The 144,179-nt window shown below is 46.3% G+C and overlaps 2 protein-coding genes across 3 annotated transcripts in view; one reads left to right on the forward strand and one right to left on the reverse strand.

Annotated features, from left to right (window-relative positions):
• Positions 1-50,774: 50,774 nt before the first annotated feature.
• On the reverse strand, positions 50,775-112,283 carry naglu (N-acetylglucosaminidase, alpha). The gene is made up of 6 exons (XM_063037086.1): positions 111,835-112,283; positions 94,307-94,454; positions 87,959-88,105; positions 73,760-73,845; positions 69,488-69,744; positions 50,775-54,229 (listed from the first exon to the last, which is right to left on the reverse strand). Exons 1-6 carry the CDS (start codon positions 112,248-112,250, stop codon positions 53,025-53,027), a joined length of 2,259 nt encoding a protein of 752 aa, XP_062893156.1. The 5' UTR covers positions 112,251-112,283; the 3' UTR covers positions 50,775-53,024.
• A 17,875-nt stretch (positions 112,284-130,158) lies between these two features.
• Positions 130,159-144,179, forward strand: part of coasy (CoA synthase) — an 88,212-nt gene continuing 74,191 nt past the window's right edge. The window contains exons 1-2 of one of the 2 annotated variants that reach the window (XM_063037374.1): positions 130,159-130,185; positions 141,159-141,838. In XM_063037374.1, the coding sequence (XP_062893444.1) occupies positions 141,175-141,838 (664 nt within the window). In that variant the 5' untranslated portion in view covers positions 130,159-130,185; positions 141,159-141,174. Of the gene's footprint in view, positions 130,307-141,158; positions 141,839-144,179 lie in introns of both variants that reach the window. The other variant, XM_063037375.1, reaches the window with a different exon arrangement.

Below are 144,179 nucleotides of genomic sequence, written 5' to 3' on the forward strand. Positions count from 1 at the left end.
ACCAATTTGCATCAGTGAAATCCAGGAAGGTGCAGTTATAATTTTCATGTAGTGTCATAATTTGTTAATTAAAAGATTAACGAGTTTGACTTGTATTCTGAGCTGATGTTATGGTCAAGTTATCTAAAAGAAGGGTGTCAGATGTTTGGACAGGGGCGCAATTTCAGTGCTTGCCATAGGCGCAAATTTCCGTAGATACGCCCCTGCCAACACCTGACAGAGTTCAAGGTTCAGCTGCAATACGTCTGTTCTGTGCAGGTCCCAAGGTGTTCCCTCGCGCGCATCTGTCACCTGTCACCTATCGCGAAGAGTAGGAACAAAGAGAGCCTGTTTCTGGTTGTCTGCCACAGACCGCTGGTGTTCCACGGGGGTCCGTGTCGGGACCGCCTCTTTTTATTCAATGTTAGGGAGCTGATTAGGGATACTGGTTTTGTGCATGGTAGTTCATGTCTAACCAACTGTATAGAGTTTCCACAAGGCGATGCGGGCTCCAGATGGGGTTGGTTGTAATGGAACAACATTACAACCAGTCAATGATTTTGATTACTGAATTTTGAGGGGACTGGAATATAAAAGCAAGGAGAACTAACCAGACGAGTTCTCTAGTCTGTTCTGTGCATGGCCGTGACATTTTGCCTGACTAGTAACATGACCACACTCCCATTAACCCCTCTCGTGATGTCACGTCTAAGACAACGGAATCTTGGCATGTTGCGCTGCCAGTCCTGCCCTTTCTGCAAAGAAACTTGCCATCCTCTGAAAACTAACTAATAAGGTCCAAGACCTTGGCCTCAATGCCTCGTTGAGCAAATCGATCCTGGATTTCCTCACTTGCAGACCCCAGTCAGAGTCAAATTAGTAACAACATCTCCTCCAGGTTCTCCATCAGCACAGGTGCCCACTATGCTGTGAGCTTTGTCCCCTGCTATACTCACTTTACACTTCTGACTGTGTGGCGGCTAAGCACAGCTCAAATGCCATATTCAAGTTTGCTGATATCACCATTGTCCTAGCTGAATCAACAATGGTGAGGAGTGAGATTGAAAATCTGGCTGATTTTAGTGTCAGCAAGACCAAGGAGCTGATTGTAGACTTCAGGAGAAGGTCCATGAGCCATTCCTCATTGGAGGAAGAGGTGGAGAGGGTTAGCAACGTTAAATTCCTAGGTGTTATCACTACAGATGTTAAATTCCTAGGTGTTATCACTACCGAGAACTTGCCCTGGGCACAACATGTAAGAACAGTTACGAAAAATCGCAGCAGCGCATCTACTTCCTTAGGAGATTCTGAAGATTCGGCACAACATCTAAAACTTCGACAAACTTCTATAGATGCGCTGTGCAGAGTATATTGACTGGCTGCATCACAGCTTGGAAATACCAATGTCCTTGAATGAACAATCCTGCAAAAAGTAGTGGATACAGCCCAGTCCATCACGGTCAATCATTGAGCACAGCTACATGAAACACTGTTGCAGGACATCAGCATCCATCAGCAGGGATCCCCACCACCAGGTCTATACTCTCCTCTTGTTGCTGCATCATGAAAAAGGCACAAGAGCCTCACGACTCACACCACCAGGTCCAGGAAGAGCTACTACCCCTGAACTATCAACATCTTGAACTAAAGGGGATAACTTCGCTCAACTTCACTTGCTCCATCTTTGAAATGCTCTCACAACCAATGGACTCACTTTCAAGGACTCTTCATCTTATGTTCTAGATATTTATTGTTTATTTATTATTATTGTTTCTTCTTTTTGTATTTGCACAGTTTGCTGTCTTCTGCACTCTGGTTGATCGCACGGGTTGGGCAGTCTTTCATTGATTCTGTTTTGGCTATTATTCGAAAGATTTATGGAGTATGTCCACAAGTGAATGTATCTGTAAGTAGTATACGGTGAGACATAAGTACTTAGATAATAAATTTGCTTTGAACTTTGAAGTCTGTCTAAGGGTTGCAACACATTTAACATTGAAATGTGCGCACCTCAGAACATTATGGATGTTTTAAACTAATTTGGCAGTGCTGGAGAGCTGGAGAGACAGTGCTGAGGATGAGGTAGTTGGTAGAGCTCGAGATCTGAAATTATATAACGTCGCTGATGGGAGTTATGTACAGATCCCCAAACAGTGGTAAAGATGTAATTTACAAATTACAACGGGAGGCAGGAAATACATGCCAAATTGGCAATATTACGATACACATGGGGGATTTGAATATACAGGTAGATTTGGAAAATCAAGTTGGTGTTGGATCCCAAGAGGGGGAATTTCTATAGTTCCTGTGATGTGGCTTTTAAGAGCAGCTGGTGATTGAGCCCACGAGGGGATCGGCTACGCTGGATTGGATGTTGTGCAACGAATGTGAATTGATCAGAGAATTTAAGGTGAAGGAATTGTTTGGGGAACGTCATCATAACATGATAGATAGATACTTTATTGATCCCAAAGTAAATTAGTGTCACAGTAGCATTACAAGTATACAGATATACAAATATTAGAGCGGAAGTAAGAAAGAATGAAAAGTAAGCTACCTTGAAATATAAAAAGTCCAGGATTTACAAGTCTAAGATTACAAGATTTACAAGATATTCAATTTCACACTGATAAGCTGCTCGTGGCAGATTTACCATAATATTATGCAGCAACGAGCGTACGTTCACACCATCCAGATAAGAAGTGATTGTCAGATTGCACAGTATTGCACAGAGTGTCAGCCATAGCAGGGTGTGGAAAACAGAGCTCGGACGAAGCTCAGTAAACAGAGGTTAACAACAGTCTAACAGGAGGGGACACTCTCTTGGAGTATTGTGAGCAATTTTGGGCCCATTTTCATAGAAGGATTTCCTGACATTTGGAGAGGTGTCCAAGAAGGTTCACGAACATGATTCCGGTATTGAGAGACTTGCCACATGAGGAGCGTTTGGTGGCTCCGGGCCTGTACTCGCCTGAACTCCGAAGAATGAAGGGTGACCTCACTGAAACCTGTCAACGGTTGAAACGCCTCGGTAGAGTGAATGTGGTGCGGATGTTTTCTACAAAGGGGGAGTTTTCAGTCCAGAGGCCCCAAACCTAAGAATAGAGGGGTATCCTTTTAGAACAGAGATGAGGAAGAATTTTTTTAGCCGGAGAGTGGTGAATCTGTGGAATTGTTGCCACAGGCGGCATTGGAGTCCAGGTTACCGGGTATACCGGGCCTTCATTAATCGTGGAATTGAATTTAGGAGCCGAGAGGTAAAGTTGCAGCTATATAGGACCCTGGTCAGACCCCACTTGGAGTACTGGCCATTCCACTCAACAACAAGTATACCGCATTGGATACTGTTGGGGGGGATGACTTACCTGGGACTAGCTGCAGTAACCAGATCTCTGGCACTAAGTCTGGCTCTGCAGTGCAGAAGGGAGGGGGGAAAAAGAGGAGAGCAGTAGTGATAGGGGACTCGATAGTTAGAGGTGCAGATAGGAGGTTCTGTGGTCGTGACAGAGAATCCAGGATGGTTTGTTGCCTCCCAGGTGCCAGGGTCAAGGATGTCTCTGATCAATTGCATGACATTCTGAAGTGGGAGGGTGACCAGCCAGATGTCGTGGTGCACATCGGCACCAATGACATAGCAAGGAAGAGTGAAGAGGTCCTGGACAGTGAGTATAGAGAGCTTGGTAGGAAGTTGAAAAGCAGGACCTCGAGGGTGGTAATCTCAGGATTGCTACCTGTGCTAGGTGCCAGTGAGGGTAGGAATAGGATGCTCTGGAGGAGGAACAAGTGGCTGAGGAACTGGTGTAGGGGGCAGGGTTTCAGATTTCAGGATCATTGGGACGTCTTCTGGGGCAGGTGGGACCTGCACAAGAGAGACGGGTTACACTTGAACCACAGGGGGACCAATATCCTTTCAGGAAGGTTTGTTAGTGCTATTGGGGAGGCTTTAAACTAGATTTGCAGGGGGATGGGAACCAGAGTGCCAGAGCTGACAGTGTGGCTGGGGTGAAAATAAATGATGTTGAAAGTTTAAGCAAATCCACTCATAAAAAGGTTGTGAGTGGTGGTAAAAATCTTCTGAGGTGTATATATTTCAATGCTAGGAGTATTGCGGGGAAGGCGGATGAGTTGAGGGCGTGGATTGACACGTGGAATTATGATGTTGTAGCAATTAGTGAAACTTGGCTACAGGAGGGGCATGACTGGCAGCTTAATATTCCAGGGTTCCGATGTTTCATAGCAACATAGAAACATAGAAAATAGGTGCAGGAGTAGGCCATTTGGCCCTTTGGGCCTGCACCGCCATTTATAATGATCATGGCTGATCATCCAACTCAGAACCCTGCACCAGCCTTCCCTCCATAACCCCTGATCCCCGTAGCCACAAGGGCCATATCTAACTCTCTCTTAAATATAGCCAATGAACCGGCCTCAACTGTTTCCTGTGGCAGAGAATTCCACAGATTCACCACTCTCTGTGTGAAGAAGTTTTTCCTAATCTCAGTCCTAAAAGGCTTCCCCTTTATCCTCAAACTGTGACCCCTCGTTCTGGACTTCCCCAACATCGGGAACAATCTTCCTGCATCTTGCCTGTCCAATCCCTTTGGGATTTGATACATTTCAATCAGATCCCCCCTCAATCTTCTAAATTCCAACAAGTACAAGCCCAGTTCATCCAGTCTTTCTTCATATGAAAGTCCTGCCATCCCAGGAATCAATCTGGTGAACCTTCTTTGTACTCCCTCTAAGGCAAGGATGTCGTTCCTCAGATTAGGGGACCAAAACTGCACACAATACTCCAGGTGTGGTCTCACCAAGGCCTTGTACAACTGCAGTAGTATCTCCCTGCTCCTGCACTTGAATCCTCTCGCTATAAATGCCAGCATACCATTCGCCTTTTTCACCGCCTGCTGTACCTGCATGCCCACTTTCAATGACTGGTGTATAATGACACCCAGGTCTCGTTGCACCTCCCCTTTTCCTAATCGGCCACCATTCAGATAAAAATCTGTTTTCCTATTTTTGCCACCAAAGTGGATAACTTCACATTTATCCACATTGAATTGCATCTGCCATGAATTTGCCCACTCACCCAACCTATCCAAGTCACCCTGCATCCTCTTAGCATCCTCCTCACAGCTAACACTGCCGCCCAGCTTCATGTCATCCGCAAACTGAGAGATGCTGCATTTAATTCCTTCATCCAAGTCATTAATATATATTGTAAACAACTGGGGTCCCAGCACTGAGCCTTGCGGTACCCCACTAGTCACCGCCTGCCATTCTGAAAAGGTCCCGTTTATTCCCACTCTTTGCTTCCTGTCTGCCAACCAATTCTCTATCCACATCAATACCTTACCCCCAATACCGTGTGCTTTAAATTTGCACACTAATCTCCTGTGTGGGACCTTGTCAAAAGCTTTTTGAAAATCCAAATATACCACATCCACTGGTTCTCCCCTATCCACTCTACTAGTTACATCCTCAAAAAATTCTATGAGATTCGTCAGACATGATTTTCCTTTCACAAATCTATGCTGACTTTGTCCGATGATTTCACCGCTTTCCAAATGTGCTGTTATCACATCTTTGATAACTGACTCCAGCAGTTTCCCCACCACCGACGTTAGGCTAACCAGTCTATAGTTCCCCGGTTTCTCTCTCCTTCCTTTTTTAAAAAGTGGGGTTACATTAGCCACCCTCCAATCCTCAGGAACTAGTCCAGAATCTAATGAGTTTTGAAAAATTATCACTAATGCATCCACTATTTCTTGGGCTACTTCCTTAAGCACTCTAGGATGCAGACCATCTGGCCCTGGGGATTTATCTGCCTTTAATCCCTTCAATTTACCCAACACCGCTTCCCTACTAACATGTATTTCGCTCAGTTCCTCCACCTCACTGGACCCTCTGTCCCCTACTATTTCTGGAAGATTATTTATGTCCTCCTTAGTGAAGACAGAACCAAAGTAATTATTCAATTGGTCTGCCATTTCCTTGCTCCCCATAATCAATTCACCTGTTTCTGTCTGTAGGGGACCTACATTTGTCTTTACCAGTCTTTTCCTTTTTACATATCTATAAAAGCTTTTACAGTCAGTTTTTATGTTCCCTGCCAGATTTCTCTCATAATCTTTTTTCCCCTTCCTAATTAAGCCCTTTGCCCTCCTCTGCTGAACTCTGAATTTCTTCCAGTCCTCAGGTGAGCCACTTTTTCTAGCTAATTTGTGTGCTTCTTCTTTGGAATTGATACTACCCCTAATTTCTCTTGTCAGCCACGGGTGCACTACCTTCCTTGATTTATTCTTTTGCCAAACTGGGATGAACAATTGTTGTAGTTCATCCATGCAATCCTTAAATGCTTGCCATTGCATATCCACCGTCAATCCTTTAAGTATCATTTGCCAGTCTATCTTAGCTAATTCACGTCTCATACCTTCAAAGTTACCCCTCTTTACGTGCAGAACCTTTGTTTCTGAATTAACTATGTCACTCTCCATCTTAATGAAGAATTCCACCATATTATGGTCACTCTTACCCAAGGGGCCTCTCACGACAAGATTGCTAATTAACCCTTCCTCATTGCTCAAAACCCAGTCTAGAATAGCCTGCTCTGTCGTTGGTTCCTCGACATGTTGGTTCAAAAGACCATCCCGCATACATTCCAAGAAATCCTCTTCCTCAGCACCTTTACCAATTTGGTTCACCCAATCTACATGTAGATTGAAGTCACCCATTATAACTGCTGTTCCTTTATTGCACACATTTCTAATTTCCTGTTTAATACCATCTCCGACCTCACTACTACTGCCAGGTGGCCTGTACACAACTTCCACCAGCGTTTTCTGCCCCTTAGTGTTACGCAGCTCTACCCATATCGATTCCACATCTTCCTGGCTTATGTCCTTCCTTTCTATTGCGTTAATCTCTTCTTTAACCAGCAACGCCACCCCACCTCCTTTTCTTTCATGTCTATCCCTCCTGAATATTGAATATCCCTGAACATTGAGCTCCCATCCTTGGTCACCCTGGAGCCATGTCTCTGTGATCCCAACTATATCATAATCATTAATAACAATCTGCACTTTCAATTCATCCACCTTGTTACAAATGCTCCTTGCATTGACACACAAAGCCTTCAGGCGCTCTTTTACAACTCTCTTAGCCCTTATACATTTATGTTGAAAAGTGGCCCTTTTTGATGCTTGCCCTGGATTTGTCGGCCTGCCACTTTTACTTTTCTCCTTAGTACTTTTTCCTTCTACCCTCACTTTACACCCCTCTGTCTCTCTGCACTGGTTCCCATCCCCCTGTTGTGAACTAACCTCCTCTCGCCTAGCCTCTTTAATTTGATTCCCACCCCCCAACCATTCTAGTTTAAAGTCACCTCAGTTGCCCTCGCTAATCTCCCTGCCAGGATATTGGTCCCCCTAGGATTCAAGTGTAACCCGTCCTTTTTGTACAGGTCACGCCTGCGCCAAAAGAGGTCCCAATGATCCAAAAACTTGAATCCCTGCCTCCTGCTCCAATCCCTCAGCCACGCATTTATCCTCCACCTCATCGCATTCCTACTCTCACTGTCGCGTGGCACAGGCAGTAATCCCGAGAGTACTACCTTTGCGGTCCTTTTTCTCAACTCCCTTCCTAGCTCCCTATATTCTCCTTTCAGGACCTCTTCCCTTTTCCTACCTATGTCATTGGTACCTATATGTACCACGACCTCTGGCTCCTCACCCTCCCACTTCAGGATATCTTGAACACGATCAGAAATATCCCGGACCCTGGCACCAGGGAGGCAAACTACCATCTGGGTCTCTGGACTGCGTCCATAGAATCGCCTATCTGACCCCCTTACTATCGAGTCCCCTATCACAACTGCCCTCCTCTTCCTTTCCCTACCCTTCTGAGCTACAGGGCCGGACTCTGTGCCGGAGGCACGGCCACTGTCGCTTCCCCCGGGTAAGCTGTCCCCCCCCAACAGTACTCAAACAGGAGTACCTATTGTTTCAGATGTGATCGAGGCAGAGGAATGAAAGGTGGGGGAGTAGCATTGCTGGTTAGGGAAAATATTACAGCAGTGCTCAGGCAGGACAGATTAGAGGGCTTGTCTACTGAGTCCTTATGGGTGGAGCTGAGAAACAGGAAAGGTATGGCCACATTAGTGGGATTGTATTACAGACCACCCAATAGTCAACGAGACTTGGAAGAGTAAATCTGCAGAGAGATAGCAGGCAACTGCAGGAAACATAAAGTTGTGGTGGTAGGGGATTTTAATTTTCCATACATTGATTGGGACTCCCATACTGTTAGGGGTCTAGATGGTTTAGAGTTTGTAAAATGTGTTCAGGAAAGTTTTCTAAATCAATATATAGAGGGACCAACTAGAGGGGATGCAATATTGGATCTACTGTTAGGAAATGAATTAGGCAAGTGACAGAAGTCTGTGTAGGGAAGCACTTTGGTTCCAGTGATCATAACACCATTAGTTTCAATTTGATCATGGACAAGGATAGATCTGGTCCTAGGGTTGAGGTTCTGAACTGGAAGAAGGCCAAATTTGAAGAAATGAGAAAGGATCTAAAAAGCGTGGATTGGGACAGGTTGTTCTCTGGCAAAGATGTGATTGGTAGGTGGGAAGCCTTCAAAGGAGAAATTTTGAGAGTGCAGAGTTTGTATGTTCCTGTCAGGATTAAAGGCAAATTGAATAGGAATAAGGAACCTTGGTTCTCAAGGGATTTTGCAACTCTGATAAAGAAGAAGAGGGAGTTGTATGAAATGTATAGGAAACAGGGGGTAAATCAGGTGCTTGAGGAGTATAAGAAGTACAAGAAAATACTTAAGAAAGAAATCAGGAGGGCAAAAAGAAGACATGAGGTTGCCTTGGCAGACAAAGTGAAGGATAATCCAAAGAGCTTTTACAAGTATATTAAGAGCAAAAGGATTGTAAGGGATAAAATTGGTCCTCTTGAAGATCAGAGTGGTCGGCTTTGTGCGGAACCAAAGGAAATGGGGGAGATCTTAAATAGGTTTTTTGCGTCTGTATTTACTAAGGAAGCTGGCATGAAATCTATGGAATTGAGGGACAAGTAGTGAGACCATGGAAACTGTACAGATTGAAAAGGAGGAGGTGCTTGCTGTCTTGAGGAAAATTAAAGTGGATAAATCCCCGGGACCTGACAGGGTGTTCCCTCGGACCTTGAAGGAGACTAGTGTTGAAATTACGGGGGCCCTGGCAGAAATATTTTAAATGTCGCTGTCTACGGGTGAAGTGCCGGAGGATTGGAGAGTGGCTCATGTTGTTCCGTTGTTTAAAAAAGGATCGCAAAGTAATCCGGGAAATTATAGGCCGGTAAGTTTAACGTCAGTAGTAGGTAAGTTGTTTGAGGGAGTACTAAGAGACAGAATCTACAAGCATTTGGATAGACAGGGGCTTATTAGGGAGAGTCAACATGGCTTTGTGCGTGGTAGGTCATGTTTGACCAATCTGTTGGAGTTTTTCGAGGAGGTTACCAGGAAAGTGGATGAGGGGAAGGCAGTGGATATTGTCTACATGGACTTCAGTAAGGCCTTTGACAAGGTCCCGCATGGGAGGTTAATTAGGAAAATTCGGTCGCTAGGTATACATGGAGAGGTGATAAATTGGATTAGACATTGGCTCGATGGAAGAAGCCAGAGAGTGGTGGTAGAGAATTGCTTCTCTGAGTGGAGGCCTGTGACTAGTGGTGTGCCACAGGGATCAGTGCTGGGTCCATTGTTATTTGTCATCTATATCAATGATCTGGATGATAATGTGGTAAATTGGATCAGCAAGTTTGCTGATGATACAAAGATTGGAGGTGTAGTAGACAGTGAGGAAGGTTTTCAGAGCCTGCAGCGGGACTTGGACCTGCTGGAAAAATGGGCTGAAAAATGGCAGATGGAGTTTAATACTGACAAGTGTGAGGTATTGCACGTTGGAAGGACAAACCAACGTAGAACATACAGGGTTAATGGTAAGGCACTGCAGAGTGCAGTGGAACAGAGGGATCTGGGAATACAGATACAAAATTCCCTAAAAGTGTCGTCACAGGTAGATAGGGTCGTAAAGAGAGCTTTTGGTACATTGGCCTTTATTAATCGAAGTATTGAATATAAGAGCTGGAATGTTATGATGAGGTTGTATAAGGCATTGGTGAGGCCCAATATGGAGTATTGTGTTCAGTTTTGGTCACCAAATTACAGGAAGGATATAAATAAGGTTGAAAGAGTGCAGAGAAGGTTTACAAGGATGTTGCCGGGACTTGAGAAACTCAGTTACGCAGAAAGTCCTAACCTATTCAACTCAGAAAAGGTTGAATAGCTTAGGACTTTATCCCCTGGAGCGTAGAAGAATGAGGGGAGATTTGATAGAGGTATATAAAATTATGATGGGTATAGATAGAGTGAATGCAAGCAGGCTTTTTCCACTGAGGCAAGCGGAGAAAAAAACCAGAGGACATGGGTTAAGGGTGAGGGGGGAAAAGTTTAAAGGGAACATTGGGGGGGCTTCTTCACACAGAGAGTGGTGGAAGTATGGAATGAGCTGCCAGACGAGGTGGTAAATTCAGGTTCTTTTTTAACATTTAAGAATAAATTGGACAGATACATGGATAGGAGGTGTATGGAGGGATATGGTCAGTGTGCAGGTCAGTGGGACTAGGCAGAAAATGGTTCGGCACAGCCAAGGGCCAAAGGTCCTGTTTCTGTGCTGTAGTTTCTATGGTTCAATCTAGGATTTTTATTATTCCAAATATATGAATGTATTCTATGTCAAAAAAACGTTTTAGGAACAAAGGAAGCAACTGCCTGAAATATATATAAAAATTTCGGTAGAACTATCATTTTAATAGCATTAATTCGACCTATTAACGATAATGTCATAGGTGACCATTTAGAAAGCATTTGTCGGGTGTAATCAATTAATGGGAGAAAATTATATTTATACAGGCCTTAAAATTTTTAGTAATTTTAATACCAAGATAAATAAAGTAATTTTAGCAATACTAAAAGGTATTTGATTATATTGATCTGAGTAATTATTAATGGGAAATAACTCATGAGGTTGATAGCTATAATTTATAAGTGGTTATTAAATTTACGAAAATTAAACGTGCTCAGGAACTAGACTTTCAAGAGTCATTTTCAGATAATCAATGGAGTAAAATTTTTCATTTGGTTAACAAATCATCTATTTGTGCCCGCCATTCCTTGATACAGTTCAAGGTAGTGCATCGGGCCCATATGTCAAAGGATAAACTGGCACCTATTTTTCCAACATCAATCCTATTTGTGACAGATGTAATACTGAGCTGGCCACTTTAACGCATATGTTTCAGTCTTGCATAAAGCTAGATAATTTTTGGAGAGATGTTTTTAAAACGCTATCAAAAGTCTTGGATCTGGACCTACAACCTAATTTACTTCCGGCAGTCTTTGGGAATATCCCATCGGAAGCAGAAAATATTCCTGTTTCCGCTCAACACATGATAGCCTTTTTCAACTTTATTGGCTAGGAGAGTCATTTTATTGAAGTGAAGGATTCTAATCCACCTACTGCCTTTTATTGGCTTTCCTCCATTATGTGCTGGAATTCTCTGCCACAGGAAACAGTTGAGGCCAGTTCATTGGCAATATTTAAGAGGGAGTTAGATATGGCCCTTGTGGCTAAAGAGTTCAGGGGGAATGGAGGGAAGGCTGGTACAGGGTTCTGAGTTGGATGATCAGCCATGATCATACTGAATGGTGGTGCAGGCTCGAAGGGCCGAATGGCCTACTCCTGCACCTATTTTCTATGTTTAAGTTTAGAGAAAATAAGAAGTCGGACATTTGATACATCCTTTAAATTTGAGCAAATCTGGCGATCTTTTATTCCATATTTTCATTTGATTTGATTTATTACTCTTCCAATTATTTATTTCTGAAGTTCTAGATTTGATCAGAAAGTCTTTTTTTTTCTTTTTGGTCGTATCCTCAGAATGGACTGCCCAGTCCCCATTTTTCCCTGTCATTTCCTTTTTTTTCCTTTCTTCATAGAGTGTAGTGGGGTTTTTTTTCTTTTTTAAAATTTGAAGTTTTTTTTTCTCTTTATGAACTTATAGAGGATAATTAGCTGTCTTCTTTTTTATTATATACTACATATTAGGCGGGAGGAGGCGCGCGCAGCTCTCCGGTGAAAAATGATGTCGTATCTGTTAAATAGGGGCAGTGGACAATTCTGATTGATGGAGAGGGACGTGAAATCACAGAAGAACATCTGGAGAAATTTCTGAAACGCCCGTCCGCTGCTGTCGTTACTGTGTGGTCGGGAATCTTTCGGAGGGTAGGCCTCAAAATCCCCAGCCTTGCCTGCTTTTGGCGACCAAGAAAGAGGTCGAATCGTTCGGACAGAGATGGCGTCCAGTACTCGGTGTCGAGGAGCTGATCAGAGCTCGAAGTTTTCGGATGACTCAGAGACGGATTGTGGTCGGCATGACAGGGAGCGTTTTTCTTCCTTCTCCCGTCTGCGTGAGATGTGGGGCATTTGAGAAACTTTGAACTTTGTACTGTGCTCATGGACTGTTCTTCATCAAGTTATGGTATTGTTGCACTGTTGTAACTATATGTTATAATGATGTGGTTTTGTCAGTTTTTTCAGTCTTGGTCTGTCCTGTGTTTTGTGATATCACACCGGAGAAAATATTGTATTATTTCTTAATGCATGCATTACTAAATGACAATAAAAGAGGACTGCGTGTCTTCATAAACATAATAATAATAATAATTAGCTTAATACTATGTATGATTTTGATAATGTTTATTTCACTTTCTGTTTGTATTGTTACAGATATATATATATATATTCGCGATAATTCTCCTCTTGTTTGTTTGTTTGTATATGTGCTCTTTTTAAAAACAATAAAGAGATTTATAAAGAATGAGTAGTGAGAGACAGAGTAGGAAGGCTTTGGTTCAATGGGGCTTCAGTGGTAACAGATCGAGGCGAGGTAGATTATCTGTTTAGAATACAGACAGAAAGTATGTGTGTGAGGCCGGTTTTCTGTGCTCTGTGTGGGAGGTCCTGGAGACTCCCGGCCTACCGGACGATCACATCTGCACCAGGTACGTCGAGCTGCAGCTCCTTACAGACCGCATTAGAGAACTGGAGCTGCAGCTCTATGACCTTCGTCTGGTCAGGGAGAGTGAGGAGGTGATAGATAGGAGCTATAGGCAGATAGTCACCCCAGGACCACAGCAGACAGAGAAGTGGGTAATCTGCTGTCCCTTTTGACAATAAGTATTCCTGCTGGAGTATTACTGGGGGGGAGGACGGCCTACCTGGGGGAGGCAACAGTAGTCGCGCCTCTGGCAACAGAGTCTGGCCGTGTGGCTCAGAAGGGTAGGGAAAGGAAGAGCATGGCAGCAGTGATAGGGGACTCTATAGTTAGGGGGTCAGGCAGGCGATTCTGTGGACGTAGGAAAGAAACGCGGATGGTAGTTTGCTTCCCAGGTGCCAGGATCCGTGATGTTGCTGATGGCGTCCACGATATCTTGAAGTGGGAAGGAGAACAGTCAGAGGTCGTGGTACCAACGACATAGGTAGGAAAAGGGAGGAGGTCCTGAAAACAGACTATAGGGTGTTAGGAAAGAAGTTGAAAAGCAGGACCCCAAAGGTAGTAATCTCGGGAGGAATAGAATGAGGTGGAGGATAAATGCGTGGCTGAAGGATTAGAGCAGGGGGCGGAATGCGGATTTCTGGATCATTGGGACCTCTTCTGCGGCAGGTGTGACCTCTACAAAAAGGACGAATTGCACTTGAATCCGAGCGGGACCAATATCCTGGCGGGAAGGTTTGCTGAGGCTATTGGGAAGAGTTTAAACAAGAATTGTTGGGGGGGTGGGAACCAAACTGAAGTGAAGGAGGAAAGGGAGGTTGGCTCACAAATAGAGAAAGCTTGGAGACAGTGCAAAACGGAGGATAGGCAGGTGATAGAGAAGGGACGCGCTCAGTCCGATGGTATGAGATGTGTCTATTTTAATGCGAGAAGGATCATGAATAAGTGGGTCAGCACTTGGAGCTATGATATTGTGGACATTACAGAGACTTGGATGGTGCAGGAGCGGAATGGCTACTTCAAGTGCCAGGCTTTAGATGTTTCAGAAAGGACAGGGAGGGAGGCAAAAGAGGTGGGGGTGTGGTACTGTTGTTCAGAGATAGTGTCACGGCTACAGAGAAGGAGGAAGTCATGGAGGGATTGTCTATGGAGTCTCTGTGGGTGGAAGTTAGGAACAGGAAGGGGTGAATAACTCTACTGGGTGTTTTTATAGACCACCCAATACTAACAGGGACATCGAGGAGCAGATAGGAAGACATATTCTGGAAAGTAGTAATAATAACAAGGTTGTTGTGGTCGGAGATTTCAATTTCCCATATATTGATTGACATCTCCCTAGAGTGAGGGGTTTAGATGGGGTAAAGTTAGCTAAATGTGATCAGGAAGGGTTCTTGACACAATATGTAGATAAGCCTACAAAAGGAGAGGCTGTACTTGATCGGGTACTGGGAAATGAACTTAGTCAGGTGTCAGGTTTATCAGTGGGAGAGCATTTTAGAGATAGTTATCACAATTCTATCTCATTTACCATAGCATTGGAGAGGGATAGGAACAGACAAGTAAGGGAAAAGTTTCATTGGTGTAAGGGGAAATATGAGGCTATCAGGTAGGAACTTGGAAGCATAAATTGGAAACAGATGTTCTCAGGGAAACGTACGGACGAAATGTGGCAAATGTTCAGGGGATATTTGCGTGGGGTTCTGAGTAGGTACGTTCCAATGAGAAATGGAAAGGTTGGTAGCGTACATCATCGTGGTGTACAAAGGCTGTTGTAAATCTAGTCAAGAAGAAAAGAAGAGCTTACAAAGGTTCAGAAAACTAAGTAATGATATAGATCTAGAAGATTATAAGGCTAGCAGGAAGGAGCTTAAGAATGAAATTAGGAGAGCCAGAAGGGGCCATGAGATGGCATTGGCGGACAGGATTAAGGAAAACCCCAAGGCATTCTCCAAGTATGTGAAGAGCAAGAGGATAAGATGTGAGAGAATAGGACCAATCAAGTGTGACAGTGGAAAAGTGTGTATGGAACCGGTGGAGATAGCTGAGGTACTTAATGAGTACTTAGTTTCAGTATTCACTGCGGAAAAGGATCTTGGTAATTGTAGGGATGACTTACAGCGGACTGAAAAACTTGAGAATGTAGATATTAAGGAAGAGGATGTGCTGGAGCTTTTGGAAAGCATCAAGTTGGATAAGTCACCGAGACCATACGGGATGTACCCCAGACTACTGTGGGAGGCGAGGGGGGAGATTGCTGAAACTCTGTCAATGATCTTTGCATCATCAATGAGGACGGGAGAGGTTCCAGAGGATTGGAGCGTGGTGGATATTGTTCCCTTGTTCAAGAAAGGGAGTAGGGATAGCCCAGGAAATTATAGACCAGTGAGTGTTACCTCAGTGGTTGGTACGTTGATGGGAAGATCCTGACAGGCAGGATTTATGAACATTTGGAGAGGCATAATATGAATAGAAATAGTCAGCATGGCTTTGTCAAAGGTAGGTCCTGCCTTACGAGCCTGATTGAATTTCTTGAGGAATGGACTAAGCACATTGATGAAGGCAGAGCCGTAGATGTAGTGTATATGGCATTTGATAAGGTACCCCATGCCAGGCTTATTGAGAAAGTAAGGAGGCATGGGATCCAAGGGGAAATTGCTTTGTGGATCCAGAACTGGCTTGCACACAGAAGGCAAAGAGTGTTTGTAGAAGGGTCATATTCTGCATGGAGGTCAGTGACCAGTGATGTGCCTCAGTGATCTGTTCTGGGACCCTTACTCTTTGTGATTTTTATAAATGACCTGGATGAGGAACTAGAGGGATGTGTTAGTAAATTTGCTGATGACACAAAGATTGGGGGTGTTGTGGAGAGTGTGGAGGGCTGTCAAAGGTTACAGCAGGACATTGATAGGATGCAAAACTGGGCTGAGAAGTGGCAGATTGAGTTCAACCAAGTGTAAGGTGGTTCATTTCGGTAGGTCAAATATGATGGCAGAGTATAGTATTAATGGTAAGACTCTTGGCAGTGTGGCGGATCAGAGAGATCTTGGGGTCCGAGTCCATAGGACTCTCAAAGCTGCTACGCAGGTTGATTCTGTGGTTTAGAAGGCATACGGTGCATTGGCCTTCATCAATTGTGCGATTGAGTTTAAGAGCTGAGAGCTAATATTGCAGCTTGGAGTACTGTGCTCAATTCTGGTCGCCTCGCTATAGGAAGGACGTGGAAACCATAGCAAGGGTGTAGCGGAGGTTTACAAGGATGTTGCCTGGATTGGGGAGCATGCCTTATGAGAATAGGTTGAGTGAAGTCGGCCTTTTCTCCTTGGAGCGACGGAGGATGAGAGGTGACCTGATAGAGGTGTATAAGATGATGAGAGGCATTGATCGTTTGGATAGTCAGAGGCTTTTCCCCAGGGCTGAAATGGCTAGCACAAGAGGGCACAGTTTTAAGGTGCTTGGAAGTAGGTACAGAGGAAATACCAGGGGTATGTTTTTTAACACATAGACTGGTGCGTGCGTGGAATGGGCTGCCGGCGGTGGTGGCGGAGGTGGAAATGTTAGGGTCTTTTAAGAGACTCTTGGATGGATACATGGAGCTTAGAGAAATAGAAGACTCTGGGTAAAGCCTAGGTAGTTCTAAGGTAGGGACACATTCGGCACAGCTTTGTGGGCTGAAGGGCCTGTGTTGTGCTGTATGTTTTCTATGTTTCTACGACCTTGCAAGAATCATTGGACTCTGGCATGGATCTGGAGGACTAGAAAATTGCAAATGTCACTACATTCTTCAAGAAAGAGTGGGAGGCAAGGAAATTATAGACCAATTAGCCTGACCACAGTTCTTGGGAAGATGTTGGAGTCAATTGTTAAGGATGAGGTTATGAAGTACATGGTGACAAGGTAGGACAAAGTCCGTGTGGTTTTCGTAAGGGAAAATCTTGCCTGACAAACCTGTTGGAATTCTTTGATGAGATTACAAATAGGATAGATAAGGAGGATGCAGTGACTGTTGTATATTTGGACTTTCAGAAGACCTTTGACAAGGTGCCACACATAAGTCTGCTTACCAGTTTAAGAGCCCATGGGAAAGCTCCTAACATGGTTAAAGCATTGGATGAGTGGCAAATGGTAGCGAGCCGGAAAAAAAGGATACTTGTCAGTTGGTTGCTAATAAGTAGTGGAATTCCACAGGGGTCAGTGTTTGGACCGCTTCTTTTTATGCTGTATATCAATGAATTAGAAAATGGAATAGATGGGTTTGTTGCCAAGTTTACAGATAATAAGAGGATTGGTGGAGGGGCAGGTAGTGTTGAGGAAACAGAAGGACTTAGACAGAGTAGGAGAATGGACAAAAAAGTAGAAAATGAAATACAGTGTTGGAAAATGCATAGTTATGCCCTTTGCTAGAAGAAATAACTGTGCAAACTACAGTATTTTCTAAACAGGGAGGCAATCCAAAAATCTGAGATGCAAAGGAACTTGAGAGTCCTTGTGCAGAACACGCTAAAGTTTAACCTGCAGGTTGACTTGGTGATGGGGATAGCTAATGCAATGTTCGCACTCATTTCAAGAGGTCTTGAATACAAGAGCAGAAATGTCATACTGAGGTTTTATAAGGCACTGCTGAGGCCTCACCTTGAGTAATAGTGTTGGGCTCTTCATCGAAGAAAAGATGTGCTGGCACTAGTGATTACCCAAAGGCTGATTCCGGGAATGAAAGGATATCATAAAATAACGTTTAATGGCCCTGGAAAAAAGTTTGAGAGAGCCATGGTTTTCAAGGGATATTGGAAACTTGGTTCGGAAAAAGAGAGGGATCTTCAATAAATATAGGCAGCTTGGAGTTAATGAGGTGCTCGAGGAATATAAACAATGTAAAAAGAATCTTAGGAAAGAAATTAGAAAAGCTAAAAGAAGATACGAGGCTGCTTTGGCAAGTAAGGTGAAAATAAATCCAAAGGGTTTCTACAGTTATATTAATAGCAAAAGGATAGTGAGGGATAAAATTGGTCCCTCAGAGAACTTGGACAATGTCTCCCATCCACTACATAATGTACTGGGTGGGCACAGGAGTACATTCAGCCAGAGACTCATTCCTCCGAGATGCAGCACAGAGCGTCATAGGAAGTCATTCCTGCCTGTGGCCATCAAACGTTACAACTCCTCCCTTGGAGGGTCAGACACCCTGAGCCCATAGGTGGGTCCTGGACTTATTTCCTGGCATAATTTACATATTATATTTAACTATTTATGGGTTTATTACTATTTATTATTTATGGTGCAACTGTAACGAAAACCAATTTCCCCTGGGATGAATAAAGTATGACTATGACTATGACTATGAATCAGAGTGGACGGCTATGCGCGGAGCCAAAAGAGATGGGGGAGATTTTGAACAATTTCTTTTCTTCGGTATTCACTAAGGAGAAGGATATTGAATTGTGTAAGGTAAAGGAAACAAGAAGGGTTGTTATGGAAAGTATGACGATTAAAGAAGAGGAAATACTGGCGCTTTTAAGGAATATGAAAGTGGATAAGTCTCCTGGTCCAGACAAGATATTCCCTAGCACCTTGAGGAAAGTTAATGTGGAAATAACAGGAACTCTGACAGAAATATTTCAAATGTCATTAGAAACAGGGATGGTGCCGGAGGATTGGCATATTGCTCATCTGGTTCCATTGTTTAAAAAGAGTTCTAAGAGTAAACCTAGCAATTATCGGCCTGTGAGTTTGACGTCAGTGGTGGGTAAATTGATGGAAAGTATTCTTAGAGGTGGTATATATAATTATCTGGATAGACAGGGTCTGATTAGGATCAGTCAACATGGATTTGTACGTGGAAGGTCATGTTTGACAAATCTTATTGAATTTTTTGTAGAGGTTACTAAGAAAGTTGACGAGGGTAAAATGGTGGATGTTGTCTATATGGACTTCAATAAGGCCTTTGACAAGGTTCCACACGGAAGGTTAGTTAGGAAGGGTCAATCGTTAGGCATTAATATGGAAGTAGTAAAATGGATTCAGCAGTGGCTAGATGGGAGACGCCAGAGAGTAGTGGTGGATAACTGTGTGTCAGATTGGAGGACGGTGTCTAGCAGTGTGCCTCAGGGTTCTGTACTGGGTCCAATGTTGTTTGTCATATATATTAATGATCTGGATGATGGGGCGGTAAATTGGATTAGTAAGTATGCAGATGATACTAAGATAGGTGGCGTTGTGGATAATGAAGTAGGTTTTCAAAGCTTGCAGAGAGATTTAGGCCAGTTAAAAGAGTGGGCTGAAAGATGGCAGATAGAGTTTAATGCTGAAAAATGTGAGGTGTAAATTTTGGTAGGACTAATCAAAATAGGACTTACATGGTAAATGGTAGGGCATTGAAGAATGCAGTAGAACAGAGGGATCTAGGAATAATGGTGCATAGTTCCCTGAAGGTGGAATCTCATGTGGATAGGGTGGTGAAAAAAGCTTTTGGTATGCTGGTCTTTATTAATCAGTGCATTGAGTATAGGAGTTGAGATGTTATGTTGAAATTGTACAAGGCATTGGTAAGGCCAAATTTGGAGTATTGTGTACAGTTCTGGTCACCGAATTATAGGAAAGATGTCAACAAAATAGAGAGAGTACAGAAGGGATTTACGAGACTGTTACCTGGGTTTCATCTCCTAAGTTACAGAGAAAGGTTGAACACGTTGGGTCTTTATTCTTTGGAGCGTAGAAGATTGAGGGGGGACTTGATAGAGGTGTTTAAAATTATGAGGGGGATAGATAGAGTTGACGTGGACAGGCTTTTTTCCATTGAGAGTAGGGGAGATTCAAACATCAAGAGGACATGAGTTGAGAGTTAAATGGCAAAAGTTTAGGGGTAACATGAGGGGGAACTTCTTTACTCAGAGAGTGGTAGCTGTGTGGAACGAGCTTCCAGCAGAAGTGGTTGAGGCGGGTTCGATGTTGTCATTTAAAGTTAAATTGGATAGATATATGGACAGGAAAGGAATGGAGGGTTATTGGCTGAGTGCAGGTCAGTGGGACTAGGTGAGTGCAAGATCTTGGCACGGACCAGAAGGGCCGAGATGGCCTGTTTCCGTGCTGTAATTGTTATATGGTTATATGTTATATGGTTTATGCGCTGGAGATTGGAAGGCTGAGACAGGGTCTTATTGAAACCTTTCAAATGTTGAAAACCCTAGACAGAGTAGATGTGGAAAGGACATTTCACATGGTGGGGGAGTCTAAGACAAGAGGGCACAGCCACAGGATGGAGGGGCGTCCATTTTAAGCAGAAATGCAGCAAAATTTCTTTAGCCAGAAGGTGGTGAATTTGTGGAATTTATTACCACAGGCAGGTATGGAGGCCAGCTCATTGGCTGTATTTAAGGCAGAGCTTGATAGGTTCTTGATTAGACACGGCATCAAAGGTTTCGGGGAGAAGGCTCGTCAGAGTGGCTGAGGAGGAAAGAAAACGATCAGCCATTATTGAATGACGAAGTAAACTCGATGGGTGAAATGGCCTGATTCAGTTTCTATATCTTATCGTCCACAAAACCAAAAGACATAGGAGCAGAATTAGGATATTCAGCCCATTGTCTGTTCTTCCATTCCAACATGGCTGATCCTGGATCCCACTCAACCCAGCACACCTGCTTTCTCGCCATAACCTGTGATACCCTCACCAATCAGGAAACGATCAACTTCCCCCTTAAATATACTCTACACGCGGACTTGGCCTTCACCTCTTCGCCTCTGTGGCAGCACGTTCCATAGATTTACAACTCTGCCTAGAAAAACAAAACTCCTCTTTACCTCTGCTCTAAAATGTCACCCCTCAAATTTGAAGCTGTGTACTCTAGTTCTGGATACCCCCACCATAGGAAACATCCTCTCCATATCCACCCTATATGGTCCTTTCAACATTCAGTAGGTTTAAGTGAGATCCTCCCGCACCCCACCCCAGCATTCTTCTAAATTCCAGTGAGTACACAGGGAAAGTAGAATTTGTTTTGTATTTTCTCGTGTTTGTTCTGCAACTCTGTTCATCACATTGTTTCCATTTACCCACAAGTGGGCGGACTCAATACAGAGGGTCAAGGCCGCCGAATTGTAACACGTCACGGTGTTTAATGAGTTTCAAAATCGGATTCAGTGGGTATTTCACCACATTCTTTAGTTCCTCTCGGAATTTGCTCTGAGTCAGGGCGTAAATACACGTGTTGGTGCAGGAACTGAGAACCTGCAGCATTTCCGATGTGTTTTTGTGTGATGAAACGGGGTTCGGTGACAGAATCAATAAAACTCTTTGAAATCCGTTGGTAAATATAAAATACCAGCTGTGTTAGCCACAACAGCATGAAACTGCCGCTTACGCTGAAGAGCAGAATGATGGATTTGCGTCGGTTCTCCATCTCCCGGTCCTTGTCATTCTCTCCACTCTTTTGTCCCCGGAGCCCCCTGCGGGCTCGACTGGCCGCTGGAATCCGCCTGACAGTCAGAATATTGAACAGCAACATCAGAATGAATGGGACACAAGGGGTTAAAATGCGGTGAAACAAAGTAAATGCCTCCCATGAAGGAGAGCTTCTGTAGCTCGGTGTGTAATCACAATACCAGGGAACACCATTAATTATTACCATAGACCCGTATATAAAGCCCCAGGGGACAGTCTCCAAACAGGCCAGCACACTCACCGCCCTGATAACCACAGCCGCCATTCTCTCGGTGCAATATTTTGTTTTCAGCTTCTCACAGCAAATAGCCACGAACCGATCGACGGTGAAAGCGACAGTCAGCCAGACAGAGGCCGCAGTGCTCGCGAAAATCAACCACATATTGAGTCTGCACACAGGAGTAATGGACAGGAATGATCGGGGAAAATAAAACCAAGCAGTCCACCCCAGCGACGGATCCGAGATCACGACCAGGAGATCGGCCGCTGCCATTCCCACCAAGTAGCGAGTGACACATTTGGAGAGACCGCACTTTCCCCGGGACAGGATCACGATCGCCACCAAGTTCACCGAAAGAGAGTCAGGGAACAGCAAGTTGAGAAAATACTCGGCAGAAGCCAATGTAACAATTTCCACTTTATTGTTGCACATGGCGGTGATAGGTTCGAGAGAGCTGGCGGAGGTAGAGGAGAGATTTACACAGTAAAATAAAGACAGTATGATTTGAATGCCGATTACTTACTGTTGACCGAAAAGAGGAGTGGGAGCGGAAAGCTAAAACTGGGTAACTACCTCCTCAGAGTCAATACCACACGGAACAATTTCTGCGGGCGCTTTCCGCGTCTCGTCTGGATAAGATGATTAAATCCGGACGCTGATGGCGAGGTTCTTCCATCAGACAAAACTAATTTCCCCCGGGATTAATAAAGTGTGACTATGACTAACTTCCATGGCATTCCCTGTCAGCGACAGAACAGCCCAAGGGCGGAACACAAACAAGAAAAGCTGGAAACACTCCTCCAAACAAAACAAAATATGTGGGAAAACAGTTAAAGTGTCTCATCTCTGAACTGTTCTCCGGGAGGCGCCTGACACGAGTGTTAACTGGTTTCCCTTTCCATACAAGCTGCTTGGGGCTCAGTTTTCCATCATTCCCTGTGTTAGTTTTCTATTCCAGCATTCGCCACCTCACTGACTTTACAACAGAACATCAACCGATTTCAACAGGTACAGCACAGTCCGACCTCCCACTGAATCCATCAAGGAACCAGGGGAGAGGAATTGAAAGTTTTGCAGCAAGCTCGGTGTCGTAGTCAGATGTCTGTAAGGGTATCGGATGTAGATATAACTGAACACATTTCACAGTGTCCATAACCATGAAGCAACATGTTCTGTTAATTGGCTCAGCAGCGACTTGATTGTCTTGTCCATCAACTGCTTCACATTCAATCAAAGCGCACACATTTATTAAAAATCCACCTGTTTCATGCTACAACATGGAACTCCTCACATCTGCTAAAGTGTTGCTACCAGTCGATGGTTTGATTGTTAGCCCTAACTCAAGCAACGCTCACATACCAATGCAGACAATTAATTGGTATAATCTCCGCGGGCTGTATAAACACAATATTTGTAAACGCAGTGCAGCTGCTACAAGACCAATGAAAATGAAGTACAATGTTGGAAAGTGTATGGTTATGCACTTTGGCAGAAAAAAATAAACGGGCAGACTATTATTTAAATGGGGAAAGAATTCAAAGTTCTGAGATGCAACGGGACTTGGGAGTCCTCGTACAGGATTCCCTTAAAGTTAACCTCCAGGTTGAGTCAGTAGTGAAGAAGGCGAATGTAATGTTCGCATTCATTTCTAGAGGAATAGAGTATAGGAGCAGGGATGTGATGTTGAGGCTCTATAAGGCGCTGGTGAGACCTCACTTGGAGTACTGTGTGCAGTTTTGGTCTCCTTATTTAAAAAAGGATGTGCTGACGTTGGAGAGGGTACAGAGAAGATTCACTAGAATGATTCCGGGAATGAGAGCGTTAACATATGAGGAACGTTTGTCCGCTCTTGGACTGTATTCCTTGGAGTTTAGAAGAGTGAGGGGAGACCTCATAGAAACATTTCGAATGTTAAAAGGCATGGACAGAGTGGATGTGGCAAAGTTGTTTCCCATGATGGGGGAGTCTAGTACGAGAGGGCATGAATTCAGGATTGAAGGGCGCCCTTTCAGAACAGAAATGCGAAGAAATTTTTTTAGTCAGAGGGTGGTGAATCTGTGGAATTTGTTGCCACGGGCAGCAGTGGAGGCCAAGTCATTGGGTGTATTTAAGGGAGAGATTGATAGGTATCTGAGTAGCCAGGGCATCAAAGGTTATGGTGAGAAGGCGGGGCAGTGGGACTAAATAGGATAAAATGGATCAGCTCATGATAAAATGGCGGAGCAGACTGGATGGGCCGAATGGCCTATTTCTGCTCCTTTGTCTTATGGTCTAAGACCAAAAGCACCGAAACCCGAATATCACAATACTGAACTCAAACCGCTGGAACAACGCTGCCGGGCTCGTTCAATCCCGCAGATGTCAGCGGAATCGCTGAATTCCTGCAGCGGGTTGTTTTCTATCCAGATCACAGAATCCACAGTCCTTGTGTTTCCATACCATTCCAGAAAAGCGGAATACTTGCACTGGGCATGTGACAGTGGAAACCAGCGACAGCAACTATCACAACATTGGAATTAAACCTCAATTCCCAGCAACGGCAGGTGATCATTCTGCGTTGACCGGGAATTCCAAAGGCTGAAATAAAAAGACAGTTAACGACTCCTATCCGGAAGATGACTGGATAATCCATTTCAGTGAGAATCTGTGATTTCTGTTGCTCCTGAATTCACAGCTCCGGCAGACACTCTGAGCTGATGAATTCAAAGCGAAACTGATTTATACAGAGGATCAGTCTCCAGAGATACGGTTATATCCCTGACTAACTTTATTAGTTAGTTACTTAAACAAACACTTTAATTCATGGGCCGTTTGAAGACAAATAGATCCAAATTCTTGGGTGTTACCTCAGCAGTGACTCACCTGGTGGTAATAATGCCGGAGCTCTGATTACAAAGACTGAGCTTTGTCACTGAGCAGTCCCATTTACAGATTTCACGTTTTTATTGACGAAATAGTCATCTGTGAAAGGAGTTCGCCAACACCGACCGACCCCTAACTTCTGTCCATGTGGTTTCCCATTTTGAACTGTCCCGTGGACCTTTAACTCCCTCCTGGCCCCACAGACATACACACACACACACACACACACACTCCGACACACACACACACACACACACACACACACACGCACACTCACACGCGCACACACGCACACACAGATACATAGACATACACACACACACACACACACACACACACTCCTACACACACACACATACACACACTCCTACACACACACACACACACACTCCTACACACACAGACACACACACACACACTCCTACACACACACACACACACACTCACACACTCCTACACACACACACACAGACACACACATACACACCCACGCACACGCACACGCACGCGCGCACACACACGCGCGCGCGCACACAGACACACACGCACGTACACACAACGCGCGATTCCTCGCCACTGTCGCCAACTGAAGCGTCACAAGGGAGATCCAAACATTGAGACAGCGAGTGCAGCTGTGTTAGGTTTCCGTATTCCCCCCACCCGCCCCCCCAACCCCGAAATCTCTCTCTCTCTCCCCCACCCCTCTCTCCCCCCCCCTCTCTCTCTACCCTCCCTCTCTCTCTGTCTGTATGTCAGAGCCAGAGTCTGCTGGCTCCCGAGTCTGGTGCGCTCCAATGGCCGTCGCTTCTAGAGGAAAGCGGCATCGAAACAGTAGTTTGTTCGTCCCCTCTCTCCCTGGAAAGGGTGACATCTCTCTCTCTTGTTAGTGAGGGAGAGAGGGAGAGAGACGGGGGGAGGGGAGGGAGAGAGAGAAACTGAGGCATGAAGAATTCTCGGGTGAACAATAGTTTTGTTGCTCTGTCGATCAAATTCTCTCTTTGGGGTTTTGTTATTGCTTACTTGTCGGGTGGTCGGACCTGATGCTTCCTGCTGGAAAAAGTGAGAGGGGATGCGAAGCGGGTACGGTTGATAGTTTCTGCGTTGGTGGCGTTGGCTGTCTGATTCTAAACTGTTTTTGTTATTAATTCTTTGAGGTTAATCTTCTGTTACGTGGATGTCTGTGAAGAGTAAGAATTTCAGGATGTATATTAAATATTGTACACTGATATTAAATGGAACATTTGAACCTATCAAACGCTAAAAGGCAAACTAGAGAAAATCTGCAGATGCTGGAAATCCAATCAACACATGCAAAATGCTGGAGGAGCTCCGCATGGCCAGACAGCATCTATAGAAAACAGTACATTCGAGATTTCGGGCAGACCCTTCAGCAGGTCTGCCTAGAGTTTATCCGGAGAGGACTTTCCCATGACCAGAGGACACAGCCATTTACAATGGGGAAGAAGGGGAATGTATGCATCCAGAGACGTGAATCTGTGGGATGTGGTGGCACAGGCTGCTGAGAATATGTAAAATGAGAATATTTAAAGCACGGGTTTATAGATTGATAAATACTCAGGTATGAAGGGTTATGGGGTGAAGGCACGAATTTGAGGCTAAGAGTGTAATGGATCATCCATGAGCAAATGGCAAAGTAGACTCGCTGGGCCAGATGACCTCATTCTATTCCTATATCTTATGGTGGTGTGGTCGAGTGACATTCAGCAACACTGAGATGCCAGTCCTGTTCATCCCTCTACCTCGTTATGCCTGTAATATCCCTGTGCCTAACTGCAATCCACCCACTTGGTCCATTCGGCTAATGTACGTCGCAATCTGTCTGTCTATCCATCAGTCCATCTATCTGACTGTCTGTCTATCTTTCTATCTATCTTTATGTATGTCTGTCTATCTATCTGTCTGTCTAGCTATCTATCTGTCTGTCTGTCTATCTATCTATCTATCTTTATGTCTGTCTGTCTATCTATCTGTCTGTCTAGCTATCTATCTGACTGTCTGCTATCTTTCTATCTATCTATCTATCTTTATGTCTGTCTAGCTATCTATCTATATATCTGCCTGTCTGTCTGTTTGTCTATCTATCTATCTTTATGTCTGTCTAGCTATCGATCTATCAATCTGCCCGTCTGTCTATCTATTTATCTATCCATCTATCTATCTATGTATCTAAGTATCGATCTATCCAGAGCCTCACAGCCCGATGAGCTGTCTAAACGAGGGTAATGTGGCAATGGAGAAACAGATTGGTGACTGTACAAAACAATGTGGCAACCTTTCGATTTGCCTTTACAAACAGGTTCACACACAAGGTTTAAAATGGCAGAACTTCGCGGCGGTTTGTCTGAGTTGGACTGCAGCCAGTCGCTGAGCGGGTTTCCTTAGAAAAGGCCAATGAAACTAACGCAAACGCAAGCGGATCGGACATTGCCGTGAGTGGGCCGGTGTTTGGAGTGGCTTTATCAGATTTCGACGAAATCAGGTTTCGGCGAGCCAATTATCTGGTAAGTGTCTGTTTTTGTTTTTAACTCCTCACACCCCGTCTGTCAGAGCACAGTGGTGCAGTGAGAATGTCCCCGGCAGCAGTGTTTCATTCCGTGTGGGAGAAATGGGAATCGTGGGATACCATGAGTGTGTCAACGAACCAATGAGCCAGAGGCTCTGCAATCTCTTCCCTCGCCTCGTGGAGCAGCCTGGGGAATATTCCATCAGGACCCGGAGACTTATCCGTCCTAATGTATTTTAACAACTCCAACACCTCCTCTCCCTTAATATCAACATGCTCCAGAACATCAACCTCACTCAGATTGTGCTCACATCATCAAGTTCCCTCTCATTGGTGAATACCGAAGAGAAGTATTCATTGAGGACCTCACTCACCTCCACAGCCTCCAGGCACATCATCCCACCTTTATCTCTAATCGGTCCTACCTTCACTCCTGTCATCCTTTTTTTCTTCACATAATTGAAGAATGTCTTGGGGTTTTCAATTACCCTACTCACCAAGGCCTTCTCATGCCCCCTTCTTGCTCTTCTCAGCCCCTTCTTAAGCTCCTTTCTTGCTTCCCTATATTCCTCAATAGACCCACCTGATCCTTGCTTCCTAAACCTCATGAATGCTGCCTTCTTCCACCTGACTAGATTTTCCACCTCACTTGTCACCCATGGTTCCTTCACCCTACCATTCTTTATCTTCCTCACCGGGTCAAATTTCTCTCTAACATCCCGCAAGAGATCTCTAAACATTGACCACATGTCCATAGTACATTTCCCTGCAAAAACATCATCCCAATTCACACCCGCAAGTTCTAGCCTTATAGCCTCATAATTTGCCCTTCCCCAATTAAAAATTTCCCTGTCCTCTCTGATTCTATCCTTTTCCATGATAATGCTAAAGTCCAGGGAGCGGTGGTCACTGTCCCCCAGATGCTCACCCACTGAGAGATCTGTGATCTGACCCGGTTCATTACCTAGTACTAGATCTAGTATGGCATTCCCCCTAGTCGGTCTGTCCACATACTGTGACAGGAATCCGTCCTGGGCACACTTAACAAACTCTGACCCATCTAAACCCTTGGAACTAATCAGGTGCCAATCAATATTAGGGAAGTTAAAGTCACCCATGATAACAACCCTGTTATTTTTGCACCTTTCCAAAATCTGCCTCCCAATCTGCTCCTCTGTATCTCTGCTGCTACCAGGGGGCCTATAGAATACTCGCAATAGAGTAACTGCTCCCTTCCTGTTCCTGACTTCCACCCATATTGACTCAAAAGAGGATCCTGCTACATTACCCACCCTTTCTGTAGCTGTAATAGTATCCCTGACCAGTAATGCCACCCCTCCTCCCCTTTTTCCGCCCTCTCTATCCCTTTTAAAGCACTGATATCCAGGAATATTGAGAATCCATTCCTGCTCTAGTGCCAGCCAAGTCTCTGTAATGGCCACTACATCATAATTCCATGTATGTATCCAAGCTCTCAGTTCATCACCTTTGTTCCTGATGCTTCTTGCATTGAGGTACACACATTGAGGTACACACAAACCGGTGTCTTTACACCGTTCATTCTGCTTCTCTTTCCTCAAAGCCTCTTTATATGTTAGATCTGGCTTTATTCCATGCACTTCTTTCACTGCTCTAACGCTTTGGGTCCCATCCCCCTTGCAAATTAGTTTAAACCCTCCCGAACCATGCTAGCAAACCTACCTGCAAGGATATTGCTCCCCCTCGATTTCAGGTGCAACTCATCCAATCTGTACAGGTCCCACCTTCTCCAGAAGAGATCCTAGTGATCCAAAAATCTAAAACCCTGCTCCCTGCACCAACTCCTCAGGCACACATTCAACTGCCATCTCCTCCAATTCTTACCATCACTGTCACGTAGCACTGACAGCAATCCTGAGAACGCCACCCTTGAGGTCCTGTTCTTCAGTCTTCTGCCTATTTCCCGAAACTCACACTTCAGGACCTCATCCCTCTTCCTGCCTATGTCGTTGGTCCCAACATGTATCACGACTTCTGGTTGCTTTCCCTCTCGTACCAGGATGTCGTGCACCCGGTCAGAGACATCCCGGACCCTGGCACCCGGGGGGAGGGGGTGACGAGCTACAGGGAAGTGGGTGCTCTTAGGCTGCAGGACGCAGGAAACTGGGCGACTGTCAGTAGTAGGAAAGGAAAGGGGCAGCCAACGCAGAATGCCCCTCTGGCCCGTTCCCCTGAATAATAATCCTGTTGAGGACCCAAAGCTTGGTGAAACTGTGGCATTCCTTGCCACAGCCAGCTGTGGAGGTCAGTTAATTGGGTATATTTAATGCAAAAGTTGGTAGATGCTTGATTAGTCCGGGCATGAAGGGATACAGACGGGGGGGCGGGGTGGGGAGAGACGGAAAATAGGGGCTGAGATGGAAAAATAATTAGCCGTGGTGAAAAGGCGGAGCAGACTCGATCGGCCAGTTGGCTTAGTTCTGTTCCAATGTCATATGGACTTATCCCCCGCATCTTTTGACCCCCACCCCCACGCCAGCTTGTGATGTGGGTGCGGGTGGGAACTATCCAGAGGGTGTATTTAAAGTAGAGACGGCTGATTATTTAAATGATCGGAGAATTGAGGCCGATGGTGTCCCGGCATAGACTTGGAACTCAGATCAGCTTTGATTATCCATCGTCACAGGGAATGTCAGGGCTATTTTGAGGGTTGGCGTGGCATCCTCTCCTCTGAACTACTGTAAGCTCTGGGAGAACCGGCAGGGACGGGACGTTCGTGTCTGCGGTTCACAGGCTCAGGCTTTGTTCCACGTCCCTCACTATGATAACGTGCGGGATGGACAGGGAATCTCCTAAAACCGCTACAAATCCCTGAATATTCAATAATTAGCCCGCCGAACTTTCATCACTACCTCAGTGTAAAAAAAACAACTGCCGATATCTCAGCCAACTACATCACGGGCACTACTCTCCACAGTATCGAAGGTATCTGCAAAAGGCGATGATCAGAAATGCGGCATCTTCCATCCTGGTCATGCCCTCTTCTCATTGCTACCGCCAAGGAGGGGTTAACGGAGCCTGAAAACGCATATTCAACGTTTCAGGAACAGTTAATTCCACCCGCCCCCATTATCAAATTTCTGACTGGGCAATGAACCCACATGCACTGCCTCACTCTTTATCCTCCTTTTAAGAGCTACATATTCAATTTAAAATACTTATTTTAAGTACGCATTTAACTATGTGTTTTACTGAACTGCTGCTTTAAAACAACAAATTCTCCAATATGTGTCTGTGATATCGAACCTGGTTCGAATGCTGATCTTTCCCACCGTCAACCACACGCCGCTCATTCCCTGGACCCTCGCCGATCTGTGTCTGCGAATGCCTACCCCCATCCCCCCAGTCACCTCCATAGTCACCAGCATCGCTCACCCCTCACCTCTCAGACCTGGTACTGATCACGTCTCCGTGCACTTCACCCTTACTTGACCCTTGCTCTCCCTGAACACTCATATATCTCCGCCCCCTCCTTCACCCTCAGTCCACCCCTCCTTGATCCCTCACTGAATTCCCCCTTTTCCCCACAGTGACCTTTAAAGTCCCTGAGTTTCAAACATCGCCTCGCCAGACTTCCAGTCCTGGTATCACTGTCTCCCTGCGTGATACACTTGCGGGTTCGGTGCCTCGTCCCGTGGTGATTGACATGTCTGCGGCTGGGCCGGGGGGGGGGGGGAGGGGAAGGTTAGGATCAAAGAGATCTTAGAGGATCAGAGGGATCTTAGGGTCCGAGTCCATAGGACATTCAAAGCTGCTGACTCTGTGGTTAAGAAAGCATACGGTGCATTGGCCTTCATCAATCGTGGGACTGAGCTTCGGAGCCGAGAGGTAATGTTGCAGCTGTATAGGACTCTGATCAGACCCCAATTGGAGTACTGTGCTCAGTTCTGGTCGCCTCACTGCAGGAAAGATGCGGAAACCACAGAAAGGGTGCAGAGGAGATTTACAAGGATGTTGCCTGGACTGGGGGGCATGCCTTATGAGAATAGGTTGAGTGAACTCGGCCTTTTCTCCTGGGAGCGACGGAGGATGAGAGTTGACCTGATAGAGGTGTATAAGATAATGAGAGGTATTTGGAATCGTGAGGAATCTCGAATTTACTTCATTTATAGATACTTTCATAATAGCTGGACTTAAACTGAAATTTGTTCTGGATATTTCTCTAAGATGGAGGCAGAGATTTCGTGAAATGTTTGAAATGACACATTCTCCGAGATAATGAAATATTCATTGGGGGTTTGAGTAGGTTTGGGGGGTGTACGTGGATTTACGATGCGCAAGCATTTAGCGATGGGCGCTGATTTAGGGGCGCGTCGTCAAACATGTGGCCGCGCACGAATTTGCAGAGTGTCGGTGCATTTGGAGGCGAGACAAACAGTGACAAGGAATGGAAGGTGACTAAACATGAGGCTTGTTTTTCCTCAGGACGCTGAAGAAAGCTGGTCTACCTGAACAGAATCTGGTGACCTTTTACCTCTGCACCATAGAGAGCATCTTTACATCCTACATCTCTGTGTGGTATCTCAGTTGTACAGCAGCTGATAGGAAAGGCACTTCAGCGGGTCGTCTCTAGCGCACAGAAGCTCATCGGGACACAGCTCCCAGCCCTGGAGGACACCTACAGCTCTCTCTGCCCAAGGAAAGCTACAAGCATCTGTAAGGACAATACACACCCATACAATCATCTGTTTGAACTTCTTCCATCTGGCGGACGTTGTAAGATTTTCTATGCCCGCCCTTCCGGACTGAAAAATAGCTTTTTCCCCAGAGCTATAATTGCTCTGATCCAATCGATCAAGCATCATCCATAAATTTATTATATTGCTACTTTAATTCTGGTTTTATGGCTGTCATGCATCTGAGTTGCGCTTTTGTACTTCTGGACATTGTTTGTACCGACTGGTTACTTGCAATGGTCCAGTCCGTGAAGTCCGCATTCCGGTTCACGGTCCAGTCCGTGGACTCAAGGACTCTGGGTCTTCCAGCCGTCCCTTGTTTGAGTTAATCATAGGCACCTGATTCCCATCTTTGGGCTTGCAATATAATTAGCCTTGGGATTGAGTGTGGGCTGCTGGTTTGTCTTGTCAGTCCCCCCTTGGAGCAACCTGCTGATGGAAGGCTAGTGAAACCATTTGTGATCTCTAGGCCTGGTTGGAGGACCACTGCTTCATGGAGCCTTGTTGCCACTCGTTGGAGTAGTCTTTCAGGTATGGGTTTGACTGTTTCCCGGGCCAGCTGAGTGGCTCCCAGCCACTCCGAGCTAGGTAGGGATCTGGCTGTTTCTGTAGCCAGCTGAGGTTGCAGGCTGAACTGAGACTTGGAGCTACCCCGGAGCAGAGATAGAACTGTCTGTTGTTCTTTGGTGTTTGTCTCTTCTTGTCCTTGCCTCCGTGGGGTAAGTCAGGCCGTTTTGCCGTTGCCCTGCGGGGGAATCTGTCTTGTCCTCGTCTCCGTGGGGTAAGTCAGGCCGTTCTGCCGTTGCCCCGCGGGGGTGGGCGGGGGAGACATGTCTTGTCTTTGCCTCTGTTGGGTTAGTCTGGCCGTCCTGCCGTTACGCAACAGGTGGACCTGTCCCACCTTGGTGTGGAGATGAAGTTGAGTCCCGGCTTGTCGTAGGATAAGTCCCGGCTCTCTGTCTATGTTCTGTCCTGTCTCATGTTAGTGTTGTGTTAAAAATGAGTCCTGGCTTGTCGAAAGGTAAGTCCCGGTTCTGTGTTGATGTTCAGTTCCCAGACTGTCTCTCAGCTCCAGTCCCCGAGTCATCAGCCTCCGCATTTCAAGACGAAGATCCAAAGCCTCGAGGATCCCAAGCCGCTCCAAGAACCCAAGACCCCAGCCTGCAGCCAAGCTCAAGACCCAAGACCCCAAGCCTCAAGAATCCCAAGCCAAGCTCAAAACCCAAGACCCTAAGCCTCGAGGATCCCAAGCCAAGCTCAAGACCCAAGACCCCAAGCCTCGAGGATCCCAAGCCAAGCTCAAGACCCAAGACCCCAGCCTCAAGCCATGTTATGTCCTTGCCTGGCTCTGGGGTTCGAACCCGAGGCAAGACCCAGGTTCTGGGTCCCTGTCCAGTATCGGGCTCGGAGTCCAAGACTAGTCTCCTAGTCCATGGTTCCTAGTCCTGGTCCCACTTTCCCTCGCCCAACTCTGCGTTCTTGTCCCTGCTCCTTGCCTGTATCCTGTCACGCACCTACTCTCGTCAAGTCCTGTTCCTTGTACTTCAGTGTCTGTGTCTTGCATTTGGGTCCGTTCCCAGCACCCCCTTATAGCATTGGGTATGAGAGTTGAAAACTCATTTTCGCTGTATTGGTGTATGACAAATTGTACTACGCAATGACAATAAGGATATTTCATTCATTTCATTCATTCATTCTGATACGGAGAAATTTCTTTAGCCAAAGAGTGGTGAATTTGTTTCCACATGCAGCTGTGGAGGCCAGGTTGGTGGATGTATTTAAGGCAGAGATTGGTAGGTTCTTGTTTGGACATGACCTCAAAGGTTACGGGGAGAAGGCCGGGAACTGTGGTTGAGGAAGACAAGAATAAGGATCAGCCATGATTGAATGGTGGAGCAGACCCGATGGGCCAGATAGCCTAATTCTGCTCCCATGTCTTATGATCTTCTGGTTTTCTGCGCCTGTCAGAGTAAAAGGTAATGTTGACAGGTGTAGGGATCCTGCGTTTTCAATAGATGTTGAGGCCCTGGTTCAGAAACAATGGAGGTTCGTGGCAGTTATGGGCAGGTAGGAAAGCTGAGGAGCTTACGGAGCATACGACATGCAAGAGAACACTTGGGAATGAGCGGGAGGATAAAAGGAGGCCTGTGTTTGCCCTAACAGGAAAGATGAAGGCGACTCCTAAGGGGTTCTACAGATACGTTAAGAGCAAAAGGATTGCAAAGGACAAAAAAGTTCCTCTGGAAGATCAGAATGATAATCTATGCGAGGAGCCAAAGGGATGGGGGAGATCTTAAGTTAATTTTTTTCCATCTATATTTACTCGGGACACAGACACAGATACTCTAGATGTGAGGCAAAGTCACTTCGACTTCCTGGACCTTATACAGGAGGTGTTTGCTGTCGTGTGGTAAATCCCCTGGCTGTAACAAGGTACTGCATCACACCCAGTGGGAGGCCGGTTGCCGGGATCCAGGAAGAGATATTTCAAACATCAAGAGGACATGAGTTGAGAGTTAGAGCAAAAATTTAGGGGTAACATGAGGGGGAACTTCTTTACTCAGAGTGGTAGCTGTGTGGAACGAGCTTCCAGCAGAAGTGGTAGAGACAGGTTCAATATTGTCATTTAAAGTTAAATTGGAGAGCTATATGGACAGGAAAGGAATGGAGGGTTATGGGCTGAGTGCAGGTCGGTGGGATTAGGTGAGAGTAAGAGTTCGGCACAGAATAGAAGGGCCGAGATGGCCTGTTTCAGTATTGTAATTGTTATATGGTTATATGGTTAGCGACAGCTGTGGTGCCAGAAGATTTGATTATATCCAATGTTGTTCCGCTGTTTAAAAAAGACTTTAAAAGAAAGCAGGAAGCTGTAGGTCGGTGAGTCTGATATCAGTAGTGGTGAAGGTATTCGAAGGGACCAGATATATAAGTATTTTGATAGACATAGACTGATTAAAGATCGTCGGCATGGCTTCGTGCGTGGTAGGTCATGTCCAACAAATGTTGTAGAGTTTTATAAGGAATACAGGTCCATAATTCATTAAAAGCGGCGTCACGGGTAGATACGGCCGTATAGAAAGCTTTTGGCACATTGGCCTTCATGATTCAAAGTCTAGATTACAAGAGATAGGATGCTATGTTGACGTTCTATAAGACATCGGTGAGGCCTAATTCGAAGTATGTATGCAGTTTCTGTCACCTACCTACAGGAAAGATGTAAATAAGGTTGAAGATGTTGCCTTTGACTTTGATGTTGTCTGACTTTGTACCTTGGAACACTGAAGATCGATAGCATATTTGCTAGGGGTATACAATATTATGAGGGGTATTGGTAGGGTCAATGCAAACAGGCTTTTTCCACTAAAGTTGGGTGGGACTACAACCTCTTTTGCCCTTTGAAGAAGCAAATTACCCCACTCCTACCTCCGTTTCCCGATCAGAATCAAAATCAAGTTTTACACCACTGACTTGCATGATTGTAACGGCCTGGTAAAGGTTTTACTGCTATTGTTGGGTATTTCATGTCATGGTCTTTCTGTAGACGCAGTGTTTGCGTTCTTTTTGGAGGTAAGGGATGTTTGAGAATGTGGGTCATCGAATCAGGAGAGTGGAACGGGCAGAAGTTTCTAGAGAAGGCTGGGGGAGCGGTTTTCTGATTGACACCAGGTGGTGGGTCTTTGCCTTGGTTCGGCAGGAGATCAAGAGCGAAGGAGCTGGAGTATTGTATACAGACGCCAGCAGAACGGGCTGAAGAGGCGTTCTGTATCAGGATCAGGGCACACGGTTGAGACCCGTCGCTTTTGCCAGCCGGAGTCTGTCATCTAACAAGCGAAACTATCCCACGCACAAATTGGAGTTCCTGGCGTTGAAATGGGCTGTGTTGGATAAGCCAAGTGACTATCAAGTTCAAGGTGAGGACTGAAAACAATCTACCTATTGACTCCTATCCTGACCTCGCCGAAACTGGATACCGCAGGCCATCGTTCGTTGGCGGCGTTGTCTGCCAATGATTTCAGCCTGAAGTACCGGCCGGGTATTTGAAGCATAGAAAACTTGCAGCACAGACCAGAAAGCTGTGCCGAACATGTCCTTACCTTAGAAATTACCTAGGGCTACCCACAGCCCTTTATTTGTCTAGGCTCCGTGTACCTATCCAGGCGTCTCTTAAAAGACCCTATCGTATCCGCCTCCACCACCGTCGCTGACAGCCCATTCCACGCACTCACCACTCTCTGCGTAAAAAAGACTTACCCCTGACATCTCCTCTGCGCCTAAAGTAAGTCTCATTCGATGTACTCGAACGAAGGCGCTATCTAAGAGGGCCGCTTCTTTATCCCAATTGCTGATTTTCTCCCCGTAGATTCCAGCAACATGGCGAAGGTCTTGGTTATTACTGTCCACTACGCTGGATACGCTCAAGCCCTCTGCAAAGTATCAGAGCGCGTCGACCAAGCCAAACTGTTCTGGAGAAAGTATTGCGTTCATTATGGCCTCCCCCGATGGACACATGGCGATCTGGAAAGGGATTTTGAGAATAGGCTTGGGCATCTGGTCTATTGCTACAACTGTACATGAAGTGAAGCTACCGGGTACTCGCCGTATTACTGATCTTTGGGCACGAAGCGAGGTCACCTGTTGACCTCTGTTTTGGGACTGGTGAGGAAGGTCTACAACAGAAAACGTATCTGAAGTTTGTGTCTGATGTGAGGAGGGAACCGCAAAGGGCTTCTCAACCAGCCGAGGTCTCTGCTACCAAGCAGAATCAAGGCAATAAGAGTTATGATCAAAAAGTTAGATTCTCCCAAATGATGCCTGGAGACAGAGGTCTCAAAAGGAATTTGGGGCTACCAGGGAAATATAATCCGGCTGGCCGTTGGGCGGCTACGCCTTACCTGGTGGAGAGTCAGGTCTCAAAAGTACCGGTTTTCCGGGTGAAAGCAGAGGGTGGGAATGGACCTGTCGAGAGTCACCTTCGACATCTGGGTCAACAGGTACGTGTTGATCCAGCGCCTGGCGTGGCTCTGGCGTCGTCTCACTCTGCGGCGACGTGGGAGAACAGAAGGACAAGCAGTGGAAAGTCGGTACCGCATTCGGAGGATGAGTAAATGGGGCTATGGGGTATGTTACCCTCTGTAAGATCCCCATTATTAACGAAAGAGATTTCTAAACCTTCCTACGTTGATGAGGATTAAAATCATAAGACAATAAGACAAAAGAGCAGAAATCGACCGTTCGGCCCATCGAGTCTGCTCCGCCATTTTATCATGAGCTGATTCATTCTCCCATTTAGTCCCACTCCCCCACCTTCTCACCATAAACTTTGATGCCCTGGCTACTCAGATACTTATCAATCTCTGCCGTAAATGCACCCAATGACTTGGTCTCCACTGCTCCGCGTGGCAACAAATTCCACAGATTCACCACCCTCTGACTAAAAAAATTTCTTCGCATTTCTGTTCTGAATGGGCGCCCTTCGATCCTTAAGTCATGCCCTCTCGTACTAGACTCCCCCATCATGGGAAACAACTTTGCCACATCCACTCTGTCCATGCCTTTTAACATTTGAAATGTTTCTGTGAGGTCTCCCCTCGTTCTTCTAAACTCCAAGGAATACAGTCCAAGAGCGGACAAACGTTCCTCATATGTTAACGCTCTCATTCCCGGAATCATTCTAGTGAATCTTCTCTGTACCCTCTCCAACGTCAGCACATCCTTTCTTAAATAAGGAGACCAAAACTGCCCACAGTACTCCAAGTGAGGTCTCACCAGCGCCTTATAGAGCCTCAACATCACATCACTGTTCCTATACTCTATTCCTCTAGAAATAAATGCCAACATTGCATTCGCCTTCTTCACCACCGACTCAACCTGCAGGTTAACCTTAAGGGTATCCTGTACTAGGACTCCCAAGTCCCGTTGCATCTCAGAACTTAGAATTCTTTCCCCATTTTAATGATGGTCTGCCCGTTTATTTCTTCTGCCAAAGTGCATAACCATACACTTTCCAACATTGTATTTCATTTGCCACTTTGCCCATTCTTCCAATCTATCCAATTCTCTCTGCAGACTCTCCGTTTCCTCAGCACTACCGGCCCCTCCACCTATCTTCGTATCGTCAGCAAACTTGGCCACAAAGCCATCTATTCCATAATTCAAATCGTTGATGTACAACGTAAAAAGAAGCGGCCCCAACACGGACCCCTGTGGAACACCACTGGTAACCGGCAGCTAGCCAGAGTAAGATCCCTTTATTCCCACTCTGTTTCCTGCCAATCAGCCAACGCTCTATCCACGTATGTAACTTTCCTGTAATTCCATGGGCTCTTATCTTGTTAAGTAGCCTCATGTGTGGCACCTTGTCAAAGGCCTTCTGAAAATCCAAATATACAACATCCACTGCATCTCCCTTGTCCTGCCTACTGGTAATTTCCTCAAAAAATTGTAATGGGGGGTAGTGGGGTGTCTAGCAGTGGGCAGGCGGGTTTGCAGCTGGATAATGAAGGTAGACTGGACACTAAAGTAACTGGGAATGAGTTCAGGTAAGTGAAGGGGGTGGGGGGTGCTGAGTTGCCGGAAGGCACAAGTAATGTCTAGGGGGAGGCCTCCCCACGTATACAGGAAAGGTCCCCAGGGATGCCTGGCACTGAAGAAGTGGCTGATGGGATCAGCAGGTCTCAAAGAACCAGGAAACCGCCAGACAGGCTGGCTTATGTCGCACAGAGTGTTGCGCCTGTTCCCTTAGTGAGATATGTCACTGCCATGGATTGGAGGTCCTGACATCCGAAATTCCTTTGAAAACTGTTATTAACGAGGGGATGATAATTCATCTCACAGTCATGAAGACATGACTATTTCTGGTGGGAGGGGGGGAGTGTAACCCCCGGTAAGTGTTTTACTGCTAACATTGTAGGGAATTTCATGTAATGGTCTCTCTGCAGAATGGTTTATTGTTAGAGATAAGGGGTGCTTAGGAATGTGGGACATCCGATCAGGAGAAAAGGCTGGGGCGGCGATTTCTCGTTTTGTGCCTAGCGCCGGTGTGAGTTTCTGTCTTTGTTTGGTGGGAGGTGGAAAGAGAAAACGTTGGAGAACCGGTCAAGCAACACATCAAAGTTGCTGGTGAACGCAGCAGGCCAGGCAGCATCTCTAGGAAGAGGTACAGTCGACATTTCAGGCCGAGACCCTTCGTCAGGACTAACTGAAGGAAGAGTGAGTAAGGGATTTGAAAGTTGGAGGGGGAGGGGGAGATCCAAAATGATAGGATAACTTTTCGTGATTTTTATTAATGGCCTGGATGTCGGGGTAGAAGGGTGGGTTGGTAAGTTTGCAGATGACACAAAGGTTGGTGGTGTTGTAGATAGTGTAGAGGATTGTCGAAGATTGCAGAGAGATATTGATAGGATGCAGAAGTGGGCTGAGAAATGGCACATGGAGTTCAGCCCGGAGAAGTGTAAGGTGGTACACTTTGGAAGGACAAACTCCAAGGCAGAGTACAAAGTAAATGGCAGGATACTTGGTAGTGTGGAGGAGCAGAGGGATCTGGGGGTACACGTCCACACATCCCTGAAAGTTGCCTCACAGGTGGATAGGGTAGTTAAGAAAGCTTATGGGGTGTTAGCTTTCATAAGTCGGGGGATAGAGTTTAAGAGTAGCGAGGTAATGATGCAGCTCTATAAAACCCTGGTTAGCCCACACTTGGAGTATTGTGTCCCGTTCTGGTCACCTCACTATAGGAAGAATGTGGAAGCATTGGAAAGGGTACAGAGGAGATTTACCAGGATGCTGCTCAGTTTAGAGGGTATGCATTATGATCTGAGATTAAGGGAGCTAAGGCTTCTCTCTTCGGAGAGAAGGAGGATGAGAGGAGTCATGATAGAGGTGTACAAGATAATAAGAGGAATAGATAGAGTGGATAGCCAGCGCCTCTTCCCCAGGGCACCACTGCTCAATACAAGTGGACATGGCTTTAAGGTAAGGGGTGGGAAGTTCAGGGGGGATATTAGAGGAAGGTTTTTTACTTAGTGGTTGGTGCGTGGAATGCACTGCCTGAGTCAGTGGTGGAGGCAGATACACTAGTGAAATTTAAGAGACTACTAGACAGGTATATGGAGGAATTTAAGGTGCGGAGTTATATGGGAGGCAGGGTTTGAGGGTCGGCACAACATTGTGGGCCGAAGGGCCTGTACTGTGCTGTACTATTCTATGTTCTATCGGTGTACTGATTGTGTCCAAGCATTCCCATTCACGCTCACTATCCTCACAGTCCGACCTTCGCACAGACCAGTGGGGGCGGGGGGCTAGTCTGATGCTGGTTGGCTAATCCAATGTCAATCGCACTAGACCCCGCCTTCCGCTAGAATGATTGGCCAGCGCTGTTTTGGCTAAATAGTGGTCGACCCTCCAACTTAAAGGCGCATTCCCGCCACCAACTGATCTGGAGTAAAGAACTGGAAAATTGGAAACCCTTACTACTACTTTGCTCAAATGAAAGCTAAATTATCCGAAAAAGCTCTATAGATTATTGGCAATGAAACAGGATATTGTGCACTAAATTAAAGTCACTTCCTTATAATGGCCTTCATGGTTTTTCTCTCTCTAGCCCTGTTTTACACAATCATCTTTTCCTGCCTTCTACGCGGGATTCAACATTTCACGATTGATATAGAAAGTGTATTAGGCGTTCTGAAGATCTTTTCATAGGTAATCGTTTTGCAAATTTTCAACAACTGTCTGTAAAGTTTTAACCTACCTAATATTCATTTCTTTAGATGTCTTCAAATTAGACATTTCATTAACCCTTTAGTATCAGACTTTCCTGAGATGCCTGAGAAAAACGTTGTGGACCTGTTTCTTTGTATCAATCCATTGGGTAAAGGTTTAATATCTGCTATTCGGGATAAGTTAGTGATTTTGAGGCGTGCCCCCTTTGATAAAATTAGAACTGTCTGGGAGCATGATTTCAATATTTCCTTATCTGATGTGGTTTGCGATTCAATTCTTAAGTCAGTTAACTCAACCTCTCTATGTGCTCGCCGCTGCCTTTTGCAGTTTAAGGTTGTACATGGGACTCGTATGTCTAAAACCAAATTACATATCGCGGTTTTACCCTGACATCAGTCCCGTTTGTGGTAAGTATAAAGGGGGCGAGGCTTCTCTTATCCATTATTGACGACTAATAAATCAAGGCAACTAAGAGGGGGTCGCGGGAGGCTGGGGACAGGTGGCAGATTGCCTTGAGTCAATAGACCTGGCCGTCTTCAAGAACTCGTCTAAGGACCCGAATAACGACAACAGCGTCGTTACAGACTTTACTCTTTTCTTTTCGTCGCAGTTGGATCACTCGTCTAGAAAAGTACAGCACGGAAGCTGTGTTCGATGATGGGGAGGTTTGTGTCTGTGATGGAGTCCACGTTCCTCTGCATTGTCTTGATCCTCTGTACCAGGCTGTAATACAACCAGGCTTTTCGGCCCAACAACTCCTTGCTGAACCATCTAAACTGCCGACTCCCAGCGTCCTGCGCCGGGACCACAGCCTTCCATGCCCCTAAAGTCCATGTTCTCATCCAGACTTTTCTTAAACGTTCAAATCGAGCTCGTATGCACCACTTGTGCTGGGAGCTCATTTCACAATCTGATGTGCCCCTGAGTGAAGAGGTTTTCGCTTATGATCCCTTAAACTTTTTACCTTTCACCTTTAACCCATGACCTCTAATGGAAAACCTCAGTGGAAAAACTCTGCTTGCATTTACCGAGGCCACATCCCTCAGCTACCTCCACCAGATCTCCTCTCAATCTCCTACGTTGCAAGGAGCAAAGTCCATAAGACAAAGGACCAGAAGTCGGCCATTCGGCCCATCGAGTCTGCTCCGCCATTTTATCATGAGCTGATCCATTCTCCCATTTAGTCCCACTCCCCCGCCTTCTCACCATAACCTTTGATGCCCTGGCTACTCAGATACCTATCAATCTCTGCCTTAAATACGCCCAATGACTTGGCCTCCACTGCTGCCCGTGGCAACAAATTCCATAGGTTAACCACCTTCTGGCTATTTTTTTTTATTAAATCCTAACCTATTCAATCTTTCCTAATAACTCCTGCGCTCCAGGCCCGGCAAAGTCCGGGTAAATTTTCTGTGCTCCGTCAACCTGGTTTACATCTTTCCTGCAGGTAGGTGACTAAAACATCGATTTCTCCTTCAGGTAAATTTCTTCTATTCCCCACTCTGGGCTCTTACCTCTTCTCCTCACCTCCCTATCACCTACTCTTGGTACCCATCCCTCCTTTTCTCCCATGGTCCACTCTCCACTCCTATCAGATTCCTTCCTCTCCAGCCTTTCCCGCCCACCTGGCTTCACCGATCACCTTCCAGCTATCCCCTTCCACTCCCTTTTTTATTCTGTATTCTTCTCCCTTCCTTTCCAGTCTTGAACAAGGGTCTCAGAGCGAAACGTCGACTGTTTCTTCATTTTCATAGATGCTGCCTGACCTGCTGAGGTCCACCAGCGGATTGAGTGTGTGTGAGGTTCCCACTGGGTGGTGTCCTGCCGCAAGGAGGTGTCGCCTGTGGACAACACTCCCACCTGGTGGTGTCCTGCGGCAATGACAGGTCTGCTGGGGACAGCCGTCCACAGTTAACAGACAACAATCAACGTTTTGCGCCAAGGCCCTGCATCGGGACTGGAAAGGAAGGGGACAGAAAATAAGCAGAAGGAGTTTGCGAGAGTGGTAGGAATACAAGCTGGCAGGTAGTAGGGGAGGGGTAAGGTTGGCGGTAGGGAAGAAGCTGGGAGGTGAGAGGTGGAAGAGGTAAAGTCCGGCAGAAGAACGAATCTGATAGGAAAAGAGACTGGAACATGGAAGAAAGGAAGGATAACTCAAGTCAGAGGGAGGTGATAGACAGGTGAGAAGGCAAGGGGTGAGAGGGTAACAAGAATGGGAAATAGATATAGAGAGGAAGAAGGGATGAGAGATTAATGGAAGTTGGAGAAATCAATGTTCATTCCACCAGGTTGCCCAAACACAATACCAAATGTTACTCCTCCAACCTGAGTTTGGCCATCTGAAATATTTGTGTTCCTACTATCACTGGGTACAGCGGAAACACTTTTATTTCATACTGTCTGCACAGGGCATTTCAGCACCTTGAGGTATAACGAGGGAAGAGGGTTCGTTTCCAGGTTGTGGTGGTGGTGAGGAAGGCAAATGCAACATCAGCATAAATTTCAAGAGGACTAGAATATAAAAGCAAGGATTTAAGTCTGTGGCTTTATAAAGAACTGCTGATGCCTCACTCGGGGTATTGTGAGCAGGTTTGGGCCCCTTATCTCAGAAAGGATGCGCTGAAACTGGAGAGGGTTCAAAAGAGGTTCATGGAAATGATTTCGGGATTGAAAGGCTTGTCATGTGAGGAGCGTTTGATGGCTCTGGGCCTGTAATCTCTGGAATTCAGAAGAATGAGGGGTGACCTCATTGAAACCAATTGAGCGTTGGAAGGCCTCAACGGAGTGGGTGTGGAGAGGATGGTGGGGGGATCTAAGACCGGGAGATACAGCCACCGAATAGAGGGGCGTCCGTTTAAAACGGAAATAAGGAGGAATTTCTTTCGCCAGAGGGTGGTGACTCTGTGCAATTCTTTGCCACAGACGGCTGTGACGGGCAAGTCATTGAGTATACTTAAGGCGGAGGTTGATAATTCTTGATTGGTCAGGGCATGAAGGGATACGGGGAGAAGGCAGGAGATTGGGACTGAGAGGTAAAATGGATCAGCATGGTAAAATGGCGGGGCAGACTTGATGGGCCAAATGGCCAAATTCTGTTCCTACATATTATGGTCTCATGGTCTAAGACAATAACAGAATGCGGAATATGGTGTTGTATTCACAGAGAAAATGCAGTGCGGGTATACAATAAGGTGCAAGGACCTGGGCGAGGTGGAACGTGAGGAGAGTCCATCTGGTTGTTCCAGAGAATCATTCAATAATCTTATATTGTAATAGGTGGGAAGCCTGGTGACACGTGCTTTGAGGTTCCTGTTTCTCTGCTTTCCTTCTCCCCACAATCTCTCGCCCATTTCTCCCCACCCCCTTTCTTGTCCCTCATTTCTGTCCCTCCCATTTCACCCCTCTCTTCCTGTTCCCCTGTGCCTCCTCTCCCACCCTGTTAATTCCCCTTTCTACCTCTCCCTCTTTCCCCATCCACCCTGTTGCCCCCATTTCTCTTCACCCCATTTTTGTCCCTCTTTCTCACCCCAATCTCTAACTTACTCACCCCACTTTCTTCCCATCTTCTCCCGTGTTTCTGCCCCAAACGTTTCCTCTCACCCTGTGTCCACCTCCCTCTTTCACCCCTACAAGTTCTCCTCTTTTTCTCCCCATGTGTTATTCACCCCTGTTCCTCCCCTCTTTCTCCTCCCTCATTTTCCTCCTAATGCTTCGCCTTTCCCCAGCCCCTTGTTTCGCCCATCTCTCCCCATCTTTCTCCCTCCCTGTTTAACCCCCTTTTCCACCCCACTCATTATCCCCCCGTTTCTTCTACCCCTTTCTCCAGTCGCTTTTCTCCTATCCCTACTCCTCTCTCACAGCTCCTCACCTCCTTCTCCCTGTTTCTCGCCACCTCTTTCTTTCCTCCATTTCTCACCCGTTAATCTCGCTGTTTCACACCCACCTTTTCCCCCCAGTGAGTCTCCGTCCCCTTCCTTCCTCCAACCCCCTTGTTTTTCTGCCTTCTTTCTCCACGTCCCTGCTTCTCTCCCCTCTTTCTCTCTGTTTAGAGTCCTAGAATCACAGAAAACTACAACACAGACCCCACTCCCCTCCACTCAGTGCCGAACCGTTTATAGAACATAGAATAGTACAGCACATTACAGGCCCTTCGACCCACAATGTTGTGCCGACCCTCAAACCCTGCCTCCCATATAACCCCCCACCATAAATTCCTCCATATACCTGTCTAGTAGTCTCTTAAACTGCCCGCTCCCACCAGCCTCCAGCGGGGCCACAGCCCTCCATACCCGTCCCATCCAGGTGTCTATCCAAACTTCTCTTAAACATCAAAGTCAATCTCACACGCGCCACTTGCACCGGCAGCTCGTTCCACACCCTCACAGCCCTCAGAGTGAAGAAGTTTCCCCTCATGTTCCCCTTAAACTTCTCACGTTTCACCCTTAGCCTATTATATCTGGTTGTAGTCCCAACCAACCTCAGTGGAAAAATCCTGCTTGTGTTTGCCCTGTCTATATCCCTCATAATGTTGTATACCTCTATCAAATCTCCCCTCAGTCTTTTACATTCTAGGGAATAAAATGCTAACCTATTCAACCTTCCTCGATAACTTAGATACTACAGTCTTGGGAACTTCCTTGTAAATTTTCTCGGCACTCGTTCAGCCTTACTTGCATCTTCCCGTAGGTACGTGACGAAAACTACTCACAATAATCCGACTGGGCCTCACCAACAACTTATACAACTTTAAAATAACATCCCATCTCCTGTACTCAGTAGTTTGATTTATGAAGGCGAATGTGCCAAAAACTTTCCCTACAACGTTATCTACCAGTGACACCTTCAATGAATTATGGACCTGTATTCCCAGACCCCTCTGTTCTACCGCACTCCTCAGTGCCCTACAGCTCATTGTGTAACACCTACCCTGGTTGGTCCTACCGACGTTCAGCTCCTCACACCTGTCTGCATTAAATTCCAACTGGCTGTTTTTCCCGCTGGTACAATCTTCGATGGTCCTCCGCACTGACCTCTACACGCATAATCTTGGTGTCTTCTGCAAATTTGCTGATCCAGTTGACCACATTATCATCCAGATCGATGACAAACAACAACAGACCCAGCGCTGATCTTTGCGGCACTCCACTAGTCACAGGTCTCCAGACAGAGGGGCAGCCCTCTCCACCACTCTCAGTTTCTCCTGCAAAGCCAATATCTTCATTCTGACTGTAAACCATCAGAACCTTATTGACCAATCTCCCATTGTCACATGCCTTACTAAATCCATGTAGAACACATCCATTGCCTTGGCTTCATCAACTTCCCCATCAACATCCTCAAAAAAATCTATCGGATTGTTTAGACAAGATCTACCATGCACGAAGCTATGCTGACTGTCCAAAATCAGTCTATGTCCATTCCAATACTCATCTATCTGGTCCCTCAAAATACCTTCCAATGCTCAATTATTCTGAGAGACTTCTTTAAACAGCGGAACCACATTAGCTATTCTCCAATCCTCCGGTACCTCACCTGTCACTATGCTGTGGTTTAAATATCTCTGCTAGGGACACTGCAATTTCTGCATTTGCCTCCCGCAGGGTCCAAGGGAACACCTTGTCAGGCCCTGGGGATTTATCCACCCTGATTTGCCTCAGGGTAACAAACACCTCCTTCTCTGTAATCTGTACAAGGTCCGTGAAATCGCTGCTTTTTTTCCCTCAGATCTATAGACTCTGTGTCGTTCTCCAGAGTAAATACAGATGTGATAAACCTGTTTTAAGTTCTCCCCTGTCTCTTTTGGCTCCACACATAGATTACCATTCTGACCTTCCAGAGGGCCAATCTTGCCTCTTGCAATCCTTCTGCTCTTCGCATCTGTAGCATCCCTGAAGATTTTCCTTCACTTTATCTGTTAGGGTAACCTTCTGCTTCTTTTAGCCCTTCCCATTCTTCCTTCAGTGTTCCCTTGCATTTCTTATGCTCCATAAGCACCTTGCTTGGTCCCACCTGCCTGCACCTACAATGCAGCTTCTTTATTCTCTTAACCAGGGCCTCAGTATCTGTGGAAAGCCAAGGCCCCCTAAATCTATTATCCTGCATCTATTCTGACAGGCACGTACAAGCTTTGTACACTCAAAATTTCACTTACTAGGTACACCTTTGCCAAGGAACAGCCACACTTGGCAGATCCTTTCTGATGCCATCAAACTTGGCCTTCCTCCAGTTTGCCATCCCAACCCACAGACCACACCTAGTTATTTACATAATCACATTGAAACTGATGGCATTCTGATCACCGGATGCAAAGTATTCCCCTGCACAAACTTCTGTCACCTGCCCTGTCTCATTCCCTGAGAACAGATCAGGTATTGCACACTCTCTCTCGTAGGGACTTCTATCTACGGATTAGTGAAAATTTCCTGAACACATTTGGAGTTGGGGGGGGGGAGGGCGTAGAGAATAAGGGCAGGGGAAGCGGGGGAGAAATAATAGGGTGATGGTGGGGCTAAAGAAGAGGGGGGAGAAAGAGGAGAGAGGAACAATACCGGTATTTATTGTTACCTAACCCGTGATTTCCGTCTGTTTTCTACCTTTATTTTTAATTTGACCTCCTCTTGCCTTTTCCAAAGAGACACGAACTGTGCTTTTTGTTTTAACTTGAACATCGCTCTCCTCTTGCGAAAACAAAATGTCTCGCTCCGCTTCAACAGGTGCGTCGTCACCTCAGCTTTGATTTAGATTATGAGAACACTCAGTCCTCTTTTATTGTCATTTAGAAATGCATACATGCATTAAGAAATGATACAATGTTTCTCCGGAGTGATATCACAGAAAACAAGACAGACCAAAGACTAACACTGACAGACCACATAATTATAACATACAGTTACAGCAATATCATCATTTGATAAAGAACGGACCATGGGCACAGTAAAAAAAAAGTCTCAAAATCCCAAGTCAATCGACTCCCGAGTCCCTGATAGCAGGCGGCAAAAGGGAGAAACTCCCTGCCATAAACCTCCAGGCACCGTCAACTTGCCGATATCTTGGAAGCAGCCAACCCCAGCCGACACTTCTCACCACAGTTGTGCTTAGTAACACCAAAACATAAAACTGGTTGAAAGAACAGAAATGGAGCCAGGAATAACTGGTATACAGTCAGTTTTTATTTTAGTGAAGTATGATTCATGCCAGACAAGGTTCACAGGGGTGTGAAGGAAGAGAGGTGGGTGCAGGTATTGCGAGGGAGAAGGTGCTCAAAAAGCTGAAAGGCTTCAGGGTGCGTAAGTCACCCGGGCCCAGATGAACTGCACCCTAGGGTTCTGAAAGAGATAGCAGTAAAGATTGTGGAGGCATTAGTAATGAACTTTCAAAAATCATTGGACTCTGACACAGTGCCAGACGACTTGAAAATTGCAAATGTCACTCCACTCTTTAAAAAAACAAGGAAGGCAACAGAAGGGAAATTATAGACCAGTTAGCCTGACCTCAGTGGTTGGGAAGATGTTGGAGTCAATTATTAAGGATGAGGTTATGAAGTATTTGGTGACACAGGACAAGATAGGACAAAGTCAGCATGGTTCTCCTTAAGGGAAAATCCTGCCTGATGAACCTGTTGGAATTCTTTGAGGATATTACAAGTAGAATAGATAAAGGGGATGTAGTGGATGTTGTATATTTCAGAAGGCCTTTGACAAGGTGCCATGAAGAAGGCTGCTTACCAAGTTAAGAGCCCTTGGTATTACAGGAAAGTTACTGGTGTAAGGGGGTTTCGTCTTTTATGTTATACTTGGGAACGCTTCTTTGTTATGTTAAACGCTGAGAAAGTTTTGCGTTAGCAGCTTCTTGTGGGTTGGGGGTGATAAGAGGATGTTACGAACCAATTGGGATAGTTGTTATGACTTTGGTGTATCTGGAAGATTCGTATGCACGGGGTTTTGAGGCAGAAGGTGGGAGAGAGAGAGACACAGAGGATGGAGCAGGTGCTGTGAGTCCGCTAATGGGGTCGGACCCCGAGCGGGACGTTCGGCGAGGAGAGGAGTCGGAGATGGACTTGTGTGGAACGTCTGGTCGACCACCGTTGTTGGTCCCAGGTGGCCGGTCGAGGTGGTCCGAGGGGTCGCAGGGTGAAGAAGGGTCCTGAGCTCCAAATGTTCGTGCACGAAGAGATTGAACTTTGATAAATGTGGCGCCTTTTATTTTCCTTTTATATTTTATCTCTTAATTATATAGTTCCAGTAACGACTATAAACTGTAATTCATTTAATCGTGTCTGGTGTATTGTCTGTTATTTGGGCGGGGTGGGGTACATCTCACAGCATCCACAGAAACTAATTACCCAGTTTGCCAGGGCCAAGGGCTGTTTCCCTAGACGACAGCGAGCCGAGCGACCCTGAGGTTGGCCGGGGGGCTACACTGGTGTGGTTAGAGCATTGGCTGATTGGTAGGAGGCAGCGAGTGGGAATAAAAGGGATCCTTTTTTGGTTGGCTGCCAGTGATTACCAGTGTTCCACAGGGGTCGGTGTTGGGACCGATTCCTTTTCTGCTGTATATCAATGACAGAATAGATGGCTTTGTTGCCAAGTTTGCAGATGATACGAAGATTGGTGGAGGGGCAGGTAGTGTTGACGAAAGAAGTAGAAGGACTTAGATTAGGAGATGGACAAGAAAGTGGCAAATGTAATACAATATTGGAAAATGCATAGTTACGCACTTTGGTAATAGAAATAAATGTGTGGACTATTTTCCAAAGAGGAAATAATCCAGAAACCTGAGATGAAAAGGGACTAGTGCAGAACACTCTAAAGGTTAACTTGCAGGTAGAGTTGGTGGTGAGGAAGACAAATGCAATGTTAACATTCATTTCAAGAGGTCTAGAATACAAGAGCAAGGATGTGATGCTGAGGATTTATGAGGTTGCATGCCCACAGCAAATTGAATCTCAGGGTTGTACTTATGTACTTTGATAATAAAGTTACTTTTGTAATACCCTGATTTAGACTATGCTTTATTGTATTAATACAGTTATGCTGTTTGGGTATTTTATTTTCTGCAATTTTCTCAAAATGCAACGTGTTCCTTTAATTACATTGTACTATTGAGTCTTTCATTTTTTGGCTGTTTAAAATAATAATTCAGTTAATTTAGTTAGGCTTCTTATAATAGCCAATAGGATTTGCCTTGTTAACATTTTGTCCAATAAGATGTGCTGGAACATTCTAGAGGGGGTGGGGTGGGGTGGGGTGGGGGTGGGGAGGGGTAGCCATTTTTTTGAGAGAAAATGCAGGGGTTCTGGGAGGAGGAGAAAGGAGGAAAATGTAAAGCAAACATGAAATCATTTCGAAGGACAGATACTGCTGTCGGAAAATCCTCATCCAGACAATAGTCTCACAGAGAATGTAGATAACTTGTAATAAGCTAGTTAGCACACGACCTTAGAGAAAGTTCAGGATGCCTTGATCTTGGATATCTATTTATATTTCGCTTGGACTGGTTTTCAAGCAGAAATGTTCAGTACGGTGAGAAAACGACGTGAAGCAAACCAGATAATGATGGTTACACAATGAGCTCCAGTGATTACATGTCCACTATGGGCTAACAATTACACAATAATGAGCTCCAGTGATTACATGTCCACTATGGGCTAACTAATAGATGTGTAATTGTCACTGATTTATTTTTGTTTACTATAGTTTAAAATATTTTGTTAATGCAACTTTAATCTAAGCTTATACATGTGTGAGATATATTATTGCTTTCTGGTGAACAGTAAATTTGCATCGTTAGTCAGTGTTCATACAAATAACATTCCTACCTCCCCTTAAGGGAACATTCAAACCTTTATCTTTTGCATTTCCCCTGGACATGGTTATTTATTGAAAATGGCCTTCCCATCATTATTCCCTATCTACTGTATTGTCCAGTGATGGTGCTGGTAACTTGCACTCCTCGAAACAATTAACAATTATGAGACTACAGTGAGAGGCTGACAATTATTATTTCTTTCTTTTTTGTATTTGTACAGGTTGCTGTCTTGTGCACCCCGGTTGAACGTGCCAGATGGTGTGGTGTGTCATTGATTCTGTTATGGTTTTTATTCAATGGATTGAGTATGCCCACAAGAAAATTAAACTCAAGGTTGGAGATTGTGACATGTATGTACTTTGAAAATAAATTTACTTTGAACATGGCATAATTCTGGGAAAGAGACCAGCACCATAGAAAACAACAGATTTAAAAGATTCCTGGTATTTTATTGGCTGCAGTTCAGCATATCCTAAAAGGACATTATTCAAATACATCTGCATTCATTTCAAAATAAATCATCACCTTTTTTTAAAACAATGCTTCGCTGGTATGCACAAGGCTTCGATATGATCAGTTAAGGCAGCAAGATCAAAGAGGATCTCTGAAGGGCAGTCTGGAGAAAGTGCTGTTAGTAGCAGTCACTCAACTCGATATCCTCCTTGGGTTGTCTATTGAGATAGGGTGGACTTGAACAGTTTGAGTGACACACTTCAAAGGAATTCTAAATAAGGATTGCCTTTCTGATTGAGGTAGACATGTTTACTGTGAATGTTCTGTAGGAAGATACAACACATCCTAGGGCCAATTTGTCCACAATGACCGAGATGTTCCTGTAGGCTCATCCCGTTTGGAAAGTTCCTTGGGTTAAACTGCTCACACAGACTGAGATACTTATCTAAATTAGTCCCAGTTGGCCACTTTTGGCCCATATCCTGCCAGACTGTTCCTGGCCATACAACTGTCCCTATGTCTTTTTAAAAATTGTTATTGTACCTGCTTCAACCATTTTGTCTGGCAAGTTTCTTTCAAACATGGACTGCCCTCTGCATGAAGAAGTTGCCCCTCGAGTCCCTTCTAAATCTTTCCCTTCGCACCTTAAACCCCTGCCCTCACTGTTCACTCCTCTTCCCTGGGGAAATCTCTGTCCAAGCCCCTCCTGATTCTACACACCTTCACAGGGAACCTCTTCCTGAGGGAAATCTCATAGGAGAGAACAGTGGACACAGGAAGGATGGAGAAAGGAGAAGAGGAGCCAGAGAGAGCTTCTTGTACTTATCTGGATTGCACACCATTTACGATTCCTCAGTCCACTTCCCCATCTGGTCGAGATTGCCCTGTAATTCTGATAAATTTCCTTCACTGTCTTATGACACCATCAATTTCAGCTTTATCTGCAAACTTACCAACCACACCTTGTACATTCTCAACCAATGCCCAAATTCAAAGGCAAGCTAGAAAAGACACAAGGTCAGGGGATTATATTGTGTTTGTAAACCAGTTTATCTTCGGCACCCCCAATACCATTTCTATTCGATACAGAAGTAAACACTAACAAAAAGCCACACCAAAAAGGAAAGGTCCTTTCTCCCTTGACATTCGGTACAGGAGTAAACACTGAATGGAACAGTTCACCTTTCAGAAAGCTACACCTAAAAGGAAAGGTGCTTTCCCCCTCGTCATTCGGGTAATCAATGACTTGCATACAGTAGTTTGGAGAGAGTTCAATATCGTTCTCCAGCGTTAACGAGTTAAGACTCCATCGACCAGACCCAAACTGGAGATGATTGACCCGAGTCTCTAAGCAAACAGCAGGTTTTCGATCCAAACACCGAGTTTGTCCCAGATGGTTAAAACAAGTTCATCAAGAAGCTGAATTTCAGGAGAATTCGATTGAATTCTTAGTTCTGATGGCTGTTGTCTGCGGTACTTTGTAATTTTACCTCCAGTGGAATTTCTATACATAATACTTACAGATGAACTGTGGCTGTTGCTCCCCGAGACTGATCACTGCTCTGCAGTACAGTGAACAAGGCCCATTCCATGTATTTTAGATACACGAAGAGTAATCAATGGATTAAATGACCGTGAAGCAAATGGACTCTGCGTGCGGGTTCTGTCTCCCAGGCTGTCAACGTCTGCTGATCTAACACCTCGGAGAGTTAGCATGAAGGACTATACCTTGATGAAAATCAGTTTTGACGGGGCCTATTTCATCTTAGCTTTCTACGCTGTGTACTTGGATGGTATGAAATGGTTCCAACATTCTGAGCGTGTCTCTTCTGCTAAGGCATTATTTATTCACTTATTCCAGGGTTTGAGGGAGACAGCAATGATCCAAGAAGCGCGACAAGAAACCTTTGTTGGAGAAAGCCTCTCCGACAATGACAGTACTTAGAAGGGAGCAATAGATTCTATAAAGAGCAAGGGACATGGAGCCATTTCATGGAAATAGAACTGAAGTGCTAACCATTTGAAGAAAGAAGATTACAAAATTTATTTATTATACACTGGGTTTATGGACATTTCCATCTGACATCCATTTTAGCCGCAAGTTGCTCTGTATGTCCTGTCAATCAGATTACAGCCAAGCAAAGAAATCACTTTCAGGTTAATCCTTACTGAACATTACTGCGGTCAAAAATCAAATTTGTTGTTAATTATTCCTCTTCATTGCTTGGGGATAATATTGCAGGAAGATTTTCTTTGCGATCTCGACGGTATTTCCTACGGGTTTATCGGGGTATTTCACTCTATTTACGATAAAGTTTTGTTCTACTTCAAAGACCTCTTGGTTAAAATGGGCTTGACTGAATGGAATTTTCATTTCAAGACACCTGATCAGTGTTGACACAAAGAGTTCCCAGCGGGCTGCGTAGTAGTCCTTAACCAAACCTCCCCACTGCTTGTTAGCATAATCCAAAAGATTCCCATCTGGCCCCCAAAGAGTAACCTGACTGCGGGCATTAAATTCGTACAGGTTCGCTTCCTTTTCAGTTGCTGCCTGGGACCGAGCTGTTCCTAACCAATGGCCCAGTAAAAAGTGGCCATCACTGGACAAGAGGCTGTCAAGGTCACGGAGCAGGTTATGAACTAAAGCGTCGCCCGAAGTCCACAGCCCCACAATCGAATGTTGCAAGAAAGCCGTCTTGATATCTTCGTAAAACTCTGACGCTAGAAGTTGCACTGACTGCCTCGTTAGATCAACGAGGTCATATCTGAAGGTATCACTAGAGTTCAGCTCAGAAACAGCCTTTTGCATTCGATTCCACGCTTCGTAAACATCAGTCTTGTTGTACCACAACGCCGTACCCAATTTCAGAGAGGGCCTGTGAACTAATGGGCTCCTGTTGTGGTTTTGCATGTAGGAAGTGTTATTGTAAACACTTCGGAATAAAAGCAGCCAGGCGGCTGCCGCAGCATCATTCCTCTTTCCGTACCGTCTCCGAGCGTAGGACATGGCCCACTCGGTGAGGTTTAACGGCTTTTGGCACCAGCTGATTTCATTCATCAGCTCGTACACCACATCGTTCTGTTCGATTCCCTCCGGAGTTATTCCGGTCCCCACCATGGTGGAATTCGGAAAAGCCCTGGCTTTGAAAGGGCCTCTGTTGATGCTTTCCACCGTTCCGTACATCCCCGTGTTGCCGCCAAAGTTGTGCAGCATGCACCAGATGAACGGCTGCCCGTAGAACGACTCGGTGAGTGAATAGGCTGGCCTGCTCTCGGCAAACAAATCCAGAATAATCATCCGCCCCAAGGGCACTCCGTGCAACAAAGCCTTCACCTGGGTCGGCCTCCAAAACGACGGCTTGTTCAGAAAAAGCCATCCTTGCATAAGCCATATTGCCAAAGGGTCCACTGTGAAAAAAGAAACACGTTATAACTGTGAAGATCCCTGCAAAATACTTATTTACACAGTGTTAAACTAATTGTTTATATAAAGGGGATTTTTTTTAATTAATGACACCACAGTCAGGTTGATATAAATAAGACTGTACGACCATTAGACATGAGGCCATTCAACCCATCAAATCCGCTCACCATTACTTCATGGCTGACTTACTATCCCTCTCAACCCCATTCTCCTCCTCCTTCCTGTAACCTCTGACACCCTGACAAATCAAGTACCAATCGACCTTCGCTTTAAATACACCCAATGTCTTGGCCTCCACAGATTCACCTCCCTCTGGCTAAAGAAATTCGTCATTTCTCTTCTAAATGGACATCCCTCAATTGAGGCTCTGCCCTCTTGTCCTAGACTCCCCCACTAGTGGAAACATCCACTCTAACTAATCCCTTCAATATCCAATAGGTTTCAACGAGATCCCCCCACATTCTTCTAAACTCTAGTGAGTACAGGTCCAGAGCCATCAAACGCTCCGCATATATATTAATGACTTAGACGAGGGAATTAAATGCAGCATCTCCAAGTTTGTGGATGACACGAAGCTGGGTGGCAGTGTTAGCAGTCAGGAGGATGCTAAGAGGATGCAGGGTGACTTGGATAGGTTGGGTGAGTGGGCAAACTCATGGCAGATGCAATTTAATGTGGATAAATGTGAAGTTATCCACTTTGGTGGCAAAAATAGGAAAACAGATTATTATCTGAATGGTGGCCGATTAGGAAAAGGGGAGGTGCAACGAGACCTGGGTGTCGTTATACACCAGTCATTGAAGGTGGGCATGCAGGTACAGCAGGCGGTGAAAAAGGCGAATGGTATGCTGGCATTTATAGTGAGAGGATTCGAGTACAGGAGCAGGGAGGTACTACTGCAGTTGTACAAGGCCTTGGTGAGACCACACCTGGAATATTGTGTGCAGTTTTGGTCCCCTAATCTGAGGAAAGACATCCTTGCCATAGAGGGAGTACAAAGAAGGTTCACCAGATTGATTCCTGGGATGGCAGGACTTTCATATGAAGAAAGACTGGATGAACTGGGCTTGTACTCGTTGGAATTTAGGAGATTGAGGGGGGATCTGATTGAAACGTATAAGATCCTAAAGGGATTGGACAGGCTAGATGCAGGAAGATTGTTCCCGATGTTGGGGAAGTCCAGAACGAGGGGCCACAGTTTGAGGATAGAGGGAAAGCCTTTTAGGACCGAGATTAGGAAAAACTTCTTCACACAGAGTGGTGAATCTGTGGAATTCTCTGCCACAGGAAACTGTTGAGGCCAGTTCATTGGCTATATTTAAGAGGGAGTTAGATATGGCCCTTGTGGCTACGGGGGTCAGGGGGTATGGAGGGAAGGCTGGGGCGGGGTTCTGAGTTGGAGGATCGGCCATGATCATAATAAATGGCGGTGCAGGCTCGAGGGGCCGAATGGCCTACTCCTGCACCTATTTTCTATGTTTCTATATGTTAACCCTTTCATTCCTGAGATTATTCTCAGGAACCTTCTCTGAACCATCTCCAGTGCCAGCACATTATTTCTTAGATAAGGGGCCCAAAACTGTTCACAATACTGCAAGTGCAGTCTGACCAATGTCTTATAAAGTCTCAGCATTACATCCTTGCTTTTGTATTCTAGTGCTCTTGAAATGAATACTAATGCCTTCCTCACCACTGACTCAACCTGCAAGTTAACCTATTGGGAATACTGCACGTGGACTCCAAGATCCTCTGCAACCATTTGTTGAATTTTTTCCCATTTACAGAACAATTCACGTCTTTATTCTTTCTATTCCTTCTATCAAACTGCATGACCATACACTTCATGACACTGTACTTCTTCGCCCGTTCCCCAATCCAAGTCCTTCTACAGACAACCTGCTTCCTCAACACTACCTGCCCTTCATAATCCTCTACATTCCCACTAACTTTATTGCTCTCTTTATGTTGTCTGACTTCCCTTGTCAGCCACGGTTGTCTCATCCTCCCTTTGGCATACTCTCAGGCCTCTGTAATTCCCTTTACTCCACGATAATATTAATGCATCTGACTGCATCTTCTCCCTCTCAAACTGCAGGGTAAATTCTATCAAATTATCATCACTGCCTTCTTAGGGTTCCTTTACTTTAAGCACAAACATTCAACTCCCAAATCAAAACTGGTTTATTGCACAAAACCCAATCCAGAATAGTCTTTCCCCCAGTGGACTCAACCACAAGCTGCACTAAAAAGCCATCTCATAGACATTCTACAAATTCCCTCTCTCGGGATCCAACTCCGACCGGATTTTCCCAATCTACCAGCATATTGAAATCCCCCTTTGGCGACTGCAAGATTGCCTTTTTTACATGCTTTTCCCATCTCCCATTGTAATTTGTAGCCCACATCCCGGCTACTGTCCAGAGGTCTGTATACAACTCCCATTAGGAAACTACTACCCTTGTAGTTACTTAACTCTACCACGAGGATTCTATAGCTTCTGATCCTACATTACCTAATTTTTTTTGTAATTTATTTTTATTATTGAAGTTTATCATCAAACATTTCCATAAGATGTATTTCAGATACTGAACATATATATTATATGTAGAGCTACTAGGATTTGATGTTTCAATCCCTATGGTAAGTCAGCACTCTCGATGTTGGCAGTGGGCTTGGAGTGGTGACAAGGAGGGGAGGTTGGTACGTCATCGGGGTCATCAGGTGGGCACCCTCCTTCTTTGACATTTCGTTGATAAACCCACGATGTCTCCACAGGGCTCAACGGTGCTACCTGGCGTCCCAGATAACACCCACCTCAGTTCCATACCCTCCTTATATTTGTCACAAATCTCCACATAATATTTATCCGAGGTATATAAAGGCATCCGTTAGTCTTGCGAAACCATGGATCTGCGCCTGGAAAGTCTTCACTCTCCAGGGCGCAGGCCTGGGCAAGGTTGCATGGACCAGCAGTTGCCCATGCTGCAAGTCCCTCCTCTCCACGACACCGATGTTGTCCAAGGGAAGGGCATTAGGACCCATACTGCTTGGCACCAGTGTCGTCGCAGAGCAATGTGTGATTAAGTGCCTTGCTCAAGGACACAACACGTTGCCTGGGCTGGGGCTCGAACTCACGACCTTCAGGTCGCTAGTCCAATGCCTTAACCACTTGGCCACGTGCCCACTATCTGAGGTATACACTTACAGAAAGGAGAGGAAAGAAAGAAGAAAACTATGTTTAAGGATTTAATTTCATTCTTTACCAATACAGCCACCCCACCCCCTCTGCCTACCTGCCTCTCTTTTTGATAAATGTGTACCCTCTGATGTTAAGGATCATTTCCAGCTCCTTATCACGGTCTTTAAGGAGCTGCAGCTTGAAACACGTCGTGCAGATGCAGTTATCAGACAGGCTGGAGGTCTCCCAAATTTCCCACATCTCACCCAAGGAACATATCACTACTTCTGGATCTTTACTCAGCGGACTCGCGATGTACAAACAGGGGAAATAAAAAAACTTTGCAGAAACTGTCTTACTTCGGACTTCTGCCTGTGCTTGCCCAAGCCTATTCGCGGGTAGCGATTTCTGGATTGCTGCCTGTGCCACGTGCCAGTGAGGGTACAAACAGGATGATTTGGCAGATTAATGCGCGGCTGAGAAACCAGTGCAGGGGCCATGTTCTTGGATCACTGGGATCTCTTCTGGGGGAGGTATGGCCTGTTCAAAAGTGACGGGTTGCACTTGAACCCGAGGGGGATCAATATTCTCACGGGCTGGTTTGTTAGAGCTGTTCCGGGGGGGTTTAAACTTATTTGGCGGGGGGGGTGGGAACTGGTGTGAAGGGACTCAACGAGATGGGTAGCGAAAAAGATAGCGTGCAGTCAGACTGTCAAGAAAGGCAGGCAGATGATAGGACATAATTGTAGCCAGCAGGGTGAATATCAGAGTATTACAGATGCAGAATCAAAAAGGGTAGCAAATGCAGTACTCAAAGTGTTATATCTCAATGCACAGAGTATAAGATACAAGGGGGATGACCTTGTTGTAACTAGTAGAGTGGATAGGGGAGAACCAGTGGATGTGGTATATTTGGATTTTCAAAAGGCTTTTGACAAGGTCCCACGAGAGACTTCCGGTAGCGCTCATGGAGTGAAGTCGCGTTCTTGACTCGCTCCATTACCTCTGAGTTTTTTCTCTCTATGGTCAGCTATACTTTAATTAACTATTAAGGCATCAATTTTTACAATACTTTGAATTAAACTGAATTCTCTGACAATTGGATGATACTGAGATCGGCTATGTCTAAGAACGGGAAAGACGGCAAGGATGGTAAACCTCCGGTTAAACCGAAAGCTACGGATCTCCCTCCGACTGAATCACCGGTGACTTTGAAAGCGATATCGGAGTTAATTCAGAGGGAAATTTCAACCTCTGTTAGGGAGATGATTCGTACAGAAATTGTGGGCTTTGTTAAAGACCTGATTCATACGGAAATCTCAACTAAGTTCCAGAAAATTGCCGATTTAATTGATAAGATGCAAACATGTATTGCGGAACATCAGTCGGCTATATCTGATCTTCAAAAATTCGCGCAACAAAGTGAGCTTAAGATGGGGAAAATCGAAGAAACAATTGATGTAATGAAGAAGAAACTTGACTTTTTGACTTTTAAAAACTCTGACTTGGAATCTAGAATGCGACGGCAGAATTTACGAATGATTGGCGTCAGGGAAGCCGTGGAAGCTAACAACCCCATGAAATATTTCTCCCAACTTTTAAAAGATGCATTCCCTACTGTATTTCCTGACCAACCACCGCTACTGGATCGTGTTCACAGAATCCCATCATACTCGTCTAGGTCAGATAGACCTAGGCATGTTATCTTACGTTTTCATTACTTTCAAGACAAGGAGAGACTGTTTCGATTCGCTCGATCTAAAGGTTTCATTGATTTTTCGGATCTTAAGTTCCGATTCGTGGAAGATTTCAGTAAACCAATCTGGGACCAACGGGTCCGTTACAGATCCGTGATGTCGGAATTCTATAAGATGGATTTAAGACCAGCGCTGCTGTACCCTGCACGTCTAAGGATTCGCATGTTAGATGGAGCCCTTCGTTTTTTTGATTCTCCATCGGATGCCCAGAGTTATCTGGATCAACTTTCATCTTCAACATCTTAATTGCCTTTTTTTAATTTTCTCCGTTGATCGGAGGCTGTGAATTGGTTGGTTTTAACTTTTCTGTGCCCTATTTGGGCAGAAAAGTTTACTTTCGATTTCTTAATATGGCTGCTAAACTTTCTTTTTAACTGCGTCATTTCTTTCTTTTCCCAGGGGATTCTGGGTGGTTACTTCCCTTTTGTCATCTTACGTATTTCCTGTGCAGCCTTAAATTTTGTAGTTTTTTTTTTTAATTTTATTCTGTTTTGCTTTTTATAATCATTTTATGTTAATAATCCTATTTTTTTTGTTGCTGTGTCTATTCATGAGTTTGAGGTTTATTGTGGTTTTTTTTTAATATATACTTTCCGGCTTTTGTTCTGTTCTGTGTGTATTTTAATTGAGCTAACTTTTTTTTACTTATTTTTTTACTGTTTTACAATTAGCTGATCCTTTTCATATTTATACCTTTTTTTTAGGGAGCGTATACCGGAAGTCATGGGGGTAGTTTTAGCGCTTGCTTCTTTCTGGCGGGTCTGCTTTAGATTTTGCCTTGGGGTCTTGGGGTGGGGGGTGGTGGGAGGGGCTTCACGTTTTAGTTTGTTTCTCTTTGAGCTATATACATTATTGAAGTATTGGTTGCGTCCTTTTCCCCGGTATCTTTTGTATGTTCTGTTAATTCAGAAACAAAGGTTCTGAACTTAAAGAGGGGTAACTTTGAAGGTATGAGACATGAATTAGCTAAGATAGACTGGCAAATGACACTTCAAGGATTGACGGTGGATATGCAATGGCAGGCATTTAAAGGTTGCATGGATGAACTACAACAATTGTTCATCCCAGTTTGGCAAAAGAATAAATCAAGGAAGGTAGTGCACCCGTGGCTGACAAGAGAAATTAGGGATAGTATCAATTCCAAAGAAGTAGCATACAAATTAGCCAGAGAAAGTGGCTCACCTGAGGACTGGGAGAAATTCAGAGTTCAGCAGAGGAGGACAAAGGGCTTAATTAGGAAGGGGAAAAAAGATTATGAGAGAAAACTGGCAGAGAACATAAAAACGGACTGTAAAAGCTTTTATAGATATGTAAAAAGGAAAAGACTGATAAAGACAAATGTAGGTCCCCTGCAAACAGAAACAGGTGAATTGATTATGGGGAGCAAGGACATGGCAGACCAATTGAATAATTACTTTGGTTCTGTCTTCACTAAGGAGGACATAAATAATCTTCCAGAAATAGTAAGGGACAGAGGGTCCAGTGAGATGGAGGAACTGAGCGAAATACATGTTAGTAGGGAAGTGGTGTTAGGTAAATTGAAGGGATTGAAGGCAGATAAATCCCCAGGGCCAGATGGTCTGCATCCCAGAGTGCTTAAGGAAGTGGCCCAAGAAATAGTGGATGCATTAGTGATAATTTTTCAAAACTCGTTAGATTCTGGACTAGTTCCTGAGGATTGGAGGGTGGCTAATGTAACCCCACTTTTTAAAAAAGGAGAGAGAGAGAAACCGGGGAATTATAGGCCGGTTAGCCTAACGTCGGTGGTGGGGAAACTGCTGGAGTCAGTTATCAAGGATGTGATAACAGCACATTTGGAAAGCGGTGAAATGATCGGACAAAGTCAGCATGGATTTGTGAAAGGAAAATCATGTCTGACGAATCTCATAGAATTTTTTGAGGATGTAACTAGTAGAGTGGATAGGGGAGAACCAGTGGATGTGGTATATTTGGATTTTCAAAAGGCTTTTGACAAGGTCCCACATAGGAGATTAGTGTGCAAACTTAAAGCACACGGTATTGGGGGTAAGGTATTGGTGTGGGTGGAGAATTGGTTAGCAGACAGGAAGCAAAGAGTGGGAATAAACGGGACCTTTTCAGAATGGCAGGCGGTGACTAGTGGGGTACCGCAAGGCTCAGTGCTGGGACCCCAGTTGTTTACAATATATATTAATGACTTGGATGAGGGAATTAAATGCAGCATCTCCAAGTTTGCGGATGACACGAAGCTGGGTGGCAGTGTTAGCAGTGAGGAGGATGCTAAGAGGATGCAGGGTGACTTGGATAGGTTGGGTGAGTGGGCAAACTCATGGCAGATGCAATTTAATGTGGATAAATGTGAAGTTATCCACTTTGGTGGCAAAAATAGGAAAACAGATTATTATCTGAATGGTGGCCGATTAGGAAAAGGGGAGGTGCAACGAGACCTGGGTGTCATTATACACCAGTCATTGAAAGTGGGCATGCAGGTACAGCAGGCGGTGAAAAAGGCGAACGGTATGCTGGCATTTATAGCGAGAGGATTCGAGTACAGGAGCAGGGAGGTACTACTGCAGTTGTACAAGGCCTTGGTGAGACCACACCTGGAGTATTGTGTGCAGTTTTGGTCCCCTAATCTGAGGAAAGACATCTTTGCCATAGAGGGAGTACAAAGAAGGTTCACCAGATTGATTCCTGGGATGGCAGGTCTTTCATATGAAGAAAGACTGGATGAACTGGGCTTGTACTCGTTGGAATTTAGAAGATTGAGGGGGGATCTGATTGAAACGTATAAGATCCTAAAGGGATTGGACAGGCTAGATGCAGGAAGATTGTTCCCGATGTTGGGGAGGTCTAGAACGAGGGGTCACAGTTTGAGGATAGAGGGGAAGCCTTTTAGGACCGAGGTTAGGAAAAACTTCTTCACACAGAGAGTGGTGAATCTGTGGAATTCTCTGCCACAGCAAACTGTTGAGGCCAGTTCATTAGCTATGTTTAAAAGGAAGTTAGATATGGCCCTTGTGGCTACAGGGGTCAGGGGGTATGGAGGGAAGGCTGGGTTCTGAGTTGGATGATCAGCCATGATCATAATAAATGGCGGTGCAGGCTCGAAGGGCCGAATGGCCTACTCCTGCACCTATTTTCTATGTTTCTATGTTTCTATGTTTCCTCTCCGGGTTTGTGGGTCGCGCCTATTGTCAATCCTCCTTGTTGTGGGTTGACTTTAGGATTTATGGAGTCTATTATTAATTTTGTCTCCTGGAATACTAATGGTCTTAATCATCCTATTAAAAGGAAAAAAGTTTTTAAAGTGTTCCGGAGACTTAAAGCACAAATTTTATTTTTACAAGAGACCCATGTACGGAGGGGGGACAGACTACGTTTTTTCAAATTCTGGAAGGGACAACAATTTCATTCGAACTCCAATGCTAAGATTCGAGGCGTCTCTATTTTTATAGACTCCTCAGTTACTTTTATACAACAGGATATTATCTCTGATCCGAATGGTAGATTTTTATTGGTTAGTGGTTTACTATTTAATAAAAAAGTAGTTTTGGTTAATGTTTATGCTCCTAATATGGATTGTCCGGAATTTTATAAATCATTGTTTGATCAGTTTCCGAATTTGAACGAGTTTTCATTGATTTGGGGCGGAGATCTTAATACCTGTTTATCTCCAGCTTTGGATCGTTCGGCTCCTTTACGGACTTTACCTAATAAATCTGCAAATTTGATTAATTTTTTCCTTTCTGATTCTGGGTCGACGGACATTTGGCGTTTTCTGCATCCTCAGGAAAAAGATTTTTCCTTTTTTTCACATGTTCATCATTCCTATTCAAGAATTGATTATTTTTTCATTGATTCTCGTCTCATTCCTTCAGTGATTAAATGTGATTATGATTCTATAACCATTTCGGATCATGCTCCACTTAAGCTTTCTATTAAAATTATGGCCAATATACCAAACAATAGACAATGGCGTTTTAATTCGCTGTTGCTTCAGGACTCGGACTTTGTTAATTTTATGAATGAACAGATTGAGCTTTTTTTTACAATTAACCATACAGAAGATATTTCGGTTAACACTCTTTGGGACACTTTTAAAGCCTATATTCGGGGTCAGATTATTTCGTATTCCGTTGCTTTGAGGAAGAAACAGAAGCAGGAGGAGATGGCAATTGTGGACAAGATTAAAGAAATTGATAAGAAATATGTTATGGCTCCTTCTGAGGAGCTATACAAACAAAGAACTGAACTTCAAATGGAACACAGTTTACTACTCTCGTCCTCGATTGTAAACCAATTAAAGAAAACAAGAAGTGATTTTTATGTTCACAGTGATAAAATTGGCAAGCTGCTGGCTAATCAATTGAAATCTAATTATGTTAAATCTCAAATCAATCAGATTTATAACCAAAATGATCGATTGATATTGGATCATGTGGGGATTAATCAAACCTTTTGTGATTTTTATTCTTCTTTATATCAATCAGAGTCTCCTCGAGATTCTAAATATATGAATGATTTTTTAGATAAGTTAGACTTCCCTCAGATTTCACAGGATATGTCTTCTTTATTAGATACTTCCATTACAATGGATGAGATTAAGAATGTTATTTTTTCTATGAATCTGGGGAAAGCTCCTGGCCCTGATGGGTTTACCGTTGAATTTTATAAATGTTTTGCTTCTTTATTGATTCCTTGGCTCTATAAGGTTTTTGAGGCTTCTTTGAAACTTGGTAAACTTCCGGAATCTTTTAATAGAGCATCAATTTCTTTAATACTAAAGAAGGATAAAGACCCTGCTCAATGTGCATCTTATAGACCAATATCTTTATTAAATGTTGATTCTAAAGTTTTTTCTAAGTTATTAGCAAATAGACTAGAAAAAGTACTTCCTTCTATTATTTCGGAAGACCAAACGGGTTTTATTAAAGGTCGTTACTCTTTTTATAATATTCGTACATTGTTAAATATCGTTTATACTCCCTCACAAAATGTTCCTGAGTGTGTTATTTCTTTAGATGCCGAGAAAGCTTTTGATAGAGTAGAATGGCCTTATTTATTTAAGGTGCTTGAAATGTTTAATTTTAGCTTGAAATTTATATCCTGGATTAAACTGTTATATCACTCCCCTGTAGCCTCGGTTCGTACTAACTCCTTAAACTCACCTTTTTTTCCTCTCTTTCGTGGTACTCGACAAGGCTGTCCTCTTAGTCCCCTATTATTTGATATTGCATTAGAACCTCTTGCAATTGCTATTCGAGAATCTTCAAATATTACTGGGATAACTCGGGGATTAAAGTCCCATAAATTATCACTCTATGCTGATGATTTACTTTTATATATTTCTAATCCTGAGAGATCCATTCCTGCTGTTTTAGAGTTATTAGCACAATTTGGTCTTTTCTCAGGTTATAAATTAAATCTTAGTAAGAGTGAACTTTTTCCGATTAATAAACATCTTCCCTTATATTATAAATTTCCATTTAAATTGATTAATAATTACTTTTCATATCTTGGGATTAAAATTACTTGTAAACATAAAGATTTATTTAAGACTAACTTTTTACCATTAATAGACCATATTACTCAACTTTCATCTAAATGGTTTCCCTTATATTTAACTTTGATTGGTCGTATTAATGCAGTTAAGATGTTTTTTTTGCCAAAATTTTTATATGTGTTTCAGGCATTACCAATTTTCGTTCCTAAATCTTTTTTTGATAAAGTTGACTCTAAAATTTCTTCATTTATTTGGCAGAATAAGAATCCGAGACTGGGTAAAATACATTTACAGAAAGCTAAGAGAGATGGAGGTTTAGCATTACCTAACTTTAGATTTTATTATTGGGCTATTAATATTCGACATATGAAATTTTGGTTACTTGACCGGGACATACTATCTATTCCTAAATGGGTAGCATTGGAATTACAATCTGTTCAGGGTTATACACTTGGTTCTATTTTAGGTTCCTCTCTTCCTTTTGATTCGAAACGCCTTAAGCAGGTCTCTAACCCGATAGTTAAATATGCTTTGCGCATTTGGTTTCAATTCAGAAAATTTTTTGATCTTAATCAATTCGGGTTAGCGATTCCTATTTTAGGTAACATATTTTTTCCTCCCTCTTTTACGGATCGCGCTTTTCAAACTTGGAAGACTAAGGGTATTTTACGGTTTTTTGGATTTATTTTTAGATGGTTCCCTTATGTCTTTTGAACAATTATCTAATAAATATAACTTGACAAGGTCCCACACAGGAGATTAGTGTGCAAACTTAAAGCACACAGTATTGGGGGTAAGGCATTGGTGTGGGTGGAGAATTGGTTAGCAGACAGGAAGCAAAGAGTGGGAATAAACGGGACCTTTTCAGAATGGCAGGCGGTGACTAGTGGGGTACCGCAAGGCTCAGTGCTGGGACCCCAGTTGTTTACAATATATATTAATGACTTGGATGAGGGAATTCAATGCAGCATCTCCAAGTTTGCGGATGACATGAAGCTGGGTGGCAGTGTTAGCTGTGAGGAGGATGCTAAGAGGATGCAGGGTGACTTGGATAGGTTGGGTGAGTGGGCAGATGCAATTTAATATGGATAAATGTGAAGTTATCCACTTTGGTGGCAAAAACAGGAAAACAGATTATTATCTGAATGGTGGCCGATTAGGAAAAGGGGAGGTGCAACGAGACCTGGGTGTCATTATACACCAGTCATTGAAAGTGGGCATGCAGGTACAGCAGGCGGTGAAAAAGGCGAATGGTATGCTGGCATTTATAGCGAGAGGATTCGAGTACAGGAGCAGGGAGGTACTACTGCAGTTGTACAAGGCCTTGGTGAGACCACACCTGGAGTATTGTGTGCAGTTTTGGTCCCCTAATCTGAGGAAAGACATCCTTGCCATAGAGGGAGTACAAAGAAGGTTCACCAGATTGATTCCTGGGATGGCAGGACTTTCATATGAAGAAAGACTGGATGAACTGGGCTTGTACTCGTTGGAATTTAGAAGATTGAGGGGGGATCTGATTGAAACGTATAAAATCCTAAAGGGATTGGACAGGCTAGATGCAGGAAGATTGTTCCCGAAGTTGGGGAAGTCCAGAACGAGGGGTCACAGTTTGAGGATAAAGGGGAAGCCTTTTAGGACCGAGATTAGGAAAAACTTCTTCACACAGAGAGTGGTGAATCTGTGGAATTCTCTGCCACAGGAAACAGTTGAGGCCAGTTCATTGGCTATATTTAAGAGGGAGTTAGATATGGAGGGAAGGCTGGGGCGGGGTTCTGAGTTGGATGATCAGCCATGATCATAATAAATGGCGGTGCAGGCTCGAAGGGCCGAATGGCCTACTCCTGCACCTATTTTCTATGTTTCTATGTTTTATAGATTGTCAGTTATGATGTTGTGGCTATCACTGAATCATGGCTAAAGGACGATTGCAGTCCAAGGTTCCGAGGTTGTATCGGATAGGAAGGTAGGCAGAGGGGGTGGTGTAGCTCTTCTGGGAAAGAACAGCATCAAATCAGTAGAATCAGAAGACATAGGATCAGAAGATGTTGAATCCCTGTGGGTTGAGTTAAGAAACTGTAAGGGTAAAAGGACCCTGATGGCAGTTATATAAAGGCCTCCTAACAGTAGCTGGGATGTGAACCACAGATTACAACGGGAAATAGAGAAGGCATGTCAGAAAGGCAATGTTATGATAGTCATGGGAAATTTAACATACAGGTCGATTGGGAAAATCAGGTTGGTAATGGATCCCAAGACAGTGAGTTTGTTAAATGCCTGAAATGGCTTTTTAGAGCAGTTTGTCATTGAGCCCACTAGGGGATCAGCTATACTGGATTGGGTGTTACGTAATTAACCGGAGGCGATTAGGGAGCTTAAGGTAGAAGAACCCTTAGGAACCAGTGATCACAATATGATTGTGTTCAATATGAAATTTGAAAGAGAGAAAGTAAATCTGATGTAGCAGTATTTCAGTGGAGTAAAGGAAATTAGTGATATGAAAGAGGAGTTGGCCAAGGTAAATTGGAACCAGATGCTGGCAGGGATAACAGCAGAGCAGCAATGGCGTGAGTTTCTGGGAAAAATGAGGAAGGTGCAGGACATGTGTACTGTATTCCAAAAGTGAAGAAATACTCAAAGGGTAAAATAGTACAACTGTGGCTGACAAGGGAAATCAAAGCTAATGTAAACACAAAAGAGAGAGCATACAACAAAGCAAAAATTAGTGGGAAGACAGAGGATTGGGAAGCTTTTAAAACCCTACAGACAGCAACTAAAAGAATCATTAGGAGGGAAAGATGAAAAATGAAAGCAAGCTAGCAAACAATATCAAAGTGGATAGTAACAGCTTTTTTGATGCATGTAAAAAATAAATGAGATGAGAGTGGGTATAGGACCACTAGAAAACAAGGCCGGAGAAATAATAACAGGGGACAAGGAGGTGGCAGATGAACTAAATGAGAATTTTGCATCAGTCTTCACTGTGGAAGACACTAGCAATGTGCCAGATGTTGAAGGGTTTGAGGGAAGAGAAGTGAGTGCAGTCACTATTACAAGAGAGAAGCTGAAAGATCTAAGGGTACATAAGTCACACAGACCAGATGAACCACATCCCAAGGTTCTGAAAAATACAACGGTAGGGATTATGAAGGCATGTGTAATGATCTTTCAAAATTCACTGGTCTCTGGCATAGTGCCAAAGGACTGGAAAATTGCAAATGTTACTCCACCCTTTAAGAAAGGAAATCAAATAGAATAGTTAGCCTGACTTCAGTGGTTGGGAAGATGTTGGAGTCAATTTTTAAGGATGAGGTTATGGAAGTCTTGGTGAAACAGGAGAAGATAGGACAAAGTCAGCATGGTTTCCTTAGAGGAAAATTTTGCCTGATGTACCTGTTAGAATTCTTTGAGGCGATTACAAGTAGGATAAATAAAGGGGATGTAGTAGATGTTGTATATTTGGACTTTCAGAAGGCCTTTAACAAGATGCCACACATGAGGCTGCTTACCATGTTAAGAGCCCATGGTATTACAGGAAAGTTAGTGGCATAGTTAGAGCATTGGCTGATTGGAGGAGGCAGCAAGTGGGAATAAGAGTATCCTTTTCTGGTTGACTGCCAGTGATTAGTGGTGTTCTGCCAGGATGGGTGTTGGGACTACTTTTTTATGCTGCATGTCTATGATTTAGACGTTGCCAAGCTTGCAGATGATGCAGAGGGGCAGGTAGTGCAGAGGAAACAAGTAGGCTGCAGAAGGACTTAGCTTAGGAGAATGGACAAGACAGTGGCAAGTGAAATACGTTAGAAAATGCATGATCATGAACTTTAGTACTTAAAATAAACGTGCAGACTGTTTTCTAAACGGGGAGAAAATCCAAAAATCTGAGATGAAAAGGGACTTGGGAGTCCTTGTGCAGAACAACCTAAAGGTTAACTTGCCAGTGGAGTTGGTGAGGAAGGCAAATGTAATGTTAGCATTTATTTCAAGAGGTCTAGAATACAAGAGCAGGGATGTGATGCTGAGGCTTTATAAGGCACTGGTGAGGCCTCACCTTGAGTATTGTGAATAGTTTTGGGCTCAGCTAAGAAAAGTTGTGCTGGCATTGGAGAGGGTCCAGAGGAAGTTCACAATGATGATTCCGGGAATAAAAGGGTTATCATACAAGGAACGTTTGGCTGGGGGTCTGTACTCACTGGAATTTAGATGGATGAGAAAGGATCTCATTGAAACCTTTCAAATGTTGAAAGGCCAAGATGGAGTAGATATGGAATGGATATTTCCCATGGAGGCAGTGTCTAGGACAAGAGGGCACAGCTTCAGGATAGAGGGGCATCCATTTAGAACAGAGATGCAGAGAAATTTCTTTAGCCAGAGGGTCATGAATTTGTGGAATTTATTACCACAGGCTGCCGTGGAGGTCAGGTCTTTGGGTGCATTTAAGGCAGAGATTGAAAGGAGTTTGATTGGACACGGCATGAAAGGTTACGGGGAGAAGGCCGGCGAACGGGGATGAGGAGGGGAAAAAAGGATCAGCCATGATTGAACGGCAGAGCAGTCTCGACAGGCCAAATGGCATAATTCTGCTCCAGTGTGTGCTGGTCTTGTCCAAGCCTGTTGAGCCAAAGGCGGACCACTCTAACAATGTCCCACTCCAACAGTGGCTGCTCCACTTACACATCCTTTCTTTTTATTGGCCCCGCAGTGATGGCAGCCTGCCGAAAAGCATCTGAGCTCCTCTTAAACCTCGCGCTGCGTCACCAATGAACGACCTCTCTGAGCTGATTGCTGCCCGCCGAGAAAAGTGGTATTTTAGTATAGATCTTACCTTGTGTCATTGACTTGAAGATTGCATTGCTGATGGAAGATAAATATTGAGGATCTGATGATCGTGGAGTCATTTCATTGAACGCATCCGCGCTGTAAATATGGTCGGTATCAAACTCCTTAATCAGCTCCAACAGAAACATCTTGCCGACTTGCTGGAAAACTGCTGACTCTGGGTCCAGCAGATAGGAGCAGGAGTACGTACAGCTCAAGTGCCCCCAGCTCCCGAGCCTTGTGAAGTTTTCCTTTGGAAACAATCTGGAAGTACAGATGGGAAAGAAAAGGTTTCAGCACACGAAACCAGCACGGCACCACCTTTAATTCCTTCCGGCGTGACTTCTAAACGACAAACTTCTGTAGTTGCGTCGCTAAGAGTGTGCTGACTGGCTGCATCACAGCCCGGTATGGAAACACCAATCCCCTTGAAAGGAAAATCTTGCAAAATGTAACGGGATTGGCCCATTCCAGCACAGGTAAAACCCTCCTCACCACTGCGCACGGAACGCTGTCATAGGAAAGCAGCCCACCACCCAGGCCATGCTCTCTTCTCATTGTCGCCATCAGGAAGGTGGTACAGGAGCCGCAGGACTCTCACCACCAGGTTCAAGAACAGTTATTACCCCTTACTCACCCCGTCACTGAAATATTCCTACAACCAACAAGCTCACTTTCAGGACTCTATCTCGTTAGCTCATGTTCTCATTATTTATTGGTATTTAGTTATATTTGCACAGTTTGTTGTTTTCTGCACTCTGGTTGATCTTTCCTTGATCCTGCTATAGTCACTGTTCGAGAGATTTGCTGAGTGTGGCCACAAAAGAATGACTCTCAGGGTTGTATATGGTAACATATATGCAATCTGATAACAAAATTTACTTTGAACTTTCGATTCCATTCTGAAACTCTGCTGAAACTTGGAACCCTATCCCTAACCCTGCTCAACAAATTCATTATTGGTAGAAGCCAACTTGGCAATGACCTAGAAGCGATGGAGAGGACGAAAAGCTTTATAAAGGCAATACCAGAATGACACTGTGACCACTAAGTCATCTTCTACTCTTTTATAATCACTAATATAATGAAAAGAAGTCCAAAAAAAAATGGTAAAAATTCAAATAGAACAATCTTTAGATTCAAACTCCTACCTTCTGTATCCTTCTGACCCCAGTCGTTTTCAAATTTATTTGACAATTACAAGGCTACTCAAAGAGCTCAGAAACTGGCCCTCAGCTGAACTGGCCCACGACGACCAAAAAAAAAGCCCACCTCAGCTACTCACGTTTCCCCATATTTGGCCCATATTCCTGTAAGCCACAAGTTCCCAACCGTTTTTTTTTTTAAAAATGGCATGGACCCCTTCCATTAATGGAGGGTCTCTGGACCCCGGGTTGGGAAGTCCTGGTATAAATCTGTCCTCCACATGCACCTGTCCAAAAGGTTGTTATACCTGCTTCAACCACTTGCAGGTATCTTCCAACACAAAGACTAAGGGTGACAGCAAGATGAGGGATACTTAGATGAAAAGAGACCTCAAAGAGCAGCGGTCCCCAACCACCGGGCCACAAAGCATGTGCTACTGGGCCACGAGGAAACGATACGAGTCAGCTGCACCTTTCCTCATTCCCTGTCACGCCCTCTGTTGAACTTGAACATAGGGTTGCCAACTGTCCAGGACATTCCGTATATTGGGCTAAATTGGTTTGTACCATACGGGACCGCCCTTGTCCCATATTTCCCCTGCTAAGGTACAGTGTTCCTATAAAGCCTTTCGTACTGAAATGGTGTAAAGCGAAGAAGCAATTATCATTAATTTATATGGAAAAATTTTTTGAGCGTTCCCAGGCCCAAAAAATAACATAACAAATCATACCAAATAACACATAAAACCAAAAATAACACTAACGTATAGTAAAAGCAGGAATGATATGATAAATACACAGCCTATATAAAGTAGAAATAATGTATGTACAGTGTAGTCGAGAAGATGAAGCCAAAACCGATTTGTGGGGGAAAAAATCGGCACGTACGCGCGTGCGCACACAGGTGCCCCCGCAAGGCTTCACGGTCATGGTAGTGTTTCCTGGGGTAAAGTCTCCCAGGATTTGACTGCTACTTTTGTCCCTTATTTGGGCGAGAGAAAGTTGGCAACCCTAACTGTAAAAGATACGTTCAGGTGAGTATAACCCTAGTTGAACACCCCCCCACCCCCCACCCAGTCGGCCGGTCCGCAAGAATATTGTCAATACTAAACTGGTCCGCGGTGCAGAAAAGGTTGGGGACCCCTGTCCAAGAGGACCACAACCTCGTTGTAGGGTTCGGAGGCATGCGTGCCTCAGTGACTCGGAGAGCTGTGCCGGCTGGAGTCAGGGCTTTGGCTCTTGGGAGGGTCACCTATGCCAAACAGGTCAAAGGATAGAGGCCAGACTGAGAGTGGTCCACCGGTCCTCCTGGTTTGGGGGTTCAGCTCAGGGCCAACAACCCTGACTGGTCAAACAAAATTGTTACAGAAACAGCAGTGAAGAATCCTTCTACACCTGAGTGTGACAGTGTTCCTGAGTCTCCAGCCGGGAATTGTTCAACTGACAGCAGTGAAGAAGCTACTGACACGATGAAGGAAGCCCTGAACACCGCTGGAGATAGAGGCCCTTCATCGCCACCCTAAACACCAGCGGCGTAACAGGCAGCAAGTAAGGAATGGGTTTTTTACCGTCACACGTACTGAGGTAGCAGTGAAATGCTCGTCTTGTATACTGTGCATACAGATCAGATCGTTAGATAGAACAAACTAAAATAACAGAATGCAGAAAACAACAGACGAACATGCAGTGCAGGTAGACATCAGGGTCATAAGAGGTAGAAAGAGTCACAGAGCAGGGACACGAGCAGTTCAGTCCAAATTGTCGGTGCTGACTGCGTTTCCCAGCAAGCTAGTCCCCCTCCCCCCGCCCACCACCACCTCTGCCTTCTGACCCATAGCCCTCTAAACCATAAGACCACAAGACAAAAGAGCAGAAGTCCGCCATTCAGCCCATCGAGTCTGCTCCGCCATTTTATCATGAGCTGATCCAGTCTCTCATTTAGTCCCACTCCCCCGGCTTCTCACCATAACCTTTGATGCCCTGGCTACTCAGATACCTATCAATCTCTGCCTTAAATACACCCAATGACTCGGTCTCCACTGCTGCCCGTGGCAACAAATTCCATAGATTCACCACCCTCTGACTAAAAAAATTTCTTCGCATCTCTGTTCTGAAAGGGCGCCCTTCAATCCTTAAGTCATGCCCTCTCGTACTAGACTCCCCCATCATGGGAAACAACTTTGCCACATCCACTCTGTCCATGCCTTTTAACATTAAACCTCCTCTATCCATAAAGAGACTATTTTTAAACGTTACTAATCTGAAAAACGATGTTTCGTACATGGCTGTGACTGCGGATTTCAGCTGTAGGTGTCCTAAACAGGAATTATATGATGAATCCCCCCGCCTCGGAGCTGTATGCAGGGTCACCACTGTTCATCGCCCTCTCGATCTTCACCGCTCAGCCATCAGTTCAGGCAGCTTATTCGAAATAAACACCAGCACCATTTGAATGAAGAGGCTGCCCCGATGTTCCTTTCAAGTCTCTCGCCGCTGGTCTTAAATCTATACCCTTCCTGTTTTTAAGCAGTCTCCCCCACCGACCAGGAAGAAGGCGACGTGCTTTCACCCGGTCTGTGCACATCACCTTGAATACATTCATCAGGCCCTCTCTCGATCGCCTACATACCAGAGAATAAGCTCCTAATCTGCACAACCTCGCCTTGTGACTCCGATCCCCAAGTCCAGGCAATGTCCTGTTGATTATTTTCTGCACACATTAGAGTTTAACAACATCTTTTCTAGTACAGGGTGTCCAAAACTGTACACAGTACTTCAAATGTGGCCTCAACAATTTCCTGCAACAACTCCACTACTCAATCCTGTATCCTTCCCTGGCCTGGGGGCCTCCATCTGTTCACTCTCAGGGAATATACAGCATCTATAACACAACTTTCAGGAAAAACATCTTCCTGTACCTTCCCATCATCCCCCCCTGTACTAACCATGGCCCCTGTTTCTGAACTATCCACAACTATTTAAAACAGTGCTTTCACAAATTTTTAAAGTATTTATATGAATGAATCCCAATGCTCTCAGCTATTTACCGATTCCTTCTGTAGAAACGTTGTAATGTAGGGCTTCCAAAATCAATATTACGAATGACATTTTCAAAAGAACAAATTGCTACCTACCTGGTGAAGGAAGCAGGAACGAACCCAGCAAAGGCAGGAAGTACTGGCAACATGCCCAATGATCTCATTCGCTGGAGAATCCGATGCTGTTGAGGGAGAAAAGCCAATAAAATCAGAGCAGATTTGTGCTTCAGTCAGCAAATTCCATACATAATTATTTTTAAACACTTTGAAGCAACAAGTTACATAAAAATACAAGTTAGGATAGGCAAGAATCTTCAAAGCACTATCTCCTCTGAGTCAGACTCTTTGAAAAGGGCAAATGCACTGTTTCTATCCCAAGTACAGGGGTGAGATATATTCCACCAGGCATTTAAATTCTGTCTCCTTTTCTGTGGCATTATCAAGAGAACATATTGTAAGAGACGGCTAAATGCAATAGAGACTTTTATCTTATCTATTGTAAAGTGCTTGCAACCTTGGTGTTAAAGAAGAGTTGCAGAGCTTGCCGAAGTGGTGTAAGGTAGAGAGAACAAACCCACACTGCTCAGTCCAGGCAAAACAGTCCAAAGTGTAAATGGGGCCATGTTTAAACCTGCTGGAGGAACTCAAGCAACACCTGTCGGAGGGAGAAGGGAAGAGAGAGCAGGGATTTCCAATGTCTCTGGCCCAGAGGTGGGGTTTCAACCCAATACATCAACAATTCCTTTCGCCCACCCACCGATGCTGCTTGACTTGCTGCTCTGAAACTTGCAGGCAGTGAAATTAACTCTGTCTGATGTGGGAGGGGGAAGAGCTAGTAAAGACGGTGCCAGACGGTTTTGTAGACTCAGACGACTTCTTGCAGATGGTCCACAAAACAGTTTATTCCTCCTTTCTCGTGCCTTTCTTTCCCTTTCAGGGTGGCTGTGATTCTACAACTACAGCTCAATCTGCCGTTCTATGCAAGCTGTAGGTTTTCCCAGTCTGTAAGAGGTGCGCCTTCGGGGAGCAGCCCCGTAGACGAGGTTCCTCGCTGATTGAAGCATCGTGGGAGACAAACACATTTTCTCCGTGTCTTCGTTCCTGCAAGCTGCTGGTCTCCCTCTCCTTGTTCTTGTAAGAGGGATCTCTCTCTCCCCTCGACGGAGAGAGAGCCCGTCTGGGATACCGAGTGCTGGGTTATGGATGATCGTTTTTGACGGCCTCTAGATCAAGGTCTCTGGGGGGCTTTTTCTGGTGCAAGTGGAGGGGAGGGAAGAGGGAGAGATGGAGGGCTGACGTTTCTGCAGCTGCTTTTGCATGGGGGGGGGAAGGGCCTGTGGGGTTCTGATGTTACTAGCTTTCATCCTTTGTGGACGTCTTTGTGAAAAGTAAGAATATTAGGTTGCATAGGGTATACATTCCCTGAGATTAAATTGAGCCATTTGAATGTTCGAACTGTGGTGTTATGCTAGAAGCAAACAGCAACAACACAATAAGTATTTTCTATCTACCAAGATCTAGACTTCAAAACAAAAAAAGTTAGAAATTTGAACTATTGCCCTATTATCAAAGTATACTACATACAACTTTGAGATTCATCTCCTTACAGGTGGCCACAAAACAAAGAAACCCCAAAAGAACCCAAGAAAAAAACTGTCAAACACTCAAAGCACAGAGAGAGAAATAAAACACAAATTGTGCAAACAATATAAGCAAACACCATTCAGAACTTGAGTTTTATGGAAGACATGAAGCTGGGCATCACTGAAACCAGAGCAGGCCACAGCCCCAGTTCAGAGCAGAGCCCAGCAACTGTCACGAGACCACACAGACACAAAGCTGGGCATAGAATTGAAGATGATCAGCGTGGAAATCCAATTCCATGAATCACCCGGACAGCAAGACAGCAACAGAAAAGCTCAACCTGGAAAATAAAACAGTCTGTAATGAATAAAAGAACACATTTTTGAAGTAAGCAGAGGATTGCCAAGGAGAATGTTGGGTGGCAAATTAGAGCAGTGAGAAATCACAAACACGAGAAAGTCTGCAGTTGCTAGAAATCCAAAGCAACACATGAAAATACTGGAGGAACTCAGGTCGGGCATTGTCCAGGGAAATGAATAAACAATCAACGTTTCAGGCCGAAACCCCCTCTCAGAACTGGAAAGGAAGGGGGAAGATGCCAGAATTTTAATAAAGGTGGGTGGAGTAGAGGCTAGCTAGGTGATAGGTTGTGATTTCCAATGGAGTGGCACTGCCCCCAAGAGGACAGTTGCATGTCCTAAGGGGGGGGGGGGGTTAGGGGATACAGAAATTGTCAGGGGGAAGGGGCATTCAAGATTCTTGAAGGGGTGTGGTAAGTGGCACACTAACTTGAGGCACAAGACCTGACTGGCCGTGTCAACCCACTGCCGTCACCACACCCGAAAGGCATTCCCAGGTTGTGTTATCTTTTTAATCTAAATTTAGCCCCGTTAATGATGGATAAAGTATGCCCCAAACTCTGAGTCCGAATTCAGTGAAGACTTGAATTCTAACCCTGCTAAGAAACAGAAACTACAGAAAGTGCGTCAATACAGTGTTACGAACCTGGAGTGTGGCTTTATTCCTTTCCCATCAGATCAGTGACACCCCATGTGTCTAATTTGTAATGCCATACTCACTAATGAAGCAATGAGACCATCAAATTTGCAGGAACACTGCCGTAAAAGGCACCCTGAAAGGTTACTTATGGCATTACTCACTTCCAGAAGATGAAAGAAGCATTTGAAAAGCATTGCACACTTGAGTTATTTGCCAAGAAAGGTAGAAGTGACCTTGATCGTGGTCTCATTGCTTCTTATAACATTTCCAAAATGATAGAAAAGTGTGGAAAATCTTATACAATTGGTGAAAGATTAATAATGCCTGCTGTATCAGAAGTGCTCACCAGAGTTCTCAAAATGGATACCAGTATTTTTAAATCAGTTCCTGAGAAATAACCCTGCAGCTCATATTGATGAAATGAGTGAAGACACTGAGTTTCAACTGTGCAGTGATAACAAAAATCAGAATTTGGGATATTACTGGATGAGTCAACTGTGTGAGACAACAATGCTTTCCTAATGGCATATGTATGGTTTATCAAAATGGAAAAGTTTATGAAGAGATTCTCTTTTGTAAAAAGTTAAAACAAATAACAATGGAATATCAATCAACAACAAGCTCAAAATGTATGTTGAGGATAAAAGCATTCTGATTAGGAACATTATTTCTTGTACAATCGATGCAGCACCATACAGTGGGATGCAAAAGTTTGGGCACCCCTGGTCAAAATTTCTGTTACTGTGAATAGTTAAGTAAAAGATGACCTGATTTCCAAAAGGCATAAAGTTAAAGATGACACATTTCTTTAATAATTTAAGCAAGATTACTTTTTATTTCCACCTTTTAAAATAACAAAAAAGGAAAAGGGCCCGAAGCAAAAGTTTGGGCACTCTGCATGGTCAGTACTTAGTAACACTCCCTTTGGCAAGTATCACAGCTTGTAAGCGCTTTCTATAGCCAGCTAAGTGCCTTCCAATTCTTGTTAGGGGGATTTTCGCCCTTTCTTCCTTGCAAAAGGCTTCTAAGTTCTGTGAGATTCTTGGGCCGTCTTGCATGCACTGCTCTTTTGAGGTCTATCCAGAGATTTTCAATGATGTTTAGATCAGGGGACTGTGAGGGCCATGGCAAAACCTTCAACTTGCGCCTCTTGAGGAAGTTCATCGTGGATTTTGAGGTGTGTTTAGGATCATTATCCTGATGTAGAAGCCATCCTCTTCATCTTCGGCTTTTTTTTAAACAGACGGTGTGATGTTTGCTTCCAGAATTTGCTGATATTTAATTGAATTCTTTCTTCCAGTGAAATGTTCCCCATGCCATTGGCTGCAACACAAGCCCAAAGCATGATCAATCCACCCCCGTGTCTAACAGTTGGAGAGGTGTTCTTTTCATGAAATTCTGCACCCTTTTTTCTCCAAACATACCTTTGCTCATTGTGGCCAAAAAGTTCTATTTTAACTTCATCAGTCCACAGGACTTGTTTCCAAAATGCATCAGGCTTGTTTAGATGTTCCTTTGCAAACTTCTGATGCTGAATTTTGTGGTGAGGACACACGAAAGGTTTTCTCTGGTGACTGTTCCATGAAGGTCATATTTGTGCAGGTGTTGCTGCACAGTAGAACAGTGCACCACCACTCCAGAGTCTGCTAAATCTTCCTGAAGGTCTTTTGCAGTCAAACAGGGGTGTTGATTTGCCTTTCTAGCAATCCTACGAGCAGCTCTCTGGGATAGTTTTCTTGGTCTTCCAGACCTCAACTTGACCTCCACCGTTCCTGTTACCTGCCATTTCTTAATTACATTACGAACTGAGGAAACGGCTACCTGAAAATGCTTTGCTATCTTCTTATAGCCTTCTCCTGCTTTGTGGGCATCATTTATTTTAATTTTCAGAGTACTAGGCAGCTGCTTAGAGGAGCCCATGGCTGCTAATCGTTGGGACAAGGCTTGAGGAGTCAGGGTATTTATAAAGCTTTGAAATTTGCATAACCTGGCCTTTCCTAACAAGACTTAAGGCTGATTTATACTTGTGTGTCAAATGGATGCCGTAACCTATGCAAGTGGCCTACGCGTGTTGAGAGCATTTATACTTGTGCGTCGGTGTGTCTGCATCACTCTGTGACTCGGGCATGTCGCGCATGCGCACACACCTGCCCGTGCAAGGCTTCATGGTCATGGTAGTCTTTCTCGGGGTAAACAAACTTAAAGCGAGCATCTTTTTTCGTAAAAGCGAAATGTGTCCTCCATAATTTCAGAGGCCTGTAAAGCTTTATGGAAAGCATTGCAGCCAGAGTTCCTTCCCTGCCCTTCAGTCGCCCAACGGGAAGCTATTGCAGCGTAGCAGGAAATGCGATGCTACCAAGCGGACCAATCACAGTTGTTGTGGTCTGCGTTGCCGCGACGCGTAGTTCCATTTTGGGAGAGGTGCGCATCAGGCTACGGCATAGGGATCCGTGTAGGCACTGCATAGGGTTTGCGGCGACACTGTACCTATGGCGTCAAGTTTATGCAGAAGTATAAATCAGCCTATAGCCCTAACAAGCTAATTAAGGTCTGAGACCTTGGTAAAAGTTATCTGAAAGCTCAAAAGTTGAGGTGTCCAAACTTTTGCATGGTGCTCCTTTCCTTTTCTCACTCCAAAATTGACCTGAAATTTCCAGTTGGCAGATACGTGGCAAGTTACAGCAGTGGTTTGCTATTGCCTTCTGCCAGGTGAGTTGTTTTTTTTTAAAAAAGAGATCACCAGCCTTTAACCCAGCACAGGTTAGAGAGCATGGAAGGGAGCCAGCCGGATTCGAACTCGGGACCTCTCATCCCGAAGTCCAGCGCTGATGCCACTACACAACCAGCCGGTTCTAAAATTGTACAAAACAAAAATAATACACTAATCTTGCTTAAAATGTTGAAAAGAATATTTCAGCTTTAACTTTATGACCTTCGGAGATCAGTTCATCTTCTACTCACTTAACTATTCACAGTAACAGAAATTTTGACTAGGGGTGCCCAAACTTTTGCATACCACTGTACGTGACAGGTCACCACTCTGGTTTAGCGGTATTTATTAAAAAAGGAAATTCCAAGTCTGTTTGCAATTCATTGTCAACACCTCGCAGCCAAAAACCTCAGCCAGGAACTTTTTTCAAACATGACTTCTAATATCTGCTGTCAACAAAATTAAAGCTCATCCATTAAATAGTAGAATATTTCACCAGTTATGCCAAGATAACATTGAAGAGTTTGAACGCTTGCTTCTTCACACTGAAGTGTGTTGGCTGTCAAAAGGCTGCTGCTTAAAATGTTTCCTTGATCTTTTTAACACAGTGGTTGAATTTTTGCTCGAAGTTGACAAGAGTTTGGGAAACAAGATTAAATTTCTGCATGGAGATGTGGCATACCTAACCAATCTGTATGACAAAATGTTCAGTCTAAATATGAAACTGCAGGTGAGAGTTTCAAATTTAATCCACAAAAAAATGCCTTGTCCACTTTTATTGGAAAATTGGAAATATATAAGCAAAACATTGGGAAAAGAATGTTCTCACTTTTCCTGCATGGAAAGTAAGACACTCTCTTTCACAGACAGTGATTTGCAAGAGTACTACTTACCCCTGCAGTCACTGAAGAAGGATTTTCTGAATTGATTCAAGCATTTGAACGATCTGGAAATTCCAGGCTAAATAATTCACCCAATTCTTTGCAAGGTGGAAGAACACAAAGAGCGCTTGCAAGAAGGAATTATCGAAATTCAGAATGATGAACCAGCAAAAAAGCTTTTCAAAAAAAAAAAATCAGCTTTTGCTGTATGTGGCTACACTGTCATATGAAGTTTCCTGGTCTTTGAGGAAGAGCCAAACTGCTCTTCATTGGATTTCCATCCTCCTACCTCACTGAAAGAGGCTTCAGTAGTGAACCACATACTCATGAAAAACAGAAATCGCTTGGACACTGTTACACATGAGGACTTAAGGCTTTTGTTGTCACAACTTGAACCAGATGTTTCAACTCTTGCTAAAATCCATCAAGCTTAAGGATCACATTGATATCAAAGCTCCTGTACAGCACCCAGGTACTGTGCAAGCTAGGCTTAAAGACATAAAAATTTAAGGCACAATCATTTTTTTCATGTTAGCATACGGTAGACATGATGGGGGTACTGGAAAGTATATTGTGCCTAAGAGGGGCATTGGCAAGTATGAAAGTGCTTGGGGGAGGGGTGGGGTGGCATTGGCAAGGATGAAGGTGCTTTGAGGGGCTTTGGGCTAAAAAAAAAGATTGTGAAACACTAATAGGTGAAGCCAGGTGGGTGGGAAAGGTCAAGGGCTGCAAAAGGAGGAATCTGATAGGAGAGGAGAGCGGACAATGGAAAAAAGGGTAGGAGGAGGGAACTCAGGGAGAGGCAATAAGCAGGTGAGGAGAGTCAGGAGATCCGAGTGGGGAATAGAGGAGGGGGGGGCAGGATTTTTTTATTTTTACTGATATTCTTGCCACCAGGTTGAAATGCTTCTCAGAATTGTATACACTTCTACAAGATCAGTCCTCATCCTCCTATGGTCCAATGAGAAAATGTCCCAAAGTGCCCAATCTTTGTGATCGAAGAGATTGAAGCAGGCAAGGCTCCCCCCACCCATCTTAAATTAATTTTACAGGAGAGCAAGTTGCATCTCCATCTGATATGGGAGCAGCAGAGCTTCAGACCGAAAGTGCCCACAGAGGACCGCAAGAACAGCTGAGAGAATCACGGGGGTCTCCCTGCCATTAATCGGGGACATTTATCAGAAGCAGGACCCTTAGCAGTATTAAGGATCCCACTCATCCATCCAGCATCCTCTTTGACTTTCTACCATCCGGCAGCAGACTCCAAGAACAGTCAGGGTGGGAAACAGTTTCTTCCCTCAGGCCATTAGGCTTCTAAACTCCCTGCCACATCATATTCAAAGTGTCACTAGTTAATCTGTTCCATACCTTACAGAATTTAATTTATGCACTTTAGTATGTTATTTATGTGTGATTCATCTGTAGATTTTGTCTGTACCTTCATAAATCATTGTGCATTATACGTACTGCTGTGCTTTACACTCTGGTTCCGAGAAACATTGTCGAATTTTTATATACATTATATGGTTATATACATTATATATATGTATATAGTTAAACTTGACTTGATCACACCTCCTGCACTCAGTCCCTTGAAGCCCAACAATGTCCTCTTAAATCTCAACTCTATTCTTTCCAGCGTGATATTTCCTAATACGAAGACTGAACAGAATATTCCATGTGCAACCTCACAACGTAACATCCCATCTCCTATACTCAGTTCTCTGACTGATGAAGGCCAGTACTTCACCACCCTGCTTACCCATGACAGCAAATTCAGGGAACTTGTACACATCGGTCCCTCTATCTTGCAACACTCTAGGCTCCCCTACTGTTCACAGTGAAAGCCCAACCCTCATTTTTGCCCGAAATGTAAAACTGCACAAAGCTATATTAAATTCTAATTACCATTACTTGGCTTACCCAGCTGATCAAGATTCCACCCCCACCGCCCCCCCCCGCCTTCACTCCTGAAAACCACCTTCACTGCCAACATTACAATCTGCTGACTTACTAACCATGCCTCATACATTCTCATCACAGTTGTAGGTACAGACATCACACAACACTGTGCTCTACAGGAAACACTAGTCACCAACCTCCAGTCCGAGAAACAATCTACCACCATCACCCTCAGCGATGGATCCAATTCGCCAACTTGCCACATCTGCTTTTGGCCTGTGGCACCTTTATCACAGGTTTTACTGACCTTCCTTCTTACTGAATTTCACAGAGGCCGCATTGAACGTTCTACACTCATTGACCTTCCTACTATGTGAAACCTTTATCAAGGGTCTTACTGAAGACCACAGAGACCATGTTTAATGCTCTACATTCATCGATCTTCTTGATTACTTCCTCAAATTCATGAGACATGACCTCCCACTCACAAAGTCATGCTACTTACCCCTCATCAACTTGCCTTTCCGAATGCATGAGGCCTCGTGCTCAGAACCTCTCTGTGATTTAGGAGCAGCATTAGGCCATTTAGCCCATTTTGTCATGACTGATCCATTTCCCTCAGCCCCAATCTCCTTCCTTCTCCCTATAACCCTTCATGACCTAAATAATTAAGAATCTATCAACCTCTGCATTAAATATACCCAACGATTTGGCTTCTACAGCCACCTTTGGCAACAAATTCCACAATCACCACTCTCTGGCTGAAGAACTTTCTCCTCATCTCTGTTCTAAATGGACATCCCTCTATTCTGAGGCTGTGCCCTCTGGTCCAAGACTCCGACACCATAGAAAACATCCTCTCTACACCCACCCTGTCAAGGTCTTTGAACATTCAATAGTTTTCAATGAGATTCCCCACTCATTCTTCTGAATTGCGGTAAATACAGGCCCAGGGCCATCAAATACTCTTCATGACAAGCTGTTCAATCCTGGAATCATATTCGTGAACCTCCTATGAACCCTGCCCAATGCCAACACATCCTTTCTAAGATAAGGGGCCCAAAACTCCTCACAATACTCCAAGTGAGGCCTCACCAGTGCTTTATAAAGCCTCAATATTGCATTTACCTTCCTCATCACTGACTCAACCTGCAAATTAACCTTTAGGGAATCCTGCACAGCAACTCCCAAGTCCCCTTGCACTTCGGATTTTTGAATTTTCTCTCCATTTAGAAAATAAGTCTACCCTTTTATTTCTTCTTCCAAAGTGCATGACCATACACCTCCCGACACTGAATTCCATCTGCAACTTCTTTGCCCATTCTCCTACCACAAATATTCGGTTTGCTGGTTTATAGTTCTCAGGCTTCCTCTATATCAGTGAGACGCAACACAGATCAGGCGACCGTTTTATCAAGCACCTTCTTTTTGTCCACCACAAAATACCGGACATCCCGGTGGCCACCCATTTCAACTCTGCTTCCATTCCCATTCTGATATTGGCATCCTCTACTGCCATAATGAGACCACTCTCAGGCTGAGGAGCTACACCTCATATCCCATCTGGACTGCCTCCAATCTCAAGACCTAAACATCAACTTCCTCTTTCAGTATTCCTGCCACTATCCTTTATCTCCTTTACCCTTCCTCAATCTCTCACCCCTTCTCTGCTCCTTGCCTGCCCATCATTTCTCTTTTTTCTTTTTTTTTGCTTCAGAATAAGGAGCAAGCCAATTCAAACCTCCTCCTTCATTTAAGACTCTTCCTTCAGCCCTTTACCTTTTCCACTTATCATCCCCCTCCTCCACCTACCTTCCCCCTCACCTGGTCTCACTCATCACCTGTCAGTTTGTATTCCTCCCCCTCTCCAACTCAGCCACCTGCCCCGTCACCTGCCTGATTCTTCTTCTCCCCCCAACTTCTTATTCTGGTTTCTGCCACTTTCCTCTCCAGTCCTGAAGAAGAGTCTCGGCCTGAAACACTGACTGTTCATTCATTTCCATAGTCGCTGCCTGAACTGTTGAGTTCCTCCAGCGTTTTGCATGTGTCACTCAAGACTTCCAGCAACTGCAGAATCTTTTGTACTGTATTTATATTTCCCAGATTTTTTTTAAAAGCAAGGCTGAAAAGGCTCCACCCTCCAGTCTCCTGGCATTTCATCCATTGCTAATCCATTGACAATGAAGAAATCTCAACCAGGGCTTCTGCAATTTCCTCTCCAGATTCCCATTGTGTTCTTGGTAAGGCCCCAGACTTATCTGAACCTAACAAGGCCCCAGGCTTATCTATCTTCATACAACCAACACCGTCTCCAGGACTTCCCCAGGTGACGTGAAGGTTGGAGGTGTTGTGGAGAATGCAGAAGGTTGTCGCAGGTTACAGCGAGACGTAGACAGGACTCAGAGCTGGGCTGAGAAGTGGCAGATGGAGTGCAATCCGGAAAAGTGTGAAGTGATTCACTTTGGAAGTTCAAACCTAAAGGCAGGATCCTCAGCAGGGGGAGGAATCTCGGGGTCCAAGCTCACAAATCACTCCAGGTTGACAGGGCACTTAAGATAGCAGGTGGTGTGCTGGCCCTCATTAGTCAAGAGAATGAGTTCAAGAGCTGCAAGGTTATACTGCAGCTCCATGAAACTCTGGTGACACCACACTTAGGAATAGTGTGTTCAGTTCTGGTCGCCTCATGAAAGGAAGGATGTGGAAGCTTGAGAGAAAACAGAGGAGATTTACCAGGATGCTGCCTGGATTAGAGAAAATGTTTTCTCAGGAATGACTGAGTGAGCTAGGGCCTTTTTTCTTTGGAGCAGTGAGGGATGAGAGGTGACTTGTCAAAGGTTCATAAGTTTATAAAGATTAGAGTTCTTAATGTTGTTAAAGCCAGGTGTGGTTGTGGGCATAAGCTCCCACTACCTATTAAATGCTCCCAATGGTGTGTGTCTCAAATAGCTTCTGGCCTTCATGTGTGGTTTAGTTACTAAGCCCGGTGGAACCGTTTCTACTGACAGAACGGGCAAAGGCAGGTTACTAGCCAAACTGCACCAGTCTCCGCGGTTCCTTTGGATTCATCATCTGCGTAGAGAGGGACAGCCTGCTACATGGGCAACAGCTTGCTCTCCATATCATACTGGATAAAGCAGTGGCTGATTGGCAGGAGGCAGAGAACAGGAATAAAGGGAGACTTTTCTGGTTGGCTGCCAGTGACTAGTGTTGTTCCAGTGGTCTGTGTTGGGACCGATTCCTTTCTACGATATATGTCAATGATTTGGATAATGGAATTGATGGCTTTGTTGAAAAGTTTACAGACTATATTAAGATAGGTGGAGGGATAGATAGTTTTGAGGAAGTAGAGAGGCTACAGAGGATTTGGGACAGATTAGGCGAATGGGCAAAGAAATAGATGGAATACAGTGTCAGAAAGTGTATGGTCATACACTTTGGTAGAAGAAATGAAAGAGTACATTATTCTCTGAAAGGAGAGAAAATACAAAATAACTGAGGCACAAAGGGATTTGGGAGTCCTTGTGCAGGATTCCCTAAAGGTTAATTTGCAGGTTGAGTCTGTGGTGAGGAAGGCAAATGCAACATCACCATTCATTTCAAGAGGACAAGAATATAAAAGGATTTATTAATCGCCGATGAGGCCTCACTTGGAGTATTGTGAAGAGTTTTAGGCGCCTCATCTTATAAAGGATGTGCTGAAACTGGAAAGGATTCAAAAGAGGTTCACGAAAATGATTCCCGGTTTGAATGGCTTGTCATATGAAGAGCGTTTGATGGCTCTGGGCCTGTATGCACTAGAATTCAGCCGGATGAGGGCTGACCTCATTGAAACCTATAGAATGGTGAAAGGCCCGGATAGAGTGGATGCAGAGCTATCTCGTGGCAATGCATTATCAGAATCAGGTATAATATCACTGGTGAAGGTTCTTGAAGCTTGTTATGCTGCTGTAGTACACTGCAAAACGTAATAACAGAAACTGCAAATTTCAGTTAAAAAATACATAGTTACAAGTCGTCATTTTTATCATTTAATTTTTAAAAAATTATATATACACACACACACCCACAAACATATACATACGCAAATATGTTAGCACAAAAAGTAGTGAGGTAGTGTTCATGGGTTCAATGGCCATTCAGAAATCGGATGGCAGAGCGGAAGAAGCTGTTCCTGTACCGTCAGACCCATGTACCTGCTCCCTGATGGTAGCAATGAGAAGATGGCCTGTCCTGGGTGATGGGGGACCTTAATGGTGGGTGCTGCCTTTCTGAGGCATCGCTCTGTGAAGGTGGCCTGGATGCTGGGAAGGGCTAGTGCTCACAATGGAGCTGACTGAGTTTACGACTTCTGCAGGGGTGGGGAGGGGGTTCTAATTAAGCGTAGGACGTACACCATTTTTCGTGCTATGTCTTCCACAGACATGCATATTTTGAAATCAGACAGATTTGAGCAGACATTTATGACTGAATGTTCCTCAGTACTCCCCAGGGTATGACAGAGTACCAAAGAATGAAGAGACCTTGATATCAAAATCCTAAGATCCCTGAACGATTGTGCAAAGAAAGCCGCAGTTCGCAAACCAGTCTAATCATCTACCATCATGAATTATAAATGTCTGCCCAACTCCGTGTCAGTTAAAATATGCATGGCTTTGAAAGAAAGATATAGAACATAGTACAGCACAGTACAGGCCCTTCGTCCCACAATGTTGTGCTGACCCTCAAACCCTGCCTCCCATATAAGCCCCCACCTTAAATTCCTCCATATACCTGTCTAGTAGTCTCTTAAACTTCACTAGTGTATCTGCCTCCACCACTGACTCAGGCAGTGCATTCCACGCACCAACCACTCTCTGAGTAAAAAACCTCCCTCTAATATCCCCCTTGAACTTCCCACCCCTTACCTTAAAGCCATGTCCTCTTGTATTGAGCAGTGGTGCCCTGGGGAAGAGGCGCTGGCTATCCACTCTATCTATTCCTCTTATTATCTTGTACACCTCTATCATGTCTCCTCTCATCCTCCTTCTCTCCAAAGAGTAAAGCCCTAGCTCCCTTAATCTCTGATCATAATGCATACTCTCTGAACCAGGCAGCATCCTGGTAAATCTCCTCTGTACCCTTTCCAATGCTTCCACATCCTTCCTATAGTGAGGCGACTGGAAATGGACACAGTACTCCAAGTGTGGCCTAACCAGAGTTTTATAGAGCTGCATCATTACATCGCGATTATTAAACTCTATCCCTCAACTTATGAAAGCTAACACCCCATAAGGTTTCTTAACTACCCTATCCACCTGTGAGGCAACTTTCAGGGATCTGTGGACATGTACCCCCAGATCCCTCTGCTCCTCCACACTACCAAGTATCCTGCCATTTACTTTGTACTCTGCCTTGGAGTTTGTCCTTCCAAAGTGTATCACCTCACACTTCTCCTGGCTGAAGTCCATCTGCCACTTCTCAGCCCACTTCTGCATCCTATCAATGTCTCTCTGCAATCTTCGACAATCCTCTACACTATCTACAATACCACCAACGCTTTGTGTCGTCTGCAAACTTGCCAACCCACCCTTGTACCTCCACTTTTTACACAATCAGTTGTAATACATAGAGTCACACTGGAAGGCAGTGGAATCAGAGGCAAAGTCTTCCCAAAATACCCCGGTTGGATTCCAGCCTTGTCAGTCAATCTTAAATTAATTGTCTTTTGTTTCCGTTCAACAAAATGCACTCTCCATTGTTCTGCCTCCTGGATGTTCAAACTTGTAGCTAGTTTGTCAGGGGTTGCCGTGTAGGGTATACAGTCGTTTGGAACTATTAACTGAGTGCTAGATATTAACTTAGACAGGGGAAATGCAAGCAGGCTTGTTCCACCGAGTTTGGATGAGACTAGAACTGGAGGTCATGGGTTAAGGGTGAAAGGTGAAGTGTTTAAGGGGAAATTTCTTCCCTCTGAGGGTGGTGCGAGTGTGGAACGAGCTGCCAGCGCAAGTGGTGGATGCAAGGTTGATTTCAACATGCAAGAGAAATCTGTTTAGCGGGGATATGGTCTGGGTGCAGGTCGATGGGAGCAGACGCTTAAATGGGTCAGCACGGACTAGATGGGCCAAATGGCCTGCTTCGTTGCTGTACTCTATGCTGCTGGTGATGGATACTTCAATGTGTGATGTCTGGTGCTTTAAACATAAAATAATTGATTGTCCAAGGCTGATCAATAATTACCTGGAGATTTAACTGATTTTTATGCCAGGAATCTGACAACGGCCCCGCCCAGCTGTGCATATTGCCCATCCGGGCCCACGCAAGGAATGCAGGTCCAACAAAGTAGTCATTGATTTCAGCTTGTGTGAGTCCAAGTGAAAGATATACCTGAAAGAAAAGAAAGAAAAAAGAACACTTTGAATCAACAGCAACTTTACAGTTATTTGTTTACTGAGAATTGGCCCCTCCGGCCCTTCGAGCCGCACAGCCCAGCAATCCCCGATTTAACCCCAGCCCAACCACGGGACAATTTACGATGACCAATTAATCTACCGACCGGAGCAGACGGAGAAAGCCCATGCCGTCACAGGGAGGAACGTACAAACTCCTTACGGAAATGAACTCAGGTGGCTGGTGCTGTGAAGTACTGATAAACAGAGCAGAGGGTGGGATGCAAATTCATCCGGTCTCCCTGTCCTGGCTGGGACCGTCCTTCTCCAGTGTCGGATCTCCACTGACACAAGTGTTACCTTATGCTGCTGAATTACGGGTGGTAGAATAGCTTTCCGAGTTTCATTCAGAGCAGAATGACCTAGCTTGCGTATGACAGCTAGGACACAACGCCCGTGGTCAAAACCAACCAACAAGGGGTCTCATAGCGCCGGATCTATTTCTATAGTTGTAGTTTGAGGAGTGGGGCTGGTCAAAGAGTCATAGAACACTACAGTACAGAAACAGGCACTAGTATGTACCGAACCATTTAAACTGCCTCGTCCCATCGATCTGTATACGGACCATAGCCCTCATACCGCCCCAACCACGTACTTACCCAAATTTCTCTTAAATATTGAAATGTACCTTGAATGTACGACGTGCACAGCAGTCAGCTCGTTCCACACTCTCACCACCCTGAGTCCCCCTCATGTTCCCCTTAAACATTTCACCCTTAAGCCATGACCTCTAGTTCTAGTCCCACCCAATCTCAGTGGAAAAAGCATGTATACCTCTGTCAAATCCTCTCCATCTTCCACATTCCAAGGAATAAGGTCCGAACCTATTCAACTTTTCCCTGTAATTTAGGTCCACAAGTCCCGGCAACATCCTTGTAAATTTTCTCTGTACTCTTTCAACCTTATTGATATCTTTCCTGTGGGTAGGTGACCAAAACTAGACAATACTCCAAATTAGGCCTCAACAACATTTTATACAATTTCAACATAACATTCCAACTCCTGTCCTCAATACATTGATTTATGAAGGCCAGAGTGCCAAAAGCTTTCTATACAACCCTATCGACCTGTAACAACACTTTCAATGAATTATGGGCCTGTATTCCCAGGTCCCCTTGTTCCACTGCACTCCTCACTGCCCCACCATTCACGGTGTTAGACCTACCCTGGTTGGTTCTCCCAAAATGCAACACCTTCACACTTGTCTGCATTAAATTCCCCCGATCCAGATCCCACTGCAAGCTTTGATAGACTTCCTCACTGTCCACCTCACCCCCAATTGTGGTGTCATCTGCAAATCTGCTGACCCAGTTTACATTATCATCCAGATTGTTACTTTAGATATCAAACAACAAAGGACCCAGCACCGATCCGTAGGGCACTCCACTAGTCATAGGCTTCCAGTCAGACAGGCAACCATCTGTGACCACTTTCTGACTTCTTCCACCAGACAAACGTCTAATCCAATTTACTACCTCATCTTGAATGCCAAGTAACTGAATCTCTTTGACAAACCTCACATGCAAGACCTCTTCAAAGTCCATGCAGGCAACATCCACTGCCTTGCCTTCATCAACTTCCCTGCAGCTCTCAGATTGGTTAGACACAACTTACCATGCGCAAAGCCATGTTAAGATTTCCTAATCAGCCCGTCTATCCAAATACATATATATCCAGTTCTTTAGAACTCCAATAATTTTCCCACCAATGATGTCAGGCTCAACAGCCTATAATATCCTGCTTTATGTTTTCAACCTTTTTTTTAAAAATAGCTCAACAACATTAGCAATCTTCCAATCCAGCACCTCACCTATAGCAAAGGATGTTTTAAATATCTCTGCCAGGGCGCCTGCAATTTCTGCACTAGCCTCCCAGAGGGTCCAAGGGAACACATTGTTCTGGAGATTTACCCACCCTAATTTGGCCCAGGGCGGCAAACACCTCCTCTGTAATCTGTACAGGGTCCATGACCTCGCAGATACTTTATCTCACTTCAATAGACTGTGTGTTTCACCAGTAAAACACTCCCCACTAACATCTTAACTACATTCTACAGAGGCATGGTTGAGAGTGTGCTGACCTTTAGCATCACAACCTGGTACTCCAGCTGCAGTGCTGTCGACAAAAAAGCCTTGCAGAGGGTGGTTAGGGGAGCAGAGAAGGTTATTGGGGTCTCCCTACCTTCTGTCCAAGACCTCTTTCAGAGTCGATGCCTCCAGAAGACACGGTACATCATTAAAGACCCCTCACACCCTCTCCATGAACTGTTTGTTCTTCTGCCATCAGGCAAACGTTACAGGAGCTTCAAAACTAAAACCACAAGGCTACTAAACAGGTTCCTCGCACAGGCAGTCAGACTGCTAAATAGCTGCTCCACCTGACTCTGCTTTGGACACTTTTAACTTGCACTGGACACTTATAACTGATTTTAACTGACATGTGGCTGTTGTGTTTTACTATTTATTGTTATGTTTATTATTTAGTGTTGCATTTGTTATGTTATGATTGCACTGCCCCTGAGGAACACTGTCTCATTCTGCCCTGCAGAGCTGATGTATGGTTAGAATGACAATAAAGTCTTTTGAATCTTGAATCTAAATGCAGGTGGAAAAAATCCCTTTAAGATCTCTCCCCATCTCTTGGCTCCGCACACGAATTACCTCTGATCTTCGAGGACTAATTTTGTCCACTACTATCCATTTGCTCTTAATAGATCTGTAGAAGCCCTTCGGATTCTCCTTCGCCTTGTCTGCTGGAACATCCTCATGTCTTCTTTTAGCCCTTCTCTTGCATTTCTTGTACTCCGTAAGTACCTCATTTGTTCCTACCTGCCTATACCTGCTGTACACCTTGTATTCCCTTAACCACGGCCTCAATATCCCTCAAAACCCAGGGCTCCCTACATTTGTTATCTTTACCTTTTTTCTGACAGGAACTTACAAACTCTGTACTCTTGAAATGTCACGTTTGAAGGTTTCCCACTTACCAAGAACACCATTTGCAGAAAACAGACTGTCCCAATCCACATTTGCCAGGTACTTTCTGATACCAACAAAATTGACCTTTCTCCAATTTAGAATCTCAAATCGTGGACCAGACCTGTCTTTTTACTTAATTATCTTGAAACTAATGGCATTATGATCACTAGATGCAAAGTGGTCCCCAATACAAACATCTGTCTCATTCTGCAATAGGAGATCTAGTATCGCACTCTCTAGTTGGGACTTCTATGTACTGATGAAAGAAACTTTCCTGAACACATTTGACAAAATCATTCCCATTCTGCCCTTTTACAGTATGGGAATCCCAATCAATATGTGTAAAGTTAAAATCACCTTCTATAACAACCTTATGTTTCTTCCAACAGTCTGCGATCTCTTTACAAATTTGCTCCTCTAAATTCTGTGGACTGTTGGGTGGTCTATAACATAGCCCAGTTAACGTGGTCATACCTTTCTTACTCCTCAACTCTACCCATAAAGACTCACTAGACGGGCTCTCCAGACTGCCGTGTCATTTTCCCTGACTAGTAATGTCACCCTCCTTCCTTTAATCCCTCCTGCCAGTTCTGCCCCTGCTGCAACCAAGTCTCACTAATGCGTACAATATCATAATTCCAGGCATTGATCCATGTCCTGAGCTCATCTGCCTTCCCTACTTTGTATTCTTACATGTTACTCCTGTATTTCCTACAATACTCCCTACACTGAAATATACACGCTCAGAACTTTAGTCCCACAATGCTAAACCTTTCAACTCATGACTTAACAACATGTCTACACAACCTCTCCACTATCTGTTCTGGTACCCTGGTTCCCATCTCTCTGCAACTTTCATACAACACTCCCCTCCCCACAGGCCCCGTGAAGCACTAATAAACCTTCCTGCTGGGATACAAGACCCCGTCCAGTTCAGGAGCAAACCATCCCTTCTGTACCTTCCCTGGAAGAGACAGACCAATGATCCAAACATCTGAAGCCTTTCCTCCAACACTAACTCCTTAGCCACATGTTAAGCTGTATGATCTTCCTATCTCTGGCCCCTCCAGCATATCGCACAGGTAGCAATCCTGAGATCACAACCCTGGAGGTCCTGACCTTTAACTTAGCACCTAACTCCCTAAACTCACTCTGCAGAAGCTAGTCAATCGTCCCACCTGTCATTGGTACCAACATGGACCATGACATCTGGCTGCTCACCCTTTCACTTAAGAACATTGTGGACTCGGTCAGAGATGTCCCTGACCCTGGTACCCAAGAGGCAGCATACCATCTGGGAATCTCGCTCTCTTCCACAGAACCTCCTTTCTGTTCCCCTAACTAATGACTCCCCTATCACTACACCTTGTCCCTTCTCCCCCTTCCCTTCTGAGCCACTGAGCCAGGCTCTTCGGGATCATCCCCCCGCCCCACCACAAAACAGTATCCAATCTGGTGAACCTTTTATTGAGGGGAACAGCCACAGGGGTACTCTCGACTGGCTGCCTATCCCCTTTCTCCCTCCTAACAGTCACCCGATTGCCTGTATCCTGCATGTTGGGAATAACTACCTACCTGTATGCCCTGTCTATCACCCACACAGCCTCCCAAATGATCTGGAGTTCATCCAGTTCCAGCTCCAATTCCTTAACATGGAATGTTAGAAGCTGCAGCTGGATGCACTTCTCGCAGTTGTAGTTATCAGGGACACTGGAGGTCTCCCTGCATGCCCACATCCCACAAGAGGAGCAGTCTACTATCGTGCTCGTCTCTAAATGTGGAATAAGAAATAAAAGAAATAAATTTTTTTTTTTAAAATCTACCCAAGGTCTAGCCTCTCCTCGCTAAAGCATCGATGAGCCAAAGCCTCAACACCCACTCCAACACTGGCCCACTCACACAATGGCCACTCCACTAAATCCCAAACTCTGCAGTGGGAACAAACTACTTCAGTATCCGAGGTGTTGTGAACAGACTGAACTCTACCGCGGTCACAAAAGCCTTGGACAGCTTGAGTGGCACGTCCAAGTCAACAATTATTCAGCACACAACATAAACGTGGCCTGGTGCCATGAAGGATTCAACCAAATTAATGAAAGAATGGCCAGAGAGGAAAACGTCAAAACGTTTCATTTATTTGGCACATCTGACTGAAAGCAGTTTAGATTGGAAATTATAAACTAGTGGGCCTCACTCCAGTGTTAGGGAAGTTACTGGAGCAGCAGGATTTATGAGCATTTGGAAAAGCATGGTCTAATTCGGGACAGTCAGAATGGTTTTGTGCTGGGGAAAGTCATGCCTTATTAACTTGGTTGAGTTTTGAGGTGCTGACCAAGGTGATCACTGAGGACAGAGCAATGTAAGACTTTTCATGACCCCTTCTGACCTTCCTAATTCCCTGTACGTAAATTTCAAGAGTGAATAAACTTCAGCAACAGGGCCTTGTTGGAGAAACTAGGGCCGATTTCCTTTCAGAGAGAAACAGATATTGAAGAGTAAAGCATCATAATGGGACAGATACAGGCAAAATGTCTACACTGATAGATGGATCAGTAGAAGGGAACAAGAACTAAAAGAAAATGGTCAGCTCAGGGATTTCAAAAGGGAATTGGACCAGCAATCTTGAGGAAATAATTTAGTATTAATACTTTCAACAAGGATTCTGAATTTTTCTCAATTAGCCGGCAGTGTGGAAATTTATTTGCAACCCTGAAGTCTTTATGAATTTATAACTTTTGTGAAATGTTATCTGACAAAATGGAACCTGTGTGACCCCAGAGTGCTTTGCTGGTTGGATGGAGGCTTACCAGAAGTCTGTTTGTTTTATGATGGGGGTGGGGGGGAAGGAGGGTGTTTATGGCAAGAATGTTTTGACAACATAAAAACAGGACACAGTTGTCATGCGGGGGAAAAAGCCTCTAAAGACAAATGGACTGAATGAAGAACATCATGCAATGAAATGGAACAACCTGGTCTCTTTAAAAGTATAAACATGGTCTGTTTTGAGTTGTAAGATGGAAGTTACCTCACAACTTAACGTATGGAGGTAGACTTCCCTTGCATGTGATAAACGTGCCTATAATTTAATCCACTCTGAATTTGTTGTAGTTTGTTAGAAGATCTTGCTGAACAGTACATAACAGCAGTCAGAAATGCCTTACTCTTTGCCATATGGCTTCTTGGCCGGTAAACGCCAAAGCGAGATTAATGCCACTTAACGCCATCCAGTCAATCTCTCTCTCCCATCGATCCCAGTCCCACCAAACAAAGGAATAACTGTACGAACAAACATTCTGGTAATAATGGAACCTAAAACAGAAACAGAAAGCATTTCACACATTGGATCAATTGTCAAAAACACTCGCAAATTTCTGCAGATGGACCGTGGAGAGCATTCTAACTGGCTGCATCACCATCTGGTATTTGGCCGGGGGGGGGGGGGTGGTGAGGGGCTACTGCACAGGATCAAAGTTAGCTGCAGAGAGCTGTAAACTCAGTTAGCTCCATCATGGGCACTAGCCTCTGTAATATTGAAGTTTAATTGTCATTCAACCATGCAGCCAAACGAAACATGGTTACTATGGGGTCAGGGTGCAAAACACAGCATCAGCAGTCACACACAGCACTAAGCATACACTAGGTAGCCAGCACAAATAGTATCACAATCACGCAAAGTCAAAACCTTGGGCCATCAATCCATAGTCAACCACAATAGAGCCCGCCTACAATACATCTTCAAGGAGTGATGTCTCAAAAAAGGCTGCATCCATCATTAAAGACCTCCATCACCCAAGGTCATGCCCTCTTCTCATTGCTACCAACGAGAAGCCTGAAGGCTCACACTCAACGATTCAGGAACAGCTTCTTCCTCTCTGCCATCCAATTTCTGAATGGACACTAACTCACTACTACTTTTATTTCTATTTTTGCACTACTTATTTAACTATTTTATATATTTAGTGTACTTCACAGTAAATACAATGTATTGCACTGTACTACTGAAAATTTCACGACACATGCCAGTGATATTAAACCTGATTCTGATTTCAAAATACAAGAAGGATACCGATAGGTAGATTCAATAGATAGACAGATTCAACTTTATTGTCATTGTGCCGAGTCCAGATACAAAGCCAATGAAATGCAGTTAGCATCCAACCAGAAATGCAAAGAATACTATTATTTACAAAATAACTGCGAATAAAAAGTGTTACAGTACACAAATATAAAAGTACTGAGACAGTACAATATGGGTGCAATACTGCTTAGGGCTGTGATGAGAGGTTCAGCAATGTCACAGCCTCAGGGAAGAAGCTCTTCCTGTGCCTGCTGGTGCGGGAGCGGAGGCTCCTGTAGCGCCTACCGGATGGGAGGAGAGTAAAAAAGTCCATGAAGGGTGAGATGCATCCTTGATAATGCTTTTCGCCCTGCCCAGGCCAGCGTTTATGGTAGATGTTTTCAATGGTGGGCAATTGGGTGCCGATAATCCGCTGGGCAGTTTTCACCACACACTGGAGTGCTTTGCGGTCCGATACGGGACAATTGTCATACCACACTGAGATGCAGTTGGTGAGTATGCTCTCAATGGTACAGCGGTAAAAGTCCGTCAGTATCCTAGGACAGAGGTGAGCTTTCTTGATGCTCCGCAGGAAATAAAGGCAGTTTTGCGCCTTTTAGATCAGGATGGAGGAGTTCAGGGACCAGGTGAGATCCTCGCGTTAGGATCTGAAGAAAGGAACTGCGATGAGTATTGTGACACCATGTTCTCTGTGCAGCAGAATTCTCTTTTTCTTTAAAAAAAACAGTGCACTAGCACAGTTGGTGGTGGATGAGGCAGGTACAATTAGTACATTTAACAGGCTCGTAAATAGGCAAGGCATCAAAGGTCATGATGGGATAAACCCATATGGGGAAAAATGACTAAATACCCGAATATTTAGCAAACTTGCCTGTAGTGTACGTGAACTGAAGCTGCTTTCTCCAGCAGAATCAAGCCTACACTGTTCTGTTATCTGAATTGCTTTGGTTTTACAATTACTATTTGAATTGGGTGTACATTTTTAATGAACACACCCAATACAATTATCAGGTGGATTCTACCAAGCTAAAAATGTTAAGTTTGATGAACTTCAATAGGTGTGTTGTGGAGAGTATACTGACTGGCTGCATCACTGCCTGGTACGGAAAATCTTACAGAAGGTAACAGAGTCAGCCCAGTTCATCACTGCGGGACGTGTCACTGAGAGAATTGGACTATGCTTGCTGTGCTGTATACTTACACCTTGACCCTGAGAGAACTCTGTATTGACTTATGGTTGAATGATAATTAAACTTGAAAGTTTTTCCCAGGGCTGGGTGGCCCAAACCTGGAGGACACAGATACAAAAGAGGGCAGAGATTTAAAAGAGACCTCAGCGGTAACTTCTGTACACTGATGATTTTTTTTTTAAATGTTTGCTCTATGCATGGTGTAGAGTCTAACGGCCACAGAAGTGCACACGACTGAGGCAAGTTAGAAACTGTCCTGCGACAGTCTCCTGTCCCAATTAAGAGGCATTGTGTCCCAAATAAACAAAGGAAATCCCAGCTATTTACTCCGTTAGTTTCTGCTCTTTAAAAGTTATCCCAAATAAGTGGCTGCCTCAATTAATTATTTATTAATCCTGTTCTCTAGAATACCTTCCCATAATTTACCCATGACTGATATCAGGCTCCCAGGCTATTTCTTAGAACCTTACTTGAATAATGGACAGGGGTCAGCTATTCTCCAGTCCTCTGGCACCTCATCCATGACTAAAGATGTTTTAACACTTTCTACCAGGGCCCCTGGAGTTTCTGCATTAGCTTGCCACAAAGTCTAAGGGGGACATCTTGTCAGGCCCTGGTGATATACCCACCTGAACTTGCCTCAAAACAGCCAGCACCCCCTCTTCCGCAATCCAGACACAGTCCATGTCTTGAAGAATGGTCTCAGGCCAAAACGTCGCCTGTTTATTCATTTCCATAGATGCTGCCTGACCTGCTGAGTTTCCCCAGCATTTTATGTGTGTTGCCACAAGCTCACTGCACTTTGGCCTCAATTCTACAATCTATGTCTGTTTCCCAAGTAAACGCTGATGTAAAAAGATGCATCTCTCTCCTCTCTTTAAGATCCATTCGTAGATGACCACGTTCAAGCACCTAATTATCCTTCCTTTTCTTAACCAGGACCTCAATATCCCTCGATAACCAGGACCTCAGTATCCCTTGATAACCAAAGTTCCTTAATCCTATTAGCCTTGCCTTTTACTCCAAAGGAACATACAAATTCTGTGCATTCAACATTTCACTTTTGAAAAGCACCCACCAACCAAACATCTCTTTGCCATAAAACAACCCATCCCAATCCACGCCTGCCACATCTGCTTTAAATCTTTCCACTCACACCTAGCCTACATTTTAGACTCCACAATGTAGGAAAAGAGTGTGACTCATGAACCTAGCTACACCCCTCGTGATTTTATAACCCTCTATAACAGGGGCAATGTATAGTGAGACTCCTAGCAAGGACAGATTGATGATAGGGCAAAATTGCAGTCAACAGGATGAGTTGCAACACAAACAGAATTTTATAGCATATTACAGGCCCTTCAGCCCACAATGTTGTGACAACCATGTAACGTACTTTAAAAACTGCCTAGAATTTCCTTACCTCTATTTTTCTAAGCTCCATGTACCTATCCAGGAGTCCCTTCAAAGTTTCCGTCTCCACCACCGTCACTGGCAGTGCACTCCACGTACCTACCACTCTCTGTGTGGAAAAACTTACCTCTGACATCCCCCTTATACCTACTTCCAAGCACCTTAAAACTATGCCCCCTCATGTTAGCCATTTCAGCCCTGGGAAAAGGCCTCTGGCTACCCACACGATCAATGTCTCTCATCTTATACACCTCTATCAGGTCACCTCTCATCCTCCATCGCTCCAAGGAGAAAAGACCAAGTTCACTCAACCTATTCTCATAGGGTATGCTCCCCAATCCAAGCAACATCCTTTTAAATCTCCTCTGCACTCTCTCTGTAGTATCCACATCCTTCTTGTAGTAAGGTGACCAGAACGGAACAATGTACTCCAAGTGGGGTCTGACCAAGATCTTGTATAGCTGTAAAATTACCTCTCGGCTCTCGAACTCAATCCCACGGTTGATGAATGCCAACACACCACACGCCTTCTTAACAACACTGTCAACCAGCAGCTTTGAGTGCCCTATGATCACAGACATCAAGATCCATCTGATCCTCCACACTGCTAAGAGTCCTACCATCAATCTGTGCTTCAACTCGACCTACCAAAATGAACATCACACTTATCTGGGTTGAACTTCATCTGCCACTTCTCTACCCTCCAGACTATCCACAACACCCCAACCTTCGTGTCATCAGCAAACTTACTAACCCACTTCTTCATCCAGGTCATTTGTAAAAAAAAAATCACAAAGGAGGGGTCTTTACTTTTACAAAAAAGTAAAAGGCAGACAAAATCGACGAAGGTGAATACACGATTAAAGGTGTTATATTTAACATACATAGAATAGTATAGAACAGTACAGGCCCTTCGGCCCACAATGTTGTGTTGACCCTCAAACCCTGCCTTGCATGTAACCCCCCACCTTAAATTCCTCCATATACCTGCCTAGTAGTCTCTTAAATTTCACTAGTGTATCTGCCTCCACCACTGACTCAGGCAGTGCATTCCACGCACCAACCACTCTCTGAGTAAAAAACCTTCCTCTAATATCCCCCTTGAACTTCCCACCCTTTACCTTAAAGCCATGTCCTCTTGTATTGAGCAGTGGTGCCCTGAGGAAGAGGTGCTGGCTATCCACTCTACTTATTCCTCTTAATGTCTTGTATACCTCTATCATGTCTCCTCTCATCGTCCTTCTCTCCAAAGAGTAAAGCCCTAGCTCCCTTAATCGCTGATCATAATGCATATTCTCTAAACCAGGCAGCATCCTGGTAAATCTCCTCTGTACCCTTTCCAATGCTTCCACATCCTTCCTACAGTGAGGCGACCAGAACTGGACACAGTACTCCAAGTGTGGCCTAACCAGAGTTTTATAGAGCTGCATCATTACTTCACAATTCTTAAATTCTATCCCTCAACTTATGAAAGCTAACACCCCATAAGCTTTCTTAACTACCCTATCTACCTGTAAGGCAACTTTCAGGGATCTGTGGACATGTACCCCCAGATCCCTCTGCTCCTCCACACTACCAAGTGTCCTGCCATTTACTTTAAACTCTGCCTTGGAGTTTGTCCTTCCAAAGAGTACCACCTCACACTTCTCCGGGTTGAACTCCATCTGCCACTTCTCAGCCCACTTCTGCATCCTATCAATATCTCTCTGCAATCTTCAACAATCCTCTACACTATCCACAACACCACCAACCTTCGTGTCTTCTGCAAACTTGCCAACCCACCCTTCTACCCCCACATCCAGGTCATTAATAAAAATCATGAAAGGTAGAGGACCTAGAACCGATCCTTGTGGGACACCACTAGTCACAACCCTCCAATCTGAATGAACTCCCTCCACCATCACCCTTTACTTTCTGCAGGCAAGCCAATTCTGAATCCACCTGGCCAAACTTCCCTGGATCCCATGCCTTCTGACTTTCTGAATAAGCCTAACGTGTGGAACCTTGTCAAATGCCTTACTAAAATCCATATAGATCACATCCACTGCACTATCCTCATCTATATGCCTGGTCACTTCCTCAAAGAACTCCATCAGGCTAGTTTGAATGCGCACAGTATACGGAATAAGGTTGATGAACTTGCAGCACAGTTACAGATCGGCATGTATGATGTTGGAAGCCACTGAATCATGGCTGAAAGAAGATTATATCTGAGAGCTTAATGCCCAAGGATACACACTGTATCAAAAGGACAGTCAGGAAGGCAGAAGGGGTGGCATGGCTCTGTTAGTAAGTGATGAAATTAAATCATTAGAGAGGTGACATAGGGTTGGAAGGCATTGAAACATTGTGGATAGAGCCAAGGAATTGCAAAGGTAAAAAGATCCTGATGGGAGTTATATACAGATCCCCAAACAGTAGTAAGGATGTGGTCTACAAGTTACAACAGGAGACAGAAAATGCATGCCAAAAGGGCAATGTTACAATAGTATCATGGGGGACTTCAACATACTGGTAGATTGGGAAAATCAGGTTGGTGCGGGATTCCAACGGGGGAATTTCTAGAATGCCTGCAAGATAGCTTTTTAAGAGCAGCTTGTGGCTGAGTCCAGCTATTCTGGATTGAGTATTGTGCAATGAACAGGGATTGATTAGAGAGATTAAGGTAAAAGAACCCTTACAGGCAATGATCATAATATGATAGAATTCACTCTGAAATTTGAGAAAGTGACACTAAAGTCAGATGTATCAGTATTACAGTGGAGTAAAGGGAATCACAGAGGCATGAAAGAGGAGTTGGCCAGAATTGATTTGAAGGGAACACTAGTAAGGATGATGGCAGAGCAGCCATGGCTGGAATTTCCGGAAGCAATTTGGAAGGCTCAGGATATATACATCCCAAAGAGGAACTACTCTAAATGCAAGATGACACAACCATGGTTAACAAGGGAAGTCAAAGCCGACATAAAAGCCCAAGAGAGGGCATATAATACAGCAATAATTAGGGGACTGGGAATCTTTTAAAAAACAATAGAAGGCAACTAAAAAGTAATTAAGGTAGAGATTGAAGCCAAAAGTAAGCTGGCCGGTGATATTAACCAGGTTATCAAAAGTTTCTTCAGATGCATAAGTTGTAAGAGAGGCAAGAGTGGATATCCGACCACTGGAAAACAATGCTGTAGATCTGGGCACGTGGCCAAGTAGTTAAGGCATTCGACTAGCAACCTGAAAGTCATGAGTTCAAGCCCCAGGCAGCATGCTGTGTCCTTGAGCAAGGCACTTAACCACACAGTGCTCTGCGACAACACCGGTGCCAAGCTGTATCGGCCCTTGCCCTTCCCTTGGACAACATCGATGTCGTGGAGAGGGGAGATTTGCAGCATGGGCAACTGCTGATCTTCCATACAACCTTGCCCAGGCCTGTGCCCTGGACAGTGAAGGCTTTCCAGGTGCAGATCCATGGTCTCATAAGACTAATGGGTGCCTTAGATGTAGTAAAGGGGAACAAGGAAATGGCAGACAAACTGAACAAGTATTTGGCATCAGTCTTCACTGTGGAAGACATCAGCAGTATGCTGGAAGTTCTGGGTGTAAGGATTATGAAGTGTGTGAAGTTATCATTACTAAGGAGAATGGTCTGCAGAAACTGAGAGGTCCGAAGGTAGATAAGTCACATTGGGCATGTGGTCTACATCCCTAGGTTCAGAAGGAGGTGGCTGAAGAGATTGTGGAGGCAATAGTACTGATCTTTCAGGAATCACTGGATTCTGAAATCGTTCCAGAAGACTGGAGAATTGCAAATGTCACTGCACTCTTCAAGAAGGGAGAGAGACAGAAAAAAAGGAAATTTTAGGCCAGTTAGTCTGATCTCAGTGGCTGGGAAAATATTGTAGTCGATTGTGCAGGATGTGGTTTCAGAGTACTTGGAGGAACATGATAAAATATGCTACAGTCAGCATGGTTTCCTCAAGGGAAGAAATAACAGGGTAGAGCCAAAGGAGAATCTGTTGATGTTGTGTACTTGGATTTCCAGAAGGCTTTGACAAGGTGCCAATCATGAGGCTGCTTAAGAAGCTAAGACCCCATGTATTACAGGAAGCATTCCAGCGTGGATAAAGCAGCAGCTGCTTGGCAGGAGGCAAAGAGTGGGAATAAAGGGAGCCTTTTCTGGTTGGCTGCCAGTGACTAGTGGTGTTCCACTGGGATCTGTGTTGGGACCAATTCTTCTTCCATTGTATGTCAGTGATTTGGATGATAAAATTGATGGTTTTGCTGCAAAGTTTGCAAGCAATAAAAAAGATAGGTGGAGAGGGAGGTAGTTCTGAGGAAGTAGAGGGGCTACATAAGGACTTAGATTAGGAGAATGGGCAAAGAAGTGGCAGATGAAATACAGTGTCAGGAAGTGTATGGTCACGCGCTTTGGTAGAAGGAATGAAAGGGTTGACTATTTTCTAAATGGAGAGAAAGTACAAAAACTTGAGGGATTTGGGAGTCCTTGTGCAGGATTCCCTAAAGGTTAATTTGCAGATTCGGTCTGAGGTGAGGAAGGCAAATGCGACATTAGAAGTCATTTGTTGATATATCCCAAAAGTAATTCAGTTTTTAGTGTTATCTTGCAACGTACTGCTGCCAGTTGTGCTGGCAGCTCACCCCACACCCTCAGGACCCTCTGAGTGAAGAAGTTGCCCCTCATGTTCCCCTTAAACTCTTCACCTTTCACTCTTAACCATGACATCTGGTTATAGTCCCACCCAACCTCAATGGAAAAAGCCTGCTTGCATTTACCCTATCTATACCACATAATTTTGTATACCTCTATCTAATCTCCCCCTAATCTTCTACATTCCAAGGAATAAAGTCCTAACCTATTCAACCTTTCCTTCTAATTCACATCCTCCAGGCCCGGCAACATTCTTGCAAATTTTCTCTGTGGTGTAATCCACAAATTTGCTGATCCAGTTATCCACATTATCACAAACAAGGGAAAGTCTGCAGATGCTGGAAATCAAAGCAACACACACAAAATGCTGGAGGGACTCAGCAGGGCAGGCAGCTTCAATGGAAAAAGGGTACAGTGTACGTTTTGGGCTGAAACCCTTCATCAGATCCACATTATCATCCAGATCATAGAAACATAGAAACATAGAAAATAGGTGCAGGAGTAGGCCATTCGGCCCTTCGAGCCTGCACCGCCATTTATTATGATCATGGCTGATCATCCAACTCAGAACCCCGCCCCAGCCTTCCCTCCATACCCCCTGACCCCTGTAGCCACAAGGGCCATATCTAACTCCCTCTTAAACATAGCCAATGAACTGGCCTCAACAGTTTCCTGTGGCAGAGAATTCCACAGATTCACCACTCTCTGTGTGAAGAAGTTTTTCCTAATCTCAGTCCTAAAAGGCTTCCCCTCTATCCTCAAACTGTGACCCCTCGTTCTGGACTTCCCCAACATCGGGAACAATCTTCCTGCATCTAGCCTGTCCAATCCCTTTAGGATCTTATACGTTTCAATCAGATCCCCCCTCAATCTTCTAAATTCCAACGAGTACAAGCCCAGTTCATCCAGTCTTTCTTCATATGAAAGTCCTGCCATCCCAGGAATAAATCTGGTGAACCTTCTTTGTACTCCCTCTATGGCAAAGATGTCTTTCCTCAGATTAGGGGACCAAAACTGCACACAATATTCCAGGTGTGGTCTCACCAAGGCCTTGTACAACTGCAGTAGTACCTCCCTGCTCCCGTACTCGAATCCTCTCGCTATAAATGCCAGCATACCATTTGCCTTTTTCACCGCCTGCTGTACCTGCATGCCCACTTTCAATGACTGGTGTATAATGACACCCAGGTCTCGTTGCACCTCCCCTTTTCCTAATCGGCCACCATTCAGATAATAATCTGTTTTCCTATTTTTGCCACCAAAGTGGATCGTTGATATAGATAACAAACAACAACAGACCCAGCGAGTCACCGGCCTCCAGTCAGAGAGGTAACCCTCTAATACCACTCTCTGGCTTCTCCCACAAAGCCAATGTCCTTTTTTTTTAATATAATTTTTATTGAATTTTCAAAAAGAATACATGAAAAGATAAAATCTATCCACCCCCCCTTCCCTTAACCCTCCCCCCACTATATATGTAGTCTACCTGAAAGAAAGAAGAGAAAAAAAAAATAGCCGCCTGGATATTGGAAGGTTTCCACATGCTCCATGGGATTCAAAATAAATTTGGTATAATTATTCGTTATTTTCCCCAAGTAACCAAATTCTTTGTCGGAGCACTTAAATATGACATCCTATCTTTTGTAAATAAGGGCACCAAATATTCAAGAATGTTAGATAATTATCTCTTAAATTATAAGTAATTTTTTCAAGTGGAATAGAACTAGCCATTTCATTATTCCAACGATCCATACTTAAATACAAATCAGATTTCCAAGTAACTGCTATAGTCTTCTTAGCTACTGCCAATGCAATTTTTATAAATTCTTTCTGATATTTATTCAATTTAAGTTTCGGTTTTATCCCTTCAATATCACCTAATAGAAATAATACAGGGTTATGTGGAAGTTGAATTCCAGTAATTTGTTCCAATAAGACTCTTAAAAGCCAATGTCTAATTCAATTTATTACCTCATCTTGAATGCCGAGCGACTGAACTTTCTTGACCAGTCTCCCATGTGGGACCTTGTCAAATGCCCTGCTAAAGTGCACGTAGACAATATCCACTGCCTTGCCTTCATCCACTTTTTCTGGGAAAATCTATAAGATTGGTTAGACAGGACCTACCATGCATGAACCCATACTGTCCAAAGACTTGCATATCCAATCCCTTCAAATATCTTCCGATAACTTTCCTACAACTGACGTCAGACTCACCAGCCTATAACTTCCTGGCTTAGTTTAGGGCCTTTTTTTAAACAGCATTGACTATCCTCCAATTCCCCATTCGCTAACGAGGATTTAACTATCCCTGCTAGGGCCCCTGCAATTTCTGCACCTGTCTCCGCTCGGGTCCAAGGGAACACCTTGTCAGGTCCTGGGGATTTGCCTCAGGGTAACAAACACCTCTCCCTCCATAATCTGTACAAGGTTCATGAAGTCAATGCTGCTTTGCCTCACTTCTATAGACTCTGTGTCCTTCTCCAAAGTAAAAACAGCTGTAAAGAATTCATTTAAGATCTTCCCCCACCTGTTTTGGCTCCACACATGGATTACCATTCTCATCTTCCAGAGGACCAATTTTGTCCCTTGCATTCCTTTTGTTTTTTTAACATATCTGTAGAACCCCATAGGATCTTCCTTCACCTTGTCTTGCCTTCACGATTTCTTTCTGAAGTGTTCTCCTACATTTCTTATACTCCATAAACACCTCATTTGTTTCTACTTGCTGTAAACCTCCCTTATTTTCTTAACCGGCACCTCCATATCTCTTCATAACCAGGGTTCCTTACACTTTTATTCTGACAGGCTTTGTACTCTCAAAATTTCACTTTTGAAAGCTACACACTTACCAAGTACACCTTTGCCAGAAAACAACCTGCCCCAATCCACACTTGCCAGATCATTTCTGATACCATCAAAATTGGCCTTTCTCCCATTTAAAAATCTCAAGGACCAGACCTATCTTTTTGCATATTTACTTTGAAACTAATGGCATTGATCACTAGATGCGAAGTGCTCCCCTACACAAACCTCTGTCATCTGCCCTATCTAGCAGGAATCAGCATAGCAGGAATAGCCGGAATGAAATATTTAATAAGATTTGTGACCTTGCAAAAGAAAGTTTACAGAATGGCTGAATTAAAGTAAAACATTTGTTTGCTAGAATGGCACCTGGGAGAATTGTTATGGAACAAAATGGAGTCTGTGGTGGCCAGTGCTATCATGTTTGCTGTTGTGTGCTGGGGCAGCAGGCTGAGGGTAGCAGACACCAACAGAATCAACAAACTCATTCGTAAGGCCAGTGATGCTGTGGGGATGGAATTGGACTCCCTGACGGTGGTGTCTGAAAAGAGGATGCTGTCCAAGTTGCATGCCACCTTGGACAATGTCTCCCATCCACTACATAATGTACTGGGTGGGCACGGGAGTGCATTCAGCCAGAGACTCATTCCACCGAGATGCAGCACAGAGCGTCATAGGAAGTCATTCCTGCCTGTAGCCATCAAACTTTACAACTCCTCCCTTGGAGGGTCAGACACCCTGAGCCGATAGGCTGGTCCTGGACTTATTTTCCTAGCAGAATTTACATATTACTATTTAACTACTTCTTATTTAACTATTTACGGTTTTATTACTATTTATTATTTATGGTGCAACTGTAACAAAAACCAGTTTCCCCCGGGATCAATAAAGTATGACTATGACTAACAGCACAATTCCAGGTATTGACCCATACCCTGAGGTCATCAGCCTTTCCTGCGACACTTATTACATCACAGCTCAGGACACAAGTTGCACCACACCCAACCTTTGATTCCTGACTTTGTCTAAGGTCTTAGCAACATCTGCCTCTATGAGCTCTCCACTAACTGTTCTGCCGCTCTGGTTCCCATTCCCCCGCAGCTTTGGTTGAAACCTCACCGTGCGGCATTAATAAACCTTCCCGCTTGGATACTGCTCCATGTCAGGTACAAACTGTCCCTACCACCGTCTCCTGAAGGGAGCCCAATCATCCAAACCTCTGAGACCCTCCCTCCAGCACCAACTCCTTAGCCACACGTTAAACTGTATAACCTCCCTAGTTCTGGCCTCACGAGCACGTGGCACTGATCCTACCCATATCACTGGTACCTACATGGATCACAACCTCTGGCTGCTCACCCTCCCACCTCAGAATGCTGAGGGATCAATCTGAGATATTCCAGAGGCAACACACCATCCGGGAATCTCGTTCTCGCCCACAGAATCCCCTGCCTACACAAGAACATACGAAATAGGAGCAAAAGTAGGCCATCTGGCCCGTCGAGCCTGCTCCGCCATTCAATAAGATCATGGCTGATCTGACCATGGACTCATCTCCACCTACCTGCCTTTTTTCCCATAACCTTTAATTCCCCTACTATGCAAAAATCTATCCAACCTGATCTTAAGTATATTTACTGAGGTAGCCTCCACTGCTTCATTGGGCAGAGAATTCCACAGATTCACCACTCTCTGGGAAAAGCAGTTCTTCATCTCCATCCTAAATTCACTCCCCCAATCTTAAGACAATGTCCCCAAGTTCTGGTCTCACTCACCAGTGGAAACTTCCCTGCTTCTGTCTTATCTATCCCTTTCTATCAGATCTTCTCTCATCCTTCTGAATTCCAGCAAGTACTCAATTTCTCCTCATGGTCCAACCCCCTCATCTCTGGAATCAACCTGGTGAACCCCCTCCGCACCAACTCCAAAGCCAGTATATCCTTCCTCAAGTAAGGAGACCAGAACTGCACGCAGTACTCCAGGTGCGGCCTCACCGGTACCCTGCACAGGTGCAGCATTACCTCCTTGCTCCTAAATTCAATGGCCAACATCCCATTTGCTTTCTTGGTAGCCTGCTGCACCTGCAAACCAACCTTTTGTGATTCATGCACAAACTCCCAAGTCCCTCTGCACAGCAGCGTGCTGCAATCTTTTACCATTTAAATAATCTGATCCATTTTGCCTTCCAAAGTGGATGACCTCGCACTTACCAACACTGTACTCCATCTGCCAGACCCTTGCCCACTCACTTAACCTATCTACATCTCTCTGCAGACTCTCATATCCTCTGCACAATCTGCTTTTCCACTCAATGCTTGTCCTCCTGGCTGACAAATCCCCATCACCACAGCTCGCTTTCTTCTCCCTTCTGAGCCACAGAGCCAGTGACCCACCTTTGCTAGGTCACCCCTCCCAACAGTATCCAAAGTGATATACATGCTGTTGAGGGGGATGACCACAGGGGTACTCCGCACTGTCTACTTAACCCCTTTACCCTTCCTGGCTGTCCTGCACCTTGGGTGTAACAACCTCTCTGTATGTCCTGTCTATCATCCGCTCAGCCTCCCGAATGATCTGGAGTTCATCCAGTTCCAGCTCCAACTCCTCAACGCAGATTGTCAGAAGTTGCAGCTGGATGCACCTCTCGCAGTTGTAGTCGTCAGGGACACTGGACGCCTCCCTGCCTTCCCACCTCCTTCAAGAGCAGCATCCATCTATCCTGCCTGGTATCTCTACTGTCCTGACTGAGCAAATGTACAGAACAGAAGGGAAAACAATCTTTGCCAGGAGCTTTTCTTTTTTGCCTCTCTGACTGAAGCCGCTCCTTGCCAAAGCCTTAAAGCTCTGCAGCCTCACCACTCTACCTCTGTCCACTCCCATGATGGCCGCCGCGCTTGCCCCCCTGCCTTCCTTTAATATGCTGTTGCTAATCAATCCCAGACACCGACTGGTCACTGGTCAGAGCAGCAAACTAACCAGCCGTGAGCTGTCGCTGACTTTTTCTACTCGGTCAGTGGAATCCTCTCCTCTCAAACGTCTGACGTCCCAACTGGTCGCTGGTCAGAGCCCAAATAATCTGCCGCAATCCGCTGCGGCCTTTTTGCAACTGCAACACAACATCTGATTTCTGTCCTGACGAAGGGTCTCAGCCCGAAACGTCGACTGTACCTCTTCCAATAGCTGCTGCCTGGCCTGCTGCGTTCACCAGCAACTTTTATGTGTGTTATCTGATTTCTGTATTCAACGCCCTGACTGATGAGGGCAGCATGCCAGAAGCCATCTCCAGCACACAGTCTACCTGTGGCGCCCTTTCCAGGGACCACTCCGAGGTCCCTCTGTTCGACAACACTCTCCAGGATGCTAACACTGACTCTGAATGTTTTAACCCCACACTGGTCTTTTCAAAATGCAGCATTTTGCATCTACCTGAAATCAAATTTCCTCTGCATTTCCTGATAATTATCTTCATCGTCTATGGAACCAGCGATTTTATTTACTTAAAGAGATAAAGCAGAATAGACCCTTCTGGCCCTTTGAGCATGCTGTCCCGACAACCCCGAACCTAACCACAGAGTACTGGACAGGTTAATGCCCAATTGGGATGAAACCACAGCAACTGGGGAAAAACCCATGCAGTGAAAGTTCAAACTAAATTCATTACCAAAGTACATACGCCTCACCAGATACAGCCCTGGAGGGGCACAGTCGGCACAACAATAACTGTAACAGAATCAGTGAAACACCGCCCCAACTTGGGAGTTCAAACAGTGTGCAAAAGGCAACAGACTGTGCAAATACAAAATAAATAATAAGATACAACAAATATGGAGACCATGGGATGAAGAGTCCTTGAAAGTGAGCCCATAGGTTGTGGACAACAGGAATTCTGCAGATGCTGGAAATTCAAGCAACACACATCAAAGTTGCTGGTGAACGCAGCAGGCCAGGCAGCATCTCTAGGAAGAGGTACAGTCGACGTTTCAGGCCGAGACCCTTCGTCAGGACTAACTGAAGGAAGAGTGAGTAAGGGATTTGAAAGTTGGAGGGGGAGGGGGAGATCCAAAATGATAGGAGAAGACAGGAGGGGGAGGGATAGAGCCAAGAGCTGGACAGGTGATAGGCAAAAGGGGATACAAGAGGATCATGGGACAGGAGGTCCGGGAAGAAAGACAAGGGTGGGGGGGACCCAGAGGATGGGCAAGAGGTATATTCAGAGGGACAGAGGGAGAAAAAGGTGAGAGAAAGAATGTGTGTATAAAAATAAGTAACAGATGGGGTACAAGGGGGAGGTGGGGCCTTCGCGGAAGTTAGAGAAGTTCCATAGGTTGTGGAATTTTGTTTCCAATTACCTCACCGGTTAATCTGTTCTGTACCTGACAATAATTAAGTTATACACTTTAGTTTTGTTCGTTTATGTATAATTCACTTGTGGATTTTATTCTAGCTTCCCTAACTTTATAGTGTGTTACACAAGCATTCTGTTTTACACCCTGGTCAGGAAAAACACTGTCTGGTTTGACAGTATATCGTTAAATAACAATAAACTTGACTTGACTCCCTGAATCTCTGGACTGACTATCAACCCAATTCTCTCCAGAGGAGGCAGCTGACAGGGCAATAATGCATCAATTACGACTGAATGACTGAGCAGACCTACACCAAATAACAAACACTCTGCTCCTTGTCTTGTGGTCTTAGGTCGCGCAATCTGAACGCTGCTCAGCAGAATCTGGTAAACACCAGGTTTATTGCCCTGATCACAGGGCTCCTTCTGCAGAGAAACTCCATAAAATTGGTGATACATGACCTGCCATACAAAACAAAACTAAGCTTACTAATCAGCTTCTGTTTTTTTCTCCCCCAAACGCGTGCATTTCTCAACCCTCACATTTTCTACCAGGAACTGACCGACCGCAGGTACCAGATTCACCAGTGTAGAGTTCCCAGATTTTTACTGTTTGGGGCCATTCCTTTGGAAAACATTGGAGAAGAACTTTTGGGATTGGATCTGCTCACATCAGGGGCGGGAGGTGGGGGACGGATGTACGTACGGGGGGGACTCGATGGACAGAGGCGAGGGGATGGGGGGGCGAGTGAGGGGGGGACGAGGGGGGCGAGTGAGGGGGGGGGACGAGGGGGCGAGTGAGGGGGGGGACGAGGGGGCGAGTGAGGGGGGGACGAGGGGGCGAGTGAGGGGGGGACGAGGGGGCGAGTGAGGGGGGGACGAGGGGGCGAGTGGGGGGGGACGAGGGGGCGAGTGGGGGGGGACGAGGGGGCGAGTGAGGGGGGGGACGAGGGGGCGAGTGAGGGGGGGACGAGGGGGCGAGTGAGGGGGGGGACGAGGGGGCGAGTGAGGGGGGGGACGAGGGGGCGAGTGAGGGGGGGACGAGGGGGCGAGTGAGGGGGGGGACGAGGGGGCGAGTGAGGGGGGGACGAGGGGGCGAGTGGGGGGGACGAGGGGGCGAGTGAGGGGGGGGACGAGGGGGCGAGTGAGGGGGGGACGAGGGGGCGAGTGAGGGGGGGACGAGGGGGCGAGTGAGGGGGGGACGAGGGGGCGAGTGAGGGGGGGACGAGGGGGCGAGTGAGGGGGGGGACGAGGGGGCGAGTGAGGGGGGGGACGAGGGGGCGAGTGAGGGGGGGGACGAGGGGGCGAGTGAGGGGGGGGACGAGGGGGCGAGTGAGGGGGGGACGAGGGGGCGAGTGAGGGGGGGACGAGGGGGCGAGTGAGGGGGGGACGAGGGGGCGAGTGAGGGGGGGGACGAGGGGGCGAGTGAGGGGGGGGACGAGGGGGCGAGTGAGGGGGGGACGAGGGGGCGAGTGAGGGGGGGACGAGGGGGCGAGTGAGGGGGGGACGAGGGGGCGAGTGAGGGGGGGGACGAGGGGGCGAGTGAGGGGGGGACGAGGGGGCGAGTGAGGGGGGGACGAGGGGGCGAGTGAGGGGGGGGACGAGGGGGCGAGTGAGGGGGGGACGAGGGGGCGAGTGAGGGGGGGACGAGGGGGCGAGTGAGGGGGGGGACGAGGGGGCGAGTGAGGGGGGGGACGGGGGGGCGAGTGAGGGGGGGGACGAGGGGGCGAGTGAGGGTGGGGACGAGGGGGCGAGTGAGGGGGGGACGAGGGGGCGAGTGAGGGGGGGACGAGGGGGCGAGTGAGGGGGGGGACGAGGGGGCGAGTGAGGGGGGGGACGAGGGGGCGAGTGAGGGGGGGACGAGGGGGCGAGTGAGGGGGGGACGAGGGGGCGAGTGAGGGGGGGACGAGGGGGCGAGTGAGGGGGGGACGAGGGGGCGAGTGAGGGGGGGACGAGGGGGCGAGTGAGGGGGGGACGAGGGGGCGAGTGAGGGGGGGGACGAGGGGGCGAGTGAGGGGGGGACGAGGGGGCGAGTGAGGGGGGGACGAGGGGGCGAGTGAGGGGGGGACGAGGGGGCGAGTGAGGGGGGGACGAGGGGGCGAGTGAGGGGGGGACGAGGGGGCGAGTGAGGGGGGGGACGAGGGGGCGAGTGAGGGGGGGGACGAGGGAGCGAGTGAGGGGGGACGAGTCGACTTCACCTGTCGGGCGCGGTGATTTGTAACACCCGGCGGAGCCGCGGCAGCGGTGTGGGCAGCTGGAGCTGCCGCCCGGACCAGGAGACATGGCAGCCACAGAAAGTCCGCAGGTACCAGTACAGCCCGCTGGCTGCCGCCACTCCCGTGGTGCCCAGCACCTGTACCCGGCCGTCGGGCAGAGAGCTCAACTCGAAGGCCGGGGCTGGGGCCCCAGCTCCCGCCGGCCGCCGCTGCCTCACCGTCAGCACGAAGTCATCCGCACGGGGCCCGAGCAGCCGGCGGCACAGCTGCTGCGCCGCCTCCGACTGCACCTCGTCACTCGCGGCCGGCACCAGGTGCGACAGGCCGGGGAAGCGAACCGCGGACAAACCCGGTGCCATCAGCAGGAGAAGGACGGCCAGCCCGCCCGGCCGCGCCATCGCTGCCACTGCAGTTAACGGACAGCGGCTCGGCCAATCACTCCCCCGCTCTCCAAGCAGCCGCAGTTGATTGGCAACAGCTCGACCAATCATGCGTCTGCTCTCCGAGCAGCCAGCCTGCGATTTAGCCAATCATGTCTCCGCCCTCCGAGCCGCCACCGTTGACTGTCAGCGGATCGACCAATCCAGTGCCCGCTCTCCGAGCCGCCGCAGTTGCTAGACAGCTGCTCGGCCAATCCCCGCGTCCCCAGTCTGATTTGCAGCTACCATCAGCAGTTAAAGAGCACAGCCAGCAGCTGATTTGGTAGCAGCCCGGCTTTCTTATTTTGTGGGAAATTCAAACCTCAAAATAGCTTTTATTATCAAAGTGCACTATGCCACCATATCCTGCTGAGGGGTCTCGGCCTGAAAAGTCGTCTGCGCTCATTTCCATAGATGCTACCTGGCCTGCTGAGTTCCTCCGGAATTTTGTGCTGGTTGCTTGGATTGCTAGCATCAGCAGATTTCCTCTTGTTTGTCAAGGAAAGATCAACCAGAGTACAGAAATCAGCAAACTGCGTACATGCAGATATAAATAAATAGCATTAAATAGTGAGAACATGACATAAAGAGCCCTTATAGAGAGTTAAACACGAGGAATTCTGCAGATGCTGGAAATTCAAGCAACACACATCAAAGTTGCTGGTGAACGCAGCAGGCCAGGCAGCATCTCTAGGAAGAGGTACAGTCGACGTTTCGGGCCGAAACCCTGATGTGTGTTCCTTATAGAGAGTTCATTGGTTGTGAAGAATAACGTGAGCTGCCTTACTGACTATTGCCCGGTATCACTTACATCTATAATCATGAAATGCTTTGAGAGGTTGGTTGTCAGTAGACTGAACTCCTGCCTCAGCAAGGACCTGGACCCATTGCAATTTGCCTATTGCCACAATACGTTATACGTTATTGTCGCCAAACAATTGATACTGGAACATACAATCATCACAGCGATATTTGATTCTGCGCTTCGCGCTCCCTGGAGTACAAATCGATAGTAAATACTAAAATTTTAAATTATAAATCATAAAAAGAAAATAGAAAAGGGAAAGTAAGGTAGTTCAAAAAAAAACGAGAGCCAGGTCCGGATATTTGGAGGTTACGGCCCAGATCCGGGTCAGGATCCGTTCAGCAGTCTTATCACAGTTGGAAAGAAGCTGTTCCCAAATCTGGCTGTACGAGTCTTCAAGCTCCTGAGCCTTCTCCCGGAGAGAAGAGGGACAAAAAGTGTGTTGGCTGGGTGGGTCGTGTCCTTGATTATCCTGGTAGCACTGCTCTGATAGCGTGCAGTGTAAAGTGAGTCCAAGGACGGAAGATTGGTTTGTGTGATGTGCTGGGCTGTGTTCACGATCTTCTGCAGCTTCTTCCTGTCTTGGACAGGACAACTTCCATACCAGGTTGTGATGCACCCTAGAATATGCTTTCTACTGTGCATCTATAAAAATTAGTGAGGGTTTTAGGGAACAGGCCAAATTTCTTTAGCTTTCTCAGGAAGTAAAGACGCTGGTGGGCCTTCTTGGCAGTGGACTCTGCTTGGTTGGACCAAGTCAGGTCATTTGTGATATTGACCCCGAGGAACTTAAAGCTTCAATATGTCAATTGCAGCTGCAATCTCAATGGCTCTCCACATGGCTTTACAGCATTGGACAACAGAAACACCTATGTCAGGATGCCATTCATTAACTATAGCTCAGGATTTAATACCATCATTCCCACAATCCTGATTGAGAAGTTGCAGAATCCGGGCCTCTCTACCTCCCTCTGCAATTGGATCCTGGAATTCCTAACCGGAAGAGCACAATCTGTGTGGTTTGGTGATAATATCTCCTCCTTGCTGATGATCAACACTGATGCACCTCGGGTGCGTGCTTAGCCCACTGCTCTACTCTCTACATATGCATGACTGTGTGGTTAGGCATAGCTCAAGTACCATCTATACATTTGCTGATGTTACAACCATTGCTGGTAGAATCTCAGGTGGTGACGAGAAGGCATACAGGAGTGAGATATGCCAACTAGTGGAGTGGTGCCACAGCAACAACCTGGCACTCAACATCAGTAAGATGAAAGAGCTGATTGTGGACTTCAGGAAGGATAAGACGAAGAGAATGCATACCAATCCTCATAGAGGCATCAGATGTGGAGAGAGTGAGCAGTTTCAAGTTCCTGGGTGTCACGATCTAACCAGGTCCCAACATAGTGATGTAGTTATAAAGAAGGCAAGACAGCAGCTATACTTCATTTGGAGATTTGGCATGTCAACAAATACACTCAAGAATTTCTATAGATGTACCATGGAGAGCATTCTGACAGGCTGCACCACTGTCTGGTATGGGGGAGGAGGCTATTGCACAGGACCGAAAGAAACTGTAGAGGGTTGTAAATTTAGTCAGCTCTATCTTGGGTGCTAGCCTACAAAGTACCCAGGACATCTTCAAGGAGTGGTGTTTCAGAAAGGCAGTGGCCATTATTAAGGACCTCCAGCACCCAGGACATATAAAGTATACTGAATAAGATTTATTTATTTATTTGTTTGTTTGTTTGTTTGTTTCTTCTATATTATATATTGCATTGAACAGCTGCTGCTAAGTTGACAAATTTCACATCACCTGCCGGTGATAATAAACCTTATTCTGATTCTGTGGGAACATTTTGGTGATGGGGCAAGTGAAGTCGAGTGAAGTTATCCCCTTTGGTTCAAGAGTTTGATGGCTGAGGGGTAATAACTGTTCCTGAACTTGGTGTTGTGAGTCCTGAGCCTCCTGTACCTCCTTCCTGATGGTTGAGGGGGCAATAACTGTTCCTGAACCTTGTGGTGTGGGACCTGAGGCTCCTGTACCTCCTTCCTGATGGTTGAGGGGTAATAACTGTTCCTGAACCTGGTGGTGTGGGTCTGAGGCTCCTGTACCTCCTTCCTGATGATTGAGGGGGTAATAACTGTTCCTGAACTTGGTGTTGTGAGTTCTGAGCCTCCTGTACCTCCTTCCTGATGGTTGAGGGGGTAATAACTGTTCCTGAACTTGGTGTTGTGAGTCCTGAGCCTCCTGTACCTCCTCCCTGGTTATTGGATAATAAATGACTCAAGGAAGATCTATACTAAAATACCACTTTTCTCGGCGGGTGGCAATCAGCTCGGAGAGGTCGTTCATTGGTGACGCAGCGCGAGGTTTAAGAAGAGCTCGGGTGCTTTTCGGCAGGCTGCCATCACTGCAGGGCCAATAAAAAGAAAGGAGGTGTAAGTGGAGCAGCCACTGTTAGAGTGGTCCATCTTTGGCTTAACAGGCTTAGGCGAGAATAGGTTTGGGCAATCACAGGCAGAAGTTCTAAGAAAGTTTCTGGTGAGATTTTTGTCCTGTTGACACAGAGTGAGTCCGCCGAGAACATATCAACGAATAGTGATATGTTCCTTGTGTAAGATGTGGGAAATCTGGGAGATCTCCAGTCTCTCTGATAACTCCATCTGCACGAAGTGTATCAAGCTGCAGCTCCTTAGAGACCATGATAAGGAGCTAGAAATGATCCTTAACATCTGAGGGTACACATTTATCAAAAAGACAGGCAGGTCGGCAGAGCAGGTGGGGTGGCTGTATTGGTAAAAAATGAAATTAAATCCTTAGAAAGAAGTGAAATAGGGTCAGAAGTTGTAGTATCCTTGTGATAGAGTTAAGAAAATACAAGGGTAAAAAGACCCTAATGGGAGTTATGTGCAGACCTCCAAACAGTAGCCAGGACATGGGATATAAATTAAAATGGGAGATGGAAAAAGCACATAAAAGAGGCAATCTTGTGATCATCATGAGGAATTTCAATATGCAGGTAGATTGGGAAAATCCAGTTGGAGAGAGGGAATTTGTAGAGTACCTACGAGATGGCTTTTTAGTGCAGCTTGTGGTTGAGTCCACTGGGGGAAAGACGATCCTGGATTGGGTTTTGTGCAATAAACCACTTTTGATTCAGGAGCTTAATGTTAGAGCTTAAGGTAAAGGAACCCTAAGGAGACAGTGGCGATATATATGATAGAATTTGCCCTGCAGTTTGAGAGGGAGAAGATGCAGTCAGATGTAGAAACTTAGAAAAACTACAGCACAATACAGGCCCTTCGACCCACAAAGCTGTGCCCAACGTGTACTTACCTTAGAAATTACCTAGGGTTACCCATAGCCCTCTATTTTTCTGAGCTCCATGTACCTATCCAGGAGTCTCTTAAAAGACCCTATCGTATCCGCCTCCACCACCGCTGCTGGCAGCCCATTCAACGCACTCACCACTCTCTGTGTAAAAAAACTTATCCCTGACATCTCCTCTATACCTACTTCCAAGCAGCTTAAAACTGTGCCCTCTCGTGCTAGCCATTTCAGCCCTGGGAAAAAGCTTCTGACTATCCACATGTTCAATGCCTCTCATCATCTTATACACCTCTATCAGGTCACCTCTCATCCTCCATCGCTCTAAGGAGAAATGGCTAAGTTCACTCAACCTATTCTCATAAGGCAAACTCGCCAATCCAGGCAACATCCTTGTAAATTTCCTCTGCACCCTTTCTATAGTTTCCACATTCTTCCTGTAGTGAGGCGACAAGAACTGAGCACAGTGCTCCAAATGGGGTCTAACCAAGGTCCTACAGATCTGTAACATTACCTCTAGGCTCTTAAAACTCAATCCCACAGTTGATGAAGGTCAATGCACTGTATGCTTTCTTAACTACGGAATGAACGTGCGCAGCAGCTTTGAGTGTCCTATGGACTTCGACCCCAAGATCCTTCTGATCCTCCACACTGCCAAGAGTCTTACCGTTAGTACTATATTCTGCCATCATATTTGACCTACCAAAATGAATCACCTCACGCTTATCTGGGTTGAACTCCATCTGCCACTTCTCAGCCCATTTTTGCATCCTATCAATGTCCCACTGTAACCTCTGACAGCCCTCCACACTATCCACAACACCCTCAACCTTTGTGTCATTAGCAAATTTACTAACCCATCCCTCCACTTCCTCATCAAGATCATTTATAAAAATGACAAAGAGAAAGGGTCCCAGAGCAGATCCCTGAGACCCACCACTGGTCACCAACCTCCATGCAGAATGTGACCTGTCTACAACCACTCTTTGCCTTCTGTGGGCAAGCCAGTTCGGGATCCACAAAGCAATTTCCCCTTGGATCCCATGCCTCCTTACTTTCTCAATAAGCCTTGCATGGGGTATCTTATCAAATGCCTTGCTGAAATCCATATGCACTACATCAACTACTCTACCTTCATCAATGTGTTTAGTCACATCCTCAAAAAATTCAGTCAGGCTCATAAGGCACGGCCTGCCTTTGACAAAACCATGCTGACTATTCCTAATCATATTATGCCTCTTGAAATGTTCATAAATTCTGCCTCTCTGGATCTTCTCCATCAACTTACCAACCACTGAAGTAAGACTCACTGGTCAATAATTTCCTGGGCTATCTCTACTCATTTTCTTGAACGAGGGAACCATATCTGCAACCCTCCAATCCTTTGGAACCTCTCCCGTACCTATTGATGATGCAAAGATCATTGCCAGAGGCTCTGCAGTCTCCTACCTTGCCTCCTACAGTAGCCTGGGGTACATCTTGTCTGGTCCCAGAGACTTATTCAACTTAATGCTTTCCAAAAGCTCCAGCACATCCTCTTTCTTAATGTCTATATACTCAAGCTTTTCAATCGGCTGTAAGTCTTCAATTGGCAAGATCCTTTTCTGTAGTGAATACTGAAGCAAAGTATTCATTAAGTAACTCTGATAACTCCTCCGGTTCCATACACAGTTTTCCACTGTCACACTTGATTGGTCTTATTCTCTCACGTCTTATTCTCCTGCTCTTCACATACTTGTAGAATGCCTTGGGGTTTTCTTTAATCCTGCTTGCCAAGGCCTTCTCATGGCCCCTTCTGGCGCTCCTAATTTCATTCTTAAACTCCTTCCTGCTAGCCTTATAATCTTCTAGATCTCTATCATTACCTAGTTTTTTGAACCGTTTGTAAGTTCTTCTTTTCTTCTTGACTAGATTTACAACAGCCTTTGTAAACTACGGTTCCTGTACCCTACATCATTTCCCTGTCACATTGGAACGTACCTATGCAGAACGCCACGCAAATATCCCCTGAACATTTGCCACATTTCTTCTGTACATTTCCCTGAGAACGTCTGCTCCCAATTTATACTTCCAAATTCCTGCCTGATAGCCTCATGTTTCCCCTTCATCCAATTAAAGGTTTTCCTAATTTGTCTGTTCCTATCCCTCTCCAATACTCTGGTGAAGGAGATAGAATTGTGATCACTATCTCCAAAATGCTCTCCCACTGAGAAATCTGACCCCTGACCAGGTTCGTTTCTCAATACCAGATCAAGTACAGTCTCTCCTCTTGTAGGCTTATCTACATATTGTGTCAGGAAACCTTCCGGAACACACCTAACAAACTCCGCCCGATCTAAACCCCTTACTCTAGGAAGATGCCAATCAATATTTGGGAAATTAAAATCTCCCACCACGACAACCCTGTTATTATTACACCTTTCCAGAATCTGTCTCCGTATCTGCTCCTCGATGTCCCTGTTACTATTGGGTGGTCTATAAAACTCACCCAGTAGAGTTATTGACCTCTTCCTGTTTCTAACTTCCACCCACAGAGACTCAGTAGACAATCCCTCCATGACTTCCTCCTTTTCTGCAGCCGTGACACTATCTCTGATCAACAGTGTCACGACCCACCTCTTTTGCCTCCCTCCCTGTCCTTTCTGAAACATCTAAAGCCTGGCACTCTGAGTAACATTCCTGCCCCTGAGCCATCCAAGTCTCTGTAATGGCCACAGCATCATAGCTCCAAGTACTGATCCACGCTCTAAGCTCATCTGCTTTGTTCATGATGCTTCTTGCGTTAAAGTAGACACATCTCAAGCCATTGGTCTGAGAGCATCCCTTCTCTATCACTTGCCTATCCTCCCTCACACACTGTCTCTAAGTTTTCTCTATTTGTGAGCCAACTTCTTCTTCCCCAGTCTCTTCAGATCGGTTCCCACTTCCCAGCAATTCTAGTTTAAACTCTCCCCAATAGCCTTAGCAAACCTTGGTCCCCCTCGGATTCAAGTGGAATCTGTCCTTTTTGTACATGTCACGCCTGTTCCAAAAGATGTCCCAATGATCCAGAAATCTGAATCCCTGCCCCCTGCTCCAATCCCGCAGCCACGCATTTATACTCCACTTCACTCTATTCCTATACTCACTGTCGCGTGACACAGGCAGCAATATTGAAATTACTACCTTTGTGGTGCTGCTTCTCAACTTCCTTCTTAACTCCCTGCAGTCTGTTTTCAGGACCTCCTCCCTTTTCCTACCTATGTCATTGGTACCAATATGTACCACGACCTCTGGCTGTTCACCTTCCCACTTCAGGATATCGTGGATGCGATCAGAAACGTCCTGGACCCTGGCACCTGGGAGACAAACTACCATCCGTGTTTCTTTCCTGCGTCCACAAAATCTCCTGTCTGACCCCCTCACTATACAGTCCCCTATTACTGCTGCCTTCTTCCTTTCCCGACCCTTCTGAGCCACAGGGCCAGACTCTGTGCCAGAGGCACGGCCACTGTTGCTTCCCCCAGGTAGGTCATCTCCCCTCAACAGTACTCAAATAGGAGTACTTATTGTTAAGGGGGACAGCCATAGGGGTACTCTCTAGCATCTGCTTCTTGCCCTTCCCTCTCCAGACCTTTACCCACTTCTCTGTCTCCCGAGGCCCCGGTGTGACTACTTGCCTATAGCTCCTCTCTATCACCTCCTCACTCTCCCGGACCAGACGAAGGTCATCGAGCTGCGTCTCCTGTTTCCTGACATGGTCCCTAAGGAGCTGCAGCTCGACGCACCTGGCACAGATGTGGCCATCCGGGAGGCTGAGATCATTGCTAGAGGCTCAGCAATCTCTTCCTTACTTCCTACAGCAGCCTGGGGTATATCTCATCCGGATCCCGGTGACTTACCTAACTTAATGCTTTTCAGAAGCTCCAGCACATCCTCTTTCTTAATGTTATATGCTCAAGCATTTCAGTCTGCAGTAAGTCTTCCCCACAATTGCCAAGGACTTTTTTCCTGGTAAATGATGAAATAAAATATTCATTAAGTACCTCAGCTACCTCCTCCGACTCCATTATCACACCCGATGAGTCCTATTCTCAGCCAGCTCATCCTCTTGCTCTTCATATACTCGTAGAATGCTTGGCTTGTCCTTAATCCTTCTCATGGCCCCTTCTGGCTCTCCTATTTCCATTCTTAAGCTCCTTCCTAGCAACCTTGTAATTTTCTGCAGCTTTAACAGCATGTAGTTTCTTGAACCTCTCGTGAACTTCTCTTTTCTTCTTAAACATCACTGGCCTTACGAATGAGTTTGTTGATTCTGTTGGTGTCTGCTACCCTCAGCCTGCTGCCCCAGCACACAACAGCAAACATGATCGCACTGGCCACCACAGACTCATAGAACATCCTCAGCATCGTCTCACAGACGTTAAAGGACCTCAGTCTCCTCAGGAAATAATAATAGGGTTGTTGTGATGGAAGATTTAAACTTTCCAAATATTGATAGGCATCTCCTTAGTGCAAGGGATTTAGAAGGAGTGGAGTTTGTTAGGTAATTTCAGGAAGGTTTTCTGACACAATGTGTACATAAGCCAACCAGAGGAGAGGCTGTACTTGTTCTGGTGTTGGGAAATGAACCTGGTCAGATGTGAGATCTCTTGGCGGGAGAGCATTTTGGAGGTAGTGACCACAACTCTATCTCTTTCACCAGAGTGCTGGAAAGGGATAGGAGCAGAAAATTTGGGGAAGTATTTAATTGGGGTAGGGGGAAATATGATGCTATTGGACAGAAACTTGGGAACATAAATTAGGAGCAATGTTCTCTGGAAAGTGCATGGCAGAATGTGGCAAATGTTCAGGGAACATTCGCATGGCGATCTGCATTGGTATCTTCCACTGAGGCAGGGAAAGGATGGTAGGGTTAAAGAATCATGGTGTACAAAGGATGTAGAAAATATCCCTGCCTCCTGCTCCAATCCTTCAGCCACACATTTATCCTCCACAAACACAAGAGACATGCTGAGGATATTCGATCCAATTCATCCCATAAGACATAGGAGCAGAATTAGGCCATTCAGCCCATCAAGTCTGAAACCGCCAGTCCATCATCCCGGATCCCACTCAACCCCATACACCTGCCTTCTCGCCATATCTTTTGATAGCCGGACCGGTCAGGAAATAATCAACTTCCACTTTAAATATACCCACAGACTTGGACTCCACTATCATCTGTGGCAGAGTATTCCACAAATTCACTACTCTTTGGTGAAAAAAAATTCTCCTTACCTCTGTTCTAAAAGGTCACCCCTCAATGTTGAGGCTGTGCCCTCTAGTTCTGAATACCCCCACCATAGGAAACGTCCTCTTCACATCCACACTATCTGGTCCTTTCAACATTCAGTAGGTTTCGATAAGTTCCCCCTACATTCTTCTCAGTTCCAGTGAGTACTGATCCAAAGCTGCCAAATGATTCTCACACGTTAACCCCTTCATTCCTGGAATCATCTTCGTGAACCTCCTCTGGACTCTCTCCAATGACAACATATCCTTTCTGAGATGTGGGGCCCACAACTGTTGACAATACGCCTAGTGTCTCATAAAGCCGTTGCATTATCTCCTTGCTTTGAAATTCTATTCCCCTTGAAATAAATGCCAACATTGCATTTGCCTTCTTTACCACTGACTCAACCTGTAACTTAACCATCTGTGAGTCTTGCATGAGGACTCCTAAGTCCCTCTACACCTCTGATGTTTGAACCTTCTCCCCATTTAGATAATAGTCCACACTATTGATCCTTTTACCAAAATGCATTATTGTACATTTCCCAACACTGCATTCCATCTGTCACTTTTTTGCCCATTCTTCCAATTTGTCTAAGTCCTGCTGCAATCACATCGCTTCCTCAGCTCTACCTGCCCCTCCACCTATCTTTGTATCATCCGCAAACTTTGCCACGAAACTATCAAATCCATTATCTGAATCACTGACAAAGTGAAAAGTAGCGGTCCCAATACTGACTCCTGAGGACACCACCAGACACTAACAGCCAACTAGAAAAGGCCCCTTTCACTCCCACTCGCTGCCTCCTGCCTGTCAGCCATTCCTCTACCCATGCCAGTATCTTTCCTGTATCGCCATAGGATTTTATCTCGTTAAACAGCCTCATGTGTGGCACCTCATCAAATGCCTTCTGAAAATCCAAGTAAATGATATCCACTGCCTCTCCTTTGTCCACCCTGCTTGCTAATTCCTTGAAGAACTTTGTCAGGTAAAATTTTCCTTTCCAGAAACCATGCCAACTTTGACTTATTTTATAATTAGTCTCCAAGTATCCCAAAAAATTCATCCTTAATAATTGACTCCCACACTTTCCCAGCCAGCGAGATTAAGCTAGCTGTCCTATAGTTTCCTTTCTTTTGCCTTCCTCCCTTCCTAAAGAATGAAGTGACATTTGCAATCTTCCAGTCCTCCAGGGGCCATGCCAGAATCAAGTGATTCTTGAAAGATAATGACCAAAGCATCTGTTATCTCTTCTGCAACCTCTCTCAGGACTTTGGGATGTGGTTCATCTGGCCCCGGTGACCTCTCCACCTTAAGACCTTTGAGTTTACCCAGCACTTTTTCCTTTGTAATAGAAATGGCACTCACCCTGGCTCCCTGACACTCACGGACCTCTGGTACACTGCTGGTGTCTTCTGCAGTGAAGCCTGATGCAAAGTACCCGTTAAGTTCATCTGCCATTTCTTTGTCCCCTCATTACTACCTCACCAGCGTCATTTTCCAGTGGTCCAATATCAACTCTTACCTCCCTTTTGCTCTTTATGTAACTGAAAAAACTTTTCACATCCTGCTAGTTTGCCCTCATATTTCATCTTTTCCCTTCTTATAGCTTTGTTAAGACCATAAGACCATAAAATATAGGAGAAGAAGTAGGCCATTTGGCCCATTGAGTCTGCCCCATCATTCATTCATGGCTGATCCAATTCTTCCAGTCATCACAACTCCCTTGCCTTCTCTCCATACCCTTTGATGCCCTGGCTAATCAAGAACCTATCTATCTCTGCCTTAAATGCACCCAATAACTTGGCCTCCACAGCTGCTCGTGGCAACAAATTCCATAGGTTTACCACCCTCTGACTAAAGTAACTTTTCCGCATCTCTGTTCTAAATGGACGTCCTTCAATCCTGAAGTCATGCCCTCTTGTCCTAGACTCCCCTACCATGGGAAATAACTTTGCCACATCTAATCTGTTCAGGCATTTTAGTTACTTTTTATCAGATTTTCAAAACTTCCCACTCACTTTTGCTACCATATATGCCCTTTCCTTGTCTTTTCTCGCCAGCCACGGTTTCCTACCCCTGTCATCTGAAAACATTCCCAGAAACTTCAGCCACCTTGGCTCTGCCGTCCTCTCAGACAGTACCCTCCTCCAATCCACCCAGGCAAGCTTCTCTCTCATGCCTTTGCAATTCCCTTTATTTGACTGCGATAATGATACATGTGAGTTTTGCTTTTCTTTAGCCAGTGATGCCCACGATGTCATTCATGCCAATCTGTAACTGTGCTGCAAGTTTACCTACCTTATTCATTGTACTGCAGCCATTCAATACACAGTAACAACTTTAGTCCTGTATTCACCCTTTTCAATTTTGCCCACCTTTTACGTTACAACTCATCTGTTGACTGCAATTTTTCCCTGTCATCAGCCTCTCCTTGCTAGGGGTCTTACTACATACTGCCTCTGTTTGCAAACCAAGTAACTCATCCTCAGCACCGTCACTCCTGTTCCCAGCCCTCTGCCAAATCAGGGTAAACCCTCGCAAACAACTCCTGCTAACCTGCCTGTGAGAATATTGCCCCCCCCCGCCCCCAAGTTGAAGTGTAACTCTACCTGTTTGTACAGGTCATACCTTCTCTGAAAGAGATTCAAATGATCCAGACTCATGTTGTGAATCTAAACCCAAATCTCTGGAATCAGCCGGGTCATGTCGGTTCTGAGTGAGGAGCTTCGACGGGGGAACTTCGTGACGTTGAGGGAGGGGGTGTGGGAGAGCGGAAAGGATAAGGAAAGCGGAGCACAGGAATCTGCGGGGAATGAATCATGTTTAGATGACTTCAGCATTGTGTTCAGCACAGACAATGGACAACACTGTTCTAGAAGTGTTTCTCTGTACAAGTGAGTATTCCCAGTATTTAACCTGAAATACCTGACCAGACCAGGTGAGTGTTTTCAGTAACACACATAAAAGTTACTGGTGAACGCAGCAGGCCAGGCAGCATCTCTAGGAAGAGGTGCAGTCGATGTTTCAGGCCGAGACCTTCGTAAGGGTCTCGGCCTGAAACGTTGACTGTACCTCTTCCTAGAGATGCTGCCTGGCCTGCTGCGTTCACCAGCAACTTTGATGTGTGTTGCTTGAATTTCCAGCATCTGCAGAATTCCTGTTGTTTGTGAGTGTTTTCAGTATTTTATTTGAACTCTCTGACCAGCTGAGAGTTGTCAGTATTTCATTTGAAATACCTGACCAGGTAAGTGTTGTCAGTATTAATGTCTCCCATTACAACACCTCCAGCATCATTTTCTATCGGTCCTATATCTACCTTCAACTCTCTTTTACCCTTTATATGCTTTAAAAAGCTTTCCATCTCTCCTTTGTTACTTTGGTCCTTGTTCCCTCATTTTACACTTTTTGAAGTCCACCATCAGTTCTTTGGTCTTTCCGATGCCAGGTTGTTGCTGCAATACCACTCAACTAACTGATATATCCCGCACCAGTACACCCTCTCGTCTCCATCTGAGGTTCTACCAACGATGGTTGTATCATCAGCAAATTTATAGATGGTATTTGAACAATACCTAGCCCATACAGTCATGGGTATAGAGAGAGTAGAGCAGTGGGCTAAGCACACACCCCTGAGGTGCACCAGTGTTGATGGTCAGTGAGAAGGAGATGTTGTCACCAATCTGCACAGATTGTGGTCTATCGCTTAGGAAGTCGAGGATCCAATTGCAAAGGGAGGTACAGAGGCCCAGGTCCTGTAACTTCTCAATCAGGATTGTGGAAATGATGGTGTTAAATGCTGAGCTATAGTCAACGAACAGCATCCTGACATCGGTCTTTGTATTGTCCAGGTGATTTAAGGCCAGGGGAAGAGCCATTGAGATTAGATTAGATTAGATTCAACTTTATTGTCATTGTGCCGAGTACAGATACAAAGCCAATGAAATGCAGTTAGTATCTAACCAGAAATGCAAAGAATAGTGTTATTTACAAAATAACTGCAATAAAAAGTAAGTGCTACAGCACACAAATATAAAAGTACTGAGACAGTACAATATGGGTGCAATACTGCTTAGCGCTGTGATGTGAGGTTCAGCAGGGTCACAGCCTCAGGGAAGAAACTCTTCCTGTGCCTGCTGGTGCAGGAGCAGAGGCTCCTGTAGTGCCTACCTGATGGGAGGAGAGTAAAAAGTCCATGGTTAGGGTGAGATGCATCCTTGATATTGCTTTTCGCCCTGCCCAGGCAGCATTTATGGTAGATGTTCTCAATGGTGGGCAATTGGGTGCCGATAATCCGCTGGGCAGTTTTCACCACACACTGGAGTGCTTTGCGGTCTGATACGGGACAATTGACATACCACACTGAGATGCAGTTGGTGAGTATGCACTCAATGGTACAGCGGTAAAAGTCCGTCTGTATCCTAGGACAGAGGTGAGCTTTCTTGATGCTCTGCAGGAAATAAAGGCACTTTTGCGCCTTTTTGATCAGGATGGAGGAGCTCAGGGACCAGGTGAAATCCTCGCGTCTGTCATACCTATTGTGGTGAGAGGCAAATTGTAGTGGGTCCAGCTCCTTGCCAAGGAAAGGGTTCATTCTGACCATGACCAACTGCTCTGAGCATTTCATCACCGTAGATATTGGTGCCACCGGGAGACCGAGAGTGTCGCTGGTATTTCATTTGAAATGTCTGACGAGGTGAGAGTTGCCAGTATTTCATCTGAGATAAGACCATTAGGCATAGGAGCAGAATTAGCCCCTTTGGTCCAATGAGTCTGCTCCACCATTTCATCATGACTGATCCTTTTTTCTCTCCTCAGCCCCACTCCCCAACCTTCTCCCCATAACATTTCAAAGATTCAAGATTCAAAAAACTTTATATACATCAGCTCTGCAGAGCAGAACGAGATAGTGTTCCTCAGGGGCAGTGCAATCATAACATAACAAACACAACACTAAATAATAAACATAACAATAAATAGTAAAACACAACAGCCACATGTCAGTTAAAATCAAGTTATAAGTGTCCAGTGCAAGTTAAAAGTGTCCAAAGCAGAGTCAGGTAGAGCAGCTATTTAGCAGTCTGACTGCCTGTAGGAGGAAGCTGTTTAGTAGCCTTGTGGTTTTAGTTTTGATGCTCCTGTAACGTTTGCCTGATGGCAGAAGAACAAACAGTTCATGGAGAGGGTGTGAGGGGTCTTTAATGATGTACCGTGTCTTCTGGAGGCATCGACTCTGAAAGAGGTCTTGGACAGAAGGTAGGGAGACCCTAATAACCTTCTCTGCTCCCCTAACCATCCTCTGCAAGGCTTTTTTGTCAACAGCACTGCAGCTGGAGTACCAGGTTGTGATGCAAAAGGTCAGCACACTCTTAACCACGCCGCTGTAGAATGTAGTTAAGATGTTAGTGGGGAGTGATGCTTGTTTAAGCTTCCTCAGAAAGTGCAACTTCTGATGGGCCCGTTCCATAATCCCAGTTGTGTTCCTGGACCAGGTGAGATTGTCCGAGATCTGCACCCCAAGGAACTTGATGTTTTCCACTCTCTCCACTGTGGAGCCGCTGATGCTGAGGGATGTGTGCTCAGGCTGAGACCGTCTGAAATTGATGATCATCTCCTTGGTTTTGGTGACATTAAGCATCATGTTGTTATCCCTGCACCAGCTCTCTAGGTGTTTGACCTCCTCCCTGTACATAGTTTCATCATTTTTGCTGATGAGCCCCACCACTGTGGTATCATCTGCAAATTTGTTGTTGAGTCTAATCAAGAACCTGTCACACAATCATCTGCGCTCCACAGCTACCTGGGGTAATATATTCCACAAATTTACCACCCTCTGGCTGAAGAAATTTCTCTCTATCTCTGTTTTGAAAGGGTGCCCCTCTTTCCTGAGGCTGTGCCCTCTTGTCCTGGACTCTCCCACCATGGGAAACATCCTTTCCACATCCACTCTGTCTAGACCTTTCAACTTTCAAAAGGTTTTACTGAAATCGCCCCCCATCCTTCTAAATTCCAGTGAGTACAGATGCAGAGCCATCAAAATTTCCTCATATGTTAACTCTGTCATTCCCAGAATCATCCCTGTGAATCTCCTCTGAACCCTCTCCAATGCCAGCATATCTTTTCTTAGATGAGGAACCCAAAACTCTTTACAATACCTGCTTCCTCAACACCACCTGCCCCTCCACCAATCTTCATATCGTCTGCAAACCTGGCAACAAAACCATCTATTCCATCATCTAAATCATTGATACTCATCATAGAAAAAAGTGGTCCCAACACCGACCCCTGGGGAACACCACTAGTCACTGGCAGCCAACCAGAAAAAGATCCTTTTATTCCCACTCGCTGCCTGCTACCAATCAGCCAATGCTCTAACCACGCCAGTAACTTTCCTGTAATACCAGGGGCTCTTAACCTGGTAAGCAGCCTCATGTGTGGCATCTTGTCAAAGACCTTCTGAAAGTCCAGATATACAACTGCATCTGAGGATCCATTTCATCCCCTTTATCTATCCTACTCGTAATTTCCTCAAAGAATTCCAACAGGTTCATCAGGCAGGATTTTCCCTAAAGGAAACCATGCTGACTTGAATGGAATTGAATTGACTTTATTACTTTATTACTTCACATACATGAGGAGTAAAAATCTTTATGTTACATTTCCGTCTAAATGGGCAATGTGCAATTTATAGTAATTTATAATAAATAGTATGTACAATAGGATAGTCAATATAACATAGAAATACACTGATGCAGCGTGAGTTAATCAGTCTGATGGCCTGGTGGAAGAAGCTGTCCTGGAGCCTGTTGGTCCTGGCTTTTATGCTGCGGTACCGTTTCCCAGATGGTAGCAGCTGGAACAGTTTGTGGTTGGGGGTGACTCGGGTCCCCAGTGCCTTCCACAGTGAAGACTGATGCAAAGTACAATGTCAGACCAGGTGAGTGTTGTCAGTATGTCATTTGAAAGTTGTAGTTATAAAGAAGGCAAGACAATGGCTATGCTTCATTAGGAGTTTGAAGCAATTTGGCATCTGAACAAATACACTGAAAAACTTCTATAGATGTACTGTGGAGAGCATTCTGACAGGCTGCATCACTGACTGGTATAGAGGGGCTACTGCACAGGACCAGGTGGTTGTAAATCTAGTCAGCTCCATCTTGGGTACTAGTCTACAAAGTACAGGAGATCTTGAGGAAGCGGTGTCTCAGAAAGGCAGCGTCCATTATTAAGGACCTCCAGCACCCAGGGCACCATCAGGTGGGTAGAGGCATCCGTTAGTCTTGCGAGACCATGGATCTGCGCCTGGAAAGTCTTCACTCGGCGCAGGCCTGGGCAAGGTTGTATGGAAGACCAGCAGTTGCCCATGCTGCCGGTCTCCCGTCTCCACGACACCGATGTTGTCCAAGGGAAGGGCATTAGGACCCATACAGCTTGGCACCGGTGTCGTTGCAGAGCATGTGTGGTTAAGCACCTTGCTCAAGGACACAACACGTTCCCTGGGCTGGGGCTCGAACTCACGACCTTCAGGTCGCTAGTCCAATGCCTTAACCACTTGGCCACGTGCCCAGGTGACTTCATAGAAATATACAGAATAAGAGGCATAGAAAGAGTAGACAGCCAGAGACTTCCTTTTCCCCATGGTGGAAATGCCTAATACGGGGGGCTCATAACTTTAAGGTATTTGGAGGGGTGTAATCTCAGAGGTAGTTCTTGTTGCTGTGTGTGGTAAGTGAATGGAATTCACTGCTGGGGATGGTAGTAGACGCGGGTACATTAGGGACATTTACGAGACTCGTAGACTGGAACACAGGTGAATCAGGCCAAATCTCTAGAAAGATCTCTCCTTGCCCTATCTTTTCATCCCATTTCATTCTTTAGTCCTGATCTCAGGTAGGAGAGATTCGGGAACAGTTTCTTCCGCTCTGCCATCCGATTCCTGAATGGACATTGAATTTTTGGACACCTCACTTTTTTTAAATATACAGTATTTCTGTTTTTGCACGTTTTAAAAAATCTACTCAATATACGCAATTGACTGACTTGTTTACTTATTAGTATCTTTTATTTATTATTATTATTTCTTTTTCTCTGCTGGATTATGTATTGCATTGAACTGCTGCTGGACCAGGTGAGTGTTGCAAAGCATCTCAGCGGTTCCGTGTACTTTCATTTGGGGGAGACAATGTTCTGCAGAAGACATCTGACATGTCAATGCAGCAAAAAGCGGAGTTTGTTATCACATTTAATGACAGAGTGCTTAAATAATATTTACATTAAAACAGATCCACCAAGTGAGCAACACCTCCACCTCCCTAACAACCGGCGCTCTGCGCCGGAAGTGACGAGTGATGCTCGCAGCCAATCCACGAGGAGCTCCTGCAGCGCAATAGGCACGCCCCCACCGTCCAACCAATCAGAGCAGCGGCAGTTTATCCTGGTTCTCCGGGTTAGCGTCCTTAACCACGTGACTTCCTACCCACCCCGGAAGTGACGAGCGGCGCCGGAGTCAAACCGAGCTGCGGTAGGTTTCTCCAAGCCCCGGGGTGATGGGGTGAGGGAGGTGGGCTGGACTTCGGAACCGAGCCGGTGACTCTGGAGCCCGGAGGGAGCAGTGACGAGTCTGGCGAACCGGGCTCTCGGGGGTGAGCGAGATGATCTGGGAGTCGGGGTATCGGGGTGGGTGAGATGATCTGGGAGTCGGGGTATCGGGGTGGGTGAGATGATCTGGGAGTCGGGGTATTGGGGTGGGTGAGATGATCTGGGAGTCGGGGTATCGGGGTGGGTGAGATGATCTGGGAGTCGGGGTATCGGGGTGGGCGAGATGATCTGGGAGTCGGGGTATTGGGGTGGGAGAGATGATCTGGGAGTCGGGGTATTGGGATGGGCGAGATGATCTGGGAGTCGGGATAGCGGGGTGGGCGAGATGATTTGGGAGTCGGGGTATTGGGGTGGGTGAGATGATCTGGGAGTCGGGGTTTTGGGGTGGGTGAGATGATTTGGGAGTCGGGGTATTGGGGTGGGCGAGATGATCTGGGAGTCGGGGTATTGGGATGGGTGAGATGATCTGGGAGTCGGGGTATTGGGGTGGGCGAGATGATCTGGGAGTCGGGGTATTGGGGTGGGCGAGATGATCTGGAGGTCGGGGTCTCGGGGGTGGGCGAGGTGATCTGGGAGTCGGGGTATTGGGGTGGGCGAGATGATCTGGGAGTCGGGGTATTGGGATGGGCGAGATGATCTGGGAGTCGGGGTACTGGGGTGGGCGAGATGATCTGGGAGTCGGGGTATTGGGGGTAGGCGAGATGATCTGGGAGTCGGGGTATTGGGGTGAGCTAGATGATCTGGGAGTCGGGGTATTGGGGTGGGCGATGATCTGGGAGTCGGGGTATTGGTGTGAGCGAAGGTCTGGGAGTCGGGGTCTCGGGGGTGGGCAAGATGATCTGAGAGTTGGGGTCTCGGGGGTGGGTGAGATGATCTGGGAGTCGGGGTATTGGGGTGAGCGAGATGATCTGGGAGTCGGGGTATTGGGGTGGGTGAGATGATCTGGGGTTCGGGGTCTCGGGGCTGGGCGAGATGATCTGAGAGTCGGGGTATTGGGGTGAGCGAGGTGATCTGGGAGTCGGAGTCTCGAGGGTGGGCAGGATGAGCTGGGGGTCGGGGTATTGGGATGGGCAAGATGATCTGGGAGTCGGGGTATCGGGGTGGGCAAGATGATCTGAGAGTCGGGGTATTGGGGTGGGTGAGATGATCTGGGAGTCGGGGTATTGGGATGGGCGAGATGTTCTGGGAGTCGGGGTATTGGGGTGAGCGAGGGTCTGAGAGTCAGGGTATTGGGGTGAGCGAGGGTCTGGGAGTCGGGGTATTGGGGTGGGCGAGATGATCTGGGAGTTGGGGTATTGGGATGGGCGAGATGATCTGGGAGTCGGGATATTGGGGTGGGCGAGGGTCTGGGAGTCGGGGTATTGGGGTGGGCGAGATGATCTGGGAGTTGGGGTCTCGGGGTGGGCGAGATGATCTAGGAGTCGAGGTATTGGGGTGGGTGAGATGATCTAGGAGTCGGGGTATTGGGGTGGGCGAGATGGTTTGGGAGTCGGGGTATTGGGGTGGGCGAGATGATCTGGGAGTCGGGGTATTGGGGTGGGCGAGATGATCTGGGAGTCGGGGTATTGGGGTGAGTTAGATGATTTGGGAGTCGGGGTATTGGGGTGAGTTAGATGATTTGGGAGTCGGGGTATTGGGGTGGGCGAGATGATCTAGGAGTCGGGGTATTGGGGTGGGCGAGATGATCTGGGAGTCGGGGTATTGGGGTGGGCGAGATGATCTGGGGGTCGGGGTATTGGGATGGGCGAGATGTTCTGGGAGTCGGGGTACTGGGATGGGCGAGATGTTCTGGGAGTCGGGGTCTCGGGATGGGCGAGATGTTCTGGGAGTCGGGGTATTGGGGTGGGCGATGATCTGGGAGTCGGGGTATTGGGGTGGGCGAGATGATCTGGGAGTCGGGGTATTGGGGTGGGCGAGATGATCTGGAGGTCGGGGTCTCGGGGGTGGGCGAGGTGATCTGGGAGTCGGGGTATTGGGGTGGGCGAGATGATCTGGGAGTCGGGGTATTGGGATGGGCGAGATGATCTGGGAGTCGGGGTACTGGGGTGGGCGAGATGATCTGGGAGTCGGGGTATTGGGGGTAGGCGAGATGATCTGGGAGTCGGGGTATTGGGGTGAGCTAGATGATCTGGGAGTCGGGGTATTGGGGTGGGCGATGATCTGGGAGTCGGGGTATTGGTGTGAGCGAAGGTCTGGGAGTCGGGGTCTCGGGGGTGGGCAAGATGATCTGAGAGTTGGGGTCTCGGGGGTGGGTGAGATGATCTGGGAGTCGGGGTATTGGGGTGAGCGAGATGATCTGGGAGTCGGGGTATTGGGGTGGGTGAGATGATCTGGGGTTCGGGGTCTCGGGGCTGGGCGAGATGATCTGAGAGTCGGGGTATTGGGGTGAGCGAGGTGATCTGGGAGTCGGAGTCTCGAGGGTGGGCAGGATGAGCTGGGGGTCGGGGTATTGGGATGGGCAAGATGATCTGGGAGTCGGGGTATCGGGGTGGGCAAGATGATCTGAGAGTCGGGGTATTGGGGTGGGTGAGATGATCTGGGAGTCGGGGTATTGGGATGGGCGAGATGTTCTGGGAGTCGGGGTATTGGGGTGAGCGAGGGTCTGAGAGTCAGGGTATTGGGGTGAGCGAGGGTCTGGGAGTCGGGGTATTGGGGTGGGCGAGATGATCTGGGAGTTGGGGTATTGGGATGGGCGAGATGATCTGGGAGTCGGGATATTGGGGTGGGCGAGGGTCTGGGAGTCGGGGTATTGGGGTGGGCGAGATGATCTGGGAGTTGGGGTCTCGGGGTGGGCGAGATGATCTAGGAGTCGAGGTATTGGGGTGGGTGAGATGATCTAGGAGTCGGGGTATTGGGGTGGGCGAGATGGTTTGGGAGTCGGGGTATTGGGGTGGGCGAGATGATCTGGGAGTCGGGGTATTGGGGTGGGCGAGATGATCTGGGAGTCGGGGTATTGGGGTGAGTTAGATGATTTGGGAGTCGGGGTATTGGGGTGAGTTAGATGATTTGGGAGTCGGGGTATTGGGGTGGGCGAGATGATCTAGGAGTCGGGGTATTGGGGTGGGCGAGATGATCTGGGAGTCGGGGTATTGGGGTGGGCGAGATGATCTGGGGGTCGGGGTATTGGGATGGGCGAGATGTTCTGGGAGTCGGGGTACTGGGATGGGCGAGATGTTCTGGGAGTCGGGGTCTCGGGATGGGCGAGATGTTCTGGGAGTCGGGGTATTGGGGTGGGCGATGATCTGGGAGTCGGGGTATTGGGGTGGGTGAGATGATCTGGGAGTCGGGGTGTTGGGGTGGGCAAGATGATCTGGGAGTCGGGGTATTGGGGTGGGCGATGATCTGGGAGTCGGGGTATTGGGGTGGGTGAGATGATCAGGGAGTTGGGGTCTCGGGGTTGAACGAGATGATCTGGGAGTCGGGGTATTGGGCTGAGCGAGATGTTCTGGGAGTCGGGGTATTGGGGTGGGTGAGATGATCTGGGAGTCGGGGTATTGGGGTGGGCGAGATGATCTGGGGGTCGGGGTATTGGGGTGGGTGAGATGATCTGGGAGTCGGGTTATTGGGGTGGGCGAGATGATCTGGGAGTCGGGGTATTGGGGTGGGTGAGATGATCAGGGAGTCGGGGTCTCGGGGTTGAACGAGATGATCTGGGAGTCGGGGTATTGGGGTGAGCGAGATGATCTGGGAGTCGGGGTATCAGGGTGGGTGAGATGATCTGGGAGTCGGGGTATTGGGGTGGGTGAGATGATCTGGGAGTCGGGGTATTGGGGTGGGTGAGATGATCTGGGAGTCGGGGTATCGGGGTGGACGAGATGATCTGGGAGTCGGGGTATTGGGGTGGGCGAGATGATCTGGGAGTCGGGGTATTGGGATGGGCGAGATGATCTGGGAGTCGGGGTATTGGGGTGGGCGAGATGATCTGGGAGTCGGGGTATTGGGGTGGGCGAGATGATCTGGAGGTCGGGGTCTCGGGGGTGGGCGAGATGATCTGGGAGTCGGGGTATTGGGGTGGGCGAGATGATCTGGAGGTCGGGGTCTCGGGGGTGGGTGAGATGAACTGGGAGTCGGGGTATTGGGGTGGGCGATGATCTGGGAGTCGGGGTATTGGGGTGGGCGAGGTGATCTGGGAGTCGGGGTATTGGGGTGGGCGAGATGATCTGGGAGTCGGGGTATTGGGATGGGCGAGATGATCTGGGAGTCGGGGTACTGGGGTGGGCGAGATGATCTGGGAGTCGGGGTATTGGGGGTAGGCGAGATGATCTGGGAGTCGGGGTATTGGGGTGAGCTAGATGATCTGGGAGTCGGGGTATTGGGGTGGGCGATGATCTGGGAGTCGGGGTATTGGTGTGAGTGAAGGTCTGGGAGTCGGGGTCTTGGGGGTGGGCAAGATGATCTGAGAGTTGGGGTCTCGGGGGTGGGTGAGATGATCTGGGAGTCGGGGTATTGGGGTGGGCGAGGGTCTGGGAGTCGGGGTATTGGGATGGGCGAGATTATCTGGGAGTCGGGATATTGGGGTGGGCGAGGGTCTGGGAGTCGGGGTATTGGGGTGGGCGAGATGATCTGGGAGTTGGGGTCTCGGGGTGGGCGAGATGATCTAGGAGTCGAGGTATTGGGGTGGGTGAGATGATCTAGGAGTCGGGGTATTGGGGTGGGCGAGATGATTTGGGAGTCGGGGTATTGGGGTGGGCGAGATGATCTGGGAGTCGGGGTATTGGGGTGGGCGAGATGATCTGGGAGTCGGGGTATTGGGGTGAGTTAGATGATTTGGGAGTCGGGGTATTGGGGTGGGCGAGATGATCTAGGAGTCGGGGTATTGGGGTGGGCGAGATGATCTGGGAGTCGGGGTATTGGGGTGGGCGAGATGATCTGGGGGTCGGGGTATTGGGATGGGCGAGATGTTCTGGGAGTCGGGGTACTGGGATGGGCGAGATGTTCTGGGAGTCGGGGTCTCGGGATGGGCGAGATGTTCTGGGAGTCGGGGTATTGGGGTGGGCGATGATCTGGGAGTCGGGGTATTGGGGTGGGTGAGATGATCTGGGAGTCGGGGTGTTGGGGTGGGCAAGATGATCTGGGAGTCGGGGTATTGGGGTGGGCGATGATCTGGGAGTCGGGGTATTGGGGTGGGTGAGATGATCAGGGAGTTGGGGTCTCGGGGTTGAACGAGATGATCTGGGAGTCGAGGTATTGGGCTGAGCGAGATGTTCTGGGAGTCGGGGTATTGGGGTGGGTGAGATGATCTGGGAGTCGGGGTATTGGGGTGGGCGAGATGATCTGGGGGTCGGGGTATTGGGGTGGGTGAGATGATCTGGGAGTCGGGTTATTGGGGTGGGCGAGATGATCTGGGAGTCGGGGTATTGGGGTGGGTGAGATGATCAGGGAGTTGGGGTCTTGGGGTTGAACGAGATGATCTGGGAGTCGGGGTATTGGGGTGAGCGAGATGATCTGGGAGTCGGGGTATCAGGGTGGGTGAGATGATCTGGGAGTCGGGGTATTGGGGTGGGTGAGATGATCTGGGAGTCGGGGTATTGGGGTGGGTGAGATGATCTGGGAGTCGGGGTATCGGGGTGGGCGAGATGATCTGGGAGTCGGGGTATTGGGGTGGGCGAGATGATCTGGGAGTCGGGGTATTGGGATGGGCGAGATGATCTGGGAGTCGGGGTATTGGGGTGGGCGAGATGATCTGGGAGTCGGGGTATTGGGGTGGGCGAGATGATCTGGAGGTCGGGGTCTCGGGGGTGGGCGAGATGATCTGGGAGTCGGGGTATTGGGGTGGGCGAGATGATCTGGAGGTCTGGGTCTCGGGGGTGGGCGAGATGAACTGGGAGTCGGGGTATTGGGGTGGGCGATGATCTGGGAGTCGGGGTATTGGGGTGGGCGAGATGATCTGGGAGTCGGGGTATTGGGGTGGGCGAGATGATCTGGGAGTCGGGGTATTGGGATGGGCGAGATGATCTGGGAGTCGGGGTACTGGGGTGGGCGAGATGATCTGGGAGTCGGGGTATTGGGGGTAGGCGAGATGATCTGGGAGTCGGGGTATTGGGGTGGGCGATGATCTGGGAGTCGGGGTATTGGTGTGAGCGAAGGTCTGGGAGTCGGGGTCTTGGGGGTGGGCAAGATGATCTGAGAGTTGGGGTCTCGGGGGTGGGTGAGATGATCTGGGAGTCGGGGTATTGGGGTGAGCGAGGTGATCTAGGAGTCGGGGTATTGGGGTGAGCGAGATGATCTGGGAGTCGGAGTATTGGGGTGGGCGAGATGATCTGGGGTTCGGGGTCTCGGGGGTGGGCGAGATGATCTGGGAGTCGGGGTATTGGGGTGAGTTAGATGATTTGGGAGTCGGGGTATTGGGGTGAGCGAGATGATCTGGGAGTCGGGGTCTTGGGGGTGGGCGAGATGATCTGAGAGTCGGGGTATTGGGGTGAGTTAGATGATCTGGGAGTCGGGGTATTGGGGTGGGTGAGATGATCTGGGGTTCGGGGTCTCGGGGGTGGGCGAGATGATCTGGGAGTCGGGGTATTGGGGTGAGCGAGGTTATCTGGGAGTCGGAGTCTCGAGGGTGGGCAGGATGAGCTGGGGGTCGGGGTATTGGGATGGGCAAGATGATCTGGGAGTCGGGGTATTGGGGTGGGTGAGATGATCTGGGAGTCGGGGTATTGGGATGGGCGAGATGATCTGGGAGTCGGGGTATTGGGGTGAGCGAGGGTCTGAGAGTCAGGGTATTGGGGTGAGCGAGGGTCTGGGAGTCGGGGTATTGGGGTGGGCGAGATGATCTGGGAGTCGGGGTATTGGGATGGGCGAGATGATCTGGGAGTCGGGATATTGGGGTGGGCGAGGGTCTGGGAGTCGGGGTATTAGGGTGGGCGAGATGATCTGGGAGTCGGGGTATTGGGGTGGGCGAGATGATCTAGGAGTCGGGGTATTGGGGTGGGCGAGATGATCTGGGAGTCGGGGTATTGGGGTGGGCGAGATGATCTGGGAGTCGGGGTATTGGGGTGAGTTAGATGATTTGGGAGTCGGGGTATTGGGGTGGGCGAGATGATCTAGGAGTCGGGGTATTGGGGTGGGCGAGATGATCTGGGAGTCGGGGTATTGGGGTGGGCGAGATGATCTGGGGGTCGGGGTATTGGGATGGGCGAGATGTTCTGGGAGTCGGGGTACTGGGATGGGCGAGATGTTCTGGGAGTCGGGGTCTCGGGATGGGCGAGATGTTCTGGGAGTCGGGGTATTGGGGTGGGCGATGATCTGGGAGTCAGGGTATTGGGGTGGGTGAGATGATCTGGGAGTCGGGGTGTTGGGGTGGGCAAGATGATCTGGGAGTCGGGGTATTGGGGTGGGCGATGATCTGGGAGTCGGGGTATTGGTGTGGGTGAGATGATCAGGGAGTTGGGGTCTCGGGGTTGAACGAGATGATCTGGGAGTCGGGGTATTGGGGTGGGCGAGATGATCTGGGGGTCGGGGTATTGGGGTGGGTGAGATGATCTGGGAGTCGGGTTATTGGGGTGGGCGAGATGATCTGGGAGTCAGGGTATTGGGGTGGGTGAGATGATCAGGGAGTTGGGGTCTCGGGGTTGAACGAGATGATCTGGGAGTCGGGGTATTGGGGTGAGCGAGATGTTCTGGGAGTCGGGGTCTCGAGGGTGGGTCAGATGATCTGGGGGTCGGGGTATTGGGATGGGCGAGATGTTCTGGGAGTAGGGGTCTCGGGGTGGGCGATGATCTGGGAGTCGGGGTATTGGGGTGAGCGATGATCTGGGAGTCGGGGTATTGGGGTGGGCGAGATGTTCTGGGATTCGGGGTCTCGGGGTGGGCAAGATGATCTGGGGGTGGGGTATTGGGATGGGTGAGATGTTCTGGGAGTCGGGGTCTCGGGGTGGGTGAGATGATCTGGGAGTCGGAGTATTGGCGTGGGTGAGGGTCTGAGGGAGGGTGAGGTGAGTCAAGGCAGTGGGGTCTTGCGGCGTTGAACGTAAATTTATTATCGAGTCACCACATGCAACCCCAAGATTCATTTTCCTGCGGTTAAACTCAGCAAATCTATGGAGCCAAGTCAGTGACCGATCAGTCAGAGGACAGCAAACTCCGCACATGCAAATACAAATAAATAGCAGTAAATAATGGGAACGGGAACTAACAAGATATGGAGTCCATAAAGTAAAATCATTGGTTGTAAGAACATCACAATCGATGACTGTAGCTATCCTCTTTGGTTGAAGAGCCTGGTGGTTGAGGGGTTGTGACTGTTCTTGAGCCTGGTGGTGCGAGTCCTGAGGCTCCTGCGCCTTCTTGATGGCAGCAGCGAGAAAAGAGCCTGGCCTGGGTGGTGAGGATCGCTGATGATACTGGGCGCGAGGCTGTCGGTAGCCGGGGGGTGGGAGCTGTAAGGGAGGCAGCAGATGAGAGGGAATGTGCAGGTCGATGATTCGGGAGTCTGGGTACCGTGGTGTGGGGAGAGGTGAGGGCCTGGGGGTGGTGGGGTATTGGGGTGGGTAAGGCACTGGGGGTAGTGGAGTGCCAGGGTGGGTGAGGCACTGGGGGTAGCAGGGTGCTGGGGTGGGCAAGATGATTCAGGAGTCTGGGTGTGGGACAGGCAAGGGTCTGGGGTCAGCGGGAGGTGGGCTGTGAGCTGAGAAGAGTAACCACGAGGAAATCTGCAGATGCTGGAATTTCAAGCAACACACATCAAAGTTGCTGGTGAACGCAGCAGGCCAGGCAGCATCTCTAGGAAGAGGTGCAGTCGACGTTTCGGGCCGAGACCCTTCGTCAGGACTAACTGAAAGAAGAGCTAGTGAGAGATTTGGGAGGGGGAGGGGGAGATCCGAAATGATAGGGGAAGACAGGAGGGGGAGGGATGGAGTCAAGAGCTGGACAGGTGGTTGGCAAAAGGGATATGAGAGGATCATGGGACAGGAGGCCCAGGGAGAAGGAAAAGGGCCCACACTCAGGTTGGAGGAACAACACCTTATATTCCTTCTGGGTAGCCTCCAACCTGATGGCATGAACATTGACTTCTCTAACTTCCGTTAATGCCCCACCTCCCCCTCGTACCCCATCCGTTATTTATTTATATACACACATTCTTTCTCTCTCTCTCCTTTTTCTCCCTCTGTCCCTCTGACTATACCCCTTGCCCATCCTCTGGGTCCCCCCCCCCCTTTTCTTTCTCCCTGGGCCTCCTGTCCCATGATCTCTCATATCCCTTTTGCCAATCACCTGTCCAGCTCTTGGCTCCATCCCTCCCCCTCCTGTCTTCTATCATTTCAGATCTTCCCCTCCCACTTTCAAATCTCTTACTAGTTCTTCTTTCAGTTAGTCCTGACGAAGGGTCTCAGCCCGAAACGTCGACTGTACCTCTTCCTAGAGATGCTGCCTGGCTTGCTGCGTTCACCAGCAACTTTGATGTGTGGAGCTGAGAAGAGGATGCTTTAGGGGAGATCTCAGAGGGTCCTGGGGAGAGGTCAGAGGCAGGTTGTTTTCACTGAGAGTAGTGGGCACAGGAACGTCCTGCAGGAGTGGTGGTCGAGGCAGATAGATTCAGGGCATTTACGATGAGTAGTCGTGCCTGGGCCTGGAGTAGTCGTGCAAGGAGCAACACAAATTGAAAACCTGCTCGAGAGACCCAGATCTGAATTGTTAACTGTTTCTTTTTCCGCAGGCACTGCCTGGCAGCTGAGTGTCCCAGCATTTTCTGTCTCCTTTCCCAGTCCAAAATCTGCATGCTTTTCATACTACAGTATATTTTTCTTCGATTATGGCCCAACTTGGTAAAACTTTAGCAGGTACAGCTGGAGGTTTCTGTTACTGCATCGAAGGAAGGATATAATTGCACCATAAGACATTAAGACAAAGGAGCAGAAGTCAGCCATTCGGCCCATCGAGTCTGCTCCGCCATTTTATCATGAGCTGATCCATTCTCCCATTTAGTCCCACTCCCCCGCCTTCTCACCATAACCTTTGATGCCCTGGCTACTCAGATACCTATCAATCTCTGCCTTAAATACACCCAGTGACTTGGCCTCCACTGCCGCCCGTGGCAACAAATTCCATAGATTCAGCACCCTCCGGCTAAAAAAATTTCTTCGCGTCTCTGTTCTGAATGGACGCCCTTCAATCCTTAAGTCATGCCCTCTCGTACTAGACTCCCCCCATCATGGGAAACAACTTTGCCACATGAGATCTCACAAAAGAAATTCACCAGGAATTTGCCTGGGGTGGTGGAGGTTGCCCGCTGTCCCCTTTGCCCTCTGTGGGGGACTGCGGAGCCCGCCTGGGAGAGGGCACTCCCGTCATAAGCAGAGACTAGGGAGGCGGAGTTTGGTGTCATTAGAGTGACACAGACGTTATCTAGTATGTCTTGGTGTGAGTGCATTGCCTATGTGTTATTTTGTGTGTGTGTGTGTGTGTGTGTATAACACAACACACACACACACAATTATGAGGGTAAATGCAAGCAGGCTTCTTCCGCTGGGACTCCGACTAGAGGTCATGGGCTAAGGGTGAAAGGTGAAATGTTTAAGGGGAACATGCGGGGGGAACCTCTTCATTCAGAGGGTCGTGAGCTGTCAGTGCAAGTGATACATGCAACCTTGATTTCAATGCTTAAGGGGTACATGGATGGTAGGGGTATGGAGGTCTATGGTCCTGGTCCAGATCGATGGGAGTAGGCAGTTTAAATGGTTCTGGCATGGACTAAATGGGCTGAAGGGCCTGTCTGTAGTGTACTTCTCTATGACGTGCACTACACACACAGCCCACATATACACACAAAACAATAAGGCCAACACTACTGATGATTGCTGCAAAAGAAAAAGCTGTCTTTGCTCATTATGTATGCCGTTGGAGTTAAAAAGGAAACTTTTCACACTGCAAACTAATGATAATCTTATCGTTGCCTTTCAGGTATCAGCCGGACCTGATGGCGGTGTTTAGGTCAGGAATACTGGTTTTAACGTCCTCTCTTCACCTTATTCCGTCGCGCCTAGCTCCAGTCTTGGCAGCGGCTGCTAAAATCGTGCAGAAGATACTCTACGTTCACTTGCACCCCGGTTTGGGACTTGCGGGCAACTGCGTTCAGCCCACCCCGGCTTACGTTCCAGCAAACCGGGAAGTGTCTCAGATACTGACTCATCTGTATGCGAAAAGTTTAAACGTTTGCGGTTGCCTGGATGTCAGGGTCATTCTTTCAAACGTCAAAAACCTCTGCTCGACTCAGCAACCCTTTTCGTCGGTGCAAACATTGTCTGAACCACCAGAGGTGGTCCTCACAGACTATCGCATCACAGATTCGAATCAGTCTAGTCTAGTTACACAGTGTCTGGAAAAGTATATTCTTGCCTGCTACACCTGCAGACCCAACTTGCAGTCCATATTTTTGCCATCTGGGGGTGACGATGCGGAGAATTCCTGCCCTGACGCGAATGATCCGGGTCTGAGTGAAGGTTTCCCACCTTACGGTGACGTTGTGCTTGGAGGCACTTTTGACAGGCTCCACTCTGCTCACAAGATCCTCCTCAGTGTATCGTGTCTTCTGGCGAGAAAGCGTCTGTTAATTGGAGTGGCGGATGGAGAACTACTTAGTAGTGAGTGTTAACGTTCAATTCAGTGTCGTCTGGCCCTTTGTTAAACTGTGGGGGTTCACCGCGTGTCCTGTTGGTGGGGGACAACGTCAGTAGTCTAATCAGAATCGGGTGTAATATCGTGAAATCTGTTAACTTTGCAGCAGCAATACATGATAAGTCATAGTCATACTTTATTGATCCCGGGGGAAATTGGTTTTCGTTACAGTTGCACCATAAATAATTAAATAGTAATAAAACCATAAATAGTTAAATAGTAATATGTAAATTATGTCAGGAAATAAGTCCAGGACCAGCCTGTTGGCTCAGGGTGTCTGACCCTCCAAGGGAGGAGTTGTAAAGTTTGATGTCCACAGGCAGGAATGACTTCCTATGACGCTCTGTGTTGCATCTCGGTGGAATGAGTCTCTGGCTGAATGTACTCCTGTGCCCACCCAGTACATTATGTAGTGGATGGGAGACATTGTCCAAGATAGCATGCAACTTAGACAGCATCCTCTTTTCAGACACCACCGTCAGAGAGTCCAGTTCCATCCCCACAACATCACTGGCCTTACGAATGAGTTTGTTGATTCTGTTGGTGTCTGCTGCCCCAGCACACAACAGCAAACATGATAGCACTGGCCACCACAGACTCGTAGAACATCCTCAGCATCGTCCGGCAGATGTTAAAGGACCTCAGTCTCCTCAGGAAATAGAGACGGCTCTGACCCTTCTTGTAGACAGCATCAGTGTTCTTTGACCAGTCCAGTTTATTGTCAATTCGTATCCCCAGGTATTTGTAATCCTCCACCATGTCCACACTGACCCCCTGGGTGGAAACAGGGGTCACCGGTACCTTAGCTCTCCTCAGGTCTACCACCAGCTCCTTAGTCTTTTTCACATTAAGCTGCAGATAATTCTGCTCACACCGTGTGACAAAGTTTCCTACCGTAGCCCTGTACTCAGCCTCATCTCCCTTGCTGATGCATGCAGTCAATAATAGAGAGAAAAAGGAAACTGTGAATACAATGAATATACGTACATTAAATAGTTAACTTGGAAAATTTGAGCAAAAAAGTGAGAAAAAAGTACCGAGGTAGTGTTCACGGGTTCAATGTCAATTCAGAAATCAGATGGCAGAGGGGAAGAAGCTGTTCCTGAATCGTTGAGTGTGTGTCTTCAGGCTCCTGTACCTCCTCCCTGATGGCAGAGGGGAAGAAGCTGTTGCTGAATCGTTGAGTGTGTGCCTTCAGACTCCTGTACCTCCTCCCTGATGGCAGAGGGGAAGAAGCTGTTGCTGAATCGTTGAGTGTGTGCCTTCAGACTCCTGTACTTCCTCCCTGATGGCAGAGGAGAAGAAGCTGTTCCTGAATCGTTGAGTGTGTGTCTTCAGGCTCCTGTACCTCCTCCCTGATGGCAGAGGGGAAGAAGCTGTTCCTGAATCGCTGAGTGTGTGTCATCAGACTCCTGTACCTCCTCCCTGATGGCAGAGGGGAAGAAGCTGTTCCTGAATCGTTGAGTGTGGGTCTTCAGGCTCCTGTACCTCCTCCCTGATGGCAGAGGGGAAGAAGCTGTTCCTGAATCGTTGAGTGTGTGTCTTCAGGCTCCTGTACATACTCCCTGATGGCAGAGGGGAAGAAGCTGTTCCTGAATCGTTGAGTGTGTGTCTTCAGGCTCCTGTACCTCCTCCCTGATGGCAGAGGGGAAGAAGCTGTTCCTGAATCGCTGAGTGTGTGTCTTCAGGCTCCTGTACTTCTTCCATGATGGTAGCAGTGAGAAGGGGGCATGCCCTGGGTGATGGGGGTCCTTACTGATGGATGCCGCCACTTTGGAGCATTGCTCCATGACGATGTCCTGGACGCTGGGGAGGTGGGTGCCCATGACCCCACCCCATGCCAGAATGCTCTCCTCGGTACATTTGTTAAAGTTTTTCAGTGTTTTAGTTGACAAACCAAATCTCCTCAGACTCCTAATGAAATACAGCTGCTGCCTTGCCACCTTTATGACTGCATCGATATGTTGGGTCCAGGTTCAGTCCTCAGAGATCTTTGTATCTGCAAAGTTTCATCAAATTCACTGTCGCGGCCCTCCACTGATAATACTCTCCACTTCTTCCTGGTGGCGTAGCGGTTAGCCCAACGCCTTACAGTGCCAGCGACCCAGGTTCGATTTACGCTGCTGCTTGTGAGGACCTTGCAGGGTCTCCCCGGGTTCTCCGGTTTCCTGTACCAGTCCGGAGGCGTACCAGTTGGTAAATTGTCCCGTAATTAGGCTCAGATTAAATCGGGGGTGGGGGGGATTGCTGGGCGGCGCAGCTCAAAGGGGCCGGCAGGTCCTTCTCCATGTTGTATCTCAAATAAAT

The sequence above is a fragment of the Mobula hypostoma genome, chromosome X1 (assembly GCF_963921235.1).
Source record: "Mobula hypostoma chromosome X1, sMobHyp1.1, whole genome shotgun sequence".
Taxonomy (NCBI): Eukaryota; Metazoa; Chordata; class Chondrichthyes; order Myliobatiformes; family Myliobatidae; genus Mobula; species Mobula hypostoma.

What these genes read in the sequence shown, in the direction of transcription:
- naglu (XM_063037086.1), bottom strand. Translation starts at nt 112,250, where the DNA reads ATGGCGCGGCCGGGCGGGCTGGCCGTCCTTCTCCTGCTGATGGCACCG. An exon ending in AAAATCAGTTAAATCTCCAG is followed by an intron (nt 73,846 to 87,958) that starts GTAATTATTGAT and finishes CTCCCTCAACAG; the next exon opens with CATCGGATTCTCCAGCGAAT. An exon ending in GTTCCTGCTTCCTTCACCAG is followed by an intron (nt 69,745 to 73,759) that starts GTAGGTAGCAAT and finishes CTGTACTTCCAG; the next exon opens with ATTGTTTCCAAAGGAAAACT.